The sequence below is a fragment of the Paramormyrops kingsleyae genome, chromosome 8, assembly GCF_048594095.1.
Source record: "Paramormyrops kingsleyae isolate MSU_618 chromosome 8, PKINGS_0.4, whole genome shotgun sequence".
NCBI lineage: Eukaryota > Metazoa > Chordata > Actinopteri > Osteoglossiformes > Mormyridae > Paramormyrops > Paramormyrops kingsleyae.
The window spans coordinates 26719445-26863623 of NC_132804.1; the positions used below are offsets into that span (position 1 = coordinate 26719445).

At 43.9% G+C, this 144179-nt stretch overlaps 4 protein-coding genes across 16 annotated transcripts; 2 read left to right on the plus strand and 2 right to left on the minus strand.

Annotated features, from left to right (window-relative positions):
- Window positions 1–10951: 10951 nt before the first annotated feature.
- tamm41 (TAM41 mitochondrial translocator assembly and maintenance homolog) lies at window positions 10952–22717 on the plus strand. 3 transcript variants are annotated; one of them, XM_072715549.1, is made up of 8 exons: window positions 10952–11370; window positions 13909–14091; window positions 14169–14261; window positions 15993–16143; window positions 19248–19393; window positions 20638–20803; window positions 22077–22139; window positions 22364–22717. In XM_072715549.1, the coding sequence occupies exons 1-8, from the start codon at window positions 11233–11235 to the stop codon at window positions 22435–22437; spliced, it is 1014 nt and encodes a 337-aa protein (XP_072571650.1). In that variant the 5' UTR covers window positions 10952–11232; the 3' UTR covers window positions 22438–22717. The 3 variants fall into 3 exon arrangements, 2 of the variants coding, with proteins under 2 accessions (XP_072571650.1, XP_023655529.2); XM_023799761.2 differs by lacking the exon at window positions 10952–11370 and adding an exon at window positions 11461–13300; XR_002836683.2 differs by lacking the exons at window positions 10952–11370; window positions 20638–20803; window positions 22077–22139; window positions 22364–22717 and adding exons at window positions 11461–13300; window positions 15317–15354 and having other exon boundaries at window positions 19248–19380.
- Window positions 22718–24145: 1428 nt separating this feature from the next.
- Window positions 24146–56411, plus strand: vgll4b (vestigial-like family member 4b). 10 transcript variants are annotated; one of them, XM_023799689.2, is made up of 6 exons: window positions 24146–24360; window positions 25379–25452; window positions 46010–46199; window positions 52747–52966; window positions 53236–53461; window positions 55258–56411. In XM_023799689.2, exons 2-6 carry the CDS (start codon window positions 25392–25394, stop codon window positions 55503–55505), a joined length of 945 nt encoding a protein of 314 aa, XP_023655457.1. In that variant the 5' UTR covers window positions 24146–24360; window positions 25379–25391; the 3' UTR covers window positions 55506–56411. The 10 variants fall into 10 exon arrangements, with proteins under 10 accessions (XP_023655457.1, XP_023655456.1, XP_072571652.1 ...); XM_023799688.2 differs by having other exon boundaries at window positions 24147–24363; XM_072715551.1 differs by lacking the exon at window positions 24146–24360 and adding an exon at window positions 25110–25127.
- Window positions 56412–58268: 1857 nt separating this feature from the next.
- atg7 (ATG7 autophagy related 7 homolog (S. cerevisiae)) lies at window positions 58269–105406 on the minus strand. Of its 2 annotated transcripts, none has more exons than XM_023799684.2 (19): window positions 104859–105406; window positions 97694–97893; window positions 97289–97343; window positions 95593–95710; window positions 95353–95430; window positions 95151–95267; window positions 92882–93028; window positions 92530–92618; window positions 92112–92233; window positions 90069–90159; window positions 89640–89784; window positions 89157–89315; window positions 86654–86848; window positions 84980–85228; window positions 84567–84682; window positions 81951–82026; window positions 76631–76711; window positions 74432–74554; window positions 58269–58570 (listed from the first exon to the last, which is right to left on the minus strand). In XM_023799684.2, exons 2-19 carry the CDS (start codon window positions 97857–97859, stop codon window positions 58538–58540), a joined length of 2160 nt encoding a protein of 719 aa, XP_023655452.1. In that variant the 5' UTR covers window positions 97860–97893; window positions 104859–105406; the 3' UTR covers window positions 58269–58537. The 2 variants fall into 2 exon arrangements, with proteins under 2 accessions (XP_023655452.1, XP_072571654.1); XM_072715553.1 differs by lacking the exon at window positions 104859–105406 and adding an exon at window positions 104838–104850.
- Window positions 105407–109076: 3670 nt separating this feature from the next.
- hrh1 (histamine receptor H1) lies at window positions 109077–116953 on the minus strand. The gene is made up of 2 exons (XM_023799620.2): window positions 116374–116953; window positions 109077–112888 (listed from the first exon to the last, which is right to left on the minus strand). Exon 2 carries the CDS (start codon window positions 112805–112807, stop codon window positions 111188–111190), a length of 1620 nt encoding a protein of 539 aa, XP_023655388.1. The 5' UTR covers window positions 112808–112888; window positions 116374–116953; the 3' UTR covers window positions 109077–111187.
- Between the last annotated feature and the right edge of the window lie 27226 nt (window positions 116954–144179).

Consider the following 144179-nt stretch of genomic DNA (forward strand, 5'->3'; position numbering starts at 1 on the left):
GATGGGGTGCCAACCAATCGCAGGGCACATTCACACACCATTTAACCACACAGGCATATCTACAGGCAATTTGGTAACTCCAGTTAATCTCGGCATGTTTTTGGATTGTTGGGGAAACCAAAGTACCCATAGAAAACACCACAATGACACAGGGAGAACATGCAAACTCCACACACAGAGCCATGAACCCAGATCCCAGAGGTGTGAGGCAACAGTGCTAACCATTGCACCCTACCTCTCAATTCCCCGACCTATAAGGTGCTGGGAGGGAGCAAAAACGTAGACCGGCTGGGGCAGTGGCGGCTGGTGGTCTTGCAAACAGGGGAAGTTGGCTAGTCCCTCCCACCCCCACAACCTAATTTGAAATAAACAAACAAACTTTACTAACCTGCTAATGAATGAACCTTACAGAATATGGACATTTTTATTGGACTTTATTATTTGTAACCCACAGAAGACAATCCACAAATATGCAGCATGATACACAAATATTTAACTATCCACAAATATGTTTTTTAATTTCGGTTATCCACAAAAATACAGAGCGATTTGTACACGTGAAAAGGGTTTTGCATATTTGTGTAACACTTCCCTTCTGTTTAACTGCGGATTTTTGTCCAATTCATACCACAGCTGATAAACAGAAAAAAAATCACAAACACATCACTATCCACAAATATGTATTTTTATTCGTGTTGTATCAGAATCAGAATCTTTTATTTGCCAAATACAGAGAAGTACAAGGAATGTCTTTTGATGCGGAGGGTGTCAGTCTATAGGTGGTTAGATTATGAGACAGTTTCTCATGGGTCCTTGTTTAGAAGGGCGATGACCAGGGAGAACATGCTGTTACGGTGACGGTTTGTATTTGTGCTCAGGACTCTTATTCTGTGTTTTCACTGGGATGGAAGATGCCGGAAAAGGGAGTGGCCTGGATGCAGGGGGTCAGAATGTGATGTTGCAGAGGCAAACCAGATACAGATGGAGGATGTAATATTGATTATACTGCAGCTAAGTAGAACTCAGCCATGAACTTCTGCGACAGCTTAAATTTCTTTAGCTGATGCAAGATGTCATGACCTGCTCGTATGATCCTCGTGTGTGCCACGCCCCCTCATTTACCTCATGTGAATTCCCGATTGTGATCACCTGTTTCCTGTTATTTTGGCTTGTCTTGTGCATTTAAGTCTGCATTCAAGTTTGTTTCCCCAGTCCGGTCATCGACGTTGTTTTATTGTGTAGTTGTGGTCAGTCTCAAATAAGCCCTGTTTCTGGGATTTCTGTGTGCCCGATCCTGATTTCCCCGCTCCCTGCTTGCTCAGCTTGCACACGGTTACGACAGAATGACCGGACTCCGCAAAAAGACGCCTACGCTCACCGAGGAGGAATACCTTGGTCTTGTGGAAGAGGCGGTGTATTGGCTACAACAGCCCGAGGTCCAGGAGGACCCTGCGGCTCGCTCCCTGGCTGCACACACGGGGGATATCCTGGGGAGGATTTCCCCTTCGAAGGACGTGTTCCTTGCGGAAGAGGTATGCCTGAACCTACAGCAGTTCAGAGAGACGGTGGCAGAGGCGATGATGCAATGGGTTGCCCTGGACAGAGGAATACCCCCTGGTCCGTTGCTGGAGTGTCCAGAGTTGCCCCCGTCTCCGCAGCATGAAGCAGGAGGAAGGAGAAAAAAGCGGAAAAGTCGGAGAGGACAGGAAACGCCAGAGTTGGTCTTAGGGGCTGTTTCCCTCTCCGCTGTTCCCTCTCTCTCTCCACTGCCTGCCCTGCTGCTTATGGGGAGGAGTCCTTCCTTAGGTTGAGCCCGGCGGTATGTGCGCCGGAAGCCGCTGTCGCCACCCCTGAGTGTCTGCCCATGGCTGTGCGGCCAGAGTCAGCAGCACTCGCCTTTTCCAGGACTCGACTGGCTCTTAAAGGGGCCAGGGCACTATGGGACGCTATTCCGTGGGTCCCGTGGACTCTTAAAGAGGCAACACCTGCTTGTGAGATGCCAACCCTGGCTCCCATCTCTGACGTGCCTGTCCCGCCTGTCCCGCCGGCGCCCGACGTGCCTGTCCCACCTGATCTGCCTGTTCCGCTTGTCCCTCTGGCTGCCATGGCGCCCCCTGCTGGCCCAGAGTTGGCGGTTCCTGTTGCGGTGCCCCCTGCTGGCCAGGAGTCAGCGGTTCCTGCTGCGGCGCCCCCTGCAGGCCCGGAGTCGGCGGTTCCTGCTGCGGCACCCCCTGCTGGCCCAGAGTCGGCGGTCACCCCCTGCTGGCCCTGCAGCTCCGCCCACGCCCGAGGCAGCTGCTGCTCCGCCCAAGGTCCCGGCACTGCCTCCACCTGCAGCTACGCCCAAGGTCCCGGTGCCGCCTCCGCCCGTCTCTGCTCCGCTCATCTCTGCTCTGCCCGTCTCTGCTCCGCCCGAGGCTCCTAGGCCTCCACCTCCTGCTCCACCCGAGGCTCCTAGGGCTTTGTCAGCTGCTGTGCAAGAGGCCCCGGCTCCGCCTACGCTGGAAATCCCTGTCCCTGAGGAGGTCCCGGACTGTGCTCTTGGTGGAAGGAGAGGAGGAGCTTGAATGGGACCCCTTGGGGATCTACCTACTGGGCCCCAGGGACTCTGGTGGTGGACGGACTCCTCCACCATTGCCCCAGCGTGGTGGAGCCCGACCGGGGTCCCTGACTGTCTGTGTCCCGGAAGGGAAGAGGACATAGGGGCAGGGACCGGGTCCCGCCCACCCTGCCCCCTGGCTCGCCCTCGCTCTCCCTGGCTGTGGCTCGGCGGCTGCCTGTGGGTCCTTTGGCTCCGGTCCAGCTGTCACCTGCGGGTCCCCCTCTGGGGGCTTGTCGTCCGCCTGCGGTCCCTCCTCCGATGCCTCGTCGGCTGCCTCTGGGTCCCCCTGCCTCGGCTCATCGGCCGCCTGCGGGTCCCCCTGCTGCGGCTCGGCGTCGGACGGCACCTTCCCCGGCTTTGGCTGCGCCATCGCCTGCTGCGGCTTCCCCTTCCTCCTCGCCTGCGCCATGGTCTCCTCTGCCTTCCTCTTCGCCTCTCCTGGTGTCCCCTCCTGCTTCCTCCTCAGCTCCTTCATCGGTCCCTTCGTCTGTCTCCTCGTCCCCTGTGTGGTCCCCTCCGACTCCGTCCTCCCGTCTGCCTGTGGCCCCTGCGGCTGCCTTCCCTCGCCCGCCAGGGTTCCCTCGGTCTCCTCTTGTTCCTCTGTCCTTTGCCTTTCTGCCTCCTCATCCTTCTGTTCCTCTGTTCACTCCTCGTCTTTCTGTTCCTCTGTTCTCTGTTCCCCCTGTGTCTCCATTTCTGGTTTGTCTGTCTGCGTTTCCTGTCCTTTGTCAGATTCTGTCTTGGTTTCTACCCCGTGCTTGTTCTGTGTTTCTGTTCTGTTCCCGGTCCCTCGTTGATGTTTTTGTTCTTGTTTTTCAGGTCCCGTGTCCCTGGTCTCGTCTCCTCTGTCGCCTCCCCTGAGGCGTGCCCGGAGTACGCGCCTTTTGGGGGGGGGGTTCTGTCATGACCTGCTCGTATGATCCTCGTATGTGCCACGCCCCCTCATTTTCCTCGTGAATTCCCGATTGTGATCACCTGTTTCCTGTTATTTCGGCTCATCTTGTGCATTTAAGTCCGCGTTCAAGTCTGTTTTCCCAGTTCCCATTGACGTTGTTTTACTGTGTACTTGTGGTCAGTCTCGAATAAACCCTGTTTCTGGGATTTCCGTGTGCCCGATCCTGATTTCCCCGCTCCCTGCTTGCTCAGCCTGCACATGGTTACGACACAAGAAGTGCAGGTGCTGTTGGGCCTTCTTAGTGATGGAGATGATGTTTTTGACCCAATCGAGGTCTTCTTGGATGCTGGTGCCCAGAAATTTGACGTTTCCAGCTCTGCTAACGGTAGTGTTTCGTACAAAGGAGGTGGTGTTGGGGTGTTTTTTCCTGAAGTCAGTGATCATTTCCACCATTTTTTCTGTGTTCAAGTCTAATTTGTTTTCATCACACCATGACACCAATCGACTTACTTCTTCTGTATAGTTGGACTCATCCCCATTTTTGATGAGTTCAATCAGGGTGGAATCGTCTGCAAACTTGAGGAGTTTTACAGAGTGATTTTGTGAGATGCAGTCTTTGGTGTACAATGAGTAAAGCAGGGAAGAGAGAACAAATCCTTGCGGGGCACCAGTGCTGAGTATGAAGGGATCTGAAATGTGGTTGTTTGTCTTTACAACCTGTTTCCTGCCATTTAAGAAGTCATGGATCCAGTGGCAGAGAGACGGCGGAACATTGAGAGTCCAGAGTTTCTCAAAGAGTAGATCTGGGTTGATCGTATTGAAAGTAAAGCTGAAGTCCACAGATAAAATCCTAGCATATGTCTGAGGGCTGTCCATGTGTTTCAGAGTGTAGTGCAGGGCCATGCTGATAGTGTCATCAACAGATCTGTTTGATTTGTATGCAAACTCTAGAGGGTCCTGGAGAGTTTCAGTAGTGGTTTTGGAGATTGATGGATGATTTTCTTAAAGCACTTTAGGTTAGGTTAGGGCTGCCAGACTGTAGTCATTCAAGCAGGAGATTTTGCTTTTTTTGGAACTGGAATGATGACTGAAGATTTAAAGCAGGCGGATACTGTGCACTGATTCAGGCTCCAATTAACGAGGTCAACAAAAAACACTCAGTGCTTGAGTGTGGCGAGTGAGATGTGATCAGGGTCAGCTGCTTTCCTGATCTCTTGTTTCTGGAGTACGTATCTCCATTGTGATGGGTGGGCTCGTGGGAACCTTTGAAGAGAGAGCTGGTAGTGGGGGAGGGGGAAGCAGACAAGGTGTTGCAAGATGACTATGGTCAGGTTTGGGGGAGGGGGTGTCAGTCCTTTGTTTAGTCCTTGCTTAGAAGTTGTTTAACTGGTTTGGCAGTGGGGGGTCTGCTTCAGTGATTGGCGGTTATGGTTAAGTTGGTGACAGTGTCAATTCCCTTCCATGTGGAAGAACAGTCATTAGAAGAAAAATACTCCAATAGTTTGTCCCTGTATTTTTGTCTCACAGCTTTGACTGCCTTATTGAGAGCATGCTTGGTCTTCTTGTATTCCACTATGTCGCCACTCAGTGGGCCTCTTCTTTGGAAAAGTGTAGTCTCCTTAACTCAAATCATATCCACAAGAATATGTAGGAGCAACTTTCTCCTGAAACAGGTTTTGCGGGCTCCTATTTATTTGTTCAATTAGTACTGCAGCTGATTTGCAGAAAAAAAATCACAAATATCAGGTGCAGTTATTAGCTACATCAGCAGGTCCTTTTGTTTGCGCTAATGTGATGTTGGTATTAATAATAGCAGCAAATCCAATTCTCTCAACCAAAACGCCATATGGTGAAAAACATGAATGGTGATTTAATGTTCGTCGAACTTTCCGCTGTTTAACAACTGTATGAAGTGATGTTACGTTTTCGGGATCTGCCAAACACGCTTACAGACTCTCACGCTCACACAAGAAATCTTAAGGCAAATCTATATTATTCCGTTATAAACCTAAAATAGTTATGTCACAAGCATTGGGGCAGTTTGCAAACGTCTCGAATTGAAGTCTCACTTCAACCAGCTGGTCGAAGTTGGCAACCCCGCGTTTTATTTGAAATGAAAAGTAAGACGCATTGTGTTTGGCTCACGCGATTTGTCATTCAGTTTACGCTGTTACTCCTACAAATATAAATATAAAAACATTACGTCACGTCTTATATCTTTTCGAAATAATATTATTTTTTCGAAAAGATATAAGACGTGACGTAATGTTTTTATATTCATAAGACCGCCCATACCTTACCCTAATAGCGATTAAAGTCATCAGTTCTTTTGGTAATTATATTAAAAATAGACTTTTATTTTATTTCCGGTGTGTAATTATCGAAATCAATACAATCAATGACCACTAAAATATATGACAAAAATGTATGACTGTATTATGGGTTTTACGGCATTTTTGGAGTAACAGTAACTCGATCTGCCGCTGCGAGGATCACTGACTGTCCCATTGTTTTCTTGATGGATGAGCGGTACACTAATACGATGGCCCAATAATAAAAACAAAAGGTGCGAAATGCCGAAGTACCGTTGCTGGCGCTTAAAGGAGGTCCCGTCGGATCTAGTGGCTGGCACCACCCAAGGTGAACTGGAAATAAGACACTAAAACTGATTGAAATGATCAAGCTAACTTTATACTCATTGTGCATGTAATTTAGCGTTGGGCACCTTCTTTTCTAACAGTGTACATATATATACAATGGAAACCGCTAATAGTAATCATGTTGATCGTGATCAACCGCTTATACGGATCAAAATGATTTGTACAGTATCAATCATGTACTAATACTGTTTAAATAATTCGCGTATAGTAATCGAGAAATCCGCATACAGTGTTCATTTTTTTTGGTCCAAAACGTGAAAAAGTCTAAAATAACGATAGAGTAATTCTTTCCTTTTCTTTTATGTGACTATGATTGGGCTACTTTGCCTCGCGATAACCCGCGAGCTTCCGGTTAAGTTCCTGAGGGAAACGCCGCATGCACAGAAATCATGACGGCAAAAAGAAAATCATTTTCTCTTAATGACAAACGTAGACTGATCGAAGCTTATGACAAACTGCCCAAAATTAGTCAACGAGTTGCAGCAACGAAACTTGGTATTCCTCAGGCTACTTTGTGTACTCTACTCAAACAGCGACAAACAGTACTGGCTGCTAATAATGGAGACAGAAAACGAATCCGCTCGGGGAAAGCACCCAAGGTTGAAGCCGCGCTTGTTAAGTGGATTGATAATGCTCACTCATGTAATGCTCGCCTGAGCGCCTCCTTGGTGAAGGAAAAAGCAGAAGAATTTGCAGCAAAACTGGGAGAGGACAATTTCAAAGTTTCCATTGGCTGGTTTGAGCGATTTAAAAAGAGAGAGAACATTGTTTTTAAGAAACTGCATGAATGGCTTGAGGACCAGTGGCAACAGATGAGACAAGAATACACGGAAGAAAACATTTGGAATGCAGCTGAGAGTGGAATTTATTTTCGGGCACTACCTCACAGTACTTTTACCTTTAGATCTGACAATAAAAGAGGTGGGAAGAAACTTAAGGAAAGGATCACCGCTCTCTTCGCCTGTTCTGCTGCTGGGGAAAAGAAGGAACTTTTTGTTATTGGCAGAAGTCATAACCCCTGCTGTTTCAATTATGTGAGGTACGCAGCCAATGCTCCTGCATGGATGACTCGCAATCTCTTTGTGGGATGGTTGACGGAATGGGATCGAAAATTGGCCCAAGAGAGAAGGAAAATTCTGCTGCTTGTGGACAGTTCTCCAGCGCATGACATGACAAACACTACACTGAAAAACATCCGAGTTGAGTTTCTACCGAAGAACACAACCTCCTTCCTCCAGCCATGTGACCAGGGGATCATCAGAACAGCTAAAGCTTATTTTCGCAAAGAGATGGCACGCACTGTATTGCAGAAACTTGATGAGGGGAGCCCAGCTACAGCTGTAGATATAGTAAAAAAAATCAGTCTCCTGGATGCTGTTCTCATGCTACGGGATGCCTGGGCTGATGTCGGGGCATCCACAATAAGAGATTGCTGGAGGAAAGTAGGTCTGGTCATGTCACTAAAGGAGGAACTGGAAACTGTTGATCCACCTGCTGAGATCAGCGCTGAGGAGTTTGAACAGTGGATTGCAGTTGATGACAGTACCCCTGTATCAGAGCCTGTTACCGATGAGGACATTATCGCGGCGGTGAGAGAGGGCTTCGGTATGGGTACCGATACCAGTGATGAGGAGGAGGAAAAAGTGGAGACCGTGGTGCCATCCCGGGCAGAGATGAGGAATGCAATCCGCATTTTAAAGACTGGTCTGCCCCATGTGGGTTTCAACAATTTTGACCTGTTGCATCACTTTGCAAGAGAAGTAAACTTGGTTTTGGACAAAACCACGATCCAAATTTGTGAAATTACTAACCCACATGGCACAGAGCCGACACACAAAACAGAGGTAGTCTGATTTTTTGTTGTTGTTATCGCAGAAGACATTATGAATTGGTTTGATTTCAAATTCTGCTACCTTTTCTGTATTGACAGCCTACAGTTTATTTTCAGTTTATTTAAATTGAGAAATGCTCTGAAAGCCGTGGTCTATTTGCAATACTGACGTACAGTACTGTGTTTTGTAATCCTCACAATGTTTTTATGTTATAGGCTATAGCGTAATAATGATTTGAATTGCATTAGGGTATATTGTATATATATTGTAATCAGAAGGTCGATGGTTCAAACCCAGCCTCAGCACATCTGCAGGTCCGTGAGCAGGGCCCTTATCCCCCAGCTCCCTGGGCGCCGCTACGGGTGGCTGCCCTTTGTGGACAACTTACTCTACAAAGAGCAAGCTGAGTGTACTTTCTATGAATATTAATTATCACTAACGAAAAAATAGAAGTACAGGATTACTGGTATATCAGTCCCTGTGTGTAGATAATTGAAAAAGTGTCCCCCCCCAGCATGGCGGATGAACCTGTGATGACGTCACGTGCCCATTCCTAATGCGGATACTTGTTCAGTTTGTCCTGCAGATTTGTAGAAAAAAATTCACAAATATGAGGTGCAGTTATTAGCTACACCAGCAGGTGACGACGTACTGGAAGAAGGCTAAAATAAGAGTTGCTTGTTAAGCTGTCCCCGCTACAATCAGCACAAATAATAAAGAAAAATCCTGAGTTTGGTTAGTGTTACATTTGTGCTGTTTTGTGTTGCAAAATTAGGATTTGTACTCCTTTCATTTTTAAGAAAATAGCAATTATTTTCTTTCATACAATGGCATCACCCAGACCCCCTACAGCAGGACAAGGACATAAAACTGGGCTGGTTATTTAATGCTGCCTTTGCGTCGCAGAAATATTTGGGACGCCATGTGCCAAGCACTCATTTTCGTGCACAAAATACATTCTGTTGCACAAAAAGCATTGTTTAATGACGAAATCAAGTAATGTCTTGCGGTAATTTGGCCACAGAAAGATGAACTCCAGTTAGCCTACATTTTGTCTACGACGGCATAAAGACTTCACTTTCTTTTGTGCACAGAAATCAAAATTACTGTTTCATTTAGAGGACAGAATTGATATCAGCACCTTGCATTTCATGGACAGAAGGCTGAATGTATCTACTTTTGTGAATAAACAAAGTCATTTCATTCACAAAATGCATTTCATCAACTAAATAAATTAATTTTGTGTACAAAATGCATTTCATGAGTGAAAGCGCTTTTTGTGGATGAAATATAAGCAAAATGTAGCACAACAGAATATATTACTTTTTCCTCTGTAGTTCATTCATGGGATTGAATATGGGTGTCTTCTCAATTCATAATCATTTGGATAAAGCCATTATACGTAGGTATAACTAAATTACCTGGAAATTTCCAAACCAACAGACAATTTATAGGTAACTTCCAGTCCTCTTGTTCTATAGTAGGGCAATTCAATTCATGGTCCTCAAGGGCTGAGCCCTGCTGATTTTCCGACCTTCGTTCACCTGTGAACCAGATGTGAAGCCTCTGACCAATCAGAATCAGTAATTATTAAACTAACTACCTGGGAGAACTGAAAACAAGGCCTGGATTTGGAATCGAGGGCCTGAATTGAATAGCCCTGGTCTATAGTTATAGTTTGGCAAAACCCACTCCTTCCTTGTTCTAAAATGTTATGAAAAAAATTAAGCAAAAAAATTCTATGATTATATGAATTTATGAATTTCAGAGTCTCAATAAATTGAATAGAAAGGCCTTTGTTCTGCTATATTTATTTGATTTCACAGCTGTAGGTCCTCTCTGCTGCCGACAACTGCACCTCTAACTCTGACGCAGTAACTTCTGTACCACTAAGCCACACTTTTCGAATAAAGTATACTTCCATCTATTTTACAATTATTTTATAACAAAAGAAGCAAAAAATATTTCCTAGTTTTCCTCTTTTTTTCTAAATCAGATCGGATGGTTTCCTCTGATAGGACCCCCTTTAATTTATTTAAAGCAAGGAATCAAATTTTTAAAGATGCGTAAGTTCAATTCACCTGTGGGGTGAAATCTTCTATTGGAATAATAATATTCCCATAGAGTGAATAGACTACAGGGGTGAAAGACTTTAATCCAGGGAGCAACAAAACCTTAGAGGCTTTCCAGTTACCCATTACTGCCTTCTCTAGCTTTATGACTCAAAGAAGAATTGATGAATATCTGGCCATATTTTAGGTCAAATTTGAGAAAACCCGTGACTCAGACCAGGATAAGTGTTTAGAAGATGGATGGATGGATAGATGGATGGATGGGTGGATGGATGGATGGAGTCATTTTTGTTGGAAAAAGTTTGTGAACCCCTAGGATTATCACTTCAGATAAGAAGCAAAGTAAAGTCATGAATGTCAATCAATGAGATGAAAATCAGGTATGAGTTTTTGGTAGCCATGTTCTGTTTAAAAAGCATAACCTTAACCCACTTTTCCCAACAAAAACATTTAATGTGGCATGATTTTGATAAATGAATGAACATCTTGTGTTTTTTATTGGCCCCCTTATCAATTTTCATGACTTGAGTTGATGATCATATTTTAGGTCAAATACGTGCAGCAATTCAGAAAATTCTACAGGGTTCACTAATTTTCTAGGACCACTTTAATGATTTTATGTTTTATTCTGGGGTTCTCCTACATTCATGCAGATATGGACTTTGGTGAATTTGTCTTTAAATTCTTGGGTGTTCATCTGCCTTATGCTGCCTGGTTTAGACAGGCCATCACAGGGCGCACACAAACAATCGCGCATTATGATCACACTATTGTCACACTATGACCCTGTATTGAATAAGCAGGAAGATGGATGCAGTTGTCATTAAAGACACAATGTCCTCCGAAGCACTAGATGGCACCAAAACGACACACAGGCAGTTTCACACGGTTCTCATACAGTTATAGCATAGTATGGACGTTCTCAATTTAAATGTCGGTTTTGTAGATGGTAGTAAGAAGAAAGCGAATAAATATATTTATAACATAAGTGACTTAGTTAACATTGATCTAGAAATATACCGTTATATTAGCGTTACATTTCAAGAACGGTACGATTGTCGGTCATTGTAATGTTATAATGACAATGATTCCGTGCAGCATATATACGTGCACTCATGCATTAGTGGCTCGATATAGTTAGATTATAATAAGATTGTTCACGTTGGCGACCATGTCCCTTCCAGCCCTTCATAACACGAGTGTGTTTTACCGGAGGATCCTGGCTCAGTTTCCGCAGGACATAAGTCTTGCTTTTGCATATGGATCTGGCGTGTTTAAACAGTCTGGCACCACCCAAGGTGAAATGGGGGTAAGAAATAAGACACCAAAACTGACTGAAATGATCAAGCTAACTTTATTCTCATTGTGCACGGAATTTTTGTATGTAATTTAGCGTCGGGCACCTTCTTTTCTAACAGTGTACATATATACAGTGGAAACCGCTAATAGTAATCATGTTGATCGTGATCAACCTGTTATATGGATTGAAAAGCTTTGGACACTATCAATCATGTACTAATACTGTTTAAATAATTCGCGTATAGTAATCGAGAAATCCGCCTACAGTGTTCATTTTTGGTCTAAAAAACGGAAACGTCTAAAATAACGATAGAGTAATTCTTCTTCTTCTTTTTTTTTTCCCTGTACTTGACTTTGATTGGGCTACTTTGCCTCGCGATAACCCGCGAGCTTCCGGTTAAGTCCCTGAGTGAAACGCCGCATGCATAGAAATCATGACGGGAAAAAGAAAGTCATTTTCTCTTAATGACAAACGTAGACTGATCGAAGCTTATGACAAACTGCCAAAAATGAGTCAACGAGTTGCAGCAACGAAACTTGGTATTCCTCAGGCTACTTTGTGTAGTCTACTCAAACGACGACAAACAGTCCTGGCTGCTAATAATGGAGACAGAAAACGAATCCGCTCGGGGAAAGCACCCGTGGTTGAAGCCGCACTTGTTAAGTGGATTGATAATGCTCAGTCATGTAATGCTCCCCTAAGCGCCCCCTTAGTGAAGGAAAAAGCAGAAGAATTGGCTGCAAAATTGGGAGAGGACAATTTCAAAGTTTCCATTGGCTGGTTTGAGCGATTTAAAAAGAGAGAGAACATTGTTTTTAAGAAACTGCATGGGGAGGCTGCTGAAGCTGACATGGTGTCACCTGGTGAATGGCTTGAGGACCAGTGGCGACAGATGAGACAAGAATACACGGAGGAAAACATTTGGAATGCAGCTGAGAGTGGAATTTATTTTCGAGCACTACCTCACAGTACTTTTACCTTTAGATCTGACAATAAAAGAGGTGGGAAGAAACTTAAGGAAAGGATCACCGCTCTCTTCGCCTGTTCTGCTGCTGGGGAAAAGAAGGAACTTTTTGTTATTGGCAAAAGTCATAACCCCCGTTGTTTCAATTATGTGCACACACTTCCTGTGAGGTACGCAGCCAATGCTCCTGCATGGATGACTCGCAATCTCTTTGTGGGATGGTTGAAGGAATGGGATCGAAAATTGGCCCAAGAGAGAAGGAAAATTCTGCTGCTTGTGGACAGTTCTCCAGCGCATGACATGACAAACACTACACTGAAAAACATCCGAGTTGAGTTTCTACCAAAGAACACAACCTCCTTCCTCCAGCCATGTGACCAGGGGATCATCAGAACAGCTAAAGCTTATTTTCGCAAAGAGATGGCACGCACTGTATTGCAGAAACTTGATGAGGGGAGCCCAGCTACAGCTGTAGATATAGTAAAAAAAATCAGTCTCCTGGATGCTGTTCTCATGCTACGGGATGCCTGGGCTGATGTCGGGGCATCCACAATAAGAGATTGCTGGAGGAAAGTAGGTCTGGTCATGTCACTAAAGGAGGAACTGGAAACTGTTGATCCACCTGCTGAGATCAGCGCTGAGGAGTTTGAACAGTGGATTGCAGTTGATGACAGTACCCCTGTATCAGAGCCTGTTACCGATGAGGACATTATCGCGGCGGTGAGAGAGGGCTTCGGTATGGGTACCGATACCAGTGATGAGGAGGAGGAAAAAGTGGAGACCGTGGTGCCATCCCGGGCAGAGATGAGGAATGCAATCCGCATTTTAAAGACTGGTCTGCCCCATGTGGGTTTCAACAATTTTGACCTGTTGCATCACTTTGCAAAAGAAGTAAACTTGGTTTTGGACAAAACCACGATCCGAATTTGTGAAATGACTTATCCACATGGCACAGAGCCAATACATAAAACAGAGGTAGCCTGATTTTTTTTGTTGTTATTGCAGAAGACATTATGAATTGGTTTGATTTCAAATTCTGCTACCTTTTCTGTATTGACAGCCTACAGCTTATTTTCAGTTCTGTTAATTGAGAAATGTGCTGAAAGCCGTGGTCTATTTGCAATACTGACGTACAGTATTGTGTTTTGTAAACCTTTTTAGGCTATTGCGTAATAATGATTTGAATTGCATTAGGGTATATTTTGTATACAGTACTATTTTAATGTGTTTAAATTATACACAGTTCAGTAGTTTAATTTGTACAGTACTGTAATTTTGAAAAGTACTGGGAACAGCTGTACTGTATTTTGAAAGAGTCAATAAAATTCAGTAAATAGTGACACTCAGCCTCATTACTTTATATTCATGATATAAACATACAAATGCCAGTCAGATGGTAATCTGCCTGAGAGATAAAGACAGAGGAAAAAAATAGGTTATAATGATCACCCTCTTATGCTGATCAATTTCACCTGGACAGATGTGATCACTATAAATGGTTTCCACTGTATATGTATGTAAATGGGACTAATTTACATAGCTTAAATAAATTACACCTTATGAATGTAAATGTTTTCCATCAGAAAAACATGTTGGACTTCATATTTTCTGTGGATGATCCAGTCACCTGGCACACGATGAATCTAATGCAGAACCGAAAGCATTACTCTTTCCTGAAGTACCTTGGACCCAAGAAAATCAGCAGTATTCAGAACGGTCACGGTGCTGGGGTTTATTACAACACTCTAGTTCCAGCTGATGGAAGGGTAAGAGTTTCTGAAACTGAGGGCATGTTGAGTCTCACTTACATTGCCAGACATAACACTGTTCTGTTGTGCCCCAGATAATAAAGTATGGTATCATCAGCACTGATACCATGATTGAAGACCTGCTCCACTGGAAGACCTTGTACATTGCTGGCAGACTGCACAAACCCGTGAGTGTGTTTTACATTTACATTTTCTTTATTTAGCAGATGGCTTTGGTCCAAAGAGATGTACTAGTGTGGCATATAGCACATTGCAAACAAGCAGTTGTCAAGGAGTTGACTATGCATAAGTGCAGCTAGGCTGAGCTTCTGGTGAATGCCCAGGTGCAAAATATGCGGTACTGCAGCAAGAGCGACGAAATAGCTGTCAAGAACAGCAAGAACCAAAAGGACAAATTTTCCTGATCAAGAACCTAAATGGCTTTACTTAATGGCTCTCATATAGTATGTGTATGTGGTTCCATAAAATGTACCACATGAAAACTTACAATGGTTTTCTCAATATGTTTCTAATTTTCCGCATCTATGCTTTCAGGTGTCATTATGACTTTTAGTACTGTGCAAAAGTCTTAGGCAGTCAAAAGAAAATGTTTAGGTTAACCATTTCAAAACCTCCCCTGAAGACACCCCTGTATTTGTAACAACCATCCAAAACACCCAAGCATTTTTTGATTCTACCACTAGTGCACCTGCTATGGCAAATCAATACTTCATTCTGAGCAAATATAGACCCATATAAATACCCATATAAATAGCTATAAACATTTTCTTTGACTGCCTATGACTTTTTCACAGTACTGTAGATATCACACGAGATATAATGGGCTTTAAATTTAAATAATTTACATTGCATTTGTTTATCAAACGCTTTGATCCAAAGTGATGTACAGTTGAGAAAATAGGCCTTGCTTAATGACCCAGTGTTCACATCACTCTGCCAACCACATCACTTGAACCAGCAACCTTCAGATCAGAGTCCTAACCCTGAGAGCCATACCCCACCCCTTAAAGCATTCTCTCTCGTGTTGTTAAAAGCCAGCCTGTCAAAATGATATTTTAATGCACTTTAATGCATTTTTAATAAGCTTTTGCTTTATGATAGTAAATTATGTTGCTTTATTGGGGACCCCAGAGGGCTTTACTTTTGTCTCCTCTGCCACCACCCCCGCATGTATCAGAGCGGCCATTTTGAATCCCATCATCTTTTTTTTTTTTTTTTGCAGTCATCAGGAGTGAAATTATTTGACCAGGCAAAGAATGGGTAAAATTCCCACTGGCACACCATTTTTCTTACACTGTGATAGCCATTGCTAATTAAGACCTGAGTTTAATTCCACATGACAAGGATGGCACCCTCTGTTATATAATGTTCCCATTGCCGCAAGTTAAAAATAGGGAAGGGTGCCACCTGGTGGCCAATCAACACCACCCACAGGAACATTACCTGCATACCTACTAAATATCTCAATTCTGAGCAATTTCAGATTTTCAGGAGGTGGATATGACAGTGTTATTTATATATTGCAGTTGTAACAACAATATGTGAGATCTAAAAAAATATGTATGTAATTATTAAGAGTTACACTACTCCATCTATTTCTACAATATGCAAAGAAGTAACTGTGGCTTGACTGTTGTTTAAGTCTAACTTTAAAATTACTTATATTGTCTCTATTCAGTTGTCATACTTTCATATTTTAATGCCATAATTACAGACCAAAACTTAATGTTTAATAATGTTTGGCTTGTATGAACCTGAATTGTAATAGCCTATGTAATTGAAGTACTTTTTATTTAAGTATATACATTTGTATCAGAGATGCAAGCAAGGTGTGACCAACATAAATGTTGCACCGATCAGTTTTTTTTGTCCCCAACACCATTTGTGTGTTTCCGTAGGTCAAAATACTTCTCCAGAATGATAATGGGAAGCTCCGGGCCGCCCTGGTGGCCAATCTGAAAAGTGCAGTCACTGCTTCCTTCCTCATGCTGCCAGAAAGCTTCTCCGAGGAGGACCTCTTCATGCAGATAGCTGGGCTGTCGTACTCGGGTAAGCCCTTGGGGTGCTACTTTGGCTGCCATGTGTTTTCAGATTTCCATAAAATGACATTATTCATTAATAACACTCTGGAAAGGCAGTGTTTTTCAGTCCTTTAATTACACTTGATTAAGTGGTTATACTGTATGTACACCTGTTAATGCATAGATGCAGGCAGGTTCCTATAGAGAAACAGCACCTGAAACAGCACATGGTGTGTAAATCCTGTACCACGGCATGGAAACTCAGAGCTGAGTGACTAAAACGTACTTATAAACCAAAGTGTTCCTTGTGGGAACAATCCCAGTGAATCTTACATAGGCCAATCCCAATGAATCTTACATAGGCCAATCTAGAGCGTCTCGATTATGGCAAAAATCATAATCACAACTATTTTTACGAATATGTAGATCATGATTATTTCCCATGATTATTTCCCACAATTACTCTTGATTCCAGAAACATTGTATTTATTGAATCTTAATAATGTAACTTATGCACTTACGTTGCAATTGAATTGAAAGAAATAATGAATGAATTTTAATAAGATAACACACGTTGAACTTATATATTTTTTAAATGCATAAATAAATTATTAGATTAACTGTTCTCTGAGGTTCAAAAACACTTGACTTTTTCCCAGCTATACATACTAGAGTCGACTGCTTAGTCGACTGATATAAAAAGTGCAAGTTATAGATTTTTAGCAAGAAAAACTAGTCTATTTACATGATCTGGCTTCAGTGATGCATGATTGCAGGAGATGATATTTCCAGCTGTGCTGAAGACCCTCTCTTTTGCTAAATAATATGTGATAGCATCTGTAATATCTTGGTGTTTTTGAAAACTTGACGGATATGCGGTTGCATTATAGAGGGTGTCCTTAACAGATAACTGCATTGCAGTACGAGGTGATCAGCTTTCCTTACATTTCTGAGCTTTTTGGTTCACGTACTGCTTGGTCATAGCCAACGTTATGATTAAGCTTTAAGTGGTTAAATAAATTGTTTGTGTTGCCTTGTGGTGCAGACAGAGTTTTGAAACATATTCTGCACATTATTTGTTGTTGTTCTTGGTCTGATTTGTTGAAATCTCTGATTCCAAACAACTGGTGTGTGTTTACCTCTTTTGTTGACCAAAGGTACCTGTCTTGCCGTTTCGACCGTGAACGTGTTTTTATTGCTGTGCTGTAGGGAATTTGCTAATAGTGTTTAGGGAGGGGCAAAGCACATCACTGAAAAATTGGTGCGCCGATCTGGATTTATTGTGCAAGATAAAGTAGGGCATCGTTTCAGTATGACACACAAACAAATATCTTTTTTTTTCGATTATAATTTTTTCATAATCGTGAGAAGCCATAACTGTAATCGTGATTCAAATTCGATTGATTGCACAGCTCTAGGCCAATCCCAGTGAATCTTTCATAGGCCAATTCCAGTGAATCTTACATAGGCCAATCCCAATGAGTCACACATAGGCCAATCCCGGTGGCTCTTACATGCAACATAGCATTTGCTGGCTTTCTGCTGCCAGGCCAGATGGAGCTAAATTTGGGACCAGCTAGCACCTGGGGTGGTGTGCCACTCTGTGGAGAATCTCATGCTGCCATAAGCTGCAATCTACCTAGTTATCGTCATGGCTTCGACACGCCAGTGGGTCCACTCAGAATGCAAATATGGAGGAAGACGTTGCCGCAGGTGATGCAGTGAAGCTCTGCATGTGAGCTTAACTGGCAGGCAGCTTCAGTCACCTGACGAATTTTGGTATCCATATTCATATCACACCTTGATATTTCTTCCATTTATCTTTTGTAAATAATGTTTATACTGTTTTTTCAGGTGATTGTGTCCATTCATCTTATTGCTAATCACCCTCTTCCCCATTGCTCTAATGAAATGGGTCCCTACGTTGACCAGGTTATTGTTATGTGATACAAACATTACAATGCCACTGATGGTCATATCGTTAAACAGATCTTTATGGACAAATACCATAACATTTCAAAGGATGTTGACAATGCATTTTTTTAAAAATATTTTGGCCTTTACCAGCACCAAGAGTACTCAGAGTTAAAGTGGGAAGCATGTCTGCATTTGCAGACAGTATTTATCTAAGCGGTGTGAAAGTTGCCTTCTGATTTGTCGTCATTTATTGTAAAGAACAGCAAGCACAGTTTGCATTATCTACGTCAAAGTGTGTCTGGTGTCTTCAGTGATTTGACTGGTTAGCTGCTGCCACGGTAAATCGTGGTGCGGTGTGAATGCGCTCATGTTTCCGTGTTCCGGCTGACTGCGCTCCCTGTGAGTGCCTGTGGGTGGCGTACAAGTCACAGCAAGCAGCCCGGACGTTCAGCCCGGCCCCGATTTGCTCCGTTGCCACTCTGAACTGACACAAGGTTTAATTTCATGGCTCTGCATGTGAAAGCTCAGCCTCCTTGCTGTGGGGACTTCAATAAGGCCTCCGAGGCTGCGGCCAGACCCTTCCCATGCTGGCAGGCTGTAGTAACAGCACTGACATTTGCCAAACCAAATAGCTCTCCGTTGGTGGTAGTGAGACGGATCTGCCGTTGTTGACGGTGGCTCCACTTTTCAGAGGCCCAAACATCCTCCTCAGTCGTCTCAGCATGTTTTCCTGCTTGCCTACTTTTTAAAAAAACTTCTCCCTCACGCACTGCTATCCCGTTTACATTCGGATAACTTTTTTCAGGCTAATCCTAGCTGTTAACCTGGTGCGTATCTTAGCCAGAGAGAATCAGAGCTTTTGGCACGGCCAGCTAAGGGTTTGAAACGTGGACGGAGTCTGGCTCTGCCCAAGCCTGGAAATGACAGTGAGTGTCCAGGAAGCACTTCAGGGCTTTGGCAAAGCTCTCGCTGATGCAACATGGTGACGATGGCTCTCAGGAAAAGTTTCGCGATTCGCTAGGCTAATCTACTTTGCCATTCGAGTGTGAAATACACTGTGTCATTTATCTCGCTCCAGCGGTGACTGGTATAACCTAAAGTTGTTATTCCCCAAATTACCTTTGTCCCTTTCCAACTGCCAGACCGGTTCAGGATTATGGTTTCGGAGTCGTGAGTGTTTTTTTTTTTCTTTCTTTCTTTCTTTTCTAATTGCAGGAGATTTCAGGATGGTGCTTGGTGAGGACAAATCCAAAGTTTTCAACATTGTTAGGGAGAACATGCAGAACTTCCAACTTCTCTACAGCAGCATTCTCCAGGAATGCCCACAGGTGGTCTACAAGCCACAGCAGGGGAAGCTCGAGGTAGGAAAGGGGCCCTCTGAGTCCATCACATGGTATGGGCGGAACCATTTGGGGCAGGATTTACAGTTCAGCTCGACCAATCAGAAGAAAGAAGAACCCCAGTTTTTTTTTTGTTTTTTATTATTATTATAAACTAGGGCGGACCAGCTCACCTGGACTGGAGGGGAAGTATTGTGCATTATAGTCTGGTTGGCTTGGTTTTTACTTTGGTGTAACGTTCTGGCCCGCGGGGTAGAGGAGTGCTCACCCTCTTATATATTTACATGCAGCAGAGACCAACAAATTAAATAGTTTAGTCACATGGAGCTGCTATCAAAAATGTTTCTGGTTCATATTCCAGGATAGCTCCTACCGTTCTAGTCCCCAGGCAAAGGTGCTTGACCTGAATTCCCTTATTGGAGTATCTCACTGTATAAATGGGTATGTTTCTGCCCAGTGTCCTAGATACAATTAATTAATTTCAATGATAATTTAATTATTTGCCAGAAGCTTTTCTCCAAAGCAATACATGAGTGAGGAAGGCTTGGGGTCAGAGCAGGGTCAGCAAGCATCCTGTACCCCTAAAGGCTGACTTATACTTTTGTGTATAATTTACGCCATAGGTATGGTGTAGACTGGTACACAACGCTGCATTCTGACGTGCACTTCCCCAGAAATCATGGCGCCACAGGCCACAACAACTGTGACTGGTCTGCTTGGTAGCATTGCACCACCTCCTATGCAAATGTCTTATTGTTTGTTTCCAGCTGGGGGGATTTTAGTGTGGGACAAGTTGTGTTTAGCTCGTTGCTAGCCTGCTGTTTTTGCCCCGATTACAGCCATTAAAAAAAAAACAGTTGCGGCCGTTCATGCCAGGGCTGCACGATATTTGAAAATTTCAGATAACACAATGTGATGTTTTGTGCTAAATACTGATATTTATAAAGCAAAAATGGAGATCAAAATAAATCAGTTTCTATAAAACCCGTCTATGAATGATCTAAACAGCAAGAAAATTATTATGAATGGCTTGGAAAGTGTATGCAGAGCTCATGCAAAAGGAATGACGGTAAACTTTAAACTGGGCTACCTTCTTACAAGCTGTGTTGTGTCTTCTGAACTTGGTCATATCATTTTAGCACTTTGAGCTTTTGTCTTGCTCCTTGTGGTGTTTTGTTAGGCAGTTTGGACCAGCGCTGCAATTTATAATGCCTTAGATATTTGATTTTGGGTTGGGTAACTTGGAGCTTCTTCCTTGTCTTCAGGTTGACAAGAGTCCCGAAGGCCAGTTTACCCAGCTGATGGCTCTGCCCAGGACTCTGCAGCAGAGGATCACCCTCCTGATGGACCCGCCTGGGAAGAACCATGATGTGGAGGAGATCCTACTGCAGGTGGCCCAGGACCCAGACTGTGGAACTGTGGTACATCAAGGTGGGTCCAGCTATTGCAGCTACACACTCAGCCAGAGCTGTTTGCACTCAGGGCTGCATTTATGTGAAATGGACAGGGTGCCAGGTCAGCTAGTCCTGGGATGTAGACCTAGCTGGTCTGGCACTGCCGTCACCTATCTGGCTGCTTCCTCAGGTCCAGAAACCACAGGCTAACCTCTGAGAGAAGTGAAAGGACATTTTCACTGAGGTCAAACGGGATGACAAAGCCAGGAAACTGATTTCCTTTAGACTGGCCCATGATCTTATTATTACACAATGAAAGCGTCATTATATCTAAATATTTATACATTAGACTCATATTTCTAGCCTCCCAGCATTGTAGTACATTCGTTGCTGTTTGTCGCCAGACAGACGCTATGTATCTGAAGAAGATTTCATGACATAAACGCATAACTGCCTCTTTGTATTCCTAAAGTTTCACTCTATGAGATCACATGGTAACATTTCTGTTCCAGTTTTTCTGTGCTGAGTCAATGCTCATGTGGTCTGCTGTCTCATGCAGACTTCATGCTAGGAAACAATGCACTGTTACTAATAGAATCCGTATTTGGGTTCTCTTACTATTAGAACCTAAAAATGCCTTTCTTGGTTAATAAAAAATAAATAACACATGCACAGTCATTCATTGGAAGCTCAGCCTAGCTCTACTTATGCCTAGTTAGCTTCATGACAGTATACTTACGATCTATCTGCCAGACTTGTGTGCCACTATGTCTGGTTGATAAATAATTGTAAATGCATCTAACTACACGAATTCTGAATTTCACATTCATTTTCAGTAATTCTTGCTCTGCAATGTTAGTAGAATGACTGACATTTCATGTGGCAATTATGACACAGTTTGAGAACAAAGTGGAAAAATACGTTACCATAACCGTATCAAATATCTGAAATATATCTTAACATAATTTGTCAGTTGAAGTCCAGTACTTGAACTTACTGTACTCGCTTAACCTGTTGGGCCTGAAATGTCAGGCAAAAAGTCAAATCCAGTTATACCAGTGACCGCACCCATGATATGTTGTGGAAATAATTACATTTCTGTGGTGTTAGGATAATGTGCAGAGACTGCAGAAGTGCTGTGTTTTCATGCTTTACACAGATGATGTTGATATCTCACAGTCACGACCTTTACCACAACAAGATATTTTGGTCCTTGCTTACCTAAGTGGTGTAAAAGCATGACAGCAGACTGAAGGAGATTTCTGAACTGTACATTGTTCTAAAGGTGTGTTCCTGTTTCCCTTTTTAAGGAATCTCATCGATAGTCAAATCATCCAGCATCACGCAGAGTCTGAAGGGCATCGCCACCGCAGGTGAGACGGTATCAGGCAGCACTGTGGGAAAAACACCTGCGCTGCTTCCTCACGTTACATTTCTGGCATGCAGATTTTCATATTAGCGCACAGACAGGGAAAAAACAGATTATAGTAGCTGCCCTTCAAGTAGTTCATGGTGCAGCCCTTTTAGCATTGCGTGTAAAGGTGCCAAAAGACTGAAAATGGATTATAATTCATTGATCCCTCCCCCTATTCCCCAGGACTGATGAAAACAGTCTCATACAGTGCAAAGAAGGTCCAGAAGATGTGGAAAGGGTGGAGAAGGAGGACGTGATACTGGAGCCACCTAGTCTGCCATCATGAGAAATGTCATACCAACAGACGTTCCCACAGTCCCTGAGCAGACACATCAGTTGAATTTTTAAGTTATTCTCCAGATTTTTGGTTTAAAAAAAAAAAAAAAAAAAAAAAAGTGTAAAAGATACAGCTTCCAGTCAGGAAGAGAAGGGTGGGAATGGATTTTGGGCAGCTATTCCAAGAACTGTGTACCTTAGGGTGCTGTACAAATTTTATTTGTAAGCAAAAGACAAAAACTAAAATTTTTAATACATCGATCCAACAACTTGTCTTGCCTTTTTTCTTTTCCTAGACAGATTGAGTGCTAGCCTGATTTGACCAGTGGATCACATTCATTGATATATCAGTATGATGTATGTTATATTTAAATACTGGAAAAAACGTCAGAAATAATCTTTTTCTTAAATTTCAGTCTAGGGAAATAACCTCTGAGGCTGTAATTCATTAATTGCAAGTTAGTGGATGAGTGCAGACAGATTACTTAATCATAATCCAGTCACATGACTGGGCTGGCTCATTTTAAAGAAGATAAATAGCTGTGTTTATGTAAACACACATACATACACACAGGGGTGCCGTAAGGGGGAGGAAAGCTAGGACGATTCCAAGGGCCCCTGAGTGACAGGGGCCCTAAAAAATTAGGAAAATAACTGGATTGGTTTGGACTGGGGGGCCTAATATGATATGCTTTCATGGGGCCCAAAATCTCTAGCAACGCCCCTGCATACACACATACAGGTCTGAAAGTGCTACCTGCATATTAATGGGTTCTGAAGCTCCCCAAACCAGAATTTATGAAGACAAAACAATTCACAAATTCCAGTGTGTATATTAATCCAACCCATGCTGCATATTTAGGTCACTAAAGTATTCATTAGTGTCTAGACTGTCATTACACACTTTCTATGTAACTTTCTTTTCAGTTGTGTGTGACGGTTACAAAGCTAATGACTCAGGTGAATTTGACCCAAATATGCACAATTTTAAACGGGCACAACCTTGTCATATTAGTCATTCCGAACCTTTAATCTCCCCATTAATTAAACAAGTCTAAATAAAACACGATGCAGTAATGTTATGGAAGGATGTAGTGCGGATGCCAGAATTGTCTTACAGATGTTTGCTTTAAGTCCCTTATTCTTATATATTTACAAGGCTTTCTGCAGACGTTCAAATAATGAGATCGATCTTAAACCGACTCTTATTGGGTATAAAATTAGTTTATGAATCTGTTGCTCTACTATTCCCAAATAAAGCTCAGCCATGTTGTTTGAGAAATAAGGACACGGTATACTGGTCAAAGAATGAAATAACGAAATTAAAATTGCATGCTCACATCTGTTGTAACCCTAGACAAGCATTTGGCAGTTAAATGCTATGCCATCCTGAAACTAGCATATAGCGACGTTTGTTAGGCAAATAAATCATTCTAAACACAGTCAGCGATGCTGAATTGATACAATTAATTATTGTTATTTATTATTAGTATTAGTATTACTACTACTACTACTGCTGCTACCACTACTACTTTCCCTCGCCTGTCCCATTCCTGCTCCCTCACTTCCTCATCGCCTTGTAGCCTACCTGCCGAGGATGTGATGTAACCCGACTCATTAGCATAATTTATGATGAGCTCATTTCTAATGGCGGACCAATGAGTGGCCTCGGCTCTCACCACCTGCTAGGAAGAGAATTCCATCATTCCTGACATTCTTCGTATCCTTCTAGTTTACGGGCCAGTTTTCCAGTTACTACATGCGCTGGCTCATTGTTTCTGCTCTGGGATATAGCCTGCGACTTGAATTTATTCAGGATCCGCATTTCCCCCCCCACCTTCATCCTTCTATTCTTCAGTCTTCTGTCAGCTATATAATCAAAGACTCCAAAGTGGCGCTTCAAGGTGGTATGTAACAAGCTGGAGTTTGTTGGCTATTATAATAGAAACAAACGTGCGCAGTAAGACGTTACAACAAAACATAAATGCAACTGGAGATTAAATGTCGTGCTCATTCGCTTAGCTCGTATCATAACCGTACGAAGAATCCGATCCAGAGATTTAAACGTTCATTTTAAGGGTTTAGCAAATCAGAATGTCAGGATCGCGACTATAACATGTTTTCCCCCAAACTTTTCCAAAGACTTGCTTGTATGCGGAACCTGCTTTGTACTGAGGGTGCACTCGATAATAAAATTTGAGCAAATAGGCGATGTAAGAGAAATGCATCCCTTTTGTTCGCAGGTCTCGGTAAACTTTCTGTCCATGCGTCGCCATATAATAAGGCGCAAGTTACTATAAGTATACTTCAGTCGCCTTGCAGATTGCTTATGTTTTGATAAGAGCTATAAACAAAGACGTTTTGCCGAGTTACTGTGGACGGAGTTTAGGATAAAGGGTGGACGGGTCTCGTTTTCAAGTTACCGTGAGACGAAATTGCTTGAGGTGTGGAGCCTTGTTTAATGTTATACTTTATTTTAGAAATCCGATGCGCGTAATCCAAGCCTTTTTGGTGCTAAATGAGAAAAAGTAGGCTCGCCTGCGGAAAAACGTTAAATGGCATTTCTGGAATGTCGAGTGTAGGAAGAGAAAGAGCCAGAACTGCACTGTTGTACTAAAAAAGGCTTTACAACTTCATTCACTAATCATTACCGGACAGTCGTTGCTGACATGTAAGCCTTGTGATTTTTGACGGGTGTAGTGTTATGTTATTTCGTATAGAAAGTCGTGCTCCTTAATCAGGAGGGTGAACTTGCTTATCATTGGAAACTGGCTAATTATTTTCGCCTCTGGAGCGGCGTGTTCCCGTCGGGGAAAGAGGGACACTTCGGCTGCCTTTTTGTGTGATATCAAACTTAACCCGAAATAGACCGGCAGAGCCTTTTGCGGCTGACAGTAATGCTTCCCTTTTCCTTATCCATAGGTTCTTGCCAAGAATGGAAACACCTTTGGATGTTCTGTCAAGAGCGGCATCTTTAGTACATGATGATGAGAAACGTAAGTTTAAATGTTACATTTTAACCCCCCCCCCCCCCCAGCAAAATCCCGTCCAGGAGTGAAAGACAGCTATCTTCCTCCTTTCTCTGCAGATTGCTGAGATGTTTTTAGAAACCACACCTTCAGTTATAACTGCAATCTCTTTTCCAACATGCTGCTGGAAAATGTAGTAAACAACTGGTTGGTTTTGCTGGTTATACCTTTAGAGTACGGGGCACCATGAACAAGTTTGATTTCTCTATACTGTTTTTAACAAAGACTACTCGCTAAACCTGCTGGCCTGCCCTCTATTTTTTTCAGTTTGTCCTAATATTTTCACTTGGGAGTGGTGACAAGTTTGTGTGTGATTAGTCATTGTCGAGTGTGAAGTTGTGCTGGTTTGAAGAAAAAAAACATGATCACATGTCATGGCATTTACACACCACGTACGTCTTTGATGTATTTGGCTAATTAATATTCTTTCGTCACTTCATTATGATGCAGGGATTAGAGAATATTTATTTGGGTTTCACAACACGTCTGGTGTTGCTTAACTGTTGGTGAGATATTAAGTGAACCCGTATCTCTTCCGCCTGGCCTCCGTTTGCTGCAGGCAGCTTAAGGATCCCCTCCGGTGGTGGTTATCCCGGTACCCATGGCGGGGACCGAGGGCCTGGCGGAATTCCTTCCTAGATTATGGACCGCAAATCCCGCTGCCGCTTTATTGAAATGCGAGCGATTATTACATTTTTAAGTTTTCGAGGCGCCGCCTCCTCCTGCGTTCAAACGCCGCTCTGATGGCGCTGACCTGCATCACGTTTGCTGTCGATGGCGTGGCCTCGTAATCCATATAGTGTCAAGGCGTCGTGCGTTTTTATCGAGTTTGTGTGTGATTAATTAAGATATTTTAAAAGTTGGTCATGTAACGGATAAGCTTAAACACCTGAAATTTGTGTGATGTTAAAAGACCAAGACATTTGAAGTATTTACTTTTTGTTTTTGTGCCATTTTGTTTTATTATAATTATTTCTTTTTTTCTTTTATGTTTCTTCATCTCGTGTATCTCTGGCTGTGTCCCGATGTCATTTTGTTTTGGTGATGCGCTCTCCTTTGTCCAAACACAATACACCTTACCTGTTTCCACAATAATGCCACTGCAGGACCAGCCCAGATTCTCAGTGTGGGTGTTTTTCGCTCGTGACAGGCCTCTGGGAACACGCAAACGGATACTGGCCCTGCTGGGACCGGGGGGTGGGGGAGGTGTACCCCACACGAGCTGACGGGCACCACTTAAACGTCCCCGGATCATAGAGGACGCAAAGTGACCTCGAGACCTAAAAATATTCTTCTCTTGCTTACATTAATAAAGGGGTGCACTTTCCTGGAACTGAAAAGCTACAAGCTCCAGACTAAAGATTGGTTGCTTGGATGTAAACTGTTTCATAATGAGTAGGATATGCTGTGGTGAAACGGAAACTAGGAATTAAATCCTGCCCTAATGTGAAGGGAAGATAGCAGCTAGATATGTGTGTGTGTGTGTGTGTGTGTGTTTATGTGCAAGTAAAATATATTTACTTGGCAGTAAACCTGATGTGCTGATAATCACAGCTTGATTTTTGATATCACAAAATTGTACACTCTCCTCATGTGACTTAAAATATCATATTGACAACGACGGTCCAGTGTTTACGATGTTTCCCTTTAACAGCTGCAGGCCCTTTTTGATTTCCAGTGATAGGAATATTACAGCATAGCTGTCTCGGGCGAGCGGAATGCGTCCTGCTCAGTAGTTCCGTATGTTTGAAGTGGCCTTCTGGATTTTTATTTATTTATTTTGGCTGGCTTTGTCCCCCTCATCTGGTGCTTGGCTCCTGGTGGCCTGTGAGGCGTTTTATGTCAGGTGTGCGTCCATTCCGAGGCTGGCTCGCTCACACAATGTACCCGCACCCCCACCCCGCGAATGGCTTTCGCATTGGCCGTTCTAACGGACGCCAGAGGCTGCTTTGGCTGTGAGTGAGGCTGCTCTCCTGTTGGTTGCAAATCTGTGCCTTGAAAGGAATTTGCTTAACAAATTCATAAAGGGTGCCTGGCCACTCGGCCCAGCCAATCAGGAAGCTCAGTGAGTTGGGGAGTAGGAGAACATGTCTTGGGGGGGGGGGGGGGAGGGGCAGTTTTATTAAATAATTACAATAATAGATTTTTGTGCTCTCCCCAGTGAAGAGATTTGTCGACACATTGTGAACGACTTCAAAATCGTTATCAAAAAATTATCTGCCAATTAAAAAATATTAAATGTGAGTCCTACAGTAAAGCCTGTGGGAGTGGTGGCCCTTGGCTTTATAATAGGCTGGTCTTTCTTGGCGTACATGTAGTATGGTCTTCATTAAGGGCTGGAGATTCAATGGAAAGCCCCCCCCCCCCCCCCCCCCTTGTCTTCAGTGGGTCTATTCAGCTCTGTGTGTGTTTGTGTCAGGGTGGGCGGGGGGGACACTGGGCACAAACCTCTCTTCATTGTATGTGTGAGCATGTGCGTCTGTCCTCTTATTGTGCTGCTTATCAGTGACTCAAGTTCCCTACCCTTGTCAGGGATGAAAAAATGAACAGCCACGGTGATGTCATTGGTACACAATGTTTGGACTGCAGAGAGGGCTGTTGTTGATGTTGTTGTTGTAATCTGTGGTAGTAACACTTTTTTCCAATGTTATTGTAATAAATATGTCCCTAATGACGTTTGTGCCAATAATAGTAGTACACTACACGCACGCACACATGCACGCACACATGCACGCCCATGGGGGGGGGGGGGGGGGGGGGGGTACAGCTGGCGGGGTTCTCCCTTGAGCTGAGACACTTCTACTTAATGTGCCAAAGTCCAGGGTTCAGGGTTTATGCTGGGGGGGTGAGATCACTCATTATCAGTGATGTCTCATTATCAGCACTGATTTGTCACTGGCTTCATTAAAACACATTTTTAACCTGAAAAGGTTTTCTCCCTTTTTGTAATTATTATTTTTTTTCTTTTTTGAAGTTGGACGGTGCAGTGATACACGGTACGTTTGGTTGTGATGTTTGACTGCGTGCGGGAGTTTCCTGAATGCCATGTGGTGTCCAGCTGACCAAGTGGCACTCTCTGTGGTACTGTTGGTGTGCAGCGTTTGTTTGACCTGCTGCATATTAAGACGACTTAAAAGTAACTACAACTTGTTTTAATGTTAAAATTAAATACAGAACTATAGCTTGAAAATATGATTTTTCAGGAAGATTTCTTTTACTATGTTTTTTTTACTGGTTATTGTAGATTATAAAAGGTAGCCTTTACATGTAATTATTGGTAGATAGAGGTGACAGTTTCAAGAAAGTTCATGATTCGTGGCTAAATTTGTGGGAGTGTAGCTGAAATGAAATGGAGTAGGTTCTCTTTAAAAAGAGGTTTTGAACTGCCAGGGTGATGTTTGAGAAACCGGATCTTTCCAATCCTCCCTTGCCGTGGGTACAGTTTCTGCTTTCCGTGATGCCTTACCGCGGGCCTGCCGCTCTTTCCGGAAGATGTCGTCATGGATGCCTTCTGTCCCCCACAGTGGTGTTGTCCTGGGTAAATGTCACCATTGGCGGAAGACCCGTTTCCAGATGGGGAGGATAGGGTAGATGACCTCACACAGCCGCTTGGCATGTTATGTGCGGTGACACCCATGAATTGATCAAGTGTGTTTTGGGGGGGAAATGGATGGAGGTCATGGAGGAATCCAGGGACCAGCCATCTCCCATGAACTTCCCGTCTGATTGGCCAGCTTTTAAACGAAAGTGCCGGCTGCTTGACAATAGACTGGAGAAAACGTGGGTTTGCAAAGTCACAACGCCTCTCTGGGCATTTTCCCTCTGGATCGTTCAGTCTCCCTTTATGCGAGTGGTGATATTTGAATGCTTATCCACTCATAAAGCCATTATGGGACAAGGAAACGTTGTTCTGAGCTAGTTACAGAGAATGAGGAGGGTGACCTTTGGACAGGAAGTTGGCAGCGCTGCAGGCCGTTAGCCAAACCGCCATCATCAACCACCTCATAAACATCAGTTAAGTTTATCCCTGTTGCGTATTGGAGATGCAGTTAGCAAAGCGTATTAGAGCTGTACGTTTCTGAGTAGGAAGGTAGATATTGTAGATGCAAAAGTAGCTGCATCTAGCATTTCTTGTTTGGCAATGCCTTGGAGTTGCCCGAGTTGGAGAGATTACCACAGCAAGCTTATGGGGTTGTGTTTGGAATTGTACGACCACCCCCCCCCCCCCCCCACAACAGCATGACTAACACACTGCCATGACAATCTGCCACAACTCCCCCAGGGAAGCATTTCCCTATATCCATACTGGAGCAGGCTTGCATGTGTGGACGCGGACTAGCAAAGCTCTGAAAAGTGCTGTTCTCCAGCCGGCCAGGAATGAGATCTTTCACAATGTGTGGAAGGATGAGGAGACCACACGTGAGTGGATGCTGTGTCATTGTGTCATGATGTCATCAAGCCTAGGGCTATGTTACACTCAATGGATTGGTGTTGCCATGGTTACCTTTTATGGATATGGTGACCTTATGTATTGATATTTTATACCTTTGGGGGTGTAAATGTTTTGCATAGCTGCTGTGTCCTGATAAGACACACAGCTATGTATTCACAGCTTGTATGTTGCTAGTATTTTTGATTGACATGCTCTGTCAAGACGAAACAGTTCGAATTAGTGAAGTCTGTGAATCGATGTAGCTTTCTGAAGAACCATCGTCTGTGAACCTTTCCAAAGCAGGAGGTTGGTTCCTTCACTTGTTTCTGGAAAGTAAATATACAGTCCTTTGCAAAAATGAAAATGAAGTTGATTTGCATTAAAACGACTGATTTGTGGCAAAGAAAGACATGGTCATGGTTGTCTGGCATTTTTTTTATTTGTGTGATGAAAGTAACTTATTTTTTAAATTGATTTTTTTAAAATACAAATGAAATATTATAGCTGTGGCAGTATATTTAAACAAGGTCCTGTAACTGTATACTAAGATTGACGTAAATGTCCAGGTTTTGAATGTTGTGGCCCTTTTCCCCTTGCAGTCTGCAATCCTTACAGAAGATATGGTGAAGCCATAGCTGAGTAATGGAATGTATTTTAACCAATGAGATTTCAGCACTGCTGATTCGTGATTGGTTGACCAACTGACACAGGGTCACCTGGGTTTACCCAGTATGCCATATTGGCCAGTGGCCCATCCATGTTTGCCGTTAGATGGTGGAAATTCGCTTCCATGTGACTAGGCTCTGCGGCCACACGGATTCTTTGTCCTCGGAAGCTTTCATTGCAGTCATGGATAAAAAGGATTTTGATGTTATTGAGGCAGCCAGGGGAGGATCCTGGCAAGAGCAAGATGGGCAATTGCCCAGGGCGGCATCTTCTGAGGGGCAACGGCTTAGCAATTGCCCCCCCTACAGTCCACAGCTTTTGATATTGCCATCATGTCTACAACTGTCCACTGTGAACCCCCAGGTCGACAAATTGGACAGTGAAGTTTGCCAGAGGTGGTACAGGGTGCCTACATTTATATTTCACTTATTTAGCAGATGCTTTTATCCAAAAGTGTAATTTTTTTGAGAGAGTGTGGTGAGCTTAGCTGGGGATTAAAGGCCTAGCTCAATGGCCCAACGGTGAAACCATGCTGCTGACCCTGGGATTTGAACCAGCAACCTAACACAGCTGCGGTGCTGGCGGTGCACTTGCTTAGAGCTCGACCGGAGCCAGCTGTTGCTGTTTGGGGTGCTGAGGAAAGCATGTCCAGGCACTGATAGTCCTCACCAGCACCGAGGACGAGTTAAGCGATAGGGCCAGGAAACCTGCAGAGATCTACGCCCCGCCTTGGCTGCCGGTATGGGATGTGCCGGGACTGGCAAAGCCGTGGCCCGCCGAGAAGGGCGGGCCTCAGTGACTCACCTGGGTATTAGGTGAGTGTAAATCTTAAAGAGCAGATTGACAAGGCGTGGGGGGCAGAGCTCTGTGAGAGCAGATCAAGGCCCTGTAAGACCCAGATAGGCATGGGGAATGAGAGGTATGAGACTTTGAGGGGAGGGGTCAAAGCCCCCACCTTTACATCTGCTGTCTGGAAGGAGCGGAGCTGGCCTGCTTGTGTGTGCATGGCATGTATCGCGTGTCTGCATGTGGGCGAAGCTCCCTTGCGATCTGTTTTCTGCCCCCAGTCGCCCTCGCCCTCAGGTCGCCTGTTGGCCCTGGGGAGGGGGGCGGGGCGCTCTTTTCCAAAGGAGCAAAGTATCTGCTTACACTGCAAAAACAATGGAGACAAGGGGGCGACACCTGGAGGAAGTCGGCACCCGGACTCCCGCTCCCATTCGGCTGGCGTCTGTTCAGCGTACGGGCTTCCCGGTTGCGCCGCTTTCCGAGCTCTCTGCCGGTGTCCAGTGACAGGAGGTGCCAGACGTGTCATATACCCCAACCAGCATAAAACATGACTTCAACGCAACCGTGTCACTCACAGGAAATCCTGCAGCAACAGATTCTCAAATCTGTTTGTAAATTCATCATCATCTATAGTCCCACATAGTGGAGGTTGCCCTACCGGGGTTAGATGTGTTAAAGACGTATAAGACAAGTGAAAGCTTGTTCTGTTCATTTCCTCACCCTCGGCCTTTCTATAAGGTTCCCTACGTCCCATGTGCTCTACTTCTTTTCTTCTTCGTGGGCACCCTCAGCTATTGGCGGTGCCTTTCAGCACAGTACCAGCCATGGAGAAGGGCTGTGAGAATCACCGATACAGACTCTTAATAGACTCTTTATTGCAGATCTTGTAAACCTCTAGCTTTTGGAAGTTATATGTAGCTTTTGCTATTGATTATTCTGTCTAAATGTGAGCCTGGGACATTGTTAGGTCATACACACAGAAAAAATCACAGATTACTTCCCAATGTTGTGACGGACCTTGTCACTGATTGAAAACATGCAGTCATTAAGCTTTAGCTATGGATTCATGCCTTCCCTCCACAGCCTTTAAAATATGAAGCACCCATGATTGCCCCCTTCAGGGCATCCGAAGAAGAGCGGTGTTTTCCCTTTTGGCATGGCGTCTTGGCCGTGCAGATCGAGACATGCCAGGGCAGCCCATTCTCGGGGCGTAATCGCCATGGGAGCGGACTTCCTGCTGAGGTTCGGCGGAGGAGACCTGAAGGAGCAAAACCAGCCGCTGCTCGTGTCTTATCTGCAGAACTCAAGGCCCTGTGGGGGGAGGGGGGCATGAGCAAATTGCGTAATAATCATCTTAACTTGTTGCTTAATGTAGAAGCAGTGCCCAGTGAACAAGGGGCCTGCACTTTTTAATTCCCGCACAGGGATATAATTTATTATTAGAGCAATAATCCAACACATGGTTGCAGGGTAAATCTGTGGTAAGTTCCCTGGCCAGCGAGAGGCAGCTGTCCTATGAAAGGCAGGCTGAGTGATCCATAATAAAGGTCGTACTCGTATTTGGGATATTTGCTTTATCATTCACGCTTTCTTATGCATTTATTCATTCTGTTAGCTGCTCTTTGTCTGAAATGCATTGAATAGCTCTTGCTCTGATACCGATGCCTGTTACTGGTCATTCACTGGAGGCTCAGTGTAGCTGCACCATTTGACTCCTTGACTGCTATAAGTTTGTAATGTAATATTTGCCTCACACTTGTCTATTGCCTTGGATAAAAGCATCTACTAAATAAGTAAATGTAAATGTCGAGTGATCGTTCAGATAACCTTAAGAATAACGGTAGTTGGACAATTTGCCTTGTCTTTTAGACCTGATTTTCTTGGATATATGGATGGATGATACTCTAAGCCTATTCACAGTAGCACAGTAGATTTAAAGATGGTAAAAAAGACAGACAGTAATAAACAGTAACAATAAGTTATTGTTTTTTGTTAGGGTTCTCCTGGTCCGAGCGCTCAGTTCCATACATTTTTCCTCTCCCTTCCCCCCTTTTTAAGGGCTTGGGGGGTGGTGCCCCATATGCTTGCATATCAGCAGCAGAGACGCATTCTTCTGCCATTCGCATTTGTTCCGCAGATGCAGCGTCCAGCTGTCAGGGTTGTCATAATGAGCTCCTTGCTGAGGCAGAACACGCGTGTTCTGTGAGCCCCAGACGGACGCGGCACAGCATGGCCGGGGAGGAGCGGCACAGCACGCACGCTCGCCCGAAAACGGCGGCGTCACCTGTCCGCTCCCACGTTCGGCCGTCCATCACGCAAGAGTCTGTAAAATGTAATCCATGCCCCCTCCCCCGGCTTACGCTGAATGGCTGGATTGTTGTTTTTTTTTTTACCGTGCTATTCAGCCGTTGGACACCAAGCCAGTCACACACTGTTGACTGAGCTTTTCCCAATTACACTGTGTTTGTGGGTCCTTGTTGTCCCCTTAAACTACCCACAATCGGAGACAATGGATTAAGGGGCTCGCTGAATAGGGACACTGTTCTGACTTGGCTTGGATATTCTGCAGAGTGTGTGAAATATGAGACAATGGCTCTTTAAAACCAATGAGAACCATTTTCTTTAGCATTGAACAGAGGTGGGGGGTTGGAAATTGGTGGTGGTTGGCTGGGGGGAGGTGGACTTGGAGGTCTATTGCGTGAATAGACGCTTCTAATCCTCTTTGCGAGCGAGAGTAAAGTTAGGGCAGAGTCTGTAATCTTAGTGATGAGAGAGGTCACTTGAAAAGCGAAGAACTGGTTTAAAAATCCCTCTTGGCGCATAATTTACTTTCATTTGCGGGCTGCGTTCGGCTTAGAATGCAAGTCTAGTGAAGGTTACCGGGGTTTAAAGTTTCCGCGGGTCATTGCTGCTCCAAAAAGTCGAGAAGGATTTTCTCTTTTTGGAGCTGCGTGGGATTAGTACGTTTTTATTCAATATTGAATTTTAATTTGAAAAGTTTGCAATTCCCTTTCTGTGTCAAAAGATTGGTGTATAATTGTGTGTTAAGATTTTTCAGTCTTATCAGTGAAATAATATTCATATATTACATTATGTCATATTTCCTTAAAAATAAACATAATTTATAACAGTTGTCGTTCTACCTTAAAACTATACCATCAGCAAAAGAATGAATGGGCTAGTTAGTCGGAACTAACTAGATAGAAGTTTTATCCGATTAGATTTTACTGCTTGATGTGTTTCCCGGCGTCCGATCGCTGCCTCGCCCGGTTCGCACAGTCCGGTGCGGTTCAGTTGCGCCCCTGCAGTCCCATCAGCTACCGCGTGGCTTTGGTGCCAAGGCAACGCGGCACGTCCTCGGACAGGCCGCGGCCGGCCTGATGGAGTGCCGGAGTGCCATAGTGCCGGGGGCTGGCTTTTTACACAACGGTTTTATGAAATATATAGCGTTTTTCCGCATGTAATGCTGGGTAGCAAAGCACATTTTCGACAATTATCACGCGGATTTCCTGTACAACACAAGTTTATTAATTATGTTTAGCAATTATAATAATGAAACGGGTGGTTTTAGTTAACATTTTAAGACCAGCCTTTTGATCAGTACAATTATTGCAGTTGTTTAACATGAGGCGTAAATAACTCCTTTGGCATGAAGAGCTGAGATCACAGTTGTATTTGTGTTTTTTTTTAATCGACAAAACTTTTACTTTCACTATTGTAAAAAAAAAAATAATAATTTCTGTCTTACACCACCCGCATGTTTGGGAATATGTCGTGCCAGAGTAAGAACTTGATGAAGACGGGATTGGGGTTACAGGAGATGGGTCAGGGACCTATATCACAAAGCTAGATTTCTTATTTAGCTGGATACTTTATGCGATTTCAGGTAGTTAGAGCTAAATGTAAGTGAATGAATATGAAGTCCATTTAAACCGGGGTACCTTAAATCCATCAAGTTATCTGACTCGGCTAGAAATCCTGCTTCGTGCTGCGTGCCCCAGGAGCGAGGCGTCCCCGTGGCTTCCCCTGTGTCCAGCTCCAGTGTAACGGCACGTCCTGTCCGCCATCACTGCGCCATATCTCTTCCCATCAGGCCGTGCTCTAGGGGTTTGTTTTCTGGAATCCAAAATGACTGCTGCCTCTCCTCCTCCTGTGGGACTCCTCCTAAATATACATCTACTTTTGAGTCATCTACCACACAGAGAGGCTATGGGTATGGCACTTATTCCATGGAAAAGACTAGGGTTTCGAAGTGAATCAAGTGGGCCGCTGTGTTTATATCAATCCCTGCCACATTACACAGGATGAACGCAAGCCCAGGCCTACATCGGGTATTTCCCCAGTGTACAGCTACTCACCTGTTTAAATTTACTAATGTGATGACCCTTTAACTGCACTTTATGTTGCTTTTTATAAGTTTTATTTTTGTCATATTACTATTTAACATTCAGCTGGTTGTTCTCAGCTCTTCCTTGATTTGCATGCCATTTGAATTTTATATTTGAGTGTTTATCGTTTTTACACATTTTTAATATTTTTTTTTTTTGCATTACTCTTTGTCTCTCCAAAATTCAAGTTACGCAGTGCACTGTCCTGCACTGCACTTGACTTGATGTGCTTAAGTCCTCTCTGGCAGTTCCAGGCTTAAGCTAACTGGCTCTGAGGTTTTAAGCCAAGAAGTGCGTAAGATGAGCAGGCAGGAGAGTGGGATGTGTAACGGGAGACGGGCGGCCAGCGGATCCCGGAAAGGCTGAGTGTGAGGTTAGCTGGGGGCGGCGCCCATGTCATCTGCTGCTTTCTGGGGCGAATGGCACACTGGACATTTTACAAGGCATGCCTCCCTTTGTTCTCTCTTATGAGCACAGGTTTGGTTTTCACAAAATATTAATTATTTGATGAGTTTCCACCACTGAGGTCCTATGTTATTGACTTTTTCTTTTGTGAAGGTGAATGTTAGATGTAAATATGATATTTTATGCTGGTAATATTGATAAATAAAATAATGGCTGATAAAATGGACATGGTACTGTAACCTATATTTGGTATTTATGTGTAATCTTAAGTAATGTGGGATCTATATGTAATCTTCCTTTTAACTATGCATTTGAAAATTATATAAATTCCCTCAGTTATTTTACTATTTTTAAAATTTAAAACGTTTGTGTTCTGTCTAAAACCACATGACCACATTAACCAGCCTGATGTCCCTCAAAGTGCTGTTTCTGAATTTCTTTCATGCTTATACAATACAGTGAACTTTCTGGACAAATGACATCATCAAACAGTGTATGAAGGAGACAAGCTGAATGTGGTCTGACTAGAGGCAAACCTGGAGATGAATACCTGGGGGGTGTTACATGAAGCAGGATTTCTCAGTTGGCTGGGTTACTTTAAGCTAGAAGTCATGACTGTCCAATAAGAGTTTAGGTAATTAGAATTCCTATTGAACAGTCATGACTTCTACCTTAAATTATTCCAGCTAACTGAGAAATCCTGCCGGTGTAGCACCTGAATCATCTTGGATTGACTGATGTTCTACAAAGCAAGGTGCTTGTCTTTTTGTCATTGCAAGGTTAAAATGAAATGCCGAATAGAGATTGATAACAGTGCGAGCCTTTCCTTTTTTAAAGCTGAGCTGGACAAGATGTTTCACAGGATTCAGACATGAGACACATGTCAACGCCACATCAAACACAATCATGTTCTTGTTTCCACACACACACACACACACACACACACACATACACATGCATACATACATACATACATTTATATTCACATCCTTGTGGAGACTCTTCATTCATTTCTATGAGAATAATCCTAATCCAAAAAATGACAATCTTAACCCCTACCCAACCTTAACCAAAAGTTACCGCAAAGTGAAAAATGGTCCCCACAATGTCAAAGTACGGTAACAGGTTTTTATGACATTGTGGGGACCAAATGTCCCCACAATGTAATACAGACTCGCACGCACAAAGATATGGTAATATACAGTATATCTGGATACAGTGTAAAGAGGGGTACATTCTGTTATAGCAGACATTTTAGCAACGCATTTCAATACGTAATTTATGTCCTATCTCATACAGGAGATGTTTGCGGTGAGTAACACTAGGGGGCACTAAAGTACCACTCAAAACTCAGCGCGGCAATGTCACTGTATCTGCGGTCAAGTGTTTGGAACTGCAAATGAGATTTTATGGTTAAAATGCAGCTAGTAAACGAATTATGTATGTTTTGCTATGTGAAATGACTTGAATGCTTTACAATGAATATCATTTGCGTTATCGCCATGAAATATATGTAATGTATTACATCTGGACATATTTAGTAAGACCATATTTTTATCTGCAGTAACATCTTAAAATTTCAGGGAATTTTTTTTTAAGTACATTTCCTTAAACATTTCCAGCACAATTTAAATGTCCCCTGCAAGCTAAAAATCTAAAAACTGGAACAATCGTCATTTTGGGGGGAAGTAACTTAATGTCTATGCCAGCTGAGTCTTCAGATTATATATTTGTCTTTGTGCCATTTTATACCAGTATGCTTTTTTAAATGATGAGTAATACCTTAATCAGTTTTGGGACAGGGGCACATGAAGGGTAACAGCTCTGTGGTTGGGGTCTTGAAAATGCCCCCACTTTGTGTGTGGACTTTGAATGTTCTCCCTGGGCCCTTGGATGGCTGGCATCCTGTCCAGGGTGGCCCCCAGACTTGTGTCCTGTGCTGCCTGGGATAGACTCCAGGCCGCCCACAACCCAATCCAGCGAAAGCAGCTGGATGATTGGAAGGGTATAGCAGTGTTGAAGACATAAATGTATTGTAACTGCGATATCTATACAGTTTGAAAAACTTTAGTTAAAACAGTAGGATGGGAAATACTTATATACGGATGCAATCTACTTGTATTACAATGCTGGCCCTTTGTAAAATGAACACGTTCAGTAGTACTGAGAAAAGCTTCGTATTGGATTACACAGAGTGTTAAAAATGAGCCTGAATAGACGCCTTTATGTTGTGAGTGGGTTTTTTTTTCTTTTCCAACCCCCCTTCAAAGGCAATACTGTTTCCTGTCACAGAATTTTGACATAGCCCCCCTCCTTGTTTGTAACCCCCCCCCATCTCTGTGCTTTCACTCTCTCTCTCTCACTCACACTCTCACACACACACACACACACACACACACACACACACACACACACACTCCCGGTGCATTTGGGAGACCGACCTGGAGCCGGAAAAATCCCTGATATTTGAGGCCTTTCGGAGGAGGGGTGAGGAGAATCCAATGCGCATGCGCGCTGGGTCGAGCCTGCGGAGGAAGCGCGTTCGCATTCGAGTCATACCAAGCATAGCCTGCGTGTCCGTGCAGTCTACTTGCAGCGGGCTGTGAGGAGAACTGACGCGACCCTTTTGTCCCCCTTTTCCCCCAAACAGACGCAGTTTCTCAAACATTTTAAGCACGAAAAAAGACTCTTAAGCGTCGCCGGAATTGTTTTGAATAGATATTTTATTCAGGAGGCTCAACCCTTGAAGGGTTGAAGTTTTGTTTTGCTCGGAGAAGTTGGCTGAAGGCTGGGCCTTTGGCGCTGGGAATTATTCCTGAAGGAAAAAAAAAAGAAAAAGCTTAACGGTCGCACCATTTCTCCTTCTTGCCTAAACTTTAAAAGCAATCTAGCTGGTCTTTTTTGCTCGATAAATGCTTCTTACGAAAATGGACCTGTTGAACTACCAGTATCTGGACAAAATGAACAACAACATCGGCATACTTTGCTACGAAGGTAAACAAAACGTTTTACTTTATCCTCTCCTATGTTTTGTTACTGACCTTTTAAAAGTCGTTTTCATAGAAAGTTAAAGGGTTAAAGGCCCAGTACGGTCGCAGCAATTAGCGGACTTGTCTAAGCTGCTCGTAAAGTAACGGTTTTCCATTTTATATTGCTGCCGTGTCGCTTTTCTAAATTAAGGATAATTAAGTTTCTGTCAGTAGATACGCAGCGACTGATTTACACAAAAGAATATTGTCTGATTGAACAATTTATAAAAAGTATAAAGTCGACTGGAAACAGTGTAACAAGTTAATGGCTAATTGAAAGCCTTTTCACTGTTTCAGAGGTCCGTTCTGGACCATCTCTCCTTACAATGTCGATGTTTTTCTTATAAGTAGGGTTAGGTTCTTGTGGCCGTACTTTTTATAAGAATTAAAGACCGTATGAAGCATACCCAAAGGGCGGATGGGAGGAAAAGTGCCCCCTCTCTTAGGACAGAAAACCTACTTCGTGTGGTTCATGTGGGGAAAAAAGTTAGATGGAGAAGTGCGATACAGCCGCAATTCGAGGCTGAGAGGTACAGTATGTGCGGCGATCGAAGGGAGCAGATAAATGTTTGTTCGGCAGCCTATATAGAAGTCGAAGAATGCCGTGTATGTGTGCTGTGTGATTTTCTTGCATGAAACATAAGTGGTAAAATGGAGCTTTAGTGGAAGGTCCCGACTTTCTCTGAACTTTGAAAGGACTCACTGGACAGCTAGCTATGGCATTATGCTGATCAGAATGGAGCTGGTTTTACTCTTGAATCAGACCTATCATGTCTGATTTAATAATTAAAAAATAGGTATCATTCAAATATGTTCATTTTTCTTTGTGATGTTTTTGGTCCTCTCCAGACTTGCAGCTTAAGTGTATTAACCATGTTGCATTCAGCTCTTGATGTGCTTGGTTAAGTGTCTGTCTAAGGGATATCTGTAAAGGCATGTTCTTCCGTATTAAGACTGCTTGCAATTCGCCTGTATTTCCAGTGATATTCAAGGCCTCTTTTGTGGTTCTATAGTTGAATTGTGGGTTATTTTATGTTTGAACTCTAGTAATTGTGGAAACGGCCGTTTTAGAAGGCATGCAATGGAGTATTTTAAGTTAGCGTAGTAGTTTTAAGGACTGGAGATCAGCAGGTTTCTGGGCCACTTCCCAGGGGGGAACTGTTGCGGTATTTCCTGTTCATAAGCCAGGATTTCATTAAAGATGATATCTAGTTGTGAATTTAGATGCTTTACAGTGAGTAAACTAAGATCCCCTGGATTAAAAAAGCCTTCCACACAAAGCATTGGTTAAAATAGTTTGCTAATCTGGGGGTTAGTTCTGCCTGAAGCTGTCCAGAGGTGATGCCCAGTGTTCAATAGTGGAACTGCAATGCAAAACCAGGTGGTGGTGTTCGCTGTAATGGGGTCTTTTGTTTTTTTGTTTTTATTTATTTGTTTTTCTTCAAGGAGTGCTGCGGTACAACAGGCACCATGAAGAATCTTGTTATCTGACAAAAAACCACCATAACAGGGACTTTAAGGGGGCCCCAGAGTCTCGTCCAAAGCATCCGGGCTGTACTGTCCTCCTGTTGTCAGCCGTCACATGTCAGACTACGGAAACACGATACACACACACACACACACACACACACACACACACACACACATGGCGGGGCTCAGGCCTCAGACGCATGTTGTCTCCTAGCGTGGAAAATGAAAAGCAGAGAAGAGTGGTTTTATTTTGTGCTGCATGCCTCTGAGAACACGTTAAAGTGCATAGACCCCTGGGGTGGTGCACACCTACACTGACAGGGGGATCCATTTTGCCATTGTCCAGGATTTCCCTCTTCTATGCAAAGACCCCATCTCTGTAACTTTGCCACACTTTTTTTGTGTGAATATCTGATACTTATTGTTTGTTTGCTTCTGACACGCCCCCATTTGTGACATTATAGCCATAGAGCTAAATGAAGCCCCATTGATTCCTCTGGACCGGACACTTTCCTTGAAACCTTTTGATTCCTCAGTTGTGTAAACATTCCCCTCGTCGCCATGCTCCCGCTGGACGTCGTGTAGTATGTGGGTTCAGGTTTTAGAGGGCCGGAGTCAGATTGTCGGCCACATTTGATATGGGCTCGTAAAGTGTTGGCATCAGTGGTGCCCCTCTGAACGGAGGCCATGTGTTTGTATAAAATATCAGTGTCCTGATGCTATTCAGGCTTCTGTCACGTTCACCCTTGTTTAAACAGCTAGTAGTATTGTGATTATTTCTGTTGGCCACTCACCGTTGCTGGTATTGACCCAGAACATTTCAGCTATGCTGAATTACAGCAGTGGCTTCTCAGGGTGTTTAAGATTTTTGTGTGCTGAATGTACAATATAAACTGTCGCCAACTTTTATAATTTTATGGGTGCAAGAGGTTTTATTGGACCTGACTGACTGTTCTATTCGCTTTTCTGTTTGAATATCACCGGCAAATTTTCTTCAACAGTAAAAGAATTTGATGCGCAATGATTGTAACTATTATGTGAGAAATATGCACATATGTAATGAGTGCAAATTATTAGAGCAGTAAATGTCGTCTTGTATGTTTTGTTTTTGCTCTTATTTTTGACTGATTATATTAATATCTCTTGTTTCTGACTCCTCCTATATTGGATTTTTTTATTTGCATAATCTGCCAAGCAGGAACATTGAGTAACATCAAACAGTCTGAACTGCCCAGATTTTATTGACCTTCATTGTAGCAGTTTGTATTGCTTCTAATTTTATGGTGCTCATCTTTTTTATATCAGGCAAGTGTTTGCCTTTATCCTGCTGTTTACAAAAAAGGTCAAAACAATTACCTCTGACAGTCTTGAGGATAAATAAGGCTTTGACATGCTTTCATCTGATACTGTTTTGGCTGCTGGTTAATTTAAATGTATATTGTAATACTGCTGAGCACACTTTGTATGTTCAGATCATTTTTGCTGAAGAGCGGCTAAAGTAAATCAGTTGCTTGGGAGCTTTGGGTAAAAGCAGGAAGTTGGCAGTGTTTAGTTTATTAAAACACACGTTTATCGTGTACAGAGAGGGAGAACAAGAAGCCTTATGTGTGTTCTATCACTTTTTTTTTATACTGGCTTTGATTTACTTTGCTTAAAGTTGTTCTTTCTTCCCAATTTCCCAATTACAACACGCTAGCTTTTTGTCTTGCACTGTATGACTTGGTCAGCTTCAGATAAGTCACCAAAGATGAACTGGCAGATCAATGAAGCACATTCAGCTGATGTGGTCGAGAGGTTGCACAGTGCCGCTGCTCTTAATTTATTTTGAAGGAGTGTTGTTCACTTAGTGGGCCTAATTATTCAGGTTCACACAACATGGTTGAAAGGCCTGCCTGCTGGTATGCCCCCCCCCCCCCCCCCCCCGACCTGGTGACAGAGGATAGAAATATACAATCACAGCCATTTCTGCACACTCCTAGCGTGGCGCGCTTTCTGCTATTTTTAATGGAGCCAAATAAATTACGGAATGCTTTTCTAGTTGGTTCTTAAATTGTGTCCACGGACAGGCACATCGCTGCAAGTGCAGCTGGCCAGGCTTAAATTGTTGGGCTGTGCAAATCTGTTTATATATTCTGATGTAATCTTTCAGATTAGAACTCTTCTGATTTGAGATGCCCAAATGATCTGATTTTGATTAACGCATTACAGCTGTTGGCTTGTGCAGTGTTTAAATTCTGCCACAAAGTTCAGTGCACGTGTGTTTCTCCTGTGCCGGAGCATGTTTTGTCCTTGCAAACTTGTCTCTCTCCATCTTCAGCATTGCCACATCACATGGTAACATACTGTGTGTTGGTTTTGAGAGAGTTTGAGAGTTGGGGTAAAATCATTGGCATGTTTTACGTACTGTGATCGCTTTAGCTTGTAATTGGAAGCTGTCCTGTATAGATGGCATTGCGGTTACACATGGGGCTGACCTATCTCCCCCCATGCCACTTGCTGCCATGACATTTGGTGCTGCTGTGGGGGGTGGGGGGTGGGTAGTGCTGACTGCCACTTTTTCTTGCTGATCAAATGCGGAAAATCTGCCTGCAGCGGATAAGTCGAAACTTAATTGATCCTTTTGGGGGGGGGGGTGTTATTTAACAGCATTACAAAACTGAACAACAAATAAATGCCCAGCACATTATCTCCCCCCCCCCCCCCCCCCCCAAAGAAAGAAAGCTGGTGGTATAAATGAGGTAGAACAATGGGTGGTACATAATTTACTGCAGGTAGAACGGTATGGTGATGGGTGGGGTTAGGAATATGGAGACCAGAGCCATTGTGTAAATACGGAGTTCGATGTTGTGTGTCTCCCAGACCTTTCTTGGTTCCCTGAACCCCTTTTCTCTCATTTTAGGGGAGTTTTTATTCGTGACTGTGTGGCAGTGTTCGGTCATGAATTCCAAGTATTTTCCATGTATGGCAGCGTGTCCCAGTGTATATCTGTTAATATCTAAAATGGATCCAAGATTTGAGTCAGTCAATAATAGATTTTTTATTATTTTTTTTGCAAGCAAAGAAAACGTCTGCTTTTTCCCCCTCTTTTGATTTGAAAGACGTGTATGCATCTGAAAATAAAGGCGCCTCTGGTGGTCAGTTCAAATTACAGGGAATGGCAGCCAAAAATATCATTCTCAAAGTGCAGCGCGCTTCTTCTGCTTGCTTTTTAGTGCTGCGGGGGGAGGGGGAGGGGGCGGAGTGCTCATGATCTGTGTAAAATGATCTCATCCTGAGCTTCATGTTTGAAGTCCCAAGAAAGTCTCCTTTGATCATTTTCACTTAATGACTGACTGCCTTTCATTAGATCAAACATTTTAATGTGTCTCTCTTGACACAGATAGTGATCTTTATGGCTCAGAGGCCAGTTCTTAACAAAGGTTACTGTACCATAACTTTTTAGGTACAGCAGAAACTTCACTCCGTCACCTCACTGCAGTCCCCTCCCCCCCTCATGTGGTTTAACACACACTGCCTCCTGATCCTCTAGATCCCTTGTGGATCATACGTCTTGTTGTGGAAAGTAACCCCTGAACATGACAAGCAAAGAAATGTGACATTTAACTTGTGGTTTCTCTGAAACTACTGGGCCATCAGGGTCCTGGGTTTTGGGCAAATCTCCCACAAGATGGTGGCTGATGTACTGCTGTAGTGCATTGGATGGAGGACGGTCTTGCTGAAACCCCAAGAGAGCCTCTCTTAAGGGAGAATGGGGTTATCCCTTGTGCCCTGCCTGCGATGCTTGTTTTCTGCTTTCCTTCATGGTGGAAAATGTGATTCTTATACCTTGACTGTTGTCAAATTATGGATCAGGTGTGAAATGGAGCTGGTTTCAAGTTAATTATCAGCTCAAAATGCGTGTTGATGTCAGTTTGCTTAAAGGAGAAAGAAGTGTGACTGTGGCAATTTGAATAGCTTCTGCAAGAATAATCTTCTACGGGGTTTTCATACCAGTATACGGTATGAAACTCACAATAGCAACACTATTTGAGTACTTCTGTTTTCATACTTGAATGCCAGTGCAGATAGGCTATCAATTTATGCTGGATGGGGGGGGGCTGATCTGCAGTGGATCGCCTGCAGTCCTCTTTATTACCGGCCCTCTCTCTTGCCAAAACGATGATGTCATCCCAGTTGCCATGGCGTGCGGTCAGACGAGCAGAGACACGCCAGTCAGGAAAATGGGCCTCTTGTTTTGGAAGCTCAGCGCTGGTAGCCTTCTCCCCAGGGTAGGCTGGGCCGTCCTTTTGTTAATTTAACACCGGCTAATTTCATCTTTTTTGTTTTTGGTTCAGTTTGATCACTGGCTTCTACTACTCTGCTTAGTTTGTGTTGCCTTTTCACGGGAGTGAACTTATTTCTTTTAAAGTTGTCAGTTAATTTTAGTGCTGGACGGAAGGGAAGGAAAACGTGCATCGCGGACTGTGCAGCCGTGATTCAGGAAGGTCTCTCCCATAAAAGCAGTCTTTATATGAGCCCCATGCTTTGCACTGTTTTGATAGTGGTTTGCATTTTGTTATACCAATATTTACCAGACGCAGAATTCGCATTTTGCTAAACCAGCTTTATTTATTTATTTTTAATTTTTTTATACTAAATCTAAAATTTAGCTAAAGTGGAAAGTCCCCACCGAGGGTAGCTGCCAGTGGTAGTTTTCCTGCGTTACTCCCACTCAGTCCACACATTGTGCATCTACTCAAAGCTGCTGGACTCAAATACCAGCTTGTACAGGTCGGGTGGAGCTGGAGGCGGCCTCCTCAGTCTTGTGTGTGAATCTGCTCCCTGTTGGCGAAATGTAGGAATTAGCATACTGTAACTGTAGGGCAGCAGTGGCTTAGCTGTCCCATGGTGTCTTGATAAGCAGCCTAGTCTAATCTCATTGGGTGATTTTTATCACACTTTATAGCTCTGTCTGGGGAGACCTTTTATGAGGAGGACGGCATTAATCTTAGGCTGTATTAAACCATGTTGCGTCATGGTTACTCTGTGAAAGGAGACCTTGCTGCGAATGTAATAAAGTTTCAAGTTACAGAGGCTAATCGGGGCTCTTCGATGACAAAGGCCTGGTGGTTGATGGCAGGAGTGTGTAAACTCATGGTAGCTGGTTGGAGTCCCACCTGGAGCTCTGTCGGTGTGTTCCTAAGCAAGGCAGTGGGCCTGAATTGCTTTAGGTAAAAAAAAAAAATCCCTGTATAGAAGTAGGCGAGTCTAAACATACCAGGTCTGCATGAAGGTGTTTGGAGTAACCTCAGCTCTGGAGTGTTGTGCATGGACCAAGTGCTGAGTGGCTGTCCGACTTCTGCTTGCAGGTGAGGCGGCTCTGAGGGGCGACCCCAGGATGCAGCCGGTATCCATGTCGTCGGCCATCACCAACCACAGGACCGGGCCTCCTCCTATCAGCCCCAGCAAGAGGAAGCACAGCGGGGACCAAGTGGACAACGACATTGACTGCGACAATGAGCATGTGGCAAAGATGAGCCGGCTGTTTGTGGCACAGCTGTAAGTGCGACATGTAACTTCTGACTTTATTATATGACATATGCCCCAACATTGTGCTCTGTGCTGCCTGGGATAGGCTCAAGCCCCACAACCCTGACCAGGATAAGTGGTTAGAATATGGATGGATTATAGAAGGCTATATTTGCTAAATGACATGTGGGTCTATTGGACCCCTGGTTTCAAACCATGCTAATTTATCCAGTATAGCATGCAGAGTACGACGTTTACTGCTGAAGTTATGTTTCTACAAGGCTACAAAGAGATGTCCTTCTTGCATGCAGTGAGAAATAAATACCCTCATTTATTAGGTGTGTGTGTGTATGCCAGGGGTACTTCTGCTAAAAGCTTATCATGGTTTGGAGCAGTCTGCCGGTTGGCATGGAGCTACGGCCCAGAATTCCTTGCATTCCAGGCCTGTGATTGGAGCACATGGCACGTCTGAGGCAGCCGCTGCTGGGGCCCTCGCGTTCCACGCATTCCTGCCTGCACGGAGTGACTTGTGTTCGATCATGGGACTGCAGACATGGCTATTTATCGTCAAATAACTCATGCCAGTGTCAGGCAGAGCCTGGCCTGGAATGTTTCATGACCTGCTGGGACTTGGGCGCTTAAGGGAGACTAGGGGACCCGGCCAGACCAATTTCCGGGTGGGGGGGATATATGGGATCCTTTTCAATCAAAATAGAAACTTCCCCCATAAAATGGACAGCCATCGTTTCTGAGTAGATGGCCCTCGGGACTTATTTATTGACAATTTTAAGTTTTATGTGTTTTTTTTGTACTTTTTTTTTTGTAAGGTGTAAACCTTATAATAACCTATACATTTTAAATATAAACATTTTAAATATGCACTTCAAAGCTATTCGCAGAAAGGACTGTTTGGTCACATTTAGTTATAGCTTTTAGCAGGGAGCAGGGCAGTTGAAGGGGGTTCATTCCATTTTTGGCATATGGTTTGTGGGAGGTGAGGGTCATGTGATTTTGAGTGGAGTGGGCCACGGGACAAAGAAAGTCCAAACAGGCATTTGGACCATGGCACGCATCTAGCCAAGCTTTGTCAGCACATGCATAAATATCATTTTCAAAAAAAGGTCATGATTATTCCTCCCCCCCACGTTCTTTCCATTGTGGTTTCTCCCACTGTCCCTGCATCCCATAAAAAGTCAAGAGAGCGCGTGGTCTCTGTGATGCCACTCAAAATGGATGTGCCATACTGTCAACTTTTGCATTGTGGCGTGTGGTTTCGTAGCGCATTAATTTCTGAAGAAAATAAGTGGCCTTTGACAGCCACGTAAACGCAGTTTAGAAGTGGTTCATTGTACAGTCTGCCATGCCCACTCGTGTGTAAGCAGTGTCCAAATGAAAAAAACGTAGGCTTTGGTAAGAACGGAAGCTGCTCTGGATAAACGCGGTTTGTCTGCTTTCAGCTGAGGTCGCTAACAGTTCTTGCAACAATAGCAGTTCACTGTGATTTGCAAGTGACTTTTTTTTTTTTTTTAGGAGTAAATGAATAATGTATATATTTTCTGACCTTGCGGTCCTATATAAAACAAAGGGAAATAAAAACAAACCTTTATTTTAAAACCGAGCTCCTCTTGGAATAGTTGAGGACCTCTAGTTTACTTTCTTGAGCTATCTTCCTAAGAAGCATGTGATTCTTCTAAATTGAAGTTTGCTGATCTGTTTCCCTACTGTCTTTTTTTTTTCTTTCTTTTAAGTCCCCCTCCCCTTTGCCCACAATAGCTAACTGATATTGGATATCAGTAGTGGCCCTGTCGGAAGTTTGCCGTTTGTCGTAGGTAAACTCAGTTGCTCTTCAGATCCCGCTTCTCCTGATGAAGTTTAACCCCGTGACTCTATATGTTTGCTCTGTGGAAAACTGTCCCCGAATCAGCTGTTAAATTTTTTGCCATCTCAGACAGGTGAAAGTAAAATGCATGGAAGCATTTAAATCATGTTGTATTCAGATTAACCCGATGCTGTGTGAGTGGACTGGTTTGGTTTAGCTTGCTCAGGTTTTTTTTTTTTTTAATGAACCTAACAAAAGCCAAGTCTCTGGTTGCTCTGGGCGTTTTGTGCTCTTCTCGTCAGGCAGGGGCCATTTTCTCATTTTCACAGTTGAGCTGAAAACAAAAGCCTCCTTATCCTGTCGGCTCACTGCACGCTGGAAGCCTGCACTGGCCCGTCTCCCTGCAGCGCCCCCGCCCCTGCCAGCCCCCCCCACCCCATCCCTGCCGTAAAAGTCTCGCTGCATCAGCGTGATCCTCCCTCTCCTGCAAGGCTGCCTCCTGCGGATGCCTCTGTTGCCAGAAAAACGCTGGTAGGCAGATGGCTTTAGTGAGAGCGCCTTGCTGCAGTAAGAGTCCCTCGCTGTGGTCTGGGAGTTTACTGCATTAAGAGTCTCCTTCTGGCTGTGGTTTTGGAGGCCCTCGGTTCAGGAGCCCTGTGCTGGGAACCTCTAGAGCAGCCTGTTCTCACAGTTAGGCCTGAGGAGAACAAGCTGGGCCAGGGTGGCCAGATCTGGTGAAATCACTCAGCGTGTGGTTGTTTAACGTACTGTGCTTGCCGAGAGCTGCTCTTCTACTCGCTACATGCTTATTTAGTACTTTTATTCCCCTTTGGCTGACAAAATAAATGCAGCATTAGTCTTCTGCAGTCATGTATAGTCAATGCAATTAATTAATCTGTCAGTTTTTAAATTTTTTTATTTTATGAAGATGTTGGGCACCTTGCAGTTAAGCATCCCTTACTGTTTTTAGCAATTCAGGCCCTCAAATCAGCTGTCTCTTAGAGCAAAAGAGCAATTCATTTAAGATTACAAATAACCGCTTAATCCGAACACCACATTTGTTTGTTTGGATGCTGCTATATGAATGTTGTCCAGACTTCTGCTGGTGTATGGTGTCATTGTGCCTTCAGCAGTATTGGACAGTAAATCAGACAAGCTTGTTCTGAAGGCAAATATGATGAGTTGGTCTGCTGCTTTGACTTTAAGATATGTTTTTTTTTGTTGATTTTTTTTTTTTTTTTTTTAGAGTAAGTTGTTTTGAGTTAATAATGAACTCCTGCTTTTGTTTTGGGAGTTCAGCAAATGTGTTTGGAAGGTAGCACAATGAAATAATCCTTGGCAGACTGAATTTCCTGTCTGCAGTGATATCATTTGTGTGTTCAGTCCTTTCTTGTGTGGTGTTTGGCTTTGACCAAGTTTGTTCAAATTATGTGGGATCTTCAAAAAACTTTAGTTGATGATCTAAAGCATGATGAGACTGGAAAGGGCTCTTTAGGCAAGATGGGTAAAAGAGGTGAATCTGGATGGAACACCTAGATCAGTCAACGTGCGGTTGCTAGGGGACTCTCAGCACAAGGCCAAGTTTGTATTCTGCGGTCTTCCCTTCCCTTTCTTCATCTCTCCCAGATGTTTCCTGTATCTCTCCAGCCGAGGCTCAGACGACTTTAAGAAGCGAGGGGGGAAGGGGCAGGATTTGCCGTACTGAAGCTGTAATGGAATACAATTTAGACAAGGCACAAGTTATTACCTCAAGGACAAAGCAGGTCTGTTGAGCACTGTGGTATTCATACATGCTGCCCTTCCATCGTGTTTGTTTGGCATATCATTTCAGAATAATGAATCTCAGGCTTACAATGAACAGAAATAAAACCCCTGGGCTGTTTGGCCTGTGCTTCACCTGCTCTTGTCTTACTCACCACCAGTCACATGGATTACTTACTGGAGGATGAATCTTAAGGGAGGGGACAGTACAGTATGAACAACGTAAGACTAGCAGGCTGAAATCTCATCTTGCTCACAGTGTGGGTTTGTTGTGATTCTAAAATTAATCCATGTTCCTAAACAGTTCTGAGATGCCGCTGCAAATCACACATTACAAAAAAAAATAAAATAATTAGAAGAGGCAGCCAATTGAGGAAGGACCAACCTTTGGTGCTCTAAAGCATGTTTTTGGCTAGATTTCAGTGTCTTTTTGCCATTTGAGTGTTTTATCTTATGTTGTGACTGTATGTTTGCACCTTTGCACCTGTTTATTAGCACACAGAGGTCCAAGGTTACTGCGCTTTTATTTTGAAGGGATGCACAGCCTGTCCTGACCCCCCCCACCCCCACTTCTGCCTTGTATTTTTGCTAAAACAGGACAGCCTGCCAAGTCTGATGGCTGTAGGCTGACTTCTGGGAGGATTCTGGGACTTAAAGCTTTCTGGTTACAATTAACTTTAGGTTAGCACCAACCCACATCCTCAGTCTGTTATGGCAACACCCCTCATTCTTAACTTTGCCGGGAATTTTAGTGAAGCCGTTTTATATACGCATCAGTTGAATAGACGTCATTTACAGAAAGGGATTGTTCTTCCTTCTTACTTACGTAAGTTATCCAATGTCTTTTGGCCAAAAAAAATAGCGTAGATTATAAATAGTGTAGATGTTTTGGAACTGAACACCTTTGCAGTCTTAATGGCATATTACGTAGTTTTGAATGAACTTTTAGCGGGGTTTTCAGATGGTTTTTAGAAATGGGGAAGCTTTTTTTCAGTGCCGTAAAAGTTAGTGCACTTGTTTTGACATTAATATCTCATTTTAACGTGAGAGGGGGTGGATCTGGAATATGAAAATAATTTGTGTAGTCACCCTGTGTAATTTGGCAATAGCGTTGTCAGTCTTTTAAAACCACAAGACATTAGTTATAAATAAACATACAAATAAGTAAGAAACTGCAGTTTTTGAAAATAAATCGTATTACTTTTATAGCTGTAACTTTCTCCATAGTTAAATCAGCTTATAAAGGCCTCATCTAAACCTCAAGCATTGCAAAAATAACATGCCAGAGTAGGTATACTTGGCTCATGATTTCAAGTAAGCTGTTATATACCTAGTATTTTGCATTTACCTTCCCCACCACTTTTTAGACTAATCAAGATCCAGAGAATGCACTCTGGGGAGAAAAACAGACCTAACTTTTGTCTTGCACTGAATTGGCGTGTTCTGACTGGTCCTGAGAGCTTAAGTAGGTTAACACGACAGAAAAATAAGAGAGACATTTGTGCTTGACAGTGGGGGCAGTGGTGATCGTGGGGTTACCTCAGACTGTTTACATTTCTTGTATTTTCATATGGTGTGGGGGAGTGTTTATTGGCGAGGGGGAAGCTTGCTTTGTTGTTAGGATGTTTATTTTGTCCTGGGCACACATTATGCAGCTCTCTCTACTTGTGTTTTGTTTTGTTTGTATGTTGGCATTTGCTTAGCACTGATAGGGAGTATAATTAATTCAGTCTATGGATTTAACATACTCTCTTGACAACTCCCATGTATAATGGTGCATGTGATACAAGGGAAGGTTTTGTCCATTCGTGGCTGTAAGGGAGTGACAGCTTGACCCCCATCTGGGGCGTTCTAGCAGTCTTCTCCAGGAAGTTTGAGCATAAGCGCCCCTAGCAAGCAGACAGATTGCAGCTGACTGTTTGAAATAATGGAGTTAATGCAAGAGAGGGTGGCGGTAGGCACAGGAGAATGGCCTCCAGCGTAGTGCTAGCCTGGGCCGCCAGCCGGCGTGTCCGCTCTCCTGCCCGCCCGGTGAACGCTTCCGGAGGATGGAATCATGTGCCCCACGTTTCCCTTGCCAGTCTGGTTGCCTAGCAACAGATTATTCCTAGTGCCAGAGCTGGCAGGCCCCAGTGTTGCAAATTGAGCCGTTTTCTCTCCCACCCAAAGACACGTTTATTGGTGGGATGACACCGCGTGCGGGCGGGCGGGCGTGCGTGTGGGTGTGTACGCGCGCGTGCGACCTTTCTGTCATTCCTCCAACTCAGATTACCGTGACCGGGATTTGGTTTACAGCACGTGTAGTATCTGTTAATAAACTTAGAACCCTAGGGTTTGCGGTGACTTCCTTCACCGGCTCAGTGGTTTAATTCATGCAGCTTACTCAGAGATGAAGAAGACTGTGGCACCATGTTCAACGATCGACATCTTGACCTCGTGTGACGGTCGACCAAAGAGGCATGGGCTCCGGCCTACAGGCAGTGCACACAGGTCAGCCTCAGATAATCAGATCCCACGTGGGCTTTGCCACCGTTTCACCTACACAGGGTTCTTTGTGTTGCACTGTGGCGATGGGATGCGGCTTTTAGAGAACATAGGTCCTCCTCTTGTTCCAAGGCAGGACCCAGAGGTCCATTGTCCAGCCCCTGCGATGTTGGCTGGCCCAGAAGACGAGTCTTCCTGGAAAGATCCAGAATGGCCTCTGACTATGTTTTTACTGGAGCACCTTTAGGGTCGATCATTGTTTAGGGTTGAATGTTTATTTCATTGCGGCTTGTGAAAGAATATACTCTGCTGGGGCTGCTTTCCCCAAATTCGCCTGCTTTAATCCAAGGTTCCCATTGCCCATCCGCTAACGGGCTTATCAGCCCGTATTCAGTGATTGCACATGCCCCTGTTAACGCAGCGCGGCGTGTTTACGAACCCGCTGAGGCAGCCCTGTCTGAGCTTGTACCCCACCTAATGCACACGGCCTTCACCTACCTTTGTGTCCTGCAGAGGGAAGCCAACCAATGGCGATTTCCGCAAGGACCCCCGGGATCGCAGCCGCAGCCCCGTGGAGCGCGCCACCATGCCGCATCTGAGTTTCCATGGAAACGTCTACAGCCACTTGTCCGGCCTGGGAATGGACCAGCCCCTTGCACTGACCAAAAACAACGTGGACGCCGTCCGTACTGTGGCCGTTCCGCCCGCCGTGGCTGCAGTGGAGCGTCAGCAGGTAAACCATGACCGCGCTGTGATCCTGCGAGTGTGGTCAGGATTCTAGGGGACACTTCATAACTTCCCTCATTTTAGGGAGTAAGGCTAGTGTTTATCAATGCTGCCCTTCAGTTTATTTCTAAGCTTGGGAATAGGAATGCCAGTCTTACTAGCCTCAGCATCCTGATTTGATCAATTTCATTTTCTCCTTCAGAGATTTTGCACTTTATGTTTAAGTCGTCCACAGCAAACGGTCCATCTGACAGTCTGCCCCCTGTGCTGTTTCAGAACCGCCCCTCGGTCATCACCTGTGCCTCTGCTAACAACCGCAACTGTAACCTGTCGCACTGCCCCGCCACTCACACCAGCTGCTCGTCCAGCATGCTGCTGAACTACCGAAGGCCGCCCAACAGTGAGTCCCAACATCCGGCACTTCGAATCCTTACCGGGGAGTCCCTCTATGCTCCTACATGTGGAAAAATCTGGCAACCTGAACTGCCTTTACGGGAAGAAGGTAGTTTGGGTTTCTGTGCTTTTTCAGCTTTTCTCGTAACCGTTGTGCATGTCTTGGAGGCCTCAAGACCCAGTAGCCAGTGGGGATTTTTGGACTTCTGGTCCAGGGTCACGGGGTGAAGTCATTTTGATTCCCCGCAGGGCTAGCTGTGCACAAAGCCGCTCTTATTCTGTCCACCTGCTTTAAGAGCGAAATTCCATATTACCAAGCGTATTAAATGATCAGAGCAACAGGTAGTGATTCCTGGCTGTCTTTTGTAGTCTTCTGCTGAAAGGTGCGTTGTTGTTTAACCCCCCCCCCCCCCCCCTTTGGGGAGGGGGGAACTTATTGTTCTCATGAATACAGTCTGGCAGCCAACTTGTCAAGGTATTATGTAAGGGGGCGGGGGAAGAAATATAATTAATGATGAATAACACGGCATTAGCACAAAGGCCAATTCTGTCTCTTCAGAAAATGCACAGGGGCCGGGTTTTCTTTTCACTAAGGATAGAGGCGTGTGGGTCCGAGAACCAATCTGACAGTAAAGGTTCCCATAAGCTACCCACAAAGACTATCAAACTTTATAAAAGAACTGGAAATAAGACTATAAACAGCTTTAAAAAAAGTGTGGTTTTATTATGCAGCTTAAGGGGAAATAAAGTGGGTCCCTCTGAGATACTCAAGGCTCCATGGAAGAGTGCTGTGCCTTAAAGCTGCTGTTAAAGGCCTCAGAGGAGGGGGGGCCCTCTTGGATGGGCCCCCGGCTTGGCCGTGAGGGAGACGCCCGCCACCCTCATCGGCACACGCGGGGTTTGTGTACTGCTGTGTGTCTGAATGAGGCCCACTAGCTTGTAATTTATCATCATGAAGTAGGGCTGTCAAAATTAACGGGTTAACGCGGATTAATCCATCATCATGATTAATCTGATTAAAATTTTTAACGCAATTAACCCATCTGCAGCGCAGAATGATTCAAAATCCCTGAAATGTCTGTGTCAACCCATTTTGGGCAGTTTTGGTGTGTTCCATTTGCCCTCGGAACTAGTATTCCGAGTCGGATTCCGGAGTTTTGAAGTCAGAAGTAACGACATGCACGGTCCCGTTTCTCGGAGATCTCGGAGCAGCACAGTGGATCCCGAGTTCAGAATCCAAGATGGCTGCGCCTTTTAGCAACAGAAGGGAAAGTTGTAGTTTTACTGTTTAAGTACTACTTCTCATTTGTGGCTCATTAAATCGGTCGCACGCTATACCGTCCAAGTTATCTGTGGATGTGTTGCTACGGAGTTTTATATGTAAAGCACCGCACGTAATGTGTTATCAACTGATATTGCTAACAATGGCAATTAACCGGGCTAGAATTGGACTTCATGGTTAGTTGGATTATTTGTCGGATTTACGGTAGTTCGTGCTAATTGTAAGCGAACGAAGATAAAGACCATTTAAACTGAGGTACCTTAAATCCGACAAGTTGTCCGGCTAAACAAAAAATCTTGCTTTTTGATATGGGTCCATGGTATTGCACTTCTGTGGCAGATGGAATACATCCGACTCATGTTCAAGATGTTCAATAAACATGTTAAGTGCATATATATTCCCTTTTTTCTTGAGTCGGTTTGCTCATGTAAAATTAAATGTGATTAATATAGATTGAAAATGAATGGTATTTAATCGTGATTAATCGAAATTAATCCACAGCAACCCTGTGATTAATCTGATTAAAAATTTTAATCGTTTGACAGCACTATCATGAAGATAGCGGTTCATACACTGGTTCACTGGTAGACCTATGCTGACACTTACACCCCCCACCCCCCCAGCCAACACAGCCTGCGACCCCGTCATCGAGGAGCACTTCCGCCGCAGCCTGGGCAAGAACTACAAGGAACCGGAGCCGGTGACCAACTCGGTGTCCATCACAGGCTCGGTGGACGACCACTTCGCCAAGGCGCTGGGCGAGACCTGGCTGCAGATCAAGGCCAAGGGCAGCAGCTCTGGCAGCAGCCCTGAATCGTCCCCCTCCAGCCACATGGTCAACCACAGCCACTCCCCATCTGTGGCGTCCTGAAGGGCAGCGCATGCCCGTCGCGCCTCCCTCAGCTGAGCTCGGAACAATGCTAGCAGATAGTTGTGTACATAAGGATGGAGAGGGCAGGAGCTTTTGGCCTTTATTTTAACTTTTTATTTTGCGTTTGCATACGTGCTTGGCATTTGCATTATCCAGTGCCCGACGACATGATAAAATAAGCAGGAACTTAATATTAGGAGTTGCATCTCATAGCTTCCTACCACCTGCCTCTGTTACCAAAGAAACCTCTGATGCAAATCTGTCCCACCACCCTCCACCCCCTTAAAGGAAAGCCATTCTCCCAGTGCCTTCCCCTCACCGGCCGTTAGTCTCCTCCCACCCACATACTCGCCCCATCCACCCATTTGTTTAGTAGTTGGATGTCTCAAAATCTCAAAAATTCCCAGGCTGCATTGCACTATTGGGCCAAGGGTTTGAGGCTGCCCATCTGCCTCGCATCACATAGCTGGCCTTGTGTTCGGTGGGCAAACTGCCCACAGTTGTGGTAAAGCTGGTCACATTCTGTTACATCCTGGCAAATTGGGGCTGGTGGCGGGCCTTGGCCTCTGACTGCTAGGTTCTGCCTCTGTATTATCCCCACATCAGCTGGTGCTGTCAACTCGACTGCATCACTCTGAAAATGGGCATTTTATAGTTACATATTTTTTTTGTCTCTCCCCCCACCACCCCCAAGCACTGTGGTTTGCATAGATAAGTTTGGAAAGGTAAAATAGTGCTTACTGATGCATGTTTTAAATAGCTGGTATCTATTAATGTATAGACATTTCAATCTTAATACTATTAGCCTTTCCTCAGATTTAGTTTATTTTTGTCAGTAACAGTCCTAGATATACTTACTGCTGGTACAGTTGTACTCTATATATATATATATATATATATATATATATATATATATATATATATATATATATATATATATATATATATATATATATATATATATATATATATATAATTTTTTTTTTTTTTTGTCTTTGATATCCATTATGGTAGATGCCAGCGACAGAGGATAGCCTCCGGAAAGGCCTACTATACATAAACAAGTCAATGTAATGTTAATCCGTGGTACAGGATGCTATAGCTTTTTTTTTGCATGACTGAATAAGAGAAATACTTACTCAGCTGTAGACTGGTTGACCCTGAGTGTCGACCATCTCCCTAATTTTTTTTTGTTCCATCTACTCTAAACAACTTTGCATGTAGCAAATGGCTGCAATTTTATTTAATTTTTTTACTTCCCAACCTGTATCAACGCAACGTACATTCCTCCTATAGGGAACTTTGTACAGGTGTTATCCCCCCCCCCATAATACCTACTAACTGAAAACTAAGAGGGTAACATGGAAGTGGAGCCTAGTGCGGTTTGGGTGAAAGCGTGTCTGCCTCGTCCGGAAGTCATGCGCTCGTACATTCCATCACCTGTCCCTCGTCGGACTCATTAAGCCATGGAGAAATTGACCGGCTCGCTGCTAGATAGTTCGTTTGATATCTGGATACAGGTTTAAACAGAATTAGTTCTCACTTTCTGGAAACCCTTTTAAGATGAAAAAGAGAAGCTAAAGTCAATTTTAGGCTCCTGAATATGATCCCACCATTGTCATGTATCCATTTCACTACCAGTTCAGTAGGTAGGACATTCTTTCTGCTTGGCATACAATACCCTACACACTGTAGGAAAATCACTTAATAAAAAACTTTTTTTATATAGGTAACTATAAGACCATCATTACGCTGTGCGTAACGAATGTACAGAGAAAAAAATCGTAGGTATTTTTTGAGGAACAATTAATTTGTTAATGATATGTAGCTATTTAATTTTCCCTATCCTTTATTGTAATCATGCATTTTTTTCAAGAAAAAGTTGATCTTTTTTGTTTGTAGAGTTGTCTGTTTTAAGGTTTTAAAAAGTGCAGGAACACAGTTATTCTTTAAACACTGCGTTAATATAGCCACTCATTTGTAATTGCTGAAAGGCTACTGAGCGGTTTCAGAGCAGTACAGAGCACAGATAATGAGATCTGGTGTTTGTCAGTCGTCAGAACAAGTGTTCATTTTGATAATGACGGACCTGAGATGGGCGTCCACACCGTTCAGGTCCAGTACAGTGCTGAAAACATGACCATATTTAAATAGATCAGCGGAAGACTTGCTGTGCTTCCAGATTTTTTATTTTTTTTTAACCATTTATTCACTTGGAATCAGCATCAATGGTGGACTTCTAGATGCTCAAAATGGTTTGTAAATCTGTATTATACCCTTGTTTCGTGGCCTTGTGCAAAAAAAGGTTCTGGCAGGCCACCTTTTTGTACTTAAAAGTAGCCTTAAAGAACAATAAAGTGCTCTTAAATCACTGTGCCGTGTGCAATTTCTTTCCTACCCGTTGTATTTATAACGCACAACATTGGATCCCTGGCCTGTTAACAATCACTTCTAGGCTTTTGGCAGGTTAAGCTACAGATGAAAGTTAAATGTGGCTTATTTTAATGTTGCCATGTGGGTGTATGTCAGCTTGTGGAAAATGTCTGCTCAAAGGGACCAGTTCATAAACAACTTAGTGTTTTTTTTGTTTTTTTTTTTTGCAGGTGGGGGGGGGGTCAGGTCTCATGGTATGGTCTGTAAAAAATATGAGGAAACCACTACAACTAGAGAGCATTGTCACATTGAGGTCTACAGTCATGGTAAATCATGACTATCAGTAGGCAATTTCTCTGTAGTGTGAATGAAATTCACATGAAATAGGAATGGCTTTAATAAATGAACAGAGATGTCCAGTTTTTAATGAAGCAGTATGACATTTTAGGTAGGCACACTTTTCTTGCGCTGACCAAGTTGCATTTTGTTGTTCATTCTTATCACCAACCAATATCCGAATAAAGTCCTGGTGCAGATCTGAGTGGGCCTTTCCTGAGCAGCACCGGGCCGTTGGGTCGAGCGCCTCCCTTCCGCAGAGTCAAACGCTGGTCGGAGCTGTAAAGGACGCTCTCACTTCCCTCTATGCTCCCTGCGTGGCCCTAAACGCTTTCGTCATCACTCATGTCCCAGATCTAGGCAGAAGAAGTGAAAAGGAGCACATTAATCATACATCTTAAACGCAGGTCTCCCTGTTAGCATGCGGCATGCTCATTTCCAACATCGTCCGTCTGACTCTAGTTTCCACTGTCAAAAACAAGAAAAATAAAGATGCCAAAATACATAGAAAATAAACATTGAAAGCAACCTTTTCATTAAAAAATATGAATGTGAGGACAGACCCCACTGTCGTCAGCACAATCTGTACAACGCCTATGGTCCTTGGACACTGAATTAAACTCCACACTGGAAAAATAAAACAAGCTCATCTCAATGGTGCTGCCATTGATACCTGGTTACTTGCTCATGTAGGTAAAGAAGGCCATTCAACTCTGCGTTTCTCTTTGCTGTATATAATGCCCATTAAAGTATTTTATCGCAGGCTTGTCCTGATAGACAATGTACATTTGCCCATGAGAACCAGCTACTCTGCCGGAGAGGCTTCTGGACTGGAATGGTACATTTTGTAAAAGGATCGCTTACAAAATCCCTTTCTGGGCGCAGCTGTTAGCCCTGCTGCCGACAGAACATTTCGGATGTGGGTTTGGGACGGCGCAGGAGCGAGTGAATTCATACACATAATGATCAAATGACAACCTCAAATCCAGCAGCCCAATACTTTAGCCACAGTCATAATGTGCCGTTATTTACACGATACTGCTAATCATGTATTTTCCCATCGTTTGCATACATTTTCCATAACCCATAGTGTATAAACAGAACTCCATAGTCTCATCAGAAAAGCATTGTTGTCACTGTATCCATTTGACCACATTGTCTATCCCGAGGTGTCAGTCCAGCGCTGAGCAGTGTGACAGTTACTGAATTGCAAATCAGCCATTACTTTGGTTTGGGTAATAAATTAGAGACTGCTGGGTATGTCCTTGTGCATCTATGACACGTTCTGACCAATATTTAGGCAGCAGATCAGGCTCTGCCCCCACTAGCTCACCCTGTACAATTCACATGCTAATTGGCATTGACGATCAGACAAACTGCAAATGGAAAACAGACAATTGCTGGAACCCAGTCAGAGTCAATGCCGTTCCTGTTCTCTTATCCCTGAGATTCGTGGGTGGTGGTAAGGGGGGGGCGTACTTCCTGAATGTGGGCGGCCTGCCTCTGATCAACAGCCTTTCCATAGGAAGTGGCCACATTGTGTGCACCCCCCCCAAATCCCACTGAGCAAACACTGGTTTTGATAGACCCCCGGAATCCATGTGTTTCACTTCTTCCTGCAGGGGGCAGCGCTGGCACCTCCTAGAAGTATAATGCATCTTTGCTGCTCTTACGGTACGAGTGTTGGGCATTGGGGATAATGGGTAGTTATTTGGAAAACTATTCAGTGTTTTGCCATGTGGTGAACTATGGTTCACTCGACTTCATACCTAAAATCACCGTACTAAAGCCATTATTAAGTACAAGTCCTTCACCTGGTGCTCCGGGTACAAACCAGCTGCAAAGCAAACGCTAACCCAGAAACCCAAACACACCGATCCCGCTTATCTGATATAAGGCCTGCACTCTGCTGTTTGATTATACATTGCTCATGCAGACAAATTAATGTGATGGCTTTAAATAGATTCAATACATTTCAATTAAAAATCACCACACCAGCAAAAAGTAAACATCATTAACAAAAAGTTAAAGTGCTTCACCCCTCCGCTTCCCCATGTCTGTTTTCTATGGTTTGCTATCCCCGTGGATTAATTTTCCAAAAAAAAAAAAAAAATGCCCAGAAGTTTAAGAAAACCTACTCTTATTTTATTGGTTTGAGTTATCATTTGTACATTAAACAGGAAAAAGTTAAAGTCCAGACTAAATTATTAGTCAAACCAATGCCTGAATTAAAATTTTATACTCATATAAGAAGCCTCCATCTACAGGCAATTAGACTTTTGATTTTTGAGGAAAAAGGTCAGGTTCCAGCATGGAACTTTAATGCCCAGTTTGAACACCAAAGGCTTACAAAGCAAAGACAGAATATAGTCCCCGAAATTCGCAGATTATGTCAGGGTACACAATACACACAATCTCACCAATGGATATAAATAGTTTTGCATTAAATATGCAAACTTATATTTGTTTGGATGATGATACAAGAACCATTCTGGAAGTCAAAAACCACTGATTAAAATATCTTATCTATAAAATAGATATAAAATATCTAACAGCATCACTAAAAAGTATGTGACATCATAGGGCAACCCCCCTCCTCCGTGTTTTTGGCAAGATTACCATGCTTTCTTTTTCAAGAGACATTCATACTATAATTATATATATCATCATTGAAATTGCAGCTTAGCCTGCGGTCCTTTTAAACTATTCTGGTAATGCATAAAGAATTAATACATATAACCGTTTTGTTTCCAGCTTAATATAGAGCAGATATCAGAATTCTCTCCACTGTTTCAGATATCAGCTTTTCGTTTCAGGATGTTTGAAGCGACTGATTTTGACATTTGCAGAGGGCAACAGGTGCAGATCTCTGCATGCAAAAATGAATGATCCTGTTATCCAGAGGAGAGCACATGTCCCTTCTAAAGAGAACCAGCCCAGAGCGTGATGCTGCCACTGTGGTGCTTGACATTAGATATAGGCCTGGCTTCAGAGAACCCACTACTTAGAAATGAGCTTGTCCCCCAACATGACATCTTTACAGCTTTAGGAAGGCTGAGATTCTTCTTAAATTTCATGTTTCTCATCTGAGAATTGTGCAGCGCATGCATAATTGTTGCTATGTGAATGGAGTGCTGTGAGACCCTGCAGCACCTAAGGTAGCCATTGGCCTCTTAGTAGTCTCCTTAGGAAGCTTCCTCCCCGTACAGTCACACCTGGTACATCTTGGTGGTTTCAGATAACCTCCAACTATTTCTGTCAACTATTTTCTTCACAGCTTTCAGCGATATGTTTATGGCCGCTGAAATCTTTTTACGACCCCCTAGATTTGCAGGTTTCAACAAGAAGATCTCGTCACCTCATTGCTCATTGTTTTCTCTAAACAGATGTTCACTGTGCAACAAACAAACCTTCTGGGACTTCCCTCAGTAACCAAGTACAATCCCCACTAAAACGATGCCAACAAAAGTGTTTTGGTTCATCCACTTTCAGGCCCTTTTCAGGAATGTACCCCCCATAACTTTAAAGGTTACCATGGATTAATGAAAGTCAAATTATTTAAATTGGTTTTCATTTCATATTAAGATGACAAAAATTAGACATTTTGAATGGGATTTTGATATACTCCGAGTTAGCATTGCTAAGCCCCATTTTGCTCTTCGTCCTTTTTGATCATATTGTTAATTTTGATCCAGCATTTCTTTCTGTATTTCCGGGACAGCAGAATCAGGAATTATTTACATGCTTCTAAAGCACTTAGTGGGATTTTTCTGATTCCATTAGGCCAGATTCGTTCAGTCTTATATTCAGAAAGACTTTTCCAGCCTCTGACCGAAAAAAAATCCATTTCCTGTTGACTGTGGCTCAAAGAAGAAAGTTCTCAGACAGATATTCTGAGGCAGTGGCCTGTGCTGACCCTTCCCCATTCACGATTTCCCAAGGAGCTGATAAGATCCGGCTCAGCTTAGGCACGATTTTGCAATGTGGATGGCAGGCCAACAACCTCCCTTTTTATCCTCACCAAGAACAGACTACTCTTCCACATGAGAGTTACCGTACTAGGAATAAGCAACTGAAGGAAACAGAAATACTGCCCAACCCAGTGAAACAACAGCATTCCCCCCTTAGCAATCATTAAAGATGTGAGCAACAACTCTCTTCAACATCTGAGTCAGTGCCAAAAATAAGCGCTCTTCGAACTCTGTTTGCAAAATGAGCTCTGTTCACATGATCTTTTATTGAGAGTGAGGGAGAATTGCATAACCTGAAACCAGCCAAACAGTTACTACGGTCTCATTGAGGAGACTGCAGATGCTTGGGATTTTTGGTAACCGCGTAATACAGATCACTTCATGCTCATGAGTGGATTTTTCCCCCAAAGCCAAGATTACTGTGCTGTTGGAATTTTTGAACCAGCTAATTTTTGTCTGTAAGTAACAATCTTAGTCACTAAAACGAGTTTAACAGGAAACACAGATTTGGGATTAGGAGAGGACATCTGAGAAAGTTTACTAATTTGTTTGAAGCATGATATAGCAATAGTAAGTAAATGCATCTTTTCTCGTAAAACTGACACACACATTATAAATATATATATATAAAACATTCCGAGACTAGTGGTTTAATTCCCTGTTGCTGCTACCATCAACCACACCCTACACTAACCTCAGTACCTACCAACTACCTCAATAACCAACAAGTAACAGCTACAGTATAGCCACAACTCTTACCAACCTGAACAACAATCATAACAACCAGAGTACTGATTGTTTAATTCTAACAGACCAGGCCAAATTCCTCAATCACTTTGATGTGTTGGTCATATTATAGGATTGGAATCAAGCCTATGATCCCAAAGAGATCATATCCCATGTTGGCTTACTTCCACAACTGGCTAAGAGCTGTAACGAGGGATGTCAGCCTTTTACCCAACGGATAAGCCGCATCCTCGACAACGCTTTTCTATGTCACGCTGAGGTACTTGCTTCTCAGCAAGACAAGTGGGACAGAGACAAAAAGAGGGGGAGCATCCTCAAGTAAACCTGTATGAAAAGACCAATGATCGAGGGAAAAAGGTTCCCACAATGCTTGGAGAGTTCAAGGAAAATCGGTTAAAGTACAAATGAGACACGGAGCCAAGGGACACATGGGAAGGAGGTTCACCGCTTGGAAAGGCTTCACAGAGGGTTCAGGGATGGAGCAGCCAGTGAAAGCCCAAAAAGTCAGAAGGGTAATTCCTGCTTGAACATCATTAAACCTGTCCAAAGCCTGTAACCTCTAGTCATTCATTCAGGAATTACTGCAGGATTCAGCCCTGCGATATCTTGCAGTTAGAGGTGGAAATGGAGCCCAGGAGGTGCTCCTCATCTTGCTTAGCTTTGTAGGTGAAGGCTGGAGACCTGAGGTCTGGCCTAATTAGCAGAGACACGTTCGGTCCCCCTAATTCCTCTTCACTCTGGGCCGTCTTCCCACCGATTACAGTGACTGGCGAATACACGTGACAGTGTCTCGTTGGCCATGAGCCGTCTGGCATCAATAAAATTATGAATTACCACTGAATAAAGATCTTAAACCGAAAAACATTTTACAGACTATATTCACAAAAAAGGGTTTAAATATGCTACTTACATATGCATTTACCAGTGATCCTAGCTGAATTAAAACATAACACTGATCCTGGGACCGACCACAAACACAAACACACACACACACACAAACACAAACACACACACACAAACACACACACACACACACACACACACACACACACACACACACACACACACACACACACACACACACACACACACACACACTCGTCTCCATGATGCGCACTGGTGAAAGGACTGACACCCCACAAGGTCAACAGGAAATGATGACATACTCTTTAAAATCTGCCCTAGAGGACCAGGGTTAGTCATCACTAGTAAATAACTTCTTTCTGAACCATTCATCACACACACATACACACACATCCAACATGAACCCCCACCCCCCGGGTCTGAATCAGCACAGATGGCAACTATTTTGCTTCACTTTCAAGGTCTGCTTGACCTTCTAGCATGTCGAACGGTGACCTTGTGTTTACAAGATATTCTGAGTTGTCTGAATTAGGAGTCGGCACATACCCCTGATCACACACGTGGTGCACATGGGGTGTGTTACGTGGTGCACGTGGAGTGTGTTTTGTGTTACCATGCTGCTCTGCGTGCACCTGCAGTTATGCACAGAGGCGTGCATGTGTGTTCAACCTTTGCTGGGGGGGTTGTGTCAGAGCTGGCGTACCACCTTCCGGGCTCCCTGGGTTTGACAACAGCCCTACATCACTCATGTTCACCAGGCATGTCTGTAGATGGTCCTTTGAATGAGCGACACTGTGGTTAACCAAAGAGGAAGGGGTGTGAGTAAAAAGAAAGCCAAGCAAAGCAGAGCCAGACTGCACAGGTGTGTGGATCTCTCTTTGAGACTGTGTCAACTGGCACCCAGCCCTTTAATCCCCCCCTCATCCTGAAAACGCTTCGCAGTCATCAAGAGGGGGAACAATAGAGTATGAGCGGGAAGTATCACGCATCTAGTCAGCGTGTCTCATTAAGCAAACGATATCAAGTGTGTCGGCGTTGCCGCAAATGATTAAACTTCCCTCCTGTGGACTTTCCTGCCTTTTCCTCTCCACAAAGTCACAATGTCTTTGTTCACGGTGCCAAAACCCTTACAGGAAGGTGACGCTACAGGCTATACTGCGTAAACACCCACGGGGCAACTCAAGTTCCTCCAGGAAGGGCAAGTCCCATCTAGTAGGGGCTGGATGTGGCCGGGACGCCACCGGTACAGGCTGGTCCAAGGCGGCTGATCTCTAGCTACGCCTACCCCCAAGCCCCCCTGACACACAGACAAGGCTGGCATCACTTTCCTGACTGTGTCTCAGGCATTGCATCACAGCCCAAAATTGCCCGAGAGTTAATGGACTCAATCCCCGTCTCTCAACACAAAGTGTACTTTTAAACGCCACAAGCTTCACAAAACAGTATGTGAAGGGGATTCTGGCATCCTTTTAAGTCGCTCCAAGCATCTTCCAACAAAGGGAGGCTTTGTGACGTTTAATGTGCAAGTCCTCAGTTCTGCCGGCCAACTATACATATTCAGTGTGCTCCTGAACAGGGACACAATCTTTGATGGAGATACCACAGTACTGAGGTAGGTGTCTGTAAAAATCCCTCTTCAAAACTGCCTTAATTTCACCTAATTGTGGGGAAAGACAAAAGGCATTAAAGAATAAGAGCACTGAACTTCCCAATAAAGTTGAGAAGTCTTAGCGTTTCTCATTTACAAATAAATGAGCTGGATGGATGTCACCTCATTGAAAGAACATCCTTGTGTTGAATATGTAGCAAATTTTAAATAGCTCTGAATTATGTCATCTGTCGCTGTTCTCCGAAGGCGTGCAACCTACAGAGTTCACCTTCGCAGCCCAGCAGTAGCCATCTTTCTCCACAGCCAAAACAAGACAAGACAAGGCCCCAGCCCTGGGTTGCTGTGCTGATGTGGCCTAAGCGTGAGATCATCCGGTTCGGGCTTTCACCACGTTCTTGAGTGACCGCCGCAGGCCTGCAGAGAACTGGCTATACATCATCGAGGCAGAAGAATAGCAGGAAGGGACGGGCTGGATCCCACTTCCAAAGTTCCATTTCCTCACCGTCACGTGCAGGCCTGATGCAGCCCATCCTCAACAACAGAGCTCAACAAGAATGATCAGAGGAGAACGACCCGCCTCCTAACAATCGATGCAAATCAAGAACCAGTGGTGTTTCCGAAATAAAACCAGCATCTCTATTTGCAACTCATTCACCCAAGAATGATCTGCAGTGTACAGAGGCAACACTTCACATTCAGTCTTGACTCAGATTTTATTCAAACTGAGAATCTTGACTGGAAATGTTTCAGACCAAGTGCCCAATGAATGAATCTTTCCTCAACATACTGTGCTGGATGCAGCTGGACACAACAAACAGTCCACTTTCCAGTAGCTCCGCCTCTAGTGCTCACAGAGACAAGTGGGGTTACGAACTAAAAAAAAGAACGCATGTAGTGTTTCTCTGAAGTGGTTATGGGGAGCCAGGTGTGGATTTCAGGATGCCCGCAGAGCTTCGGTAAAGGCCCGTTAATATTTCTATTGTTTAATGACCTATAATACCATAGTTAAACTTATAAAGTGATAGAAATGTTTCCATTTCTTTCATGGGGTGAGATTTGCACCTGGAGTATCTACAGAGAGACCAGCCATCAGAAGGTGACTACGGGGGGAGAGGGCTTAGTTAGTATTCCGGGCCCATACGGGTCATGTGTTCCTCCCCATAGCAAGTCCTTCGATCCACCCTTGTGCCTCAGCAATTCATGCTGAAATGGAAAGCTTCCAGACCCTTCCGCACCAGTCTGGGATTTTCCCCTTCTCCGGGGCCCCTAATTTACTGACTTGCCCTCGGGTCCAACCCTCCAGCAGCTACTATCTACCAGCCCCCGTCTCTGCCCCAACACAAAGCCGGATCCATCCCACTGGAGGGACGCCGCTTCACACCGCGGCTGAACATCTCCGTATCGCAAACAAACCGAAATCCCATCAGCCGGCCCATGGCTGAGGCTCGGCCTGTGAACAGACGCAAAGATGGACAAAGAGGAACGGCTCCTACAGGCTGTTTCCTTCTACACCGGATCCACACAAATACCAGCTAGAAAAACAAATGCCGCTCTCTCTAGGGTGTGGTAGCCTAGCAGGCTACAGCTGTGGTTTGTTGTTACTCTGGATGGAGGGGTTGCTTGCCTTGACTTGGCTGGATTTTACCCCCCAACCCCCCCGTCTCGCTCTCTCCCAGTGACACATTTCCTGTCCTACATATCAAGCCAAACACATCCAAAGTTATACTCCTCTGTATTCAAACCTCAGCTCAATGTTCACGCAGAAAAGACGCCATGCTTCTGACCTTCCTCATTCGACCAGAATAAATAAAAAGAGATGAAGGCCTAGATCTCTATACGAGGAACCTTCTGCATATCTACTTTGCAGTCTAAGTTTCATCTACTTAGGAAGTACAGCAAGAACCCAAACTCCTGAACACTGAGCGTTATAAACAGAAAGATTGTTCAAAGAAAAAAAAAAATCATCCATCACTGAACTGCCAGCCGACTACTAGTCAAGGCTAAAGCAGGTTTGCTGTTGTTTTAAGCCATAAACCAGGTCTGAGGCAACTAAATAAGACTGTTGAAGATTTACTAAGGAACTTACAGTCACCCCCCACCCTACCCCCGCCCCCGCCACCAAATACATAGTGTGTCTATGGTTTCCAACAACCTGAGTGTTCGCATATGAGGAAATCACCGTTGCAACACATCTGCGCCAAGCTTGTGGACTGTTACGGTTCACAAATCAGCCTTTCGTCTCTTGTGGATGGATCTACTAAACATAGCGAAACCCAGAGAGCTGATCAGGCACGTTGGCGGAGTATGGAAAGCATAAGTCACGTCCTACTGGCCGTCATTTTCCAAGTATAGAAATAGCTAAGACCACAGATTCCCTCCGTTGGCCCTTAAGATTAACAAAACATTCCTTTGGAGGAAGAAAAAAAAACTGGTAAAGCAATCAACATAAGAGTTTATATGAACATACAAGCTTCAAATATCTTGCATGACTTCCTAAAACATTATGGCCTTCATCCCTATATCAAAACATTGATAAAGGTTAACACTGACTAACTATATATGTCATTCAAGGCAAAAATCAAGAACAGCTGCACTCATTAGCTGCTTGCCACTCAATGGGATTATGTGCATAATTACTCTGATCATTGTAATTCAGGTGAGAACTACTGAAATCTTACACCCAAGTGAAATGAAAACAATGGGCCTTTGTCAAGAGTAACGAAGGCACACAGTAACAGATGGAAAAGATGTACAGCAACGGGTAAAAGACAGCTTAATGATTTTATAGGGTTTCACTGTTTTTAAGATACCCAAGGTGCTGTGATGAACAACGCTGGTTTATAAAATCAAACAGCCATTGACTTTCATGTTGTGCAACCAGCTAGCTCTCATAAGCATATCCAGCCTATGCTGGGGGGGGGGGGGGGTGTTAGGTTAGTCATATTATGACAAGTTGGCATCTTTATGCCCATCAAATTGTCACTTTAAAGAAACCGCTGATTTAACTTCAGACATAAATGATAATTACTGTGGCAACTGCCCAATGTCTATTTTTGGGGGCAGAGTAGGCTTCTTTACTGTAACACAGAGAAGCACAATGATGTGCAGAGGAGCGAGTCAGAAGCTGACATGCTATATATTTTTGGGTGTGAATTCAGACAAATTCTGACGCATCATGGGCAACAGGATTGCTTACTGAATGGTTGCACTCAATCCACTTAACCTGGAGGGTCTGTCTCGGTTTATTAAGGTATTTCACTGTAAAGTGGGGAGAAAAATTCACAAAAATGACAGCAAGTGAAATACTGAACAATAAGCTGCATTCAACAGCCAGGCCGGCGAAAACGAAAAGTGAAACTCATGGGACGGGGATAGGATGGGCAGACAGGACATCCGCCCCCCTGCCCCCTTTCCCACCAGGCGCAAGGAGAGAAGGTGCCAGAAGCCCCACCTGGCAGTAACGAGGTCGTCACCCTCCGGAAGGAAGCAACGCCCGGTCATCTTGGGATGTTCTGGTCAGGTTCAGGGAACAGGCCCGGCCACCCCGTGAGAACGCGCAGAACCCTCCGGCACTAACGTGACATGTGACACAGTTGAGGACGCCTCAGGCCAAAGCCTCATCCTGAGTGTTACGCAATTGCAGAACCTTGGCGGTGGTTTCAAGTTTCAAAAAGCGGCTATATAACTAGGAATACAACAAAAAACAAAAGCAAAGGGAAGGTATGACAAACCGGGATACTCATTAAAAAAATCTCTTTGAAAAGCAAGATTTGGTCACAGCTCCCTAATTTAGTCTGCAATTGTTTTATAAATAAAATAAAATAAAATGAATGGACGTGAAATGCCATGACGCATGTAAAGAGTGTAAGACACAAATACACACACGTCACCTCCTAGAGAATTAAGCACATGTGATTATTACTGTAGGTCGTGCATGTCCACATGATCTGCTATGCAAGTTTTCTTTCATACGAAACAGCTCATGACATGTCACCCAGCGCAGTGAACTCCCCTGCCTTGAGCTGGCTGGGATCAGCTCCAGTCCCCCCCCCCCCAACCCTGGAGTGGATAATCAGTTTGGAGATAGATTCATCCAGAAGGGCCAGGACCGGCGGAGTTCCCAGTCAGGTGCATAGAATGAGACTAAAGAGACAGCTGTTTAAGAATAAAGCACAAAGAAGCCTTCAAAAGCCGCCTGCCGGTAGAAACTTGCCCACTACCCCCCAACTCCGTGTTATGATTCAGGGTCTGGCTGCTTTGGCTGAGCAGGCGGCTGCGAACCAGCCACACCAACCACCCCCCCCCTTAACAAGCTGCTCCAGGCAAAAAAAAGAAAAAAAAAAAGAAAAAAAGAATTATGATTACGAAATAAGTGAAACAAGCCAACAAATAGCAATTTAAAAACTTTTACGAAGGGGAATCCACAGAAAACAGAGTAATGGGGACTGTCAACCTTTATCGTGGAGGCTATAATTCACAGGCCTAGGTCCTAAAGACAGGCTGGCTGCACTGACACGTCGATCCCATGGAGTTTTGGGTCAATTAAAAAAAAAAAAAAAAAGAAGCCATACTTTGCGGCAACTAACTACTGGGAGCGGAGAGTGACTCAGAGCGAACAGCACCCTGGAGTTACGAAATCGGCCTGACTCAAACAGTGGACACATCTGTCCCTGTGTCTCACTCCTCCAGCACCATACTAATCGAGCCTGTTACCACACCGTGTACTTAACTTCGACAGTCTTCTGGCTGAATCAAACTGCCGCAGGGCCCTCAAATCCTAGGGGGAAACTTACCTGCGGTTGGGACAATGCGGAGCACAGCCCATGCACGTTTCCGAGTTTGTTATAACTTGCCAAGTTGCTTGGATAACAAAACAAACGCGACGATAGGGCCATAATACTTAGACAGCACTTCATCACGAGTAGTCCCAGTATTACTCTTAAATCACAATACATTTACCAAAAAGGTTCAATCAATGAGTCTGCGTTTATGTGGTTCTACCCTTAATATCAAGTGGTGGTGCAATAAATTAATAATGAATAAAATCACTCTGGTGACTTGCGGGGTTATGTGGCTTGGTGGTTTAGGAAGCTGTGCTTCTGATTGGTTCAAATCCCTAGGTCACTGAAGGGCCTCTGAGAAAGACCCTTAACTAATTGCTAACTGCATTCTCAAAAAAAAAACAAAAGAAAAGAATGTACATGACTTTGGATAATGGTGTCGACTAACTAAGACACAGACAGCAGCTTCAGTAGCCAGCATTTTCTGGTGTGCAGGCATCTGGCATCACAGTCTTTCCAAGTCTCTGAATTATCACGTTAGTCCACAGCAGTTAACCTAGCAAAAAAAGATTTTAAAATCATCATTGGCAGAGCACAGCACACAAAAACCTGGGAACGATGCCATCGGCCCGTTTCTGTGTGCTGGGCAAACAGACACCGGAGACACACAAACAGAGCAGCCACGCCATGGGGCACCCGCCCTCGGGGCTTCAGCCGTGAGCCGCGCCATCGTGAAGGGCCGCCACAAACGCGCATGGGGCCCCTGCCGCCACCCCGGCTCCACCTCACACGTCACACTCCGCATCCCTTCCTTATTTATTAATTGCCGATCTTTTATACGCAGCGGGTCATGGGCGGGACATGCGGAGGCGCCCCTGCGGTGCGAGGATGAATAAAAGCTCCCTCGAAACCCTGGGCGCAAGTGCATGCGGATACATAATAGTCCTGAGCTGAAACCTAAAACCGAAACGTGTACCGTCCCGCTGCGGACGACTATGGGGATAAATCTTTTATGGCGCCATGGAGGGCTGCTGTGTATAGACCCCTGACGGCGGCAGAAAGGCAAGAAAGGCCCTGTGAGATCTCCACCCGCAGCCCCGAAGGCACGGCCTGGCTGCACCTCCTCTGGCTTGCAGGGTCACTTTACCTCTCCATGTATTATTCAGGCCTTGATATTGTCTGGGGGGGGGGGGTAAGGACAGCCTTCATGTCCTAGTCAATTAAACGAAACAAAGTCAGACCTAAAATATAATTAATTTTTTATGAAAACTGCATAAGTGAATAATAATAATAATAATAATAAAAAACACCGGACCCACGCACACACGAGGGGGCATCATCCTAAAGGTTGGTGAGCCGGCTCAGACGAGGGAGCTATTCTGAACATCACACGTTCTAACTTTGAGGCAGCAGAGATGCCAGAGGCGTGTGTCACAGGCAATAAGGGACAGCTCAAATTAGGACCCCAGAGGTTATATACTGCCTGGCTGACGATGTCCTGAGGAAAAGGCAAACACACCAACCTGCAATCTGGACACAGATTTATCTGTGGGCTGAAACTTCTGCTATTTCCTGTACTCTGTGTAGGCAACCACTCATAACAATCTGCTTCTGAACTTTTCAGGAGCGCTTTTAGGCCGAAGTGCATACAGCCCAATCCACAAACCCACAAAGGCTTAGACTGAGGTCTGGAGGGGTTGCTCTGCCTCACGGTGCCTCACGCACCAGACCCGTTTCTACTTCATGCTCTGATGGTACAGCTGGGGAAGGCAGAGGCACGGTTTGGGTCCGTTTGAGTCTAACCAGCCTCTTTCCCAAGTTTGCTGGAGAAGAGCCCAGAAGCTGGTCCAACTCCAGGCAAGATTCCAGAAGAACCCAGCCCAGAGGGGTACTAGGAAGCTTCGCTGGTAAAAACGCCCAAATATAGAATAGTATCATGAACCAAGGGCCTGTATGTTACACATAAAGCCTAAAGTCTATTGAAACGAGAGAGTCTCAAAGGTTCCTGCAAAGCAACAAGACTTTTAATTTTAGGTGTGGTACTTTACTCTTGCTGCCCCCCACTAGAAGTTACAGGATATAACTAAAAACACACAATAAACGAGGTGAATTGATGTATACACACTGGGATGTCCTGTTAGGTACCATTTACATAGACAAACATTTACATGCCCCAGCAACACATATTTCACAGGATGAGTAGAAATTGACACAAACCTGAGACTATATTCCATGCTAATGTATTCGTCTCTCCTCTTCCTCCTGAGGAAGGTAGGTGGGTAGGTGGGGGGAGGGGAAAGGGGGCTGCAGGGCACGCATCTTATTTGCCGACCTGTCACATACAGCTCGAAGAAGGGAGCACTTGACGGGACCCATCACGAGCAGAGTGACGGAACGCGACATTAGAGCATTCCTGCCCATCGAGGCCAGACAACAGGGGTTTTATTAACGATAGGGACGGGCCCCCGACATGAGCGGAGAGAATCCAGCACGGGTCCCTACATTAACAAGAGAGCCTTTGTGTCCGGGGGTCAAAAAATCTTTGTTGGCTATTCACCCACGTCCCGCCCAAAAGATAGGGGAATCGGTTACCCAACTGCAGATGGAGATGCAAGAGAGAATAAGAGAGAGAGCGAAAGAGAGAGAGAGACATGTGCCAGAAAAGAGACAAAATTTCAAGGAAGGACACAAACGAGAAAAGGATCCCATTAAAGTACCTGGTCAGAATGAATTGAAAAGCAGTACAAATATAAAGATGTTTTAGTACTTTAAGTCTTAGATGTCAACTCACTGAGGGGGAACATTTCAACTGAGCTGCATGATGGGTTGGTGCTCCTTGGGGGGGGGGGGGCACTGCAGGGATAGGGGGAGTTCAACTCCACATAGTGAGTGAGTCATGCTGTTAAGCAAATAGCGCGTTAAAAAGAAGGATGTGTTTATGCGGACAGAAAGGCCACACGGCCTGTAGATGAGGGGCCCGCCTGGGGGCTGACTGGGATGGGAGATCATTTCCAATGCGGGTCCGCCTGCGACCATCACCCAATTGCCAGTAAATGTGGAGTCCTGAAACTGGCTGTCACAAGACCTCTCTACTCTATCTGGCATTAAACCTCCAAAGTCACCAGGCTGCGTCACTGTCACAAGATGGCCCTGTTGCATTGTACTCTGCAAGAAAGACCTTTTCAGAGTAGTACTCCATCATCACGGTCGTCGTCGTCGTCATCATCATCATCATCACTTACAGCAAGAGGCACTATGCAGACTGGGTCACAATCTTGAAGCAATAACCTGTATTTAATCATGTCAATCATTTATCCCCAATAGCTCAACTTGACACCTCCGTACAAGTCCGAACACAAGCTGATTTGCACACTGGTCACTCTTACCTGGATGACTAGAACCTTCCGCTGGTGCCGGTACCGGCACAGAGACAAGAGTGCTGACTTGGGATTTTCCCACAGTTCCAAAAAACCTCTCCCAGGTCACATCTGTCATGTGAGAGCTTCAATAAAGCTGTATACCAACCTCTGACTGTTGTCAGAAAACATTCAAATGTTCCAAAGTTTTAAAAATGAAACCCAGATGTGAGTCTTGTGAGCCAAGAAAGTAATAGAAAAAAGAAATTGATTTCCATTTGGTCCTAAGAGCGATTTTTCAAGAAATGAAATGTTGACAATAGGCCGGTTTAATGTGAACGTAACTATGGGCAAGGTTTTCTTACTCAAGTTCAACATCTCTTACACTGTGCTTATAGTCTCTGGATGGCTCGTAATATAACGCTACAAATGAATGATTACGTTTTCCAGTTCAACGGGTCATTTATTACAAAGATCAATGGCTACATGTAAACGAATTTAAAATGTCGCCAGTCCAAACATCTGTCAGCCATTTTCTGATTTAAGGTCCTGGTGAAGACTGAAACAGACCGTCCAAAACTGGTAGAGTCTATAAATAAACATTCTGCCGGGAATGACTGACCCCTCTTGGCAGGAGTGGGTACTCAGCTCAGCAACATCTGGGTGTCTCCCCAAACCCATTATTCCCATAGCAGTCAAGGTCAGTCTACTAGTCAGTCTAGATTCACAGAAAGAAAAATAACATCCTACCATCTTATCATCACCTTAATTATTCAGTCAAATTATTCCATACAAACTAACATGCCAGAACCTGCATTCCAAATGGTTATACACTATTTATAGAATCTTGTAACTGTGCCACTAGGTGCCAATCCAGGTGAAATCTTACCTCTGCCGCCTGCGTCTCCTGGTGCAGCAGGGTCAACCCTGTCAGGTCCTCAAGGAAGGAATGCGAAGAGTTGAAGACCTTGGACAGGAACGCAAAGCCTTCTCGCTCATAGTGATCCAGTACCTGTGGTCGGGGGGGACTAATTACTAATTACTATAGTTTTTTGGTTCGCTAAAGTCCATGATCACCATCATCAGCTGCACATCAGATGTTGAACCTATCAGTAGAAACCCATCATCACTCAAAAAACAGGTTTCTTTTAAGACGACAGAACATGGTGTCCCACTGAGGACATTTTCAGTGTCAAAATCTCATCACAGACACCCTCCAAAAGAAAATGGCGGTTGGACAGGTACATACCTGTTTGGTGTGCAATTTCTGACCAACCCTATGACGGACACCACCGTGTACCCCGCAGGAGGGAACGGCAGCAGGTTCAAACAAAACAACAACAAACTGTGGCTTCACAACACTGACATGTTTCATTGAGTAAATTCTGGATCCAATACATCTACCCCAGAGAAGACGTCCCACGTCGCTTAGCTGCATTCATAAGGCAGTCCTGAGGTAGGCGCCATAAACTAACCGTTGCCTAGCAACATGGAAACAGAAGCAGTGGAACCTTTACAAGATTTCATTATGTTTTCCAGACTCATATCCCATGATCCCAAGCTTTGACTGATGCAGCCCATAAACCCCAGAAACGGCGTGACACGGGGGTAGGGTGGAGTGTGGGAGTGTTCACATCTGGTTTATATAAGCCCCGTGCGGCACGATGGGCCCCCGTCCCTCCACTCCTCATAACCATCTCTCGCTAATTGTTTAGAGGAACTAGGTGGGCTTTTTTAGTTTTTTATTTTTCTTGGCAGGAGATCATTTCACGGCGCTTAAGTAGACGCTTTGAAGCTGCCGCGGGTACGACGGCAGACTGTTTGCAATTCCGAACACTGTACCGGAGAGCGGACCCGGAGGGAAACCGGTCACTATGAACCACTCCTGTCACAGGGGCGTTTTTGAAAGTGTCACGTCCCTCCCACCATAACTTATTCTAAAGAAATGCAGTTGTACTAGGAAGCCATTTTTATGTGCCAAAAGAAAACAAAACGGACAAAAAAGGAAAGAAAAAAAAAACCACACAGACTCTATTCGGCCATGGGATGAACTGTTTGGTTTCCATGGTAACCCACATCTCCCATTGTTGACGGGCCGAGGAAGCTTATTTCTGAAATACTAGCCATTTTAAGAATACAAAATGAATATTCTGATAGATTTAAGTGGATTTTGCAATTAAAGCAAACCCTTCTTATTTTAAGAAATAAAAAATCAAGTTTAACCACAATGAATTTTAAGGGAACAATCTTCACTTACTGAACCACAATCTGCCTGCAGATGGTTTTAGCAATATTGGTCTACGGCAGTATACGGAGAGCTTATTTTTATGAAGTGTGGGGGGGGGGGGGGGGAGATCTTATGATCAAACTTTAAACGCTAAGACCTTGCTGACTGAACTTGTTTTATATGAAATTACAGGATCTGAAGAGTTATTTCGTTTTTATGTGTGAGTGAACACCCGGGGCTGGGATGGGGGGAGGTGAGCAGGCCGCTGGCTGGTCCACCCCCTGGCATATTACATTATGTTTACACCAGTAAGGCCCGCGCAGAGCAGCCCATATTTACGCAGGGAAACAGGGCTGTTCCGCTACGCTGGCTTCCAACAGATAGCAATAAAAGCTCAAAGCGGAGCCATAGCCAAAACCGAAGAGTCTGAACTGCTCCCCTTGATGAGTGAGATATGGCCCTTTCAACACTAAAGCACCCCCATCATATGGGGGGGGGTAGGGGTCACTTAAATGTGGGGGTTAATTACTTGCATGTTGACAATGACATCAACAACCAACCAGAGCATTATTGAGACCATATGGTCTCATAGTAAAATACACACTCCAACCCCCTCGTTTTCTGTTGGAGGGGGCAAGGTTTGTATTCTTCATACTGTAAATGTCTTTCCGAAGAAGAACATGTTTCTGTATATTTACTTTTAAATAACCTGTAGGAAATTTGTAATCCAAATTGGGTATTTGGATAGGCATGATTGATAATCATTGAGGCACTTTATTGAAAATCCAAGGGAGCAACATGAAACGATACGAGATATTTCCTAAAAGTTTTCTAAATGTCGGCAGTTTGGGTATAACTTACGACTGGCGAACAGGCAGTGCACTTGTCAAAAGCCAGACTGGCTGGAAGCACGTTGTCAAATCGCGACAAAAATCCTCGTATCTGTAAACAAGGAACATAAAACGGATTATCATCTTGAGATTTTCTTGACCTTATGCTAAACAGCAAATATGTCTTTGAGTAGAGCGCCCTCTGATGTCTGCATCAATAGCTACAGTTATGAGGGAATGTACTGGCCTTAGCCTTGGAAAGCAACATATTAAACAATATATATTTTACAAACACGCACGCACATATTTTATTTATTTATATATATACATACATACACACACACACACACACACACACACACACACACACAATATAAAAATCAAGCTTTTGCAATCAAAGCATTTAAGTTGATTGTGGACACAAATGTGTGTCATGTGATGCACCAGCACCCCATCCAAGATGTCTCCTAGATCGTGCTTTCAACGCTGTGACCTCAGACAAGGTGGGGGGGGGGGGAATGGATGGATGGATTTTAAAAAGTCCATAAGATGAAATGCTTCTGGATCAAACATGGTTAGGAACCACATCATACTTTGAATTATAAGAAACCTTAAATAGAAGCTGGTTTATAAAAAAAAAAAAAAGATTTGATAGATAATTACACATAAGACATCCGGTGCTAAAACATTAGCACCTGATATTCCAAGTATATAACCATCATTGATGTTAAAAGTGACTACATTGTATATCTATGCAAAAACAGAGAGACAAGATTGACAGGCATATTGCATACCTAGGCTCACCCACTTTTTGAATAGCCCCACCCAAACAAATAGCTGTTTTTTGTAATAAATATGCTATTATTAGGTGCCTTTCTACCACAGATACCTTAATCAGGAAATGGAACTTTTTGTTACGTTCCCACTGCAGGAACGCTGTCAGATTGTAGTTCCTTGGAGGCAGTGCCGGAACCCTTTTCCATTACCTGCTCCAGACTCAGTTCTTATGCTTACAGTGATAACTTTGCTGATTGGTTGACCACAAGCCCCGGCGCAGACGTGTTTATGGAAAAGAGCTGAAAGTAGTGGAGCAAAAGCTGAGCAAATGGAATATTTTTTCTACCTCAATTACATTTAATGCATTAATGAACCGGTTTCTGCTCGTCTCTCTATATGCCTGCATCAGAAACATTTGGTCGATAACAGATATATATTTTTGCCTAAAGCTTGAAACTTGCTAGCGTTTAATATTGGAATTACTTTACAGTACATCGAAAAGATCGATATACTGGCAAAAATTTTATAATAAATTATAAACATCGTTCTCCCAATAACTACCAAATAACTAACAGAATGACTAGTTCACCCACTGTTTTTGGGAGTGGCGGTGTAGTTTCATATGAAATTATGTGCAGAGTTTAACCTGAGCGTTTCACATCTCCCACACTTATTTAGCTTAAAGGTCACAGTCCCAGTCGTATGGTGGGAAAGCGACACACAAAAGTGGCCAGATGCTACAAATGCTACAAACGTTAGCAAATATTATTTTTTAAATTTTGGATTAATATGACTCCAGAAAGACATCAGGGGATAGCAAAGTTGGTTGCGAATGTTGTTGAGGTATGTGTGTAATATTTAAGGCTTATAATGCATGTGATGTTTCTTATGTTGTAATTTGATAGTGTTTTGTCTACAAGGGGGTGCTCCTGTTTCATTGTTGTGGTGTGTTTGGAAAAACAGACTATTGAAGTGCAGAGAGGTGTGAGGTAGTCGAAAGAGGCTGCCACTGAAGATCAATAAGTTTGCTAAAGAACTTTAATAATACTTTGCCATGTTGCAGTTTGATTTCGGAACTTTACAGTGCCTTTGGACTACGCAGTGTAGATTTATTGTATAACATCCCTTGGGTTTGCTGCTTGATACTTTACGCGGTCGCTGTGTGCGAAGCTGTTTTCATTGCCCCTAGATCTGCTATGGGTGCTTGTTCAGATTCTGAATATATTGTCTAGTAGTAACTGAACATAGGGGATTGGTTTGATTGTTATGGCTGTTGAGGGTTGTCAGTATGACGACACAGCAGGGCAACATATAGCAGAACACTTTCTCCTCTGTACTGCACTGTAAGTGCTACTGAGCTATACTGGATTGTGTGGGCCACCAAATTTTATTCTGGTCCAACTGCTACTTCATTTCTGGCTACACCACTGATTAAAAAGCTTCCACTGGGTGTTCCTCAGTATGTGTATTTGATCATACTTGGGTTCTCCTGTACCATTTTTATGTCATCTTTCATTGCCAAAGACCAGTTCCAATACACAAGAACAGAAGTACAGAAGTGGGTAAAAATTCCTGGATATTTCATCATGCTCCGCCTCAAATATCTAGGATACATCGGTTTAATCCTCGACAAACTAGACCAATCCTATGATTCACTGCAGCCCTAGTTCGTTCTTGGGAGGCAAGTTAGCCAGACTGGTCCTGCCAAACCACAAGTATGATCTTTGCGTTCTTGGTACTGAGATTCACCCCCAAATTCTCCACTTGCTGTTACGTCGACGACTATGAACAAGCACTCTTGGCACCTGGATGACCGGTCTGTTTTTGGTGATGCAGCTGTCAAGCAAATGGTGCTTTATGTCATTGGCTGACATTGACAGTGCCAAACTCCCCGCAAAAAAAGTTTTGCTGTTTCCTCATTCAAAATGCCTCAGACTTCTTAGACATACAGAGTGGTCCAAAGAACACACACTCATTTCCAAAAGTAGGAAAGACTTCTTTGCCTTTTACACACTTCACCAAGGCGATGTAGATAATATAAGCAGCAAAGGAAAGGAGTGAAATCCGTGTGTTAAATTCAACTTTATCCATTTACAAACAATTTCCACCACTGATCTCAGCTATACTACATTATTTATGATTTTTATTTTGGTTCTTGTCAGTGCCCCTCACCCCCAGCATACCTCCTCCTTTTTGGAGTCTAGGGATCACACTAGGAAGAATGCTGGTTTTAAGCGTCTTAAAGCCACGGTAATCACCTAACATCGAGCCAGGTTCTTCTCCTGGGCAGAGTCAGCAAACGCATAGCTCTACAAACGCAAACGGCATACACAGGCGGCGTGATGACATAACGCAAACGGCGTACGCATACGGTATGATGAGGCTAATTCAAACGCCGTAACGGATGCCCAGATACTGGTAGGATAATCAATATGAACATCCGTTTCCTCCAGACATATTAGATCCGGGTTTGCCATATAAACCAAGTGGACCGTCCTTGATGCTATTGTTTTTGTGTTGATTCTGGGTTGATTTTTTTGCATCAAACACAAAAAATGAGATTCGCGTATATTACGTCATATACAAATACGCAGGAAAATCATTGCTCACAGAGTCCGCAGCAATGGCTCGTTGATTGAGTTCATTCACCATGGCTGTCATGTTTAACAGAGGAAACTGGAAGAGCAATATACATTTACACAAAATACAGTCAGTTAACCATGCAGCCACATGAGGGCAGTACTGGTCCACTATTTTTGGATGGAGAAAAAATCCTTCTGACTCAGAGGAATAAACTGCCATTTTGTCATAATCCTTTTCCTAATGTGACCGTGCGTGTAAATGGAGGTGCAAGAGACATATAATGTACTCTTACGAAAGTGAGGTACATCTGCTCCTCCCAGTAAATGGATTTGCTCCTGTATGCATCTAACTCAAAGCTGTTACTTCACAGATTGAGGGTCCGCGCTATTTTTTAATTAATATTATTTTAAGACACATTTACGTTTACTTTATTTGGCAGAAAGCAATTGTCCAAACTGATGTACAAGCTACGCAGGTAGCAGATATTAAACAGAGCTGGGGGAGGATAAAGTGCACGCCTAGCAAATTGCCAATGCCTAAATTGTCAAAAATATATTAGTTAGAGCCTCTGGTGCCTTAGAGCATATGGGAGAGATTTACCACATCATTTTGCTGTCCTTATCTTTAAACTCCAGGCCATGTTAGTGCATTCAGAGCAGCAGGACTGTGCTTTAGCACGTTAGCCTACCTGCAGGGGGCGCCACCTCACTCACAGCACCTGGAGCGGCGCTTTAGGTGCAAAAACCCTGACCGGCTGTAGATCGGAGGCGCACCGCTGCGTGCCGCCAGTCAAACATCGGGGGCACGGATGCATTCAGCTGTTATGAGGGGCCAGCTGTAGCCTGGTATGGACGGTGCCCCTGCCTATCGTAAAGACTTGCTTTAAGGATGCATCCACCATGATGCCCCTGAACAGCTTCTAGCACAAATGTTTAATAGACCGAATCACATGCTTGTAAGAATCTATGCTAGTGACAGTCCTGTTTCCAGCATGGCACTTAATCGTCAATCAGAACTTCACCTTTGTTCCATAGAGGACTCCCCTTTATGCAGGGTTTATTAAGGAAAATGCAGTATTTTGAGGAGATATCAGTGAGATATTTCCCTCTGGAAGGAGGACAGGGGCCGACGGATTATTATTGATCGGCTGCCGGACTGACAGACCGTGAAAATGGGACTTTGCTCCTGGGTGATAATACCAAAACAAACAAAGCGATCGGGGCGGGGCTACCCTAGAAACCGCACAGCCAGGGTGGGGGGTGGAGATTATCGAGCGGAGTCGCACATCGTCCCCCATGAAAGCCAGACAGCTGTCATGACCCAAACAGAGCACAGGCAGGGCAGGAAAAAGGACATCATCACCGTGTCTGCCTGCACAAGTGGGGGGGGGGGGGGCGGGGGGGTCCGAGGTGTAATACGCAGCCCATCAAACCGGGGGCGTTTCTGCGATCAGCGCCTGCCATCCGACTGGCTTCCTTCTTATCACTGGACTTGCGAGACTGTCAGAGAAGGTTATTAAAATTACACAAAGGTAGAGCTTTTATGATTTTTTCATTCAGTCAGCGAGACCCATTTCGATCACGGTTCAAGGAGATCTATTAAAAGGCAGTACTGTAGTAATATTTGTTTAGATCTGAGGAAAACAAGTTTGTTTTTGCGGTGATGCCTTTACGAAGGGGGTGGGGAGGAATTAAACAGATTATATAAGCGATCAGAGTGGATGGATGCATAAAACAGGAAGCGACTGCGGGGTAGGCTTGAGTCATGCCGGCGACATCATGCAACCCGAGTAGACAGCTGTAACACTCGCCTTTCAAAATCATGCATATTTCTATAGCAACCTGAAGGTTATGACGGCGGGGTGTGGGGCAGGAGCGGAAGACAAACTGGGAGTATAGTAATGAAATAATCAGCAGCCGGCCGGGTGGAATTTGCATTGATTGGTGTGGTGGGGGAGGCGGTGGGGGGGGCAGGGCTTCGAGATGACTGACCTGATGAGGAACGAGGCCCAGGGAGGTGGGGGGCTCGTTCATCCGGTCGTCGCTGCTGCTGGCGATGGCGTAGCCCCTGCCGGTGAGAGAGAAGGCAACCGCGGTCACTTCCGATAAGGTGTGCTGTGAGCACCCCCAAGCCCACCCCCTCCCCCCACATGAAGAGAAACAGGAGCCATCAGAATATCTCCATATGAGGGCTGGGGGATGGGTGGGCTCTGCCTCTTAAGAGATAGTGTCCAAAATTAGGTTCTCTCCACCTCCTGTCTCTAGCTGCCTTTCTGTGCCTCCTGCCCCCCATGTACTATACAGGTATTAATGTCACCGTGTTCATTTTGGCTGTTCCAGGATAATCCTTAAAAGGCTGCCAGAGGTATTTAACATATTTTGGATCTGGAGTCTCAGAAGCGCTGTCCTTCCTTTAAAGAGGAGGGAATTTAGAATGTGAAAAGCCACAGAGGGAGTATGGCTGTCCTGCTTTTATCTGAACTGTCCTTAAAGTGCAAACGCCACCCCGCTGGACAATGTCCTGCCGTCTCCTTATCGCCAGGGCCCCCCTGCCGTCGGCTCAGACTTTGTTTCTGTCTGCCTTGAGGCCGGATACCACACAGAGAGCCGTACCGCGGTGCCGTCAGGACCGCACAATAGAGCCTATCTGTGCCGTCAGCTTCCTGCTGGTGCCTCAGGACATGCGGCCGGCAGACGCCTCTAGATAAGGGCCACCCGCCTTCCGAGAGACACTCCATTAGAGAAATTACCACCCAGCTGTGTTGCAGGAGTCAGCTGAGCTACTGCGGGACGTACTTCCAGGTGAGGAAGTGTGTGCTAATGGCTGCTACCACGTTAGCCGCACCGATGCCAGCAGCCCTGCATGTGCCCGCTACCTCCAGTTACTCATGGCTACATGCTGAAGATTCTCCGGTGACGCTCCTGACCTCAAGTATCACTGCACAGGTACAAAAACAGCTGGACCCATGCCATTCACCTGCGACGGTCACCTCTGTCGCCTCGGTTACCAAACAGGAAGTTTAGGGTGCCCCCTACAGCCATGTCATGTCCCATTAGGAACAGAGCCAAACTTAAGGTTAGCGAATCTGGAAACACTCAAAAACTACATGTTTGAACATGTTCAATTAATCCATCCATCCATCCACGTATGTCCGTGTCGCAGGGTGGCCTACAGACTGTCCCTGATGGCACTGGGTTGGATATCAATCACCTGATATTCCATGTTTTCAAATATGGAACAACTATTTGTAAAACAATCCACATTCTGAATGCATGTTGCTTGATACGGACCCATACAACATCAGTTCTGAATGCCAAACGAAGCCTGGTCAGAAAAATGTACTTCAGTGAAGAGAGTACCCAGTAGAATCAGGGGGGGGGGCGGGGGGGAGCTTAGGGGTGAACCCTAGACAACATGCCAGACTATAGCGGGGCACACACATGCACATACTCTGGGCAGTTTACTCACTAACTGCATGTCTTTGGAGTGGGAAAAACCCGTGTGCTATGCAAACAGTGAAGACAGGACCCAGATCCTTTTACAGAGGCAGGACTATTTTGGGCTGAAAACTGAACACATTCCATAAAAGAATGCAAAAAGTTAGTCCAGAAGCTTATTATCCAATGTACAGACACAAAAAAAAGACTTTATGTATATCCTATAAAATCCACCCCCGCACACAAAGCAAACACTTCCTCAGTTGTGACCATGTCATGGTCCATTTCAGGTTCTGAGGTGATGTCTTTGAGCATATGCTTTTGAGTTCCACGGAACAGCCTCAATAGGTCCAAGAACTCATTCACTCCACAATCAATCATTTCTATTAGCCGAGAGAGCAGGTCACCAGTTAAGGGCAACTACGGTCCCCTTGTGCATTAACATTTGGTGTCAAAGTGCAAGTGCAATATCTGGGCCTGCAAAATTTATGTACGGAGATTCGTTTTTTTTTTCTTGGAACAGAGCTTCTTATGTTGAAATAAATTGAAATTCCAAAGAAATCTAAAAAAGCATCTTATCTTGAATACAAACATTAGATTCTCAGTCCCCCCCCCCCCCCCCCCCCGAAAACCATCCAATGAAAGCTGGACGGTTTTAGACTCAAATTCGAGATCCAGCTATGAAGTTGCTCGCTCACATTGCTATGCTGTTGAACAAAGTGGACATTTAGCCATCCCAGAGCAGGGAAGTCTAATTGAAATAAAACAGTCAGCGCTGCCAGATAGCATGCGGCTGTGTTCAATTAGCCTCACGTCAGAGAGATTCGGCACGCCGAAGGGGTCCTGTGGCGGCACCCGGGGCCTCCTGTAGAGGCTGGAAGGTAGGGATTAGGGTGCTGAGGCACAGCAATTACAATTTAACAGATTTACAATTAGAATATTATTGGACGCTTTTATCCAAAGCAATGTAGCACTGGAAGCAGGGTCAGGCGATTGCAATTGGGGGTTAAGGGTCTTGCTCAAATCACTCTGCTGACCCTGAGATTTGAAACACCGATCCGAATACAGGCATGACATCCTAACCCACCAAGCCGCATAACACCCCCAGGAGCAGCACTAACGCCCCCCGAAATATGGGGATTAAAACAGGTGCTGACTGCCCACGCTTACCCTTCGGGGTGCTGCAAGATGGAGACCATTAGCTCCACGGCGAGAGCCCCAGCTATCATGGCCAGGCCGGGCCGGCTTACGGTGCACTGCTGGTCCAGCGTCCGGTCCCTCGTGGACTGGGAGGGCGAAAGGAGAAAAGCCAGGGTGGCACCTCATCTCATGTCAAACTTACAGACGTTAACTTGGTATTCCGAATAAGCAGGTGACAAATTTGTTTATTAATGAAGCAATTAGCTTCTAGGGCTTAAATAACTGACCCATGTCCTTCCAAGCACACATACTGGCTGGAAATTTCATAACATTTCTTAATTATCTTACAAGGAACCCACAACCTCTCGTTCAGCTGGCTGTCAGGTTTCACTCATGTTACAATATAGCACCACAAAAAAGCAATAAAAAAGTAATGCACTCACGTCACCCGGGGCGACAACATCATTGCAGAAGTAGCAGCCCAGCTTGTGGCCCGGGATGTTGGAGAAGAGAGAGGCTCCGTGGACGGCCATGGAGCCAGCTGAGGAAGAGGAGGAGGAGGAGAAGCACTCTGAGGCGGGAGTAGACCCGGTGGAGGTGGGGGCTGACGCGGTCCCTGCGTTCTTCTGCAGCTTCAGGCCGTGCCTCATGACCACAAAGGTGTCGAAGCCGAGAGCAGCGTTGACGATGAGCTACACAGATCGGGAAGGGACGGGGGTCAGGGGTCAGAGGTGAACAGAGGTCAGAGTGGGAGCAGGTGAACCACCTTCAGCCCCCCAGGAAAGACATCCGGATATGGACCTGGTGCAGCGCTAATGGAAACCCAACCTAAGTGTCCATCCACACGGCCCTGAAGGTAAACGGTGTCGATTCCTATTCCCAACATGACCCCATGTCATTTCTATGTTCAATCTCTGTCTTCTAACGCATGATTAAGTCATTCTCCATCTCAATTCACCACACTGCCCATCAGCATATGTCACTCCCCCCTCCTCAAAAAGATACGAAATGGAAAGAGAAATGTCTATGGAAGCCATAGCAAAACTCACTGCCTACATTAATTGTCCCTGACAGACTGTAAGGGCCTTTCATGACATCACAACATGACAGGCATATTGACAATATGGAAATCGCACACACACCCCAAAAAAAAAACTGCATGGAAAGAGATGCCTGTCATGTCATTTATGCTAAACAAGTACCTGAAGATGGCAGTATTAACAATTAAAGATGACTAAAACATTCTGCATCTGCTTTCAAATACTATGCATCATTCATCTCAGATCTAACCCTGGATCACAGTTACATGTAACCGACTTTAGTCAATGATGGGCTTCAGGCTGTAGCATATACTACACGAGTCCACCGGTGCCATTTTTGGTGGCACATAATTATTCATATTTAAAATCTTTGCGAGGAACCAGAATTAAAACCCAGATGCGACGAAAACCAGTAGCGACCATGAGACCTGCCAGGTGTCACAGGAATTGGATTTTCCAATATAGCAGGGAGCTGCGACCGTGTCGGATTGTCGTAAAGGTCAATTTATCCGCATCTGCCGAGAGAGAGAGCCGCAGTAGGAAGCATTCTGGGGAGAGTGTCACGCCGGGGAGCGACTCGAGCCCGAACGCTACCAGCCTCTAATATTAATGTGGCGGCAGGTGGCGTGGCGGTTTGCGAACTCTGGGTCACGTGATCACGCCGGAGGACACATGATGTGCATGACGTATAGTCTGGGCTGCTCTGGGATGTTGTTGTTTCCTAGTACAAAAGTATCGACTTAAACTAAATGAAATAAGGGTAGAATTTGAAATGTTGCTTGACAAAGACGATTAAGCCATTATGGGGGGGTTAGCAATCAGGACCATTACACCAGTCGTTTCCAGAAAACGTTCATATTTAATGGCAGTAAGAATTGCCCGTAGCCTGAGTGCTAACGCTCGGCAATTTTGCCAGTACAATTGTGCCTTTCGAGATTTTCTAAGGCAAAACTTAATTACCCATAGTCCTGAAGTGCTATAACCCAGAGTAAATCAGTCCTAGACATTTCTGAAAAGGCTTCACCCCTTGGCTTTTAAACGGACCGATACAGAGTAGATGGGTAGGCTGGGGGGTACCTTCCTCTGGCTGGCGGCGATGACAGTGGGAAGCCAGCGGCTCTCGCGGGTGTCCATTAGCAAGAAGACCACGTCGTGACCGGAGATCAGGGCCTCCAGCTGCGCCACATCCTGCCGGGCTTGGGCCACCGTGGCCTCCGAGGAGTTCACCGGGTGGCCGGGCATGGGGATGCTCAGCGTGTGGCCCTCGGCGTTCTGTGGGGAGGGGGGACGCGTGTGAGGGCCACACACTGCAACTCTCCCATCAGATATTGCTGATGTTGGGACTGGGAGGCAAATCTGTCACATTTTCAGTCAGTCCCATAACCAAGTCCCTTCCATTTTCAGGGATTTTTACGCAGAAGTATGTTATTGTTCCTGACAAATGGGGGGAGGACTCCCAGGGAGTAGTGTGTCTGTTACTGGAAGGCCAGAGGTTCAAATCCCAGAGTGATTTCACAATTGGGTTCATGAGCATGACCCCTAACCCAAAATTGCTCCCCTAAATAAAATACAAAAATGAAAGTCAAATGCCAAAGGACAGTGACCAGCTACAGGTCGCCCCCTACAGGTGAAGTGCCTCGGTGTTTGTTGACAGTGGTGCCACAACAATGCTTTCCAACGCTGTCTGTGTAGAGCCTGGGTGTCTCTATAAGAGCCGCGTCCCTCTGCCGGAGGAAGGGGACGGGAGTGCGGGAGCTTTCCGAATAGCCCGACACGGCTCTGCGTGAGGTGGGGGGCCGTGCCACTGCTCTTCGGAGGCTCACAACAGCTACAAAAGGATGGAAGTAATTACTGGCGGGCCCCCTCTCTGCCAGCACGTCCAGCTAATTGGCGTGACACAGTGCGGGCAGGACAGGTAGACGGGCAGCTGGGGGGGGGGGGGGCTCATTAGAGAGACAGGCAGGGAAAATCGATAAAGGAAGACGATGAATTAATGATGCTCACAGAATCGACATGCCAGGAGGCTAATTTGATCACTACCGATGGAGAAGCGGATGCTGACGACTGAAAGGGGGGCAGGTATTCCAGAGAGCTGCGGTCTGACCAATAAGATTAGGGCAAATGGTGGGGGCGGGGGGGTAGGCATGTGACGCATGGGCACGTTAGATTTTTAACAACTTCTACATGACCACACGGTTCATGCAGTTCAAATCTTTTAATAAACAAGCCTTGGCAGCACATTCATGTATTTCACACACACACACGCGCGCGCACACACACACACACACACACACACACACACACACACACACGCGCACACACACGCAGCACCTAGCAACCTGAACTTAGACCAAAGGCTGGGGATATAACCAATAAGTTTTTTTCCCTCTATTAAAAACTTATACCTTAATCACACTTTTAAAGAACAATCGGCGACATTTTTCCTGCTTTAACACACTGTGTTTATAGAATAACAAAAATAAGAGCTCAGTCCTGAGCACCACAACCTACATTCTGTCCGTACCTATTAAAATAATCAATTAATTATGACTATGAAGAAAAATTCAAAAAGCGTTGCTTCATCATCAAAAATTATTTTCTCATTTTATTGCATCAAGCGTATAATGCACCAGTTATTTTCATATACTTATGAGATTGTCACCAAAATAATGTTCAATCACCCATCCATTTTAATCTAAGAACATAATTACTGTGTCATCGTGCAGGACACCACTAAATGAAGGAGTTCACCTGAAGCTGAATTTGTGATAATCCACCAAAATGTGAGGAGCACCTGTACACTTTTCAGGAGTTGGGGGGGCAGCGGCAGAGGCTGCTGGGCCACCCTTGTCACTGGAGAGAGTGGCGGGGGGGGGGGGGGGGTCTTAAGAACCTCCTGAACACCGCACTTTCGCTCCACTCACACAGATACGGCAAGCGGAGAGCACGCCCACACACTGAGCACCGATGACGTCCGGCGTTAGCGCTGAGTCATAGCGGGCGAGGAGCCCACCGCGTCCCCGCGACGTGCGCACACGTCTGTGCCCCCCCCCCCCCCACAAACACCCACTCACCAATACACGTGTGTGCGGTCCGGCTTTCCTGAGCCACGTCATTAAAGGGCCACATTGTCATATATTCTTTTTCTCCTCTTTCCAGGAACAGATTCTGCCCGGAACATTAACAGCTCCAGTCCCCTATGCATGAACAAGCTGCCATAGGGCCCACACAAAGGAGGAAATACGCAAATGGGGGGTGGGGGGTGATCCGGTGATGGGGGGTTGTTCTCGGCGACAGCGTTTCCTTGGCAATATATCTCCCGGCCTGACAAATATCTGCCTGAGGGTGCTGAGGATATTTTTTTTTTATGAAAGTGAAGTGCTTTAGGAGAAAAGCCTCATTCATCAACGTCCAAGACTGAGAAGGCAAGGGTCTGAAAGAGGATCACAAAAATGCCACCAGTGACATTTTGAGAGCTAGGGGCCGCAATGACATCATTTTCGAACACCAAGGCACAGAGGATGAGCAAACTCCATTGTGGAATCGTCATGGAGACGAATATCTGAAATGCCACACTTACCACTCCGGGGAAGATCTTCTTCAGCCTCTCAACGGCAGCCTGGGCCTTGGCCTTCCCGCCCCCCAGGCAGTCCTCGAACTCGTACAGGGGCTGGCGCACTGGGTTCGAGTAGGAGATGGTGGCATTGTCCACAAAGGTGATGTGACGCACCCCCCACCCCTATGGATCAGTAAACAGATAGATAATCTTATTCCGTGCATCCAGAGCAAAGACGAGCTTTGGCGCAGAGCCCCGTTGCCTGACAAAAAGCAAGGATTTGCATTATTTATTAATTCATTTGCTCTGAAGCAGAACTATGCAGGGGGGGGTGGGAGGGGGGTGGAATCAGCACATATATAATTAGATGTTTACACAGCATGAAAAATTGGCCTTTTCTCATGGCGTGAACATTTACTGAAGCGACTGGAGTATATCCCCACTGAGCATCTCCCCCACCCTCCCGAAACCGCTCCACACCCAGTATCCCCCCCCCATCCCGCTCACCATCAAGGTCCTCGCCACATTGCAGCCCAGGGTGCCAGCTCCCAGCAGCAGACACTTGGTGGAAACCACCTTGTCCAGATCCAAGGAGGGCACAAGTCTCCAGCGCATTAGTTTCAGGTTAAGGTCCACGGACGACTCCGCCAGCCTGGCAAGTGAACAAGAGGAATGGACCACTGTGTTTTTATTTTTCCAGAACCATCTCCTAACAATCTGAAAATAAGTCTATTACCCAGCACAATACACATACACAGAAGCGCTAATCCAACAGCATAATAAAGAAGAAATTAATCCATGACTACAGCTACACAGCAACAGAGATCAAACTAGTTCATTAATTTTCCGGTGACGGGCCATTATTTTTCTCCTGGACTGTTTGTCCAACATTCGAATCTCTTTAAACAGTGTGGAAAAGGCAGACATGAGAATTGCCTTTTAGGGTCCATGCATTCGCTGAGGTTCACCATCCTGGGTCCCATCGCTCCTCTCTGGTTCTTCTCCCAGCCGACGGTCTTGGGAACTCCTTTAGAAGACATTTGTGCAAATTACAAAAAAGCCAAATATTTTTTACGCTCTGCCATATTTACAGATTTAAGCATTGTTGTAGCAAGCAGGTATTCATCTGTTCATCTGTTCATCCATAATCCATCCATCTGTTACACTACATCCATCCCTGCATCCAGCATCTATAACTTTTTATCCAGCTTGGGGTCAGAGAGATCCAGGAGCATTTTCAGGAATCCTGATGCATGAAACTGGGGTCAACAGCCCCCTAACTGGGGTTTGGCAACACTGTCCTCTGGGAACCCTGCGAAAATGGGCGGGGGGGGGGAATTTAAGATGATTTCAAGGGTCCCTCCCTAAAATATTTCAAACATAATTGGATTGGTCCGAGTTGGGGGCCCAATATAACATGCTTTCATGGGGCCCAGAATCCCCAGTGGCACCATAGCAAACAGGGAGAACATATCATGCAGCGTGACGGCTCTGAAACAGAGACTGAAATCTTGTGTCGTGGTTCTGGAAGACAGAACCGCAATACCCACTACCCCCCCCCCCCCCCCCCAACCCTGCTGCCGCAGGTGCAGTTAGTTGAGCTCTTAATTACATTACTAATGTTACACAATTCATCTTCCATTTCACAATTAACACCATAACACATGTAAATCACAGAATTATTATTCTAAAGTTTGGGCAGGCTGTGTATTTTGTAAATATTACACATTACACTTATTGACCAATGACTATTTTGGGCCAATCATGACTGAGTGACCACGCCTACAGTAAAAGCTAGCCTAGTTTCATTAGCTCAAGATGGATAACAACACTGAGATGCAGACCTGCCTTGCACATTCAAGTCAGCACTGTAGAGTCCAGTATTTCAGCTATTTTTTACATAGTTATTTTATGTGAAGTTAATCTAACACGTTTTTTAGTGTTCTTCTGTTTAGTGTTCCAAATTGTTGGCGATTAATAAAACGCAGAAATTTTAACCCTGTTTTTTGTCTTATTGACCACTGCCCCAGCCCCCCCCAAAAAACGAACAAACAAAACCAAATTCGGGCTCAAAAGTTGAGGTCTGAGCCGAACAACGGATTTGGAGAATCGTTATACCACTAATAACATCTGAAAAAGTGACTGTTTACTAATGACAGAAATTGCTCATTCTCCTCTGCCTACTGATAGTGTTACACATGTAACGGACTGAGGAAAAGATGATTTTTATGAAGGCGTCTATTTAATTAGCATTTATGTTTGTATTAACTAACATTAGTATCCCTGATGGTTGTTTGTACGGGTTATTTTATATTGCTAATTTTAACAAGAATGTCGGTAGCTAGATAACTAACATCACTGTTAATTGTGAATGTAAAGCGAGATTAGTATGTCATGCAAGTCCATTTAAAACGTTAAACCATTCACTAACAGCTATGTAAAGGTAGATTTCTATTTGTGGTGCTAAGGGTGTCTCATTGCGTTGTTTATCTTGTAAAGTAATTTCTGAGAAAATGCTTTTTTTTTTCCTACTTCCGATATAATGGATTTTTGGAGATACATGTTTTTCATTGGACAGTGACGAAATACAGTTCACACAAACACAGAACCAGTGGTAGGAACTGAACTCCCAGCCCTGGAGGTGAGAGACCACAATGCTAGCCACAATGCTAGCCACAATGCCAAAATGAGGCATAGCAATGGAGAGTGAAATTCAATGTAGCCCTAAATGCTAATCTTTGCTCTCAAAATACCTTTATAACAGAAAAAAGTCATCTTATTTGGAATCTTCACATAGAAGAGGGAAGAACGAGTCCATGTGCTGGATGAATAGACTTGATTAAATCACAAAGTGTAAAACAAAGACAGAATGAAAATGGCTTGCTATTTTATCAGGAGACCCATCAGACAAACCTGCTCAAAGAACCCATATTGTTTAAGCTCCATTAATGAGAAGCAATGAGGAGGTTCTTTGCTCACCTGCAGAGACAGACAGCTGAGGGAGCTTGACCTGAAAGATAATGCTGTGCTGAATGGAGCGTGAGCCCTGCAGGGTCCTGTCCCTGAAGCACAGAACTTCGACGGCATCCACAAGCTCTCCCCTGGGGAACGGGGGACAGTGGGTCAGGTTCACACTTTCAGAACCTACACGGAAATCAGCAACTTCATCCAGGCGGAATTCCTCAGCCCGTCTACGGAAGCCATGTATTATCAAATGATCATTATCGTGAGCAAGAGCCCTGGTGCCGGAATCAGCCAGCAACAGAAGCCAAGGCGTCAGGAGAAACTTGCACGAAGACATCTTGGCTTTGAGTGGAAGTAGCCGGAATGCACCCGGGACGTATTCACAGACGGCGCATGAGGCTGCGCGTGCGAAGTCGTCCGAGATCTCATTTACCATTTGCAGGCCACCAGAGCGAGCAGATTCCTCAGGGGCCATCCAGGATGTTGGGAGAGAGTACAAGGATCATAAACTCCCACGGTCACCTAGAAGCCAACAACACACATTTATCTCAAAATTTTGACTGAACAAAATGTTGAGTTTATCGCCTTCATGAAACCTCCATTCCAACCTCTCTCCAAGTTATCAAAAAAAAAACATTAGAACATAAACAGAGAAAGGAGCTGAAAATATTCAACTGACTTTAATATACCCATATTAAGCAAGACTGGCTACTTTAGTGTTTCTATTGCTAGAACGGTCATATTTAAACATTAGGCAGGACTTCTCCACTGTATCTAACCATTACCTTCTTCTGGTCTTTAAAGAAACTGCTCCAGTTTTTGAGTGGAGACACTAGCACTGCTTCCTCCGAGTATCTGACCAGAAAATAAGGGACCGCAGTACCTCCATTCTCTTGGCAGAGCCCATCATAGGCACCTTGCAAAGCTTCAATCTGTAATGGGGGAGGGGGGGATTGTGCAGGCAAAGACGAGAAACAGATGTTGGATATGCAACAGGTATGGAAATGGGGTGATTTGTGGGAGAAAAGTTAAAACATTTTTATTCCTGCAGGTTCTGTCACATGGGGACACAATAGACCCAAGTTATACAAAGACAGTAAGCAAAGTTAAGCGCCAAGAAAATGGCAAGTTTCAGGTCCCATATGTGCAACCAGAAAAGGTCTGGTACCATTTGGCATAGTTTCAGTGGAATTATGAAACAGTCCTGCAGTTTAGACTGATTTAAGGCCTACCCGGTAATGCATAAAACATGCACTGATTATCATCTGGCGATCCAATGACTCGGACACAGGAAAGGGTCACCATCGCCATCCCATTCAATCCGTTTCCATTCCGTCCTACGTCAACGTGCTGACAGTGTTTAGTCAGCGCCGCTGTGTCTGGCCTCATTCAGTAACATCGTTACTGCTGGATGCCAACTGCAGGCCTTCAAGGAATCAGCCGGGTTTAATACAATCTACCTTTTCACAACAGGCATGCGGGAGGAATTACTGTTGTTTACAAAATATTTGCCTATTTCTCCGGGATGCATCTTAATGAAGCTTAAAATTAAGACCGTTGGTTCTTTGGCACCTTTTGATCTCTCTGCCTCATAAGACCTGAAAAGTCTATAGTTTAAGTCAAAGTTTGGACTGGAGCCAAACTCCAATGCAGCCACATAGTCTTAAAAGGGCACCTTGAATTTTCGACCCTTCATGGTGGCCTCAGTCTTTGGAGTTCACCCTATTTAGGGAACTCTTGAAGCAGAAGAGAGTCCTGCAACAAGGTTTTCATTTTTGGTTTAATATGTACAATGGATATTTCAGGTCACAGCTATCAGCTCAACCACTACTGCCCTAAACCTGGCAGATTTAGGACAGACGTCTGACAGCGTGAACTAAAAAAGTATCAGACGTCTTGAGATACCAGGATCTCATGAAATTGTTTTATCTTCGGGGGGAAAAAATAAAACTGCACACCCCAAGATGCAGCACTTGTGGAATGAGCGCACAGAGGGCCCCCGGTGAGCCATTCATCTGGGTGGTGCTGAATCCACACTGTTCATTCAGAAAGGAGTCGGTGCTCGGAAGAACATCCCACTCTGCCGATGCCTGGTCTGACCGGCACCCCTGTCGACACACGACACAGCCGGAGATCCGTGCTTTTGGCTTGTAGTACAGTGCCCAGTTCTGAAAACAGTTGATACTCACAGCCCACATCTTACCTTCAGCACTGCGTCACACTCTAAAGTAACGCAAACACATTAAGGTTTGAAGGACATCACCCACCCATCAGTAATTTTCTCATTTTATGCCTAAAATGTCATGCCTCCCAATCGCAAATACCATGTTGCCACCGAGCAGAGTCCAAACCAGCCAAGCAAGGCAGCAAGGCCCAGGTTCTGATCCATTATCCTAGAAGCTAACTGAAACAAATCTTACATAGGCCTACAACATTTAACGTTCTAAAGCGTCCCAGAATCTGGTTTAAAAGCTAAGAAGTCAGTGGAGCCTAACAGAGCTTAGACAAAGCTTAAAATCAGATATATTACATGCTACAGTTCTAACTCCTGAAATCTTTAGAGACTGAGACTGAAGACTAATCGGCATTGGCTTGGATAATGCAAAACTGTACTAAACAGAGTATATGGTGAATTCATTGGCAAAGTTCTAAAGAAACAAGTAACCTGGTATCTCAGCTGTGTTTTGAAGCACAAAACAGATTTAGGCCTATTGTGAGCCTGATGAAATCTTCCTAAGGAGAGTTAATGAGGACACTGCTTGGCTCGCTTGGATAAATAAGACATGAGGTTTCATCTTGGCTTATAACACTGGGCGCCAGATACTCTGAGATAGGAAAAGGACCAGAGGGTTAGCATTAGCCAGTCTCACTAAGCAGTCACATCCTATATAGTCTTGACTGCCTTCATATACTTTTTGTTTGCTCCCTGTATGTGATCACAGCTTTATGGGACGAATGACAAACGGATTCTGATACAACTCGAGCCATCCGCCCAACAATGACAGTGCATCCGTTGCAATTATGGTCAAACAGTCTGCAGCAGACTTAACGAACCTGCTTGGAGGAAAACCTTTTCTCCAGGGCGACAGGAGGCTGGTGAAAGGGGACGGCCTCGGGGAAGCAGAGGGCCGGGAAGCAGAACCAGTAAAAGTAGCGATACTTCTTCAGATCCTGCGTGGAGACAGACAGCCGTGAGAATAGTGAGGCAGGGTTCACCCTGCACCTTTAGGTGAAATCTGACACCAGACACACTTACTGCAAAAGTCAGCAGGATGAATTTGCACAGGACAGATGGATCCTCTACACAGCTGCCGGACTGTATCGCTTCCCAGATCTGTGAAAGAAAAGCAGGCTCTTAATCAGCGAATAAAGACGGCTAATAAAACAATGGAAATTGCATGTCACGTTACCAAGAAAAATGAGCGGCGATTATGCAAGACCAGCATTTAAATGAATGATATGGCAGCTTGCTCTCCCAGATGCTCAATGTGCATACCTCTTTCGCAGAGCTTTCCAGGAGGGCTTTCTTATCACATGACTTAAAAGCTTCTAATGTGTTGGTGTTGTACAGAGTCCCAAAAGCTGGACAGCATCTGGCTGGAGTCTGGCCATTTCTAAAACAACCAGCGAAAGGGATTCAGGACAGAGAAGGGGGTATAAGGCATAGGCTGCAAGTTCGCCTGTGGCAGAAAGCTGATAATCTGGGTACAGAGATCAATAAAAGACAAGCCTGCAGACGGGATACAAGATGGAGAATATCCACACTACACCTTCTAGCAGCATTGAACTTCGTACAGAATAGTTATGCATTAGCAAAGAGTATTTTAGCATAAGATTTATTAACCCCCCAAAAAGCAATATGTAGTAGCTTTACAGAACAATTTCAGTCAACAGTACAGAAAACAAAAACACAGGCTTAAGAGAAACACCAAAAGCCTCATTTTATTATACGGCTCCTTGAAGCTATGCTGCATCGGTGACTTTGATTTAATAGTGTTAAACAAATATTTTTTGGTAACATAAAATCCCTGAGAATCTAACCAGGATAAGTGATTGGAAGATGGACGGACAGAATATTGATGAACTTCATTAATCTAGTCAAAACCAGGGGTGCTGTTATAGATTTTGGACCCCATGAAAGCCAATCACACTGGACCCCCAACCCAGACCAATCCAATTATTTTTGGGCCCCTGTCACTGGAAATCATCCTAACTCCCTTTACAAGGCGAATGAGGGAGCACTGAAGAACCTGGATTCCTGATCAAAAGCTACACTGTTTCTCCGCTTCGGGGAAGATGCGATTACACATAACAGGAGAGACGGGGCTGTGTGACACAGCAATGGCTGCTAACTTTGAACTGCGGTCACTACTGTCATTTTTTAGAAGCACCTTCTGCGGGTAAAGCCTCTCCAGGCAATCTCACACGGAGTGCGGCCACACCAGGGGCATCTACTGTGTGGCTTTCATTTGCGGTGGCAGCAAGCGGATCTCTCTCAGACACCCAGATGGCATGATGACCGCGGGGAGGACAGCGTGGCAGGGATGCGGCGTTTTGCTGGACATGTGCTTAATGACGGCAATCGAAGGGAAGTGCAGAGACCACTTAACAAGTGTAATGATGATCGCAATAAAATGCAGGCTCTCTTCAAAAAGAATTATTAAAATAATAATAATAATAGTAATACCATAGATCTACAGTGACTGTATTAAAACTGTATTGGTGGGGGAACTTTAGCAGTATTCGCTGCAAACGCTCATTTCCTTCACTACAATAAAGCATGAGTTACGTATGAGATCAGCTGCACATGTTAAGTTGAGCATATTTAGACCCATATAAAAGAATAGACTATCAAGACAAGCCCTTGTTTTGGTCTACATTTAAAGGATCTGATATATTTTAGCTGAAACAAGAAAAAGACACTATACCTCTTGGCTTAGAATTGGTTTAACAAATTCAGTTACTTTAGGTACTCCAACGCAATCAAGCTTTAAATACAATAACGTTCCATATAATAGACTTTCCCCTCTGGTCATCCTCTTACAGCTACATTCTTTTTTTGCTTGAGAGTAAATAACACACTAGACTCCCATAAAAAGTGAATTCCATCCATCCATCATCTAACCGCTCACCCAGTATGTGTACAGTTTCAGATGGTTATAAAGTAGATATATGCATAAACAAACACTTACACATCGAATGCACTGAACTCCAGAGTCAGGCGAGTGGGAAGGCCGACAGGATCACCTAAAACAAAACAAGCATTCTTGCACTTTGTCTCTCCATTGAATTGCTTTCTGGATTCTTGCTATGCATACTGTACATCTCTCACTCCAGTTCTGACGTTATGGGCCATTCATCGGAAACCCAACCCAACCACAGCTGCTTAACAGCAGTATGCTTATGATGCAATCTGCTACACTTGAGTGTCCATTTAGATAAAGGAATTAGCTATATCAAATTGTAAAAGTAATTCCAGAGCCTAGATGTCACCGAGGGCCAGTTTGACCACATCTGCTATAATTCACCCTATAGTCAACTCAACACGTTGTTCCAACAAGCCTGAAGAGGACTGAGAGCAGCAGCCATCTCCTTACCATTGTAATAATAGCCCCTGATGTCTCTGGGACTCTCGTCCAGACGGTAGTCGTCGAGTTTCCGTTGGGTGAGCTGGTGCCAGAAGCCGGCTTCCAGGGCACTGCAGAAAGGGGCGAACTGCAGCTTCTGTCCGGCAGATCCTGCGCCGGAGGGTTCAGCGGCCATTGCAGCTCTCAGACCTGCTCCCCCGCGGTGAGATCTGTGGAGACAGAGCCTCAATAAAGGAGACCCCTTCCAGCAAGGTGAAAGCCACACTTCCCCACCTTCTGTTACACGTCTCCGCTGCTAATGATGAGCAGTTTTGGTCGAGCTAAAAAAAAATCCAGGTACATCAGAGGTGATTTAAGGATGGGGCTTAAAATGTGCGTACTGCTTTATGAACAGCTGCAACTAGTATTTTAAAATGCTAATATCTCATCATTTTTACTTACAAAAACATCAGCATGATGTGTAGTTTATTTACAATGCTGCAAGTGAAAGCTTAATTACACTTCCCACCAAAAGGCTTGTTTTTACTTCTTCGGCCCAGATAAACTATAACTGCTTCCCAGAAAGCTCTTGTGGACTCTCTCCCACATCAGAATGTAGAAACCGTAGAATGCAGAAGGCGTGTGCAGTCTGAAACTGGTCACTGTACATGATATTTTACGCTTGAGTTAAAATGTTCTTAGCAAAATACATTCTGCTCAAGGAAACTGCACATTCAATAAATCTCTTTCTGCACAGATTAACCTAGCATTGGTTTTTTGTTCAGAGTGCCTTTTACAGAAATATCTTATGGCACTTCTGTCGGCAAATGCAGTAAAGACAATAGCAGATAATCTGAAATGATGTGGGCAGCTAATTTGGCAGGAAAGGATGCGAGGGCAACCTTAACCTCACACCTTATCAGGTAATTTATCACCACACTGTTTAAAAAACATGACAATACCAATGACGTGTCGCTTTTAAAACCCCCTACTCTCTTCAGGTCTATATAGAAAGTGCAAAAGTGAACAGCTGCATTTCTTTGGTTGAGAAATTCCCAGGATCATGTGAGAAGCAGAAAATAAAATGCCTTCTAAAACTATGCTTATAGAAAATCATTCATGTTTTCCCAAATCTGTCTATGTATTATGTATTAAGAATAAGATCATACACATTTCCTTGTGTTCTCTGCTCTTCTGTTTAATTTCCATGTTTACATTCAGGTGCAAAGAGCGCTAATATTTCATATACGGTAATTTTACACAGTTCTTTGAAGTGGCTGTTCTGATTGATTGTGTTCCTGCTATTTACTTGTACTTCATTGGGTGATTAAAATGCAAATGTGCTCTGGGTCAGCAAGGGCATGCTTCATGATGGTATTTCAATCCCAGGATGACCTCGCTATTTTAAACTGCTCGACTGAAGCACCCACACTGTATATAAATACATAAAATCCTAAGCTGCTGGGTGAAAGCATTTGTTAAAGACCAATATGCCCAAGGAAAATCAGTCATGTTTGAACCATAAAAAAACATTGGATACAATTTTACAATAAGATCAAAACAACCCAAAAATCAATCACACTCTTCAAAATAAAAGCTGCAAAATATGGAAGGTCAGACGCACAAATAAATTATCCTAACAGCATCAAAGGGACCAAAAATTTGTCTCAATAAGCATGGCATTCTTTTTAACTTAGAGGATACAAGACAAATTTAGCCAGTACAGAAAAGAAAACAGTAATGCCAAAATTTTATGAACAAGTTTACTTTCATGTTGAAGAAAAACAAATTAAACCAAACTCAAATGGAGACTTCTCATATGAATATGAACTTAAAGATTTGACGTTAAAACTCATAAGAAAAAAACAAACAAACAATGTAATTATTGCTAGAAGCACCAAGGCGTTTGAAAGAAATGTCCCCTGTAATCCACGCAAACAAAAATCTGAAAGGCTTTGAACATTAACAGTGGGTCACCAGCAACAAATGCACACATTTACCACACATCAAGGTGATAGCTACTGGCACACTGACATGGGTTTGTCTGAACAGTGTCAGTTAATTTGGCATGAAAACCCAAATCATTATTACCGTACCAAAATTACCGCACCTCCTATTAACTTGCAATTCGACTGTCATAAACATTACTGTAGTGGCTATTTTACAACAGTAGAGGCTCCAGGCTGACGTCTACCCTTGCCTTGTACCCTGTGCTGCCTAACACAGGCTCCAGGCTGACGTCTACCCTTGCCTTGTACCCTGTGCTGCCTGACACAGGCTCCAGGCTGACGTCTACCCTTGCCTTGTACCCTGTGCTGCCTGACACGGGTTCCAGGCTGAGGTCTACCCTTGCCTTGTACCCTGTGCTGCCTGACATAGGCTCCAGGCTGCCCACGACCCTGAAATGGGCAAGCAGCTAGGAGGAGGAGATGAGATAATTCACATGCACCAAAAAGAAAACGCGTTTGCAAACACTACATACATGTTTAAATTATTATCCAATAATTGAATCACCATCATTACCAAAATAATAAAGAAAAACATCAAATTCAAGAGAAGACTGGCATCCCATGCAGGGTTTGCCCCAGAATTGTGCCCCATACTGCCTGCAATAGACGAATTAGGAGACGGATGAATGGAAAGTCAGGTGGAATTCCCCCTTAAACAAGAAAAATAACCTCTCCGGTCTCCATGAGTGGATGAAATTTCAACACAGTCACTTTACACAAGATTAGACTGTGTTCCAAGTTCCGACAGATGTGTGATTGTAAAGATTTCATTAAACATAGGCTTATACTGACATCTGTATTACGTCAAAAAAAAACAGTTCTTTCCACCATTTAATGGAATGACTTCAGTGTTAAAAACTGCTTCAGTGTATTTTATTTTGAATACAGTTTTGAACAGACCTACCAGCTTATTCACTATTAAATGTTTTAAATAATGTTGAAGTACTGATGATACAGTGATGATACAGTGCTCCCCCACCAAGGATAAGTGTTAGAAAACAGATGACTGGAAGTCCAGGTGGAATTCTCTTCAAACCCGTCACTTGCACATCCTCAAAGTTTAAACTGTGTTTACATTCCAAGTTGTAACAGATGTGCGTTTGTAAAGATTTCATTAAACATTATGTTTACATCTATATAAGGACAAACACAGCGGTTGTTTATTGCTTCTGGTCAATTATTTCTTACCTTAACATACTGATGCCACTGCAATTATTTTTGCTGTGCGTGCAGCTTAAGGCCCCTGAATACATAACTCCTGAAATTCATTAAGTACTTAGCATTCAGCAAACCACGTAGGCATCTTCATCACAAACTATAACCTATCACAGGACACGTCATCTAAACATCATCTGGTGGCTTAAAACACACAGAAGACTGGCGGCAGCTACCTGCAGTGCCCTAATAAGTGCATTTCCTACAGTTTCAGCTTAAAGCAAAGAAAAAAGGGCCTGCAGTTTGTCCATGTTCCATTATCCATGTGAGAAGTTGTAAATCTCACAGGTGCTACTGCAGATAACATATGCAGTACATGATGTGTATATGTACTGGTTGTTTCATAATAGCAAAAGCATAATATTTAACAGGAACGACAATAGGTTGAAAAACAGTTCAAATACTATGTGTAATAAACCAACATCACGCATAATGACATATCATTGAAAGTGGTGCACCATTTTCCACAGAGATTCTACTGGATATATTAATACCGAATCTATCTGAAGCCCCCCCCCAGTCCATCTGACCATCCCACCCAAAAAAAGTGTCTGGGTAACCTTGGGCCGCATCAAAATGTCAATTCAATGCTGCAATCACAAGACGCGCAAACAGAATCACAAAGGCCCCTTGAGGTGCCGTGTCCTCCAGATTTTTTAAGGACTCTGCTCAAAAAGGTATCAGATTGGCTGCTCGGGGTTACAACAAGCAGAGCTGAGAAATGACAGCTCTGGGGCAAAGAGATGGCTTAGATAAACAGCTCTGAATTTATCACAGTGAGCAGCAAAGTACCAATTTCGATCTCTCATTCTGCAAAATCATTTCGTTTCACACTGCCTGACTGTTCCTCCTGACAAGATAGGTAATGCTGCATAGTTTTAAAAGTGTCACGAGTTCACCATGCAAAAATGTTCATATTTCATAAAAGGTATTGTTAATACTGTTTTATTACTTAACCATCAAGGCTATGTATTTCCCCAACACTTAACTCGATATCAAGTATTCAGTTTATCATATAATTGCCTGTATGATAATACACTACAAAGCAAGTTTCAAAGCCAAAACCGAACTTAGACTAATTGAACAGAACTTACTGGCTGGCTAAAAGATATCACCAGGTATGTAGTCAATATTTAATATTTTAGCACATAAATGCTTGTATAGTCCTATACCATATATTACAATCAAACGGAGAGTAAAACTAGACTGTAACCTACAACAGAAAATTCTGGGGAAGTGGATTTTTTTTTAAACAAAGCACAGAATTACAGAAATTTCCTAATACTACACAGAGATTACACATGGAACACTGTAGACTAAACACACAATAGAGAAAACATGCAAAGAGACAGGGAAGAACATTTTATATCCAGAATTTATCTTTGCAGGTTTATGCATTAGTGTCTTTAAACATTTCTGGCTCTTTACACAGAGTTTATGTACCATGATTTTGTGCAAACGGTTGTAAAACACCAAACCTGCTTATATCTGGCCACCCTTTGCAGTGCATTTATTAAATGTTGTGAAATTCCCATAGCGACCACCCAGCCTCATAAAGAAGATACTCGTCACCATGGCACACATAAGTACTTCATGCTGTACACACTGCACAGACACATTCCAGTATTTTCTGCAGAAGTGCAGTGAACTAACAGAGATGAATACCAACTCAGACTCCCAGATTCCAGCATCAGGCCTATAACCCGTTGTAGACAAGCTGATATCCCATTATCTTTATGTATCTATTCAGTGTTAGTTTATAATCACTACATTTATTCCACTCCGTTGTACTGCTGCTGTATTACTTACCTTCACACTGCACTATGTATGTCAAAGGGAGCTGATCCATTAAAGTAGAGGAGGTAGTATTAGGTATGTTTTTAAGATTAAATTGGCACAAGAAATTCTGAAATAACTCATAACTATAATTTTGTCATTTAAAAACACATTTTCTCGCTTCTTTGGAAAAGTTCAGTGCTATAATATTGTAACGTATTCTTTTTATCTTATTTTTTTTAATCACCAGTCGCCACTGATGTATATAAACCCTTGTGTCCAGCCCCCCCCCCCGTTTTATACTGTCCTGTGTTTTGCACTTTAAGTCCTATGAAAATCCCTCCCCCTCACTGCCACTGCTTGACACACCAGGGTGAAACATCATTTCGTGCCACTGTATACCTGTATATGGGGGGCATGATCAATAAAGCCCACTTGACTTGTCATCCACTAATTCGGTTAAGGGGGGGGGAGTGAAAAACGCTACCAAACAAGTAAAGCATTAAGCTAACAATGCAGAGGTTGTGGGTTCAAATCTCAGGGAGGTAAGGAGCATGACCTGATTACAGTACGTTGCCACACCTACCACATAAACTACCTCAGGGAAGAGAACCTGTGTGCAGCCATGTGGAAGGTGATACCTCAGCACCATGCTAACCCAAATGGAACAGTGAGAGTTTTTTTCCGGTGGCTGGAGAGCCCTGTAAGTCGGAAAACCTCCTTTTAGGGCTGGATGTAGATTAACATCATACGCAGGACGAAGCAATTGCAGGTTAAAGACCTTTCTCAAGGGCCCAATGGAGTAGAATCACTCCAGGCATTCACGGGATTTGAACCAACAACCTTCCAGTTGCTGGCACAGATCCCTAGCCTCGCCCATTTCTAATCTCAGGGGACACAAGTAAATTGTAATCCTTCCATCTATTCTAAGTCACTTTGGATATAAGCATCAGATAAATGAGTAAAATGTAAAACGTAATTATTCTTGCCAGAGCAGCACAGACTACACAGCATGAAGCATCTCTCTCCTCACCGTTGCTGAGGAACATAGACTAAAACTCATGACTCCGTCTATGAATATTCATGCAGGTATGGGCAGCCCATGTTAATGACCAGACAGTGTAAAAATACTGTGATGGGGGTGGAAGGGGGGAATTAAATTCCTGCCTACTCAATGATGTCATACATGCATATACATCCAACACGTCAGATCTCATGCATGTAGAAACTGACTTGGCTGCATGTTTATTAGAAAATATAGCACTGCATGAGAGATTAGGCAAGATCAGTATTTTTGGTAAAAACAACTCCACATAAAACAAAAACATTACCTATTATTCTGGTAAATTTTGATTTGCTCAATAAATTTCATCAACTAATTTAAGAACATAGAAATAATCAGATGCAATGATCAAGTCCTCTAACTTGATTTTCTTAAATGCTTTAAGAGTTATTGAGATGCTGCGAAATTTAACACTGGGACTGAGAAAGTAGTTCTGAAGAGAGAACTACAATTGTACAATTTCTCAAGCAGAGATCTGAGCGTGTCAGGCGACATAATTCGATAGTCGATAGACAGTGTAATGCATGACGTTTGGACAAACTGCGTTATGTTTATGGGAACTGGGTAATTTTGATATAAAAAGCTACAATCAAGTGGCCCTTAAACATCATGCTAAAAGGCCAGGCATTTATTCGGAAATTGCACAATTGACTTGAACACGTAACCAGAAAACAAAGCCAGGGACGTGGAGCTATGAAGAACGTACTCTCCATCCGTTCCCCAAACGGACCGTTTCCCCTTTTCCCTAAGCCTGTCTCTAGGTACTGAATGATTCCAAAACACGCCACTCGTCAATCATTTTTTCCCTCAAAACCTCACAAAATGACAGTCAAATCTAAGAAAAATACTTCAGACAGGCGATATCATCGGTCTAGATTTACACAATAGTTGAATAAAGAACTGAAGTAGAGAAGCTCAGTCAACAGCTGAACTAATGCAGTAATAAGCAATGAGCTAGCGACCTATCCCCAAATAACATTTTAATCAACTCAAAACTGCCGCAGAAATTAGCAAGACGACCAAAGCGTTATAACGGGTACTGGCGCTCGACAAAAACAAGCGACGATACAAGAAAGCAGCAGAAAGCAAAACTTGGAGAATTTTCATGTACATGTGTGAGAAAAACACTCACCGAAGTCGCACTTCCTCATCCGGTGTGTGACGCAATTACGTCAAGACTTGCGTCAGACGCACGGTGCGTGCCTTTAGAAACATGTCACGTACGCGAGTAATGTACCACTAAAATGGAAACTGGATTCTCTGATGGATGGTGACAGTTGCGAACTAATCACCTTTTAAAATTTTCATCTAGGCTAGACGTAAATAGACATTTTACAGTGATTACGGTGCCTTCACCATGGTATAAAAGACGACGAACCAAAATAGAAGCAAAAATAAACAAACGGCGAGGCAGGAGAAAACTGACAGCAATCTATAAGCACCATTCCTCTTCATTTCTACAGCGGGGCGTGAAAGCAGGCGCTGATAAACAACCCGCCAAGCGGGGTAACAGGTCGAAGTAGCCACCTAGCAAGCCACACATTTAGAACCTAATGCTACTTGTAACTCTGTACGGTCGCTGTTGTTCCTTGGTATATCCCGATAGTTGGGCGATGTGGATTTTCCAGTCTGGCTGTATTTCACACGCACCGCCTCATGCGCCCCGGCCTCTAACTGGGCGTTCGAACAGGTGATGGCGGCGCAGCTTTAATTAAAAGGCGCATCGTGCGTTTGTACAACGACAAAAAGTCAACCTCCAAGACAAGGAGACGAAAACATGCGATTTCCCTTGTCAAGTCTTGCTGCATGTTTCTTTTCAAGCTTGAATACGCGTATCACTATTCGGCGCAGTATATAATATGCATTTTTTTCCTAATTTGTTCCGATAATTTGATTTACAACAATATAATTAACACGGTTAATGTTACCTATAACATTTACACTTGTATGACTGAGTGGAACGTTGATTAAAATTTACCAGATTCATCGAAGCTGTTAGAAACAAATCTGTGACGTACTGTAAATTGACTTTGGCAAAAATATTTAGAAAATTGTTTGAAGTTGTAACTAACAATATCCCAATTAAGTCTCAATGGAGTGATAATGCGTTAAAAGAAAAAGGTGGTATAATGTGTTTGTGGAACCTTAATCAATAGAAGTACAGTGGTCCAGGAAAGATAAGATTTCATCTCACACCTGCCTCTTGTAAATGTTTGCCTAGGGAAGTTGTCAATATTTCACATTTTTGAAAATGTATGCACTCGCCTAAAGAATTATTAGGAACACCTGTTCAATTTCTCATTAATGCAATTATCTAATCAACCAATCACATGGCAGTTGCTTCAATGCATTTAGGGGTGTGGTCCTGGTCAAGACAATCTCCTGAACTCCAAACTGAATGTCAGAATGGGAAAGAAAGGTGATTTAAGCAATTTTGAGCGTGGCATGGTTGTTGGTGCCAGATGGGCCGGTCTGAGTATTTCACAATCTGCTCAGTTACTGGGATTTTCACGCACAACCATTTCTAGGGTTTACAAAGAATGGTGTGCAAAGGGAAAAACATCCAGTATGCTGCAGTCCTGTGGGCGAAAATGCCTTGTTGATGCTAGAGGTCAGAAGAGAATGGGCCGACTGATTCAAGCTTATAGAAGAGCAACTTTGACTGAAATAAACACTCGTTACAACTGAGGTATACAGCAAAGCATTTGTGAAGCCACAACATGCACAACCTTGAGGCGGATGGGCTACAACAGCAGAAGACCCCACCGGGTACCACTCATCTCCACTACAAATAGGAAAAAGAGGCTACAATTTGCACGAGCTCACCAAAATTGGACAGTTGAAGACTGGAAAAATGTTGCCTGGTCTGATGAGTCTCGAATTCTGTTGAGACATTCAAATGGTAGAGTCAGAATTTGGCGTAAACAGAATGAGAACATGGATCCATCATGCCTTGTTACCACTGTGCAGGCTCGTGGTGGTGGTGTAATGGTGTGGGGGATGTTTTCTTGGCACACTTTAGGCCCCTTAGTGCCAATTGGGCATCGTTTAAATGCCACGGCCTACCTGAGCATTGTTTCTGACCATGTCCATCCCTTTATGACCACCCATCCTCTGATGGCTACTTCCAGCAGGATAATGCACCATGTCACAAAGCTCGAATCATTTCAAATTGGTTTCTTGAACATGACAATGAGTTCACTGTACTAAAATGGCCCCCACAGTCACCAGATCTCAACCCAATAGAGCATCTTTGTGATGTGGTGGAACGGGAGCTTCGTACCCTGGATGTGCATCCCACAAATCTCCATCAACTGCAAGATGCTATCCTATCAATATGGGCCAACATTTCTAAAGAATGCTTTCAGCACCTTGTTGAATCAATGCCACATAGACTTAAGGCAGTTCTGAAGGAGAAAGGGGGTCAAACACTGTATTAGTATGGTGTTCCTAATAATCCTTTAGGTGAGGTTATATGCACGTGCATAATGTGAACTTTATGTGCATATGTCATTTTACCCTATGTCAGAGAAAACATTCCGTTTTGTGATTTATAACTTTCAGTCTTCAATTATTCGGCAAACTTGTATAGCCGGATTTAATGACAGAGTTGACAAAAGAATGATGGTTTTATGAAAATAAAGGAAATGACAGGCACTTATTGTGCAAGCATAAATCATTAGATTCCCTGAAGTAAAGAATGCAGTAATAGCCAAGGGAATAGCATGTGCTCAGATAGTAGGCCTATGTTTTAATCTTCATGTTACACTTAATAGGTCATGATGGCAGTTTTAGGTGCTTTTCTTATGTATGTGCTGTGTATATTAGTATGCATCTCTGTTAAGGTTTGCATATTCAAAAATGCAAACATGCGCAACAGATTTCAGGAAGCTTGTTACCCATGAGCTCTGCTTTTTGCCATCATAATTAGGCCTTGTGCTTATTTTACTTAAGATACATAAGCAGTTGATGTCAGTTCCTTTATGCTTACTTTTGACTCATGCTCTTTCTCCATCATCTGTCAGATAAATTTCCCTCTTTTATTACCAAACAAGGATTTAGTTCTTACTTCTCCAGCTGGGAAGTTTTTCCCTCCGGATTTGTTATCACGTGTTTAGACCTTTATCTCAAGTGGCATTTAGAAGTTTAACAGTTCACCACAGGTTAAAAAAACGTGCAAAATAACAGGTCTTTTTTCACTGGACATCAGCAGTAAATTATGATAATGTTTTGTATAACAAACAGTGCTCCACTTACAGGGAAGAATATTTGCTCATTAATAACGTTCAAGACACCCATAAAGATTATATGCAAAACTAAGTGTTATTGCTAGCAGTGGAAAACTATTTTTAAAATCTTTATAAGCACACAAGTAAATTATTTTTAAAAGACAGACTTTTGACTTCAATGGATTTCCAAATGAATAGCTGAGAATACACATCCATCCGTCTTTGCCACAATAAATGTCTAATACTTGTGAATGACAATATTTACACAGTATAAAGAAATGTGACTTAATTATAAATGGTATATTAATATGATCTTTATTATAATTAACATGCTCTGTGTCCTAAAGAGTGTCTCAGTTATCACTGCATGTAAATTACAACCCCCTTTCCAAAAAAGTTAGAGCACTGTGTAAAATGTAAATAACAGAACGCAATGATTTGCAAATCATTTAAACCCATATTTAACTGAACATAGAACAAAGACAACATTGGTTAACTGGCAACAGGTCAGTAAGATCATTGGGTATAAAAAGAGCCTCCCAGAGAGGCAGAGTCTCTGTGCAGTGAAGATGGGGAGAGGTTCAGCACTCTGTGCAGTGAAGATGGGGAGAGGTTCAGCACTCTGTGCAGTGAAGATGGGGAGAGGTTCAGCACTCTGTGAAAGACTGCGTGGGTCAGCAGTGCAACAATTTAAGAGTAATGTTCCTCAACGTAATATTACGTAATATTATATGGGAATTTAATCATCTACAGTACAAAATATCATTAAAAGATTCAGAAAATCTAGAGAAATCTGTATGCAAGGGACAAGGCTGATGACAAATATTGGATAGCCGTGATCTTCAGGTCCTCAGGCAGCACTGCATTAAAAACAGACGGGATTCTATAGTGGAAATCACTGTGTGGGTTCAGGAACACTTCAGAGAACCACTGTCTGTGAACTCAGTTCATCACTGCATCCGCAAATGCGGGATGAAACTCTACCATACAAAGAAGAAACCAAATCTAAACATGATTCTGACTTCTCTGAGCCCTTAGTCATTTAAGATGGACTGAGGCAAATTGGAAAAGAGTCCTGTGGTCTGACAAATCAAAATTTCAAATTATTTTTGTAAATCATAGACACTGCGTCCTCCTGGCTAAAGGGGAGAGGGACCATTCAGCTTGTTATCAGCAGACAGCTCAAAAACCAGACAACGCCTTTTAACAGAAGGCTTTGTATATTGCAGCAAGACAATGCCAAACCGCACTCTGCGAATATTACAACAGCATGGCTCAGTAATAGAAGAGTCTGGGTGATAGATTGCCCTGTTTGCAGTCCATATCTGTCACCTATTGAAAACATTTAACGCATCATGTAAAGAAAAATATGAAAAAGGAGACCCTGAACCACTGAGCAGTTGAAGTCCTATATCAGGAAGGAATGAGACAACATTTCACTTTCAAAACACCAGCAACTGGTGTCCTCAGTTCCCAAATGTTAACAGAACATTGTTAAAAGAAAAGGCCATGAATCACAGTGGTAAACATTCCCCTGTCCAAACTTTAAAAAAATGTGTTGCTGGTATCAAAATCAAAGTTAGCATGCGTCATAAAAAAAAATAAAATCTCAGTTTCAATATTTGATTTGTTGTCTTTGTTCTATTTTCATTTAAGTACAGGTTTATACGATTTGTTAATCAGTGCATTCTATTTTCATTTACATTTTATGCAGTGTCTCAACTTTTTTGGAAACAGTGTTGCATTTATGTATTTTTTGTGCATTAAACAAGACCTCTCTATAAATTATCCAACAGTTAATTACTGTGATTATGGTGCCATCACCATTGCTTAAAAGATGAAAAACCAAAAGTCAAGCAAACAATAAAGACTTTGAAAAACTATATAAACCATTCCTTTTCATTTTTGATATGTGAATACAGAAGTAGTTACTAATCAAGTAACACTCCAAATGGTCAAGTTAGTTAACAAGTGGAAATTGAGCAGAACTAACGACTTTGGAAATGATCCAACTGACTACAGATACTGTTTTGGAGAAAAACAATTTGGGATCAAAACAAGATGATTAAAAATGTTTGGTCAGATATTCTGATCCAGCTGAATATAAAATTATACACTGGCTGGCCTTAATGACTTTAATATTTCGTTGGACCACCTTTAGCTTTGATTGTGGTGCACATTTGTCAATGAATTGTTTCCACGTGCTTATGCAACATCTCAACATTTTTTTTCATCCAGATTTACATTAATTTCTCATCAAGATCTTGTATTGATAATAGGTAAGTTGAACCACCCCGTTGAGTGTCATCTCAAAGACTTTCATTCAGGTTAAGGTCTAGATCTAGGTCAAGACTCTGCAGTGGCCAATTCACGAGTGAAAAAGGTTCCTCATGCTCCCCGACCCACTCTTTGACAATTCGAGCCTGACTAAACTTGGCATTATCGTCCAGGAAAATGCCCGTACCATTTGGAAAGGAAAAATCCATTGATGGGATAACCTGGCCATTTATTAGATTCAGGAACTCAGCTGACTTTACTTTATCAGGTATAACATTGTTGAGCTGTAATAATGATCCAGCCATTGGCTCTTAAGTACTTGCTGATTTAAATTCAAACGGCAACTTTTTTTTGGCCAGGCACTGCATAAAATGTTCATTCATCGATCCATCATTTTTGAGTAAGTGCTCATCAGCTTAGGGATGTTGTGATTTGAGGTTGAACCACAGACATTTTTTTTCATCCAGATTTGCATTCATTTCTTATCAATATCTTGTGTTGATAATAGGTAAGTTGAGCCACCCTGTAAAGTCTTTCTTAGCACATCTCAAAGACATTCAATGAGGTTAAGGTCTAGGTCAGGCTATGACATGATTCTTACAGATACTCAACAACAGTAATTTACTTCTCTTCTGAGTATGGGAGGAAACAAAAAGTCAATATATACTAGGTTCAAAGCTATAACAATGCTGTATGTGTGAGGCAACATCAGGACTCACAGACTCTTCAGTAAATATAAAACAATTTGGTCTAATTAAGTCTGCAGTTTCAGAAGAAGGGATGAATTGATAATATCAAATATCTCATGGTTCCACGCTGTAATACATATTTATTATCAGTTTAGAGTACAATTGAACACTTGAAAACACAAAGCAATTACATTTTATGAGGAAGAAAGTCACCAGGAACCTGGAATGAACATATCAATTATGAATGCACATTTTGAAGGTCTCCACTAGTGCATGTGAAGTAAACTTTTAAAAACCCGCTTGAAATTCTCATTGCAGAGCGGGTAGATGAATGGGTTCAGGGTGGAGTTGAAGTAGCCGAGCCAGATAGTGAACATGTGGAGGTCATGGTGGACACACGTCTTGCAGAAGGCCATCACCATGAAAGTGACGAAGTAGGGGATCCAGCACACCAGGAAGGCGGCAATGATGAAGCCAAGCTGCTTGGCCGCCTTGCGTTCCTTGTAGGCTCGCAGGTTCTGAATGCACTGTTTCGACTGGGCGCAGAACTTCTGCCATGACTGCTTCAGGGTTTGCACGTTTGTCGAGTCCAACTTCAGGTCAGTCCCCGGAGGCCAGGGAGAGGCCACAGGGTGGTGGAAATCACCGTGGCAAACGACGGCAGCATACCTCTGCACATCAGACATGTGGGTTATCTCGCAAACCCCAGACACAGAGTTTGGAGACGACAGGTTGCAGTCATTGACAGACACAAACATTTTTGGGACCTTGTCATCGTCCGACTGCAAAATGCCAAGGGGCAGAGAGGACAGCCTCAGTGGTGTTTCAGCTCCTTGGTCTTCCGCAAGACAGGAAGAGGAAGGGACATGTTTTTCTGTATCTTTTACAGATTTTTTAAAGTGCTTTGGAACAGTAAATAGTGACGTCTGATAGCAACATTTATTGATCTTTTTCTCTGACCAGGCTTCATCTGTCTTAGCATCACCATCCATGTCCTTTGAATAGCATGGCTGACCTAAGCTATACTGATCTAGCAGATCGTCAACATTGGAATAATCCGGTGGGGTACTTTGTTCAGTTTTGGCGGGGTTAAACTTGAGACTCTTCCTTGAGAGTTTACGCTTTTGTTTAATCCCGTGTCTCTTTATTGAATCCTTTAGTTTCTGAATGCATTGCCTCTGTTTGTAATGTTGCCTTACCACCATATAGATCCTTATGTAAAACCAGAGCATCAGCAAAGACGGAACATAAAAATTCAAAATGGCTGTCAAAACTTTGAACCAGGTGACGAAGCGGAAGTCCGTATCGCATTTATTCTCTGTCTCTGGTTTCGGGTTAGAGTCAGAGAAGAACCGCCAACCCAGAATGGGGATAATCCAAGTCATGGATAGAAGCCATGCTCCAGCGATCATCAGAATGGCTCTGCCTCTGGTACGGTACTGCAGGTACTGGAGTGGCTGGAGGACGGAGCGGTACCGGTCCAAACACAGAATGAACAGGCTGAAGATGGAGGCGGTGCTGGCGACGTAATCCATGACCAGCCAGAACTGGCAGATTATGTGGCCGAGTCTCCACTTGTCCTCCAACAGGTAGATCAAGTTGAGTGGCATGACAGTGGCGCCGACAATGAGGTCGGCCACAGAAAGGCTCACGATGTACAGGTTCCCCACGGTGTGCAACGTCCGCTCCTTCTTCACAGCGTAAAGCACAAGGACGTTCATGACTACTGTCAACAGGGACACCGTTCCGAGGAAAATGCCCAACAGTGCATTGTTCACATGAAGGTTGAGCGATCCGGGATGAATCCGTGCTCCAGCCCCAGTCTGGTTTTCCGCAGTGTCCTTTACGTAATTGTCAGTTAAGAGATGTCCTGATGTTGGCTCCATCCAGACGCTCGCTGTGGAATCCTCACATGGTGTCCCGTGATTGGCAAGTGGCAGGATCCAAAGTTTCGTGAAGACGCTCTTCTGGAAAATATACATTATATACAAAAATATACATTATTGTACTTTGTAAAACAGGGAGTGCTGTAATTTAGTGATACTTTATTAATCCCCGTGGGGGAAATTCTCTTTTCGCCTACCCCGTCTTGCTCTCCATGAGCGACACAGATGTCAGGCACATACACAGCATATACTGTATATACGGTTCATTTGTAAATAAGAAATTTGAACTTGAAATTGACCTAAACACATTTAGTCATTTTGGAGGTCAGAGACTAGACTTTCAATGTTAAATATATTAAGTGATGAATCGTCATCTCATATCCATCTCAAATCCAGCGAGGATCCACTTAAAAATTAATATTGAATAAAATTTTGATTTGGCAGGCGCTGGAAGTTGGCAAGGTCAGAACCATGTTGATCAAATTGTCCTTTTTAAGGAACAACGGGACTTAATGGAAATCTGAGCAAAAACAGAATGTCCTCTAAGTCCTCTGTAAGTTTTCTTCTAGTGTACATAATTAAGTATTAAGCCATTTGTATTAAGAGTACCTTGCAACCATTTTATTAAATTGCCTCCCTCCAGACACAACCTGGAATCATACATAATACAGAAGTAATCCTATTTAATTAATTTTGCACAAAGCCTTTCTTATATGTCCAGAAAACAGATCTAACCTTCCCGACTAGAACTGTCACTGTTACATGACAACATTTATGCTCCTCGATATAATCCACTTGAAAACATTTCTTCACTAGCACTCTGATGGCATAAGAGAGTGATGACTTGTGTCACTTTCCCTGAAAGCGTCAGAATGGGAATGTTCTACAAGAATCTTGTGCCGATTAAATCCTTAAGGATGTTTTTTTTTTTTTCTTGTTTGCTGAACTCTTCAAAAGCATACTGAGAAGGACACCAACCCAGTCAAGGGGCCACCAGCCGCGCAATGCATAGGGGTCGCAGTTTAAGTGCCATATCATCTGTATGGCAATACAGACGCTCCTCTACTTACGAATGAGATACGTTCTGAACGGCCGTTCGTATCTTGAATTGTTCGTAAGTCGTTATTCAACATCATTTTAAGGGTATACGCAAGTACAAAGAACTAGGATGCTGGGAGTCCGCACGCTACGCTGCTACATGGTGGGAGTAGCGGGCTGAAGTCGTACTACCCGGAATTGGCACGCAGAAAAAAAAATTGATGTTGCGGACAGGAAATGGGAGCCCAAGGAACACAATTTGGACTTACAGTCCTCTTCGTTCGTATGTCTGAAAGTTCGTAAGTAGAGGAGCACTTGTATTAGTTAAAACATTGGACAGTGAATAAGAGCAGGTAGTTAGTTCTACTGTTCAAAATTTTATCCAAAATAAAATGCAATGAAGCAGTCTTTTACACTCCAAAGTCATTCCATTATATGGAACAAAGTGCTGCTGTTTTTTTGTGTACCTAATTTAAATGTCAATATAAACCTAATGTTTAATTAAATCTTTCAACTGCATCTGTCAGACCTTATAACGTAAACACTGATTAAACTCTGAGCATGTCTAAAGTGACCATGTGAAATTTGATCCACTCATGGTGACTGCCGAGAATTAATTTTTTTTTGATTAAGGGGATTCCACCTGAACTTCCAATCATCCATCTTCTAACAATTTTCCTTGGCAGGGTTGGGGGGGGTGGGCAGTTGTAGGGCCTATTTAAAGCATCATAGGTCAATAGGCTGGGACAGACTCTGAACAGGGCGCCAGTCTATTCTTGAACTTGATATGATTTCTCTTTACTTTGGTCATGACAATTTATATTAGATACTGATTTATGTTGTATGCATAATAGCATTAACACATGCCTTTTGTTTCCAGTTGTGCAAGATGCAGGTGGCAGGTGGCAGTCACATACAGTTCCCAGTGAGATGTCATCTATTCTGCAATACTCAAACTTCTCATTTACTGGAAAATGAGGACTTAAATACCATCAAACAAACCCTCACTTTAAATGTAAATGTCATTATGTAGGTGATATGCTCCGAAAGATTAATAATTTTGATGGGCAGATCACCAGGAATTCCTTTTGCAGGTCCTTTGGACATTAGATGTAGTGGCAATATGCAGATGTTGCATAATTTGCACAACTGCATCTATTTGCACACACACACACACACACACACACACGTATACACACAGTATGCAGTCTATAGATACTAAATCTTAAGATGAAAGGAACAGAAGTTCCTTTTTAGTCTTTTTTTTTTTTGAGGTATGGTGATTCACCTCAAGTGCGTATCTCTAAACAGAGATAATGCCAAATTGGCTTGTCCGTATGTGCAATATATCAGCTCACATCTTGCCCTTGAGTTGGATTATGTGTAGCAGCTGCTGCTGAATAAATACTTCATTTCAGAATATATACTGTGCTGCGGGGGAATCTGATGGTGCTGTGAGAGACATTCAGCTGTATTGTGAATGGTTTTGATCACACTATACCAATGAGGTACATCTTTAGAAACCCTTTCTCCACCAAGGACACCTTTTCTATACAAACACTGCATCAGAAATACAATTGGTCCCTTGCATTTACAAGACGATCTGAAACTCAGCATGGTTGATAAATTAGGATTCTATAAGTAATAACAGTATAGAAATAGTTACATTGATCTGTAAAGGTCTTACACCCAGCAATGGCACTGTATATATTATACACACAGAGACACAGAAACATATATACACACACACAGAAACACACACATACATACACCTTCCATGCACTTCCATGATTTTCCTTCTGAATAAGGGGGGAGGAGCCGGGGGGTAAATACACACCTGTGTCACCGTTACATATTCTGATTAAAGATAGGCTATACAAACAGGCTTTAACATCGGCTTTTACGTTTCATAGGAAGTGACAATCAAAGAGTACTTAAGCTTACAGTACGAGTCGCGCTGTTGGATCGCCTTGCATTGCACCGAAATGTAGACTCGTTCAGAAATACTATATGTTTGTTTTATATCAGACAGGCGTGTAATCAAGCACAATTAACCGCTTAGAGTAATTTTGAAAAGTGAGCACATAATCCAAAAACAAAATGACACGGTGCAACTATAGATAAATCTGCACGACAAAAAACATTGCAGAATAACAATGCAATACATCACTGGTTTCTTGACCAGTAATACCTGTTGAATCGGCTACTCCAAACAGTTTAATATAGCATTCCGAAGTACCTGCTACGCGTTTAACTTCAAACAAAAACATTCAAAGTGGGCTTTGTAATTCTTTTTAAGTTACACTACTATCCTGTAATGCTTCAAGTGATCATGTAAGTCGTATTATTATGAGCGCGTAGGGTAATATTCACTATAATTAAATACTTCCTAGGAAAAAAAGCATCTAAAGGAATTATTAAAAGATAAGCACCACTACGTTTGTTAGTCTGTAAAAAGGACAGACCTTAATTAATAATTGCGTATAATGTAAAAAGATCGAATATATACAAAATGTGGCGTAACTTACCTCGATGGAGTCTAAGCTATCCGGTAAGTGCGGGAGAGGATTCAGCGTCAAAGAGCCGAGCCGCAGCAGCAAAGCGCCCGCTGGTTAATAAGAGGCACGCAGTTTCCCAGCGCTTCACGGCATGTGCGAAGCGATCACACCCACTGACTCCGATACCCACACGCCTCGACACCCGAACCTTTCCATCGCATTTCCCTATCTCCCAGTCTGATTTGCCAACTTGCGGGAAAAAAGCAAAATATTTCCGATAAACACGGGGAAGTTCATAAGGTGTCTTCTCATAACATACTAAAGTTGCATCTTCCCATATATTACACAAGGTTTACTAAGTAACACCTGACTTCATGAGAAAGACGCTATATCAGACGAGGACCTTTACTAATGCTTTGAAGAAATCCGCAAGTGTTGACGTGCAGTTAGGAGTCACTTCCGTTAGGGGAGCTTTTACGCGTGTTTAATGACAGCTGCCTATGCATTTTCGGATCTCCTGGAGTCTGAATGAAACAGACCCCCCCCCCCCTTTGGCGTTTTTTCTTCTTTCGCAAACAGATGCAGAGGAGAGAAAGATTCGCGTCTTCAGTAGCTTCATCCAATCAGCCGTCTCACCCAATTACCATAGGCTACATGAGACGGGGATGGCATTAGTCGACCACGAGCACGAGCTACTTTATCTAGTTTAATGGGTCCCTCTTTCAATACCTCACTTGTCTCTGCGAAATTAGTTGATAACAATAGTTTTCACCATCAGACTGGCATCACTTGGAAACAATAGCATAATAGCTTAATGGAACAGAACATAAAAATCTCATAAATACGATCATAAAAAAGATATTTATCAGTATTTCCGTTCATGATCATTATCATGTTCACATGTTCATTAAAACAGTGAGCCGTGTCTGAATTTCAAGTTACTAAGGGCGGTGATTAAAAATAGCCTGCGTTTAAATGAACCGCATTCAGAGCATTCCTGATATGTCCCAAATGACATCATCACAGCTCGATGAAACAGGATGGAATCACGTTTAGCTCATAATTTAAAATATTCTACAACAAAAACTAAATCAGTCATTGTGTACATCAGTTTATTAGTTATCATGTGTATTTATGATCACAGTCCTAGAAGTGCAGTACTTTCCTTGTTGTGTTACCACTTTAAATCAATAGGCCTACAAAATAAAGTAAAAATGGGATCAAAAAGTTATTTATATTTGATACGGATATTGTAGCCTACGCATCCTGCAATTTTTTTAAACATAACATGTAAATAAAATGTAAAAATTCGTTTAAATGGCTCATCACTACAAGTAATATTCTTGCTTATTCATTTGTAATGCATTAAAGTATCAACTTATTCACGGATTGTTGCTCAAACACGCCATGCCTCTAGAAGAGTCTCCATAGTAGGCCTAAATTAAGCTTTGGCAACAGACCGGTAAGTGAAATAACTCAAAATACAAAAACAGGGGACAGAGTCCCCTGGATGTGTATATGCACTAGAGCACTGGATGTGTATGCACTACAGACTGGATGTGTGTGCACTACAGAAATGATGTCTGGTCAGAGATACTAATGAAAATTAACATTAAAATTGATGAAAATGTGATTTTAGCGCAAAACTAAACATTTTTATCAAACCGTTCACTTTGAATGTTTTACGAAATTCTGGGACAGTAAGAAAAAAAGGTTAACTCTGGCAAGATGCGATTCGGACATAAGGAGGCGAAGCTCGGCTCTCCCCGGACTCTACCAGAGTCTGCTACCGTAGGTGTAATCATATAATAACGTATTCACTAATTTTCAAATGAATATTAGCAAAGCAGTTGTGAAGAGCCAATATTTTCCAATATCCAGTATTCCAACAAACTCGACGCAGTTAGGTTACAAATTACCCCCCAGAAAACAAAGTAATAATGCTATGTAATACAAATGTGACAGGCGTGGCCTAATGCACTTTGCTGCATTATTAATTAAAGTTCTCCTCCTATTTCCGCTCATATTTGTGGGAGCAAAACACAAAGAATTAAGTGAAACATTTAAGTGAATAGCACAAATAAGCACGTTTTCTCGGCTATTCCTTTGTTTAATAGTGACTTCCTTTCCCTTTTTTGCTTTAAGAGCAAGAACAGTGTGCTCGTCTTTCTTTTGAATATGCATATCAATTAGCGGTCTAATATCTCCAGCAGTAATGAATTATGCGGGAATAATTCACAATGTTGTTTGGGGGTTCACAAAAATAATTATTTCTCCATCAGATCGTGCCCGCTAAGTGTTCCCCGCCTTTTCTGTGAGCGAAATACACAGAAATTAGGGCAGGTTGATCAGATGGAGTGTGGTGAAACCTTAATTTAAATGATAATGATTTATTGGCAAAATACAGTTACTTTAAAAACCGTGTAGCAAACAACAATACAGCAATCGGTCTGAGCCCAGAGACACAGGCTGGTGGGGGTGGAACCTGGGCTGGGGGTAGAGTATTTTTAACCATTCAACTCACCGTAGGGGGCGGGGCTGAATCTCGCTGGACAGGATAAGCCCATTTTCAATAACCACTTGTCTTATCTAATACAGGGTCAGGGTAGGACACACAGGACAACACACAGTGGACACTTTGGAAGGTAATAGTTTCTCACATTATTATTTTTTTTAACTCACCTAGATTGCACAATCCGTTTCACTGGTTAATAGACTGTTCAATAACAATAACAGCAACAGCAATAGGTAGAGATTGATACACACACACACACACACACACACACTTTTCCATTTATTTCATAAACTGCAGATGTTTTATTCCTGTTAAACATTTGGGAAGCTGGAAACTATAAATGAAAATGAAAATAGAAGTAAAATAAAACAAGTTTCCTTTATAACGTGAAAAGAGTATGTAACAGTGCATGTCTGGCATCCTAGTAACTGGTTGTGTGGTGATGGCATAATCAAATTCTAGGCTGTCCTTTAACTTTGAATGAACAGTTAATTGTATCACCCCACAAAACAAAGCAGTATTTAGTGTGCTTTGCAGGAAGAATGCCTCAAATTTTCTCTGCTGTTATAACTGTTAGAGGTTACTTTGATGAAACAAGGTATGATTTTTTTTGTTAATAAAGGTACTAAAATGGTGAATATACTGTAAATGCATTTGTTAGCAAAGAATGAGTGTATTTTTAGTAAATGTTAAGTGAACAACAGTAAATGTAGAAAATCTCAGTGGGTGCAAAAACTTTTGACTGGCGGTATATACACCCAAAGTAAAACACTGGGCAATGTTTCATTTTCTTGGGAAATTTTGCCATCTGCCTCTCATAGATCTACATCTTCTCCATCTCATGCTCTAACAATCAATCCCAGACAATAAACTGTGCTGACAGAAGCTTGGATGAGAACACATTTCAGATGAAGGAAGAAAAAAATGGTGATAGCTGATGACAACTGAACGGGGCAATCTGACAATTTTCCCACCATCAGACAGCAACCGAAGAGGGAAACAGGTTGGAAAAATGGAGAGTAACAAGAAGAATCTAAGCATTGCTTAGTGAGGATGTCGCAGTGAGTTACCTGGGCAACTGGTGGATTCAATATGTTGTGTTCTGACAGAGGGCAAGTCAAGTGATCACAGAGATGAGTTTATTGATTATAAAACACATACAGTACGTTAAGCCCACAAAAAAACTACACAGAATGACAGCAATAATGGCAAACATCCACAGTCAACAAATATATAATACAAATAAATATAAATAATTAAAATAAATATATAATACAAGGGAGGCATAAAGACAATTTCCCCACAGGGATCAATAAACTATCAATTTTTATTATTAATAATGTTCTGAAATGGTGCGTTCCAGTTCCAGTCATAAAATTTGTAAATATTAATTTACATAAGGGGGTAGTGGAGTGGTGAGTACTGTTGCTTCACACCTCTGGGACCAGGGTTCGAGTCTCCACCGTGGCTCTGTGTGTGGAGTTTGCATGTTGTCTCCCTGACATTGTGGGGTCTCCTCTGGGTACTTTGGTTTCCCTCCATGGCTCAAAAACATGCTGAGGTGAACTGGAGTTACCAAATCATCTGTAGGGGTGTGTGTGTGTGTGTGTGTGTGTGTGCGCCCCGTGATGGATTGGAGCCCATCCTGGCTTATTTCCTACCATGCACCCCTAGTGTGGATTGATAAGCTCTGGACAACTGTATCCCTGTATAGGACAAGCAGTTATAGAGGATGGTTGGATGGATAGATAATTTACATAGAACAATTCCATTCCTTTACTCTCTCTGTCCTACCCAATCCTGTGATTCTTAACCACACAATAACTTTCGTTACTTGCCTATGCTTTATGCAAGTTACAATGGTTATGTATTACTTTTACATTTCCTCGAATTAAGTGCTGCACTTCATGCTTAGGTTGTCCTAATTTAGTATTTAATTATTAAATGACTCGTGTTCTTATGTAAGATGCCTCAGGACGCTTTCAGTGCATTCCATGAATTAAGTCAATTCTGAAGCAGCACAGGTGACGTATCCTTGATTCTGTCCAATCCTTGGTTCTTTTGCAGAAGCTGTCTACGTCGAGTACCCTCGGTTACTGAGAGACAGGGGGACAGCGCGCATGTTTTGGGGAGTGACAGTTACAGGAGACAGGCCCATCTCCACAGCTGTAACCAATCACGATAAGCATAGAGTTTGCTTGGCATCTAGGGGTGAGAAGGGACCATCAGTTAAGTATACTTGTTAAAACTAGAGAGTGTAGTTTTGTACATTGTTCATATTACTTTCCTGGAATATCCTGAGGATAGTAACAAGAAACCCCACTCCATGCTCCAATCCCCTTGCCCAGCGGCTCTGTTGGCCAATCGGAAGAAAGAGGTTCCTTGAACGAGAGACCAGTCTTAAAGCTCTCTAATTTCATATGAACTATTGCACACCTCTTTCCCTGCTGTTACTAGGAAAGAGATTATATATCATATGTGCCTTACACATTTACAACATCTTTCAGCACCAGTCTTACACAATACAGGAAGGTAAATATGTTATGGCTTGGTGGAGACATCAGTTCTCATATAATGCCGTTATGAGGATTCATATTGTAATAATTGGGAAAGACAGCTTGTGATAAATTTCAGCCACTTTTGGTCCAAAGGCAACTGCATCTAGGAAGACAAAGAGTAAAGCTCTATAATTAGATTGAGAAGGACTTCAGCGCTCTGTCACTGAAAACAAATACTCATAGGATGTGTTTCATCAGCAGAGCTCAGACAGTATCCCCTGGTCCTTCTCCATTGTATACTGTAATCACTTGTTTATTGTATTAAAATTATTTAAATGGTCCACAGAACCTAAAAGCACAGTGCTACACAATACCATACAAATGGCTACACAAAACCACACAAATTTCCATGATATGTACATGTGTGATGCATCAGAATAATAATTTTTCTTTCTGTAATACTCAGTTGAAATCAACAAAAACTTATCATTGCACAAAAAGTTAATGACTCCACAAGGTAAACAGCCTCCTGGGTGACCTTAAGTAACATAAAGAATGACATAAAATGTTAGCATTTAAATGTAAGAAGCATGCCGCCAAACCAGACATTAAAATTGTTTGTTTGCCTGTGATTGGCTGGTGGGAGTCTGTTACTTTCTGTTGCTTTTATTTACTGCAGGCAGACTGCTTTGGCAGCTTTACCGTGTCGCTGGGAAAATCTCCCTTCCATCCAATCAGGACTCAGTGACACTGTCACTTCCTGTCTGATGATCACACTTCAGCTGCTGTTATGCTTTTCTTTTCAGCCAAACTCCAGCGCTTCTCACTCCAGTTCCCCCCCCCCCCCCCCCAGTTTGGGTGCTGGAACCGATGATACAAAATGTGGACAAACTGCTCCAAATTTTCACAGGGACAACATAACTGCTGTTTTTTTTTTAACTCTATGTGAATGATTTGATTATATACTCTTGTCGATATTCCCCCGACAGGAAACTTTATCAGTGTAACAGTGCCACTCTCCTGAATTCACTGTCCATCAAACAGAAAACCACGGGCGAATGCTCACCTAGGTTGATGTTTCCTCTTAGTTCTTTTTTTTTTTTGTAGTGGGGGGGTGGGGGGGGGGGGGTGGTGGTGGTCCTAAATGCCACATTTCATCCATGGCCCAAGGGATATAATGCACTCAGTGTGGTCGTTATGACACATAATCCAATCAGTTGTCCCTTTCATGGAGAAGCAATGGTTTTCTTGGAACAGTGATGGGCCACTTTTAAAAAATGTTCTTGGGTTCTGGAATAAAACCAGAAAACCATAGGGCAGGGGTGCCCAGCTCCAGTCCTGGGGGGCCAGAGCCCTGCACATTTTTGGGTTTCCCCTCATTTAACACACCTGATTCAACTCCTTGTGCTAATTACCACACAGCTCTTGAACTGAATCATTTATGGTGGAACCGAAAATGAACTAAGCTACACAGGGCTCCCCCCCCCCCCGGGGCTGGAGTTGGGCACCCCTGGCATAGGGCATAATAGGAGGAAAGCTTGAATACTGAGGAAGTTCTACTCGACAGAAGAAAGAAATCCTAATTCTGATTTCTAAGCTTTTAAAAGTCAGAAATTCCTAGCAAAGACATGGCAATTCATCAGTAATAGACGCTAACAAGACCGTTAACTATAGACTTCGGCAATATGAGACAAAACAATGAAATTTTGTATTAAATTAGGTACAGTAGGAGCTTCCCAAATTATGTACGGATTCTGCAAAGCTTGTGCCGATAATAGAGTTTAAATGCATTCCAATAAAAACAGCTGTGCTGTAAACACCGAACAATGTGTATATTCAGTGAGCAGCAATTTCTTCACGAATACAAACAATAAACACAAAAACAATAAATAAACAAAATTTGCCTACATTTTAAAGCTTTTAAGTGCGATTTTACAGTTTCAATAAATGTTTGGTAAGTTATTCATGTTCCGCTTTTGATAACTGCTGCAGGTAAAACAAAAACAGGTACAGGCCTACCTTATTTCAATAGCATTTGCACGGTTATTTTTAAAAGATTATGTATGACGTTACTGATCGACGCATTTTGCTTTTTTTCAGCCGAGAGCAGAGAACTAATTGCTTCACCGATATTCAATCATGGTTCAAAGATGGCATCTGCATCTGGTCATGAATCTAATCAGGTTCTTTCTATGTCATCTGCAACGATTTGCAGCTGAAGATCTTGAGCTGTTACTGACAGTGTTAGAGGACACGGGAAATACCATCCAGGGAAGATCTTAAACTGTATGACTGCAATTCACAACTCCGGAAGCCATTTGCAAAGCCTCATGCACACTTTTAGTGTAGTGCGGATGCGTAAATGTCAAATATAGTTGCACACCCAGCGCTCACTGATTGAAGAATATATATCGGATGTCGTAGGAGTATTTGTCGGGAATCGTAAACATTAGCAATATAGATTGTCCTTTATAACTTCAGTAGCTGTATATATAGCTGGAAAAACGTGTTCAAAAATGTATATTTTTCTGTGTATATGAATGTAAATAGCCTAAGAGATTTTGATATAAACGTTTTATATGTGTAACACGTGTTGTTAACATAAACGGTTTAATTATAATAATTTAGAAAAAAACTGTTACTGCCGGCACAACGTGGCGAGATGTGCGTATTTAAACGCTTTTAAACTGTTTAAATATTTTCCTTAGCTGCCATCCATGAAATCATGCGCACCCGTCTGTTCCCTCTCGGATACGAAACGACAATCTGCCGAAGTATTTCTTTACACACCAACGCATAATAACATGTTTGCATTGATGATGGGGCCACGACTAAAAATATGGCGCTTCCTGATTTTCTCTCGGTAAATATCAGTTTCTGCGCATGTAACATAGTCTACCTTATGAAGGTGTATTATATTGTTTTAGGCCTTAACATCGAAGCACTTTGTTTCCTATTTTATTCCCTGACTGTCTATTCAACTTGCCGACTATACGTGTTAATAGACACGCAAGGAATATTTCCTTTTCGTTAGAATGTTAAGATGTCCTTTCGTGCATGCGTCCATTTGTTAGGAATTAAATTGTTTGCGTTATTCATTATAAAAAAGATCCATTGTTGACGCCGATGTCTTGCATGTACTCTGTTCTAAGGTATGCACGGTAATAAAACATCGAAACTGACCACTGTAGGTGTTGCAACGAAGCATGTTCAGTGCCGTAATGTTACAGCATCAAGCTGGCTTTGATGCTCTTACACTAATACGCACACGTGGATGTCCGCTGTAAGCCATATACACAGAAGAAGCTTCGGGTCACTAAAAGAAAAAATTTAGTTGAAATTAAACATTTGATTAATTTTGCCCTATATTAAATATGCTGTATGTTAGCCTATCTCATTTATAAGTATGAAGGACTAAAGTGTGTTCAATTACTTGATTCCGGTTATCGTAAAATAAAAGCAGTGGGAAACATATTTCCAAACAAGGTGCTTCGAGCAGCTACATTTCAGTGTAGGTGCACCAGCTAATAAAGCCTTGTTTGTGCCACGAAATAGGCCTAGGTGTTACTTTACCTAGCAGGGTAGAGCTCATCGGAGCCGATCAAATTGTGATTTCTGACGTTACGGATTACAGAACCACACAAAATTATCACGTGTCTTTTCACCAAGCGCTAGTGGTGCGTAATCACGAAAGCCGGCTGCAGGTCCAGGGAGAGACTTCAGGGGGGGCTTGCACTGGTACAGCTTGGAGCATTAGGAGGCGGCGAGCACAATGAACGTGGCGCTGAGCTCCTGGAGGAGGGCCGGCCGCTGGTGCGCTCGGTAATTGCTGCTGTTGTGCACTTGTGCTGGCACCGCAGGTCACATAGTCAAAGCAATGTGATTGCCGCCTCACTCTCAGCCTTTCCTTAGCTACTTGCGGGACACATCCGTTTTTAAAAGGTCTCAGTTACCCAGGAGGTGGAAATATGAATGTCCAGAATGCAACCTGTTGCTAATTATTCACAGTAGGTTACTGCTTTGAATTGCAATGGGGGACGGATGTACTTCTATGCAGCGTGTCAACAATTAAAGAAAAAAAATTGGATATCTTTTGTTAGAAGAGGGATAAATAAGACTTTTGGGTTTTATATTCCAGGCTGTATTGTTGCTATATGGCATGTGGCCTAGATTCAGAGCACATACCAATTCTACAATCTCGACCATCACTACCAACATTATCTGTAATATACCTGGTAAATTCAGATATCATGAAATCTAAAGACTAAATTTGATTTCAAAGGAGTACTTCGGCGAGATGCCGATGATAAAAAAAGAGAATACAGACTAGTGAATCTTTTAATACTTATGTGTTATGAAACGAAATTTGTTTACGGGTTGAGGATTTTTCCTTTTACAAGAAATCCGGACAGAAGCCATTCATAAATAAACTAAATATTTAAACCTTCTCTACAAACGACTGCAATTAATACAAAAATAGTTTAATGGCAAGTATAATGCAGTTAGCTGGAAATAATTGTTATTGTTTGAAAGATCCTTATTAAGGATTACGGGCAAAGCTGTTCGACTGAAAGATCAATGCTGACGCCTGCTGGTCATATCGTGTAATTCATTGGGTAGCAAGTAAACAACTTCGTTCGTTTCCACATCCCTATGCTTATGCCTATTGCATTATGTTTGATATGGGCTGCTTAATTAATTGGTAAGTTCATATAAGAAATATATGCAGTAACTAAAATATTTTGTGCAAATAAAATACTGCACTGCTTCATTTTGCACAACGGATATTTCCGTCAAATAAGCCTATTTCCTTCAATAGTTATCACAAAGCGCAATTTGTCAGGTATGCATGCATCTTATGAATGTATATTAAAACGAAGGCCTATATACCTACGTGTGTGTGTAATTATGAAGTTACATAAAATAGGCCTATATAGGCCTATTCCTTTGCATGAATGGTCGTGAAGGCATTGCGAAATTTCATCTTATTAGCATGAATCAGCAGCAGCTGCCTTTATTATTATTATTATTATTTTTGAATTATTAATTTACGATGAACGTAAAGTGCATATGATCAGTCTGGCAATAGTGGTAAAATACTCAGTATAACAATGGCAGGCCAGGGTGCTGAAATGACATGAGAGGCAGGCTTGCAAAGACTTATCAGACCGGAGATCGATGAAGTCTCCCCAGGTGGCCTCTCCTGTTTGGTCGATATCCCTTGGCGTGGCGGAAGGATGATGTACAAACCTATCGTACAACATCCACCCACAAAAAAGACGAGATGACAAAATAAGCGATAGAAACAAGACATCTAATGACATGTTGTCAGGAAACAAAAGTATTTTAACTTGCCCATTGAAGTGATACACATTGATTTTTGGGCTCGCCCGTTAAAATGATACAATGGTGCATCAGCAATATATCAAATCCATTCAGTGCCTCCTTGAGTTGTTATCACGTTAATTAGGCGTGGGCACGTTATGGCCGTTTAGCGAAATCCTGATGCCAGTCCAGGTTTTACGTGAGTGCATGTAATTCGTACCTTTATATACAACCCACCTTTCTTCTCACTGCCTCTTTCTAATTTTTTGTCTTTTTTGCCGTCACATAGGCAAACATGTGAGAAGGTTTCTGTTTTATGTAATCTCCCCTTTCTTTAAAGCTCACGCATTTCAAATACACGTCAGGTTTCTGCGATAAATCGTTTATTCGTTCTAGAAACTGACGCTAATAAAAGACAAATACGAATGTGTATTTCCGTATACTCGATGCAAATATTGTCTGGAGTAATGTGCATTTTTAGTTAAACACACTTCTGTTTTTCACTGAATATAGTCACATCAAAGAGAATAGCGTACTCATTTGATATTTGCTTTTCCAATTGCCATTTCTTCTTCTTCTTCTTCTTCTTTTTTTTTTTTTTTTGCTATTGCGCTGTTTATTTCCTTTGTTGAATTAAACCCCCACAATTTTAGGCCTACATATTACTCCTGGTATTGTCAGATGAGTCAGCGCACTTTTCACTCCACGGGAAGAAGTTGTCATTCATTAGGCCCATTTAAGCATTTTTACAAAATATTTACAATTATATTTGCCGCTTGTACGATTTTGAAGGGTCAGGGAATATTCTTTTGTTTCACATAACATCAAAATACAGTGGAAACCACTTATAGTGATCATGGTTATAGTGATCAACCATTTATATGGATCAAAAACTTGGGGCAGAATCATTCTAGTACAAATACTGTTTAAATAATTTGCTTATAACAAATCCAGTAATCCTCTCACAGTTAATTTTGGGTCTATTTAAACATGGCAATATAAGGAAAAAAATAAAACTGCGGTAATTCTTATTTATTTTTTACTTTACTTTGATCGCCCTGTTTTGCCTTGTGGTAAGCCGTCTGCTTCTGGCTAGCTACCTGAGGCTAATGCTGCATGCACAGAAAACACGACGGGAAAAAGAAAGTAATTTTCTCTCAATGACAAATATAGACTCATCAAAGCTTATGATAAACTGCCAAAAACTAGCCACCGAGATGCAGCAGCGAAACAACAATAAGCAACAACAATAATGTTGTGCAAATGTGCTGTGCAAATAAAATTGAATTGAATATTTATATAGGCCTACAGTACTGTACTGTATTATAGCATATTTGAATTATACACAGTTCAGTAATTTAGTCTGTACAGTTCTGCAATTTGAAGCATTTGAAACAGCTGTACTGTATTTTGAAATGGTTAATGAAATTAAGTAAATAGCAATGCTGTCCATTTTATTATCTTATGTTCATGTAATATATATATATATATTATATATATATATTGTAGGAATTGAACAGCTCAAATGGGGATGGTTTTCCACCAATGTTCAGGGGAATTGATTATGAATTAATTAATTATTAATTCATACACAATTAAATATGGAATATTAGGTTTGAGTTGTTGTTCCGATATCACAGTTTTATATTAGTCCCACTTGGTAAAGATCTGGATGATTTAAGTCCAGAATGTGAATGGAATTCATTCGTTGGTATCACTACTCAGTCTAAGATAGCTGCCCGTCCACCGGGTTAGCTTCTTTCTGTAACCTAGCGACTCAGCTCTTGGCCAAAGAGAGAGTCTCGCGATACTTGAGGACGCGAGTGGGACTTCAAAGCTCAGTAACGGGATTCAGACCAATAAAGTGACTTATTGTAAGCACAGAGAGGGAGATTTAAAATGTGAACAGCATGCGTTTATTCTAATACTACACTAAAACAGGACAAACATTAAACATAACATAATACGTACAAACACAATAACGAAATTACGGAAAATGGATTTACAGTAGGAAACAGTGATAAGCTTTGATTAAATACTGTTCTGCAACGGCAAGCCTAGGATCTAAACAGGCAACCCAGATTTCGGCGTAGATCAGCCGGTACTAGTTGCTTATTAGAGAGTTGTCGGTGAGTTTACGTGATTGCAGCGGGGATCAGCTTTGTCTTTTGTTGAAACTCGCGGCGAAGAGGCTTCGTAGTTTCGATGGTAGATTTAATCTTCTCCGCGCGTAGTTTCTCCCGCAGTCTTGGATTGGAGGCTTTACGTTTTCTTCTCCTTTTTCGATGACTTCTTTCGATGACTTTTTTCCTCCTCCTCCTCCTCCCGATTCTCTGGGTGTGAGGTTTTTATGCCCCATGGGTCCCATGAATATTCATGACCCAGGGTCCAACTCATACCCAATGAGAATTGGTACCTGGATCCGAGGGGCCGGTTGCAGGCTCCCCGAATGTCCCCATAGATTTATGGTGGTCTTTGGCCAACTTTTGTGCTGATTTTAATTAAGTAATTTAGCTTTGGATAGGTTCAATTGTGTAATAATCTGTCCCCGGATTCATATTCGGACATAATTTAGGATGACATTGATACCAAACATGATATTCCACCTTTGATCCAAACCTTTGCTAATTTTCATTGATTAATTTATAATTCCTCTTATGAGGTGCATGCTTATTATTGCCATCAATGTACAGAATACATGGCTAGGTGGCATACCTCACAGCTGTGACAAGTTCAGGTATATTTTACTGAAGCTGTACCCCATTGCATACAGTGTGTCCTAATTAAGGATGGCTTGGGTAACTTTCTTTACTTCAGTGAAAGAACAGGGTTGATTATACATTGCCAAATTATAAAATGTAGCAAATCGGGCTATTAAAAAGGGGTTCAGTACACAAGTTTTCACATACATTGCATAGTCTCTTTCAGACAAAGGGAGGCAGGAAAAGAGCGCGAATCTCTGATTTACGACTGTAAGGCATAGATAAGCAACCGCATTTCTACCCCTTCCCCCCCCCTTTTGGTGAGGGGTGGGGGCCTTCCTTAGTTCTATTAACTAAATAACTATGTGCTCAAACATTTCTACCTACTTGGTTACACCACTTAAACTCATTTCCCCTATTCTCTGAGAGAGGTGTGAGCACGTGGTTGGATAACCCCAGTGTTTACCTATCTGTGCCTATTAATATATATATATATATATATATATATGTATATAATTGTCCAAGTGGCAAAGATACAATGGGACATTCATAAGAAAAATAAAAGACAATTGTGACTGACACATACACATCCACCAAGTTTACAGTAATGATGCCAACTAATAGTGAGGATAACACACAATCAAATACACAATAGATGGCATATGATTTTAGCTTTGTCCCACTCCAGAGAGATGCAGGATCTCCCCCCCTTTCCACTATCTGGGTCCTCCGTTTGAGGGCCATAAACATTGGAATGCGGGCTTCGGCTTCCTGGAGAGGGGCCCTGGGTCAAAGAGGTACGGAGGGAGATCTTGGCATGGCCGACTCACTCCCTCAGCGGCCATAAAATACTGGCTGTGGGGCCTGCGTGATCCTACATATCCCCCCTTTCGGCTGATTATGGCACTGCCATCATTCAGGCGACAAAGAGCTAAAAGGGATCACCATCACAAGACACGACACAGAAACTTCCCATCCTTTTGACAGCCTGGGTAGTATGGTAGAAGGGAGTCGACCGTTGGCATCAGGCTTTGGAGGCAGGAGTGAGTGGGGACAACACCGGTTTATGGCGGTAGATGCTGTTTGGGTCTATAATGGGCAGGTTCACGAGGGATGCTACTTCCCGGAGAATGGGATCAACGTATAATGGTATAGCGCTTCCCAGTGAATAAGCTAAATGGGCTTGTATGGACTGTACAGCTCCCCGTGTGGCCCCGGCCAGGATATCTTGCACTAGGCTCAAGGGCACCAGGTACGGTGGTATTCTACCCATGGCCAAGCTATCCAAAGAGGAACTTATCTCGCGAAGCATGTCCCCCATCAACAACGAAACGACTTGCGTGTGCGCATAGTCGTTATGAAGAACGTGAAAAAGTTGGTTTACGGCCTTCACTGTCTGGTTGAGGATGACACTATGAGTGTTTACCACAACGATGGTGCCCTGCACGGTTTTACCGATAGCTTGGGACGCCTCCTTCTGGGCGCGAATCTGTTCTTGAAGTTTGGGAATTTCGTCCTGCAATTCGCTGACGTGACGCCGTACGGTGGCTAAATTTATGGCATTGACTGTGGTAAACCCAATATTAAAAAGGGTGCCTACAGCTGCGGCAGCCCCTAGCAGCGCCCCCAGGAACCTCTTTGGCCGGGGATTGGAACCGCTTAATTCGGCTTGGGTCACAGTCATCTTTTGTAACTGCTGCAACATATAGGTAGTGTCCGCAGCAGCATGGTGAAGGGCGTCCTGAGTCCACTTGATACCCGCCCAACTAGCCTGGGGCTTTTCATTGGGGTAATGGGTTCGGTAGACCTCGTAGGGGTCGAGACGGACGAATACCCTCTGCGTGTGGGTACGGCAGTTGGTAATCAATAGGCCCGGTTGTTCCCTCAAAACGATGCCTGATGCAGGCCCAGGAACAACCGTCTCAGACTGGGTCCTTGCTCTTCCCATCCAGAGTAACGTCAGGAGCAGGGTCAGCATCCTCCTAGTGGCAGGGGGTAGACAATGAAAGGTCGTGTTATGAGGGGCACTGAGCTAGGTCAGAGCCTCGGGTGGTTGAGCTTGTGGAGTAGGGTTAAGGAGTAGTGAAAGAGGGTAGGATAGTGAGTGGATTGTGCACACCGGTGCAGAGGGGACAGAGAGAGTTTGAAAACCCTAACACTCAGCCAGGGAACGACCGAAATCAAATAAACGGGACAAATAAAAATGCATAACCGTATCCTCTTCAGTAATTTCCCGGGCACGCGTGAGCCACCCCAGGTCCTTACCAAAAACAACAACCAAATGAAATAAACAGTTAAAAAGAAAACTTAATGTCACTCAGATACCAGTAGTCAGGCTCACCACCTTAGTCTACTCATCTGAGTTTCCTTGTCCCTTTGAGCTTGGGGACATATTTAAGGTTGAAGGTTGGCTGTGGTTTATTTGGAAAGGCTGGCTTGATCCTGACCACGGTCCACTTGGGAATGATCAGTGGGTGTTCCCAGCCTTCCTTGGGTTCGGTGTTGCCTGATTTGGTTTCGGTGAACCCACTTGAGGCATGTTTCTGGAGTGCCCCGGCTCATTTTAATACGGTAAGCTACAGGGGACAGTTTGTCCACGATTTCATGCGGTCCTGACCAGCGTGGCAGGAGTTTCCTGGAGAGTCGTTGTGTGGAATTCCGACTGCTCGGCTGCACGAAGTTGTAGTACCAGACTTTGTCCCCCACTTGGAGTTCTTCCTGTGAGGTTTTCTGGTCATAGTAGGCTTTCCTGCCTTCTGCTGCCTTCTGCAACTCCTGCTGGGCGAATGCGAAGGAAGCTCTTAGGTGCTTGTGCAGACTGTCCAGATACTGCTGCGTGGTGTAGGCTGTGATCACCTGTTTGGTAGAGGAGGTGGAGAGGGAGTGTCATTTGTCGTCCTGTCATTAGTTCGAAGGGTGACACTCCCGTGGACTTGTGGGGTGTGGCCCTGATGGCCATGAGTACCAGCGGTAGCTTTACATCCCAGTCCTTCTGATTTGATGCCACGTATTTCTTGAGCATACCGACTACGGTTCTGTTGGTCCGTTCTACTTGGCCGGATGCCATAGGGTGGTGGCTGATATGGAACTGTGCTTTGATGCCCAGAAGTTTCCAGATGTCCTTCATCACTTCGGCAGTGAAATGGGTGCCTCGGTCTGAGTTGACCTTCAGCGGGAGGCCAAATCTGGAGAACACATGGTTCATGAGCAGGTATGCCGTTGTCTGGGCTGTGTCATTGGGTGCTGGTAGGCATTCTACCCACTTGGTGAACTGGCAGGTGACAGTCAGGAAATACTTGTTTCCCCGGGTCGATCTCGTCAGGGGTCCTACCCAGTCGATCTGCAGATCTGACCACGGGAAGTTGATTCCTCGGCGCTGTAGAGGGGCCTTGTGGTTTGGGTTTGCTGGCTGAAATTGGCAGCAAACCAGACACCCTTTCACGTATTCTGTCACGTCCTGCCGCATGTTAGGCCAGTAAGCTACCTGATTGAGGGCTTGATAGGTTGCTTTGGCATTGCAGTGTCCCGCGCAGGGTGCGTCATGGGCGTAGAGTAGCATCACCCCCCTTTGGTCCCGAGGGACCACGAGCCTTGGCGAAGTGTGATCCTTGGGGACGTAGAGAAGTACGCCCTTGACCAGACGCAGAAAGGCGAGGAGTTGGATGAGGACGCGGAGATCTGCGGAGGCGTCGAGATCCGTGGCCGAAATCGGGTTGGTGGCGGGGTCGCGGAGGTGATCGGAGATCTTGCTGAGCACAGCATCAGCAGATTGGAGGGAGACAACGTCTGAGTCAGTAAGCTGAGGGCCGAGGTCCAGGAAGGAAGATGCTGGAGCCAAGGCCAGCTCACGAGCTTGGCGGCGAGTGATGGCATGCACAGCAGGGTTGGGTGGGGGGGCTTGAAACTCCCACGGGTCTCCGTTCAACGCTCCAGCTTTGGCGAGTGCATCTGTTTGGTCATTGTAGGTCTTGTCCAGGCCTGGGAGTCTGGAGTGACCACGGACCTTTTTCCAATAAATGTGCATGTCGTGCGACGTTATCAGTGCGTCACACGTCTGCAGCAGTTCCTGGTGTTTGACTGGCTTGTTACCTGATGTCTTGAAGCCATTCTGCTGCCAGTGAGGGAGATGGCATAGGAAGCTGAGTCGTGCATAGTTGGAGTCCGTGCAGATCAGCAAATCCTTTATGCCCTGTTTGGCAGCCAATTCCAAGGCAATCAAAATCGCTGCTAGTTCCGCATACTGTGACGTGCGGGGGCCCAGCTTGAACTGCTGTGGTGGGAGTGGATCGTCTCGGAGCCATGTGAGACCTGCCCCGGCTTTCAGGTTTCCTTGATGGTTGAAAGCACACCCGTCCACATAAACGGTGGCCATGTCCTTACAGACGTTCTCATCAAAGTAGTGATGGTGAGATGGCTCCATCACCGTCTGTGGGTCAGGGACACTGATTGCTAATGGTTCATCCTGAGAGCAGTTTTGGCAGCTAGCTAGTCCTGTCCCAAGGGGTAGCTTTTGGGTTTGGGCATACCGGATGTCGATGTCACGGCCCTGGAGTGTCATCAGCCAGGTGGCTATGCGTGAATTAGTGACCACCCCATCTCTGATGCGCTGGCTGTTGAGGAACGTGACAGGTTGATGGTTAGTTTCAATGATGGTCTTCTGTCCCCCAATGTAGTTGGAGAAATGCGTCATTGCCCAAACGGTGCAGAGTAGTGCCTTTTCACAGTCGGAATACTTGCGTTCTGGTGCCAGAAGGGTTTTGCTGGCATAGGCAACTACACGCCTGTCTTGGTCATAGACTTGATACAACCCTGCGCTCAGACAGTCCTTCGAGAAGCCTGCTTCCAAGTGGAACTCCTTGTCCGGGTTTGGGTAAGCCAGGCAGGGTGCTGAGCACAAAAGCCGTTTCAGTTCTGTCATGGCCTCTTCTTGTTCTGTGGTCCACTGAAATGGGATATCCTTCTTCAGAAGGGTGGTCAGTGGTCTGGCAACGTCCGCGTAGTTTTCGATAAACTGTCTGGAGTAGTTGCACACCCCTAGGAAACTGCGCAATTCTGACAGGTTAGAGGGCGCCTTGATGTTCTGGATGGCCTGGGTGCGGCTGGACTGGGGCTCAACACCGTTTGGGCCCACCAACAGGCCAACATAATTGACCTTGGTTTTGCACCACTGGCCTTTGTGGAGGGCAATTTTAGCACCTGCTGTAGCCAGTTGTCCTAAAACATGGTCAAGTTCAAGCAGATGAGCGTCCATCGTGGTGCTTCGGACCAGAATGTCATCCACATAGACAAGGTTTCCTCGAGCTCTTGCGTCAGGCAGTGCCTTGTTCAGGAAAATGTTGAACTCAGCCGGCGAGTTGGCATAACCAAAGGGGCACCTGGTGAAGGTGTATTGTCTGTTGGCAAAGGTGAATGCCAGCTTATGTTGGTCTTCAGGGTGCACTGGGATGGTCCAGAATCCTGAGGCCACATCCATAGTGGAGAAGATTCTGGCACCACCGACTCTGGGGAGGTCTTGTTCCAGCTGTGTCATGGGCCAACGGGACAGAGGCACTTGCTGGTTCAGTTTCCTGTAGTCGATGGTGGGGCGCCATTTCCCATTCGGTTTGAGAACTGGCCAGATGGGGGCTGAGTATGTGCTGTTGCATGGTCGGATGACCCCCTTTTCCAACATGGCATCGACGATGTCCTGCACAGGCTCGTATGAAGCGATGGGTATCTTGTACTGCTTCACGAATGTTGGCGGGGCCCCTGGTCGAGTGGGGATGCGGACCATGTGAATGTCCGTGAGTCCACAGTCCAGAGAGTCTTTGGCGAAGAAGTCCTTATACTTATAGATGACTTGACGAAGCTTTTGGCGATCTTCATCACAGTCAATAGCGTCGGCGTCTTTGAGGATTTGCCGTACTTCCGCCTCAAATCCAGTGTAGGGTTCACTGATTTCCTCTGTGGACTTCGGCATCGACTGATTTGGGGGTTTGACCGCTTCTGAGTCTGTGGTTATGGCACAAATTGTGAGATGTTGCTCATCTGTGAGTTCAACTCTACATACCGCCTCCTTCGTCACCGGTACGGTGGAAGTAATGGCGATGGCGCCGGTCGGTGCTGTGAACAGCCGATCTCTGTCCAGCTGGGCTGTCAGCAAGTTAGTGGGGATCTGACCAATCACCGGAAGTGCTAGGTCAAAATCATGGAACTGTTGGCTGATGAGCCATCCTACCCTGGTTGCCCTGGGTACAGTGATGTCGGCTGCCGTGCAGTTATTGACGAGCACATACACTGTCCGACCTGTTACCTCCAGAAGCGGCATGGCCTCCAGGGTGAGTCCCAATTCCGTTGCTTGGGCGGACGGCTGGAAAAAGGCCATGGAGTGGTCTAGCGTTTGGCCTTTCTGCATGTTCAGGCGCATCGAGATGCCTTTCCTGTATGCGGGGAGTGTCACAGTTCGTTCGGTGACCATTGCGCATGCTTCCGGAATGGTCTGTCCTGAACAGAGGTTGTCAAGGTTCACCTCGGATTGGTGCATTTGTCCCCGTAGGGAGGTCCAAAGGACGTTGTTGATTGTGTCCACTTGGATGGCCATTCTGACCAGTAGATCTGCACCAATGTGGACCGAGTGTGGAAGACTTGGGATGATCGTGAAGTAATGCCTCAGAGATCGCTGGTTCCAGACGAGGTCCAGGGCACAGATGCCTGTGGCTGAGACAGTGGACTCCGGGTCCGTGCTCAGCGGGAACCTCGAGGCTTTACTGGCATGTGGCACGGGAACGTCTCTTTGCCTTAGTTCCTCGTACAGTTTCTGGCTAATAGCGGATTTTTCCACCCCCAAAGTCATCACCACGTCCATGACTTCCATGCCTTGGAGCCGAATGCCGTCCCTGACCTTGGGACGATAGGGTCCCGGCGTAGGATCCAGGCTGCACAGGAAGGAGTCATGTCGCTGGTATGGGTCTCCTGCATTGAGATGCTGATCTGGAGGGGAGTCTTCTCCTTGGTGCGGAGTGAAGTCTGGGGAGACAGCCAGGGTTTGGCATTCTCCCATGACGGTGTTGGATGCCGGTAAGGGCAGTGGTTCTCGGACCTGAGCCCAGATTTTTAAGCGCTGCAGGTCCAGCAGTGGCTCAAACCGGTTCAGGAGGTCTTTTCCAATGAGGAGAGGGATGGATTCGAGTTGGGAAATGTATATGGGGTGCATCACGTTCATTGGGCCAATGGACAAGTTGAGTGGCATCACGTGTTCGATCCTGGTGCCTATTGGTGAATAAGCCTGCACGTCCAGGGAGCACTTCTTGGGCTGGAGGGTTTTGTTCTCCCAAGCAGCTAGGTGTTGCACCTGTAGGAAGAGGCTGGTAGACATGAGCGTGATGTCTGCTGCCGTGTCGATGAGGGCCTCCAAGGTGATCACATCCTCTAGGGTGAGGGATAGATACAGCTTCTTGGCAACCCCCCTTTCCACCAAGTCCCCCAGGAATCGTGGTGCAGGGGCCTGGACGGAGATTGGCGAGGTGTTGCCATCGTCGGGTTGGTGTTCCGAATCACGACACACCACCAGAACAACGCTGTCAGGCACAGACGAGGGCTCATCTCCCTGGTCGGGTTCTGTAGTGGGGGCAGCAACATCAACTGTGACAATGAGGCGTGAGTCCGCAGGTTTTTCTATTGGAGCCAGGGCTTCTTCCCTGGTTATGATAGGAATGACCGGTGGGGTTCGAACGTTGCCTGGGGTTGAAGGCCAGGGCAATTCACGGGTATGGTCAGGTGCGGGTTCAGGTGACGGCTGGCCCTTTCGTCCTAGTCACTTGGGATCTTTCTCTCGAAAATTCCTGGGACTCTTGGGAGGATTCTGTTCGAAGAAGTCGCGCAGCATTTGAAGCAGGGCGGACTCCTCCTCTTTCTTGGATGGTTCCGGCTTTGCATCCCGTTCCAAATCCCTTGTTCCATCGGACTGGTTCCGTGGTAGGGTTCTTCGCGGTCTCGGGGGAGAGCCGGAGTTAGGACGCCGGTCTTCCGTCTTGTTCCACGAATCCCGTGCTTGTGGCTTGCCCTTGTTAAGGTGGCGCTGTTTCTCCCACTGACCTGGCTGGGTCTTTGCCTGCTGAGGGCGTGAGCTGGGGTATCGCTCTCTGGGACCCGTGACCTTCCAACCATGGTTACGGGTTGGAGCAGGGGGTTGAGAGTGGCCACCTTCTAAGGGTAGGCTGTGGTCTTGCGTCACCAGGTTCAGCACTGTGGTAGGCTTGGGTGGTTTCTCTGTTGTTGCTGCTCGTTGCTTGTTATAGGCCTTGATTGCCAAGTCTCGCAGCCGCTGGCTGGTCATGGTGTGGGGGCACGCCATGAGCCCGATGTGATGATTCACGGTGGGATGGAGATTCCGGAGGAAGAGAATCTTGAAGTTTACATCTTCTTCCATGCCTGGCTCATTTTTGGACCCGAAGTAGGCTCGCCGTAAGCGGTTGTAGTAGACTTGGTACGTTTCCTGTCTACTCTGTCTGACGTCGAGTGCCGTAGTAAGACCTTGTTCTGACTCTGGATCAGAGAATTCTCGAGTCAGTGCTTCATGTAGCAGCTTGGGGTCCATCTTGACTTGATCTGGCTGTCGATCCAAGAAGCTGCGGACCTCTAGGCTGGAGGTGATCCTGATGAGGTAGAGTCTATCTTCATGGGTCACATTGTCCAGCCTTTGGAGGTGGAAGTCAACATCTTGTAAGTAGGCATGTATGTCGTGGCCGCCCGTAGGGTCAGGGGTGAACTTGTTCACGTTCCGGGCTACCTTATCCAGCTCTTTGGTGGTGAGTCTGTAGTAGTGAGGGACTGGTCTTGGTAGGCTCGTGCCGTCTGGGGAGTCTCCCTTGAAATGGGCTCTCCAGGCGCTTGGTTCCTTGAAGTTGCTGGATAGGTGGGGTGGTCCTTCCACCCTGTGAGTAGTCACTGGAGCCGGATACAACTGCCTTGGGGGCGGTAGTGTGGCAGGAGGGGACCCTGGTGCTCTTGCTGGGTTGTACGGCGTTTCATATTCTGCCTTCGTTGCGCGCGCCCATTCGAGTTCTTGGCTCAACTGGTCAAGTTCCGTAGCATCAGCCTGGTGCTTCCTTTTAGCGTCACTGAGCTGTTCTCGGAGGTCCGTCACCTGGTGCCTGAGCTCGCGGACTTGCCTTTGGGCTTCTCCCCGATGGTCCTCCAGGGATTGGATTCGGTTGTTCCTTTCCTGGAGCTCTTTGTGGGCTCTATCCAACAGGGTTTCAACCTGGTTGAGTTTGGCCGTGAGGTCCTCTCGGGTGGCTTTGGCTTTCTGTTCTCGTTGATCAGCCTGAACTCGGAGCTCTTCCAAGGCCTGTTGAAGCTCTTCAGTGAGTTTATGTGTGTCATCTTCTATGGTCTCCTCCCCCTCTGGGGATGGGGTCCTCTTTTGCTGGAGTTCTTGCTCCAACTTCTCGATGCGATCTTGTGCTTGGAAAGCATCTTGATGACTCTCGGCCAGTAGTCTTCGGGTGTCTCCATCCCGTTGCTCGAGGATTTGCACCTGTTCCTGGAGGCGGGAGGTTTCTTCTTCACCCATCATCAGCCTGGCTAGAAGCTTGTGTGCTAGGGAGCCGAGTACTTTGGTTAGCTCTTTGCTCCCGGGCTTCTGAGTAGGGGGCGTGGCCATGAGTTCAGCAATGTCCTCATCAATTTGGTCCATGCCTTTCCCCTGTATGAGCTCCGTGTGACCGGGCAGGAAATCGCCAGTCATGACGTCCAGCCAGGTGCCTAAGGCTTTCCATTGGTCCAGGGGGCTTTCTCTGTGGGCCATAGTGACTTGATTAACTGAAGGGTGACACTAGAGGTCTGTTGCTCTCAGACGGGTATGGGCTAGGCGGGTGGCCTGCTACCTGAAACTGAGGTGACAAATCAAAGAAAGGAAAAGAAAACAAATAGGACTAGGGCCCGTCAATGGGTAACAGGGCGGGTGTATTGAACCACGAAACTGGTTACCCAGACAAAATAAATAAAGAAAAGTTGTTCCCTGTGAGCGTCTGTGGTAGGAAGAAGAAACGACAGCTAAGTCTGGAAGGAGTCACACCACCGGCCGTGTGTGTGACTACTGATGGGCTGTCAAGAGAAAGAAGGGAAGTTGGGGGAACAAGGAGAATTTCCAGCAGCAATAGCAGTGGGACCGCGTTCAAAACCTGGCTTGCTGTTGCAGATCAGATTTAACCAGAAGAGGGAAAATTGGCAGGTTCTGTTCTGCTTGCCTTTATGCGGTGTGTCGCGGTGTTAAGCTATTTACTGGAGTGGAGGGGTTTGAATGCTGTCAGGTGTCTCTCCCGGACCAGGCACGTCCCACAGCTCAATCTTAGCCAAGCAGGCCCGAGCCCGGCTCCCACTCCCCCGATCCCCAGCAATGTCAACTTGGAAAGGGCGTGTTCTGTACGCACAACTGAGACAACCCAGGTGGGGCTCAGCTTATTGGGCGCACTGCCTGGCCCTGACTCGAACAAGAGACGGCGCAACGGCACTCGGGTGTCACCCAACCGATTGAGAGTCCAAGCTAGGGCTGTTCTCCTGAACTTTGCCCTAGACGAGGTCCTGCTCAAACTTGTAATGACCTCCCGAGATACCTGCCAACCTTGCCCTTAATGAGTCAGTGGGTGCAGCCCAGCTGGCGCGCTTTTGGGCATCCAATTGCTGAGAACTTCCCTTTCAGTTCTGACAAACTGTAAGATCGCAAGCAGTGACAGCAGCAACTCGGACAAGCTCCACCAATTAGAGCGGATGGTAAACACCCAGTACCGGAAAAGCTTGACTGATCACACTCAGAACCCCAACCGCTGCCTGAGGTGGTAGGGCAAGTAACTGATTTATTATTATTGATTTTATGTATTTAATTCAACCCTTGCATAAGTCCTTGTGTGGGGGAAGGGAGCAATTAAAATCATAAAATGTGAAAAGCCCAAATTAAAATGAAACAGGGAAAGTAAAAGTAAAATTAAATCAAATGAGATTCTAATTAATTTATCATAAACACAAGTTGATTGTGTAACAATTAACTAATTAGATGCCACCAAGTTACATAAAAGTAGTCCTATGGTTGACCTCTGCTCAGAGTACAATGCCGTTGGATCCAATTCAGTGTTTTCGGAGCTGACCACTAGAGGCGCAATTTAAATGGCGTAGCACTCCTATGGTTGACCCCTAGAGGCGCGATCCAAAATGGCGTTGTACTTCTATGGTTGACGCCTAGAGGCGCAATCCAAAATGGCGTGGTACTTCCAGGCCGGCCCACTAGAGGCTCTATGGGGTGTTACTCCCTCGGTGGGAGGCGTTTGTGACCCCTGCAGTGGCGTCGGGGCAGGCCTGCGGCCTTATCCGACCCAGATGTGATTACGGTGGCGTTCGTGGACGGCACTCGTAATCGAGGCGATCGCTAGACAATGCTGGTTTGCCAATGCTAGAAAATCGACCTTTAATGCAAGCACACTATGGTCTGCGCGGTGCGCGGCTTAAGACCTCTGAACCTTACTACGACAGCAAGGCGGCGCTTGCCTTTTGGCGACGGATCCAAGCAGCGAGTGTGCTGTCGCGTCACGTCGCGAATGGTGCTTATACCACGGCGGGTTTTCTGCACCAGACTCCCGTTAAATAACACACACACCCTCCGGCTATTTGCCCGTGGTGGCGTTAAGCTTGCTCTTCTCTAAAGCAGGCACAAACGTGTGAGTAAGAGGATAGTTAGCTACGCTATCGGTCTTAACTCAGGGAGTCTTAGCACAACAGAATTCAGGTTAGAAACTCGTAACGGGAATTCCTGTTGGCTAATTTAGAGATCTCTGGCAGGATGTTAGAGACGGAGAACCTCGTCCGAATCTATCCTGGAAACAACGCACTATACCTGAGAATCTCGTCAGATATAGGATAAGCGTTTACTGCAGTTAAGAAAACGAAACCTAAAATAAAATGCTTAAATAAAACGCAAAATTTAAACAAACTACTACTAGTAAGGCACAGTAGGAAACCCGCGTAGTTCCGTTCTGATGCCTTTGACTGCGGTTCGCTCAATCGTCAACCAATGCAATCCGTTAACAGTAATGCCTATTCGACTGTCTGCTTGTAAAAGTTTAAATTTTGTGCTCACAATAAGTTTAAATCGGTGCCCGCATTCTCCACCAATTATGTAGGAATTGAACAGCTCAAATGGGGATGGTTTTCCACCAATGTTCAGGGGAATTGATTATGAATTAATTAATTATTAATTCATACACAATTAAATATGGAATATTAGGTTTGAGTTGTTGTTCCGATATCACAGTTTTATATTAGTCCCACTTGGTAAAGATCTGGATGATTTAAGTCCAGAATGTGAATGGAATTCATTCGTTGGTATCACTACTCAGTCTAAGATAGCTGCCCGTCCACCGGGTTAGCTTCTTTCTGTAACCTAGCGACTCAGCTCTTGGCCAAAGAGAGAGTCTCGCGATACTTGAGGACGCGAGTGGGACTTCAAAGCTCAGTAACGGGATTCAGACCAATAAAGTGACTTATTGTAAGCACAGAGAGGGAGATTTAAAATGTGAACAGCATGCGTTTATTCTAATACTACACTAAAACAGGACAAACATTAAACATAACATAATACGTACAAACACAATAACGAAATTACGGAAAATGGATTTACAGTAGGAAACAGTGATAAGCTTTGATTAAATACTGTTCTGCAACGGCAAGCCTAGGATCTAAACAGGCAACCCAGATTTCGGCGTAGATCAGCCGGTACTAGTTGCTTATTAGAGAGTTGTCGGTGAGTTTACGTGATTGCAGCGGGGATCAGCTTTGTCTTTTGTTGAAACTCGCGGCGAAGAGGCTTCGTAGTTTCGATGGTAGATTTAATCTTCTCCGCGCGTAGTTTCTCCCGCAGTCTTGGATTGGAGGCTTTACGTTTTCTTCTCCTTTTTCGATGACTTCTTTCGATGACTTTTTTCCTCCTCCTCCTCCTCCCGATTCTCTGGGTGTGAGGTTTTTATGCCCCATGGGTTCCATGAATATTCATGACCCAGGGTCCAACTCATACCCAATGAGAATTGGTACCTGGATCCGAGGGGCCGGTTGCAGGCTCCCCGAATGTCCCCATAGATTTATGGTGGTCTTTGGCCAACTTTTGTGCTGATTTTAATTAAGTAATTTAGCTTTGGATAGGTTCAATTGTGTAATAATCTGTCCCCGGATTCATATTCGGACATAATTTAGGATGACATTGATACCAAACATGATATTCCACCTTTGATCCAAACCTTTGCTAATTTTCATTGATTAATTTATAATTCCTCTTATGAGGTGCATGCTTATTATTGCCATCAATGTACAGAATACATGGCTAGGTGGCATACCTCACAGCTGTGACAAGTTCAGGTATATTTTACTGAAGCTGTACCCCATTGCATACAGTGTGTCCTAATTAAGGATGGCTTGGGTAACTTTCTTTACTTCAGTGAAAGAACAGGGTTGATTATACATTGCCAAATTATAAAATGTAGCAAATCGGGCTATTAAAAAGGGGTTCAGTACACAAGTTTTCACATACATTGCATAGTCTCTTTCAGACAAAGGGAGGCAGGAAAAGAGCGCGAATCTCTGATTTACGACTGTAAGGCATAGATAAGCAACCGCATTTCTACCCCTTCCCCCCCCCTTTTGGTGAGGGGTGGGGGCCTTCCTTAGTTCTATTAACTAAATAACTATGTGCTCAAACATTTCTACCTACTTGGTTACACCACTTAAACTCATTTCCCCTATTCTCTGAGAGAGGTGTGAGCACGTGGTTGGATAACCCCAGTGTTTACCTATCTGTGCCTATTAATATATATATATATATATATATATATATATATATGTATATAATTGTCCAAGTGGCAAAGATACAATGGGACATTCATAAGAAAAATAAAAGACAATTGTGACTGACACATACACATCCACCAAGTTTACAGTAATGATGCCAACTAATAGTGAGGATAACACACAATCAAATACACAATAGATGGCATATGATTTTAGCTTTGTCCCACTCCAGAGAGATGCAGGATCTCCCCCCCTTTCCACTATCTGGGTCCTCCGTTTGAGGGCCATAAACATTGGAATGCGGGCTTCGGCTTCCTGGAGAGGGGCCCTGGGTCAAAGAGGTACGGAGGGAGATCTTGGCATGGCCGACTCACTCCCTCAGCGGCCATAAAATACTGGCTGTGGGGCCTGCGTGATCCTACAATATATACACACACACACGTCAATTAGATGGTCATCTGCCTGAGACATAAAGAAGATGGGACAAAAAAAATTGGTTATAATGATCATCTGCATATAGTGATCAGTTTCACCTGGACAGACATGATCACTATAAGCGGTATCCACTGTAGTGGGTTTCTCTTTTAATTTTCTCCAGAAAAAAATGTTTGACTGACTACCTTGCTTGGTGTGAACACAATGCCCACTACATTAATATCCACCAGACACACATAAATGACCTACATGCACACACGCACGCATACGCGCACACGCTCATATGGAAAGGTGAATAAGGAAATGGAATGGCTGGTTCCCCTGGACTATTTGTTATGTTACTGTGAGGACCTTCAACATGAAAGCACTTGAACACCTTGAAATGAGTTTCTGTTTGCTAGAAAGTGGCTGTACTACAAGTCAGCAACATAAAACATTTTAGGGACCCGAGAAGATAGGCCTGTAACAGACTGTAGATGCTGCATGTCCAGTGAAAACAAAACACTGAGCAATGCACTTTAACATCATGTTGCTTGGTAGCAGCATATTGTT

Bases quoted from the DNA above. Each gene is read 5' to 3' on its own strand.
- tamm41 (XM_023799761.2), top strand. From the start codon at position 11,795: ATGACGGGAAAAAGAAAGTCATTTTCTCTTAATGACAAACGTAGACTG. The intron at 14,262-15,992 runs GTGAGTGTGTTT...GTGTTTCCGTAG, and splicing joins CTGGCAGACTGCACAAACCC to GTCAAAATACTTCTCCAGAA. The intron at 22,140-22,363 runs GTGAGACGGTAT...CCTATTCCCCAG, and splicing joins GAAGGGCATCGCCACCGCAG to GACTGATGAAAACAGTCTCA.
- vgll4b (XM_023799686.2), top strand. From the start codon at position 39,610: ATGGGAGGAAAAGTGCCCCCTCTCTTAGGACAGAAAACCTACTTCGTG. The intron at 46,200-52,746 runs GTAAGTGCGACA...TGTGTCCTGCAG, and splicing joins CGGCTGTTTGTGGCACAGCT to AGGGAAGCCAACCAATGGCG. The intron at 53,462-55,257 runs GTAGTTTGGGTT...CCACCCCCCCAG, and splicing joins ACTGCCTTTACGGGAAGAAG to CCAACACAGCCTGCGACCCC.
- atg7 (XM_023799684.2), bottom strand. From the start codon at position 97,859: ATGGCCGCTGAACCCTCCGGCGCAGGATCTGCCGGACAGAAGCTGCAG. The intron at 93,029-95,150 runs GTTCGTTAAGTC...CCCCCATTACAG, and splicing joins AAAGGTTTTCCTCCAAGCAG to ATTGAAGCTTTGCAAGGTGC. The intron at 85,229-86,653 runs GTACCCCCCAGC...CGATCTGTGTAG, and splicing joins TCGCCGCCAGCCAGAGGAAG to CTCATCGTCAACGCTGCTCT.
- hrh1 (XM_023799620.2), bottom strand. From the start codon at position 112,807: ATGGAGCCAACATCAGGACATCTCTTAACTGACAATTACGTAAAGGAC.